This window comes from Melitaea cinxia, chromosome 7, assembly GCF_905220565.1.
Source record: "Melitaea cinxia chromosome 7, ilMelCinx1.1, whole genome shotgun sequence".
Lineage (NCBI taxonomy): Eukaryota > Metazoa > Arthropoda > Insecta > Lepidoptera > Nymphalidae > Melitaea > Melitaea cinxia.
This window is the reverse complement of record NC_059400.1, coordinates 5473931-5618109: the sequence shown is the minus strand read 5'-3', so window position 1 is coordinate 5618109 and position 144179 is coordinate 5473931. Positions and strand designations below refer to the sequence as shown.

Genomic DNA, 144179 nt, shown 5'->3' with positions numbered 1-144179 from the left:
ATCGAGTTAATGTTTCGATAAGTTAATGTCTATTCATTATGTATAGTTGAGTTAATAATGTTACAATATATGAGAATATGGTACAACATAGTCTATTTCATTTTTTATTGCGTCAAAAATTTCATTAGTTCATTAGGTCGGTTTTCCATAATAATTATTTTCATTTATTGGCAAATATACAGTTTTATTTTATATCTAATCGCTTTAAAAATTTGGTTGATCCGTTCGATCTGTTTTTCTTAAATTAATTGAAATTTATATCTATACAATTACATATTTTATTTCGTTCAATGATTAGAAGTTCCTTACAATATAAAAGCTTGAGTAGTTTGCGCCCTCGGGCCTCGGGGAGAAAAGTCCAGGGTGATACATCACAATCATCGAATTTCGAATGGATCCTTGATACCGTTTCTTATTTCGACAACTTTGAAAACTTGAAAAAGTTTCAATAACGATTTTATATCAATTCTAATATTATCTCTGAAATAATGGAAGAAAAACAAATCTGTTCAATATATTTGTTTCTTAAGTACTTTTTTATTACTTTTGAAACATTTTGAACTACCGTAACCGCAAAATGTAATAATGCTATTAAAACAAAAATGTTTATATAAAATATACCAAGTTTTATTGGTATCAGTAAGAAAAATCGAATATACAAAACTATACTATATATATATATATATATATATATATATATATATATATATATATATATAAACTGTTATAAGTAACGAAGTATTCTGCTCTTTCTTTCATGATATAAATGTTGCCTATGCTTGATTGATTAATACCAGAGATTAATACATTTCATGGATTGAAGGTAATTTAATAATGACTGTTATTAACAGTTTTTGTATTCAATTCATTCAATCTCATACAGTCACCAACCCGCCTGCCCAGCGTGGTGACTATGGGCAAAACACACGAGTTCACGCCATTTTTGGCGTGAACTTATGAGGCCTGTCCAGCAGTGGACTGTGATCGGCTGAAATGATGATGATAATGAATCTCATACAAGTGTCATTCATGAAATTTGCATGCAAGTTCAGTGTCTTCTTTATCTAGTCGTTTTACATTTAACATATACTAGTAAGCATAAATTTCTACACGAAAAAAAAAAACATTATTACATTCTAGTTAGGTAAGTTTTACTTACAACGATTATAAGTGTGTGTTTGTGTGTGTAGCTAACAATATATGTGTATAAATCGAATATTAGTACAATCGTCCCATAATAAAATCAAAAAATTTCGATGGGAAAAGTTTTCTTTTGAAGAAAGTCCCAAATTGTTAGGCCAAGTGTGAAAGATAAGTTATAAAAATAAGAGCAATAAAACGTAGCAAAGCTAAAAGGCTCGTAATAAAGAGAAGAATGGTGTTGAGGGTACCTAATATCACTTGGCGCGGAGTGCGAGCCTTGAGCCTCGGGTTTAATTACGCTGTTAGGAGTAAAATTTTTAGCTTTCACAATACTTCTTTTTCGTTTATCATTCTACCTTTTATGAAAGACTATTGCAGATTACAGTGTACTGATAATTTGTTTCATTCATCCTTGTTTTGAAATTTAAAATCAGCCATGTCCCTGTCCAAGTCTTATCTGTTTCTTATGTTATTTCGTCTGTCTTTTAGGCTATAATACAATAAATTAAACGTAAAATAATTGATGACAGCCCTACGAGGACAACAAAGACGAGGATTATGTACCTTAAATATTTTAAAGCAAAATAGAAAAAATATTTGTGGCCGTCAAGTAAAATCTTTGATTTTTTATTTTCGTGCATGAATATTCGCCGCAGAAATGGAAATAAAAATGTATGTATTTATGTAGGTGTATTTGTATGTATGTATTAATATATATATTTCGGCCTAATCGCTGCTTCAGCGATAAGGCCGCTGTTGCAACTAATGCAACTTTATTATTTTTGTTTATTTAATTAAATTTTGTGACTTTATATATTGGTGTGCAAAAATGTGTAAATACATAATAAAAAAGATTGAATGGAGAAAGCTTTTGGAAGCCGTTTCCCATGAAAGAGCTAAAGACAACAGATCTAAAAGAGAACGCATAAAAATCTAACCACGTTTATCGTCTGACCTGTGTTATTTATTCTTTATTTTGCATAAAATTGATAGCCGTCTATTTCGTTAGGCGAAAATTTATGGCATCGCGCTTTTTAGCCTGTAATATCCCACTGCTGGGCGTAGGCCTCTTTCCCCATGTAGAAGAAAGATCAGAGCTTAATCCACCATGTTGCTCCAATTTGGGTTGGCGGATATATTCTTCATACGTCATGCGGATATATGAGTAACGATCGCTATCAGGTGTACATGATGACAACTTGGACCGACCGACAGCTTAACGTGCTCTCCGAGGCACGGTGGGAAGACTTACAAGGACTGCACAAACACCCAGACCAAAGCAGACATCTGATTGGCCAATACAAATGTTTTGTAATACAAATGTGCGGGGATCGAACCCGCAACCGCCAGCGCAACAGGCAAAAACCAGTGCGGTGACCGCTGCACCATATGACACCTGTGAATCCGATGTGACCTGTTTTTCCTCCCGCCAGTAAAAACGTATTAGTGACTTATAATCGTTATGGAAACTTTATCAATCACTGATTAGTCAAATATAAAGTAGGTAGGTGTAAAAAAACTGGTGACTTAGACCCCTAGTATATTCATAAAATGATAAGTATTTTTAATTTGGCCCCATATTAAATATCGAAACGGTTGGAATGTCCATAATCGAGAATAATGTGGAATATTATAATATGAAGAATAATTTAGTATAAAGACGTGAGGGTAAAAGTAGGTCGATGTCTTTGAACGTTCTTTAAAACCCTTTTCTTTTAAGAGATCAACGTTTAAATTATCTTGAAGTCATTTGTGCAAAAAATGAATCTTTAAGAATGCCTTGACATATTCATAGTATTATGAACTATGTTTATAATTATGTATGTTCAATATAAAAGTCTTAGGAGCTATACATACATACCTAATTCAATTTATCACACAAATCATCGTTCTGTACAATTACTATGAATCTTATTCATCATTATCAAAAATATTATACAATAATAGTTTAAAAGTAACGAACTGACGTAAATAAAGACCGTGCTTGTTTAGTTTAGGTCAAAAGACTACATCAATTAATATTATACTTATGTTATACTAGCTGTGTCCGCTACTTCGTACGCGTGGAATTAAAAAAAAACATTGTTCAGTTCGCAGAGTTGCCAAATAATAAATTTCTAAAATAAAAGTAGCCTAAGTTACTCCTTATTACATGAGCCAGTGAAAGTTTCGTCATTCCAGCCGTTTAAGAGAATAGCCGGAACAAATAGACAAACAGACAGACAGACCGATAGACAGAGAAATTGTAAAAAATCTTATTTTGGTATATGAACCGCATATACATCCATATGCATTTGCATCATATGCAGTAAGAAGCTGTTATTCTAATATTACAAACAGACACTCCAGTTTTATTTATTTGTGTAGATAAATAAATAAAAAGCAATATTTTAGACTATACTTAAAATTTACACAAATATGTAACGAAATTAATTAAAAATTAAAGTTAATTTGTAACTTTACACTATAAGCTCTTTCATGTTATTTATGAAACCGTAATGTCAGATTATAACTTAAAATTAAAATTCAAATAAAGATTATTACAGTAAATACATAATATGTAATTATGAATTGTTCAATCGTAGTAATTACGTTTAGTTTTTACTATAATTTTCTCGAACATAAAATAAGTCTGAGATGAAAATTCGTTTTAGAATAAAATGATTTTGATTTATTCGAGAAAATTGATCCTGATTAAACCAAATCGACTTTGGTCAAAACAAATATATTTTAAAATAGGGTTTGACACATTTAAAAGTTTTTAACTAACAAAACCAGAACAATGTTGTATTCAAATGGGTTTTAAAACTTAAATACTACAGATGAGGGTTCGAGTAACCGATGTTGTAAGCCTGGTAAAGTTTTATTTACATTTCAGCAGTAGCCCGCCCCTATCTGTCAATTAAACATTGTATTTTAATTAAGTACAATTTTGATGTACTCTTAATAGAGTGGATCGAGTTTTTTTTGTGTTTATGACGTATCAATTAGGTACTTTGTGTTCTAATTTCCACAACATTTATTTTTGGATTTGACTTGGTTTCTTTTTTTTTTCGAGGCACACAATAAAATTATTACAAAATATGTTTGTGATTTATTATTTATTATTTTAGTTTTTAGACGTTTTTGGTAACGGTAAAATATAATTTATTTAACAGTTGCGGAACAACCGTTGATTTTTCAGTGCATTAACAGAACCTGTGCTTTTTACTCGATGTCTATCACATTTACTTGTTTTAGACTAGATAATAAGCGTGGTGCGAAACTTGTTAATTTTGATGATCACGGTTAGCTGCAGTAGCAAGTCTTACGATTAAGTAGTAAGAGCTTATCAGATAGTACCGAAAGGTTTCAAAAAAAGAAAGTTTAAGCTAAGAGTATATTTATTTTCATTCTTTAATTAATAGTACCTGGGTGACCGAGCTTAGCTTGGTATTTTTGGTAAATTTTGTTTTTTAGAAATTATTATTAAATTTTAAGTTAAAATTTACGAAACATTGTACATATTTACAATTCACAACTTAAGAACTAAATATCTACAGACAGTTTTGGTGAATAGTTTTTTTAGAAATTATATTTAAATACGAATTATAATATTGATAAAATATGAATAATATTTTTCGATCTTAACGAGGTAATAATAGAAAAATATGAACTGGTTATTTAAATAAAAAATCACGAGTGCAATTAGAAAAAAAAGGAAAAAGAAATCGATCAGATAATACAACTTTATAGACGCTTTCGAAATTTACCTTGTATTCTAATGATATTGTTAGCCATTTTTTCATTGCCTAATAACAGGGATAAAACGACATTTTTTTTAAAATAGTCTAGCTAAATTAATCGATCTATATAAATCTATCGTCACCGAAAAAAAAGGTATTAGCTTAGACAAGTCAAAGATGTTAGATAAATCCATACTATTGATACTTTTAATATGCGACAAAAATTGTGTTTACGAATACATACTGTAGATTTAAATTTAGATTGAAATATAGCACTGAGAAAATTATTTACAGTAGAATACGAATACAAGATGAACTGAATCTGCATAACATTTTCATTACAATAAAATATTCTGAACTAAAAGGTTTGAAACGTGCAAATATTTTGTTGCGCTTTTATAGGACTTAAATACGGCGAGATATCTACGTAAGATTGCCGGTGTAGGCTGGATTAGGATTGCGGAAAACCGGAATGTCTGGCGCGAACTTGGGGAGGCCAATTTCCAGCAGTGACCTGCAATAGGCTGAACTGGTTATAGGACTTGTATTTTGTTGAAGATTTTTTTTATTTGATTGCAAAAAATATATTGTTATTTACTTTTTTACTTTTTAGTTATAAAAGTTAATTTATGTTACGATTTCTATAAAGATTATATGTATTTATCTGTATTCTCTAACATAAATGCAGAATTACAAATATAAAAATATAATTTCCAAAAGATTATTCGTTTTACGTTATTTTTGAGACGTTTCTATTTATAGGAAAAATTAATAACACAGAACTGTGAGTGGACAAGATTACCACGAACGAATGAGATTTACGTCGTTTTGCGATATTTATACTTAAAGTTACTACACGTCATAAAATAAAAAGAAAGATTTTGTGGAATAAATAAGTTTTATGTTGGTGTTGGAGCGATATATTTTTATAATAAAAAAATTTACATCTGAAAATTTGAAAAGTTCATTTGAATTTAATCCTAAACAAAAATTATTCTTAAAATAGTAGAAAAAAGATGCACTTCTTTTATTTGTTTTTAATAGTTACGGTTCTATATAATAAAATTAACATTCAAATTTAAAAAGTATATATTTCTGCTTTTAGTGCAAACATTCGATTTGATGACTCCTTATGGATCTTTAGTCTCTAAATGTTGAAAGACGATTGAAACTTTAAGAAGTACACTCAACTCACATATTTGCGTCTACCCCAAACACACGTTTAACTTTGGATAATACTGTTAAAATACGGCGACGAAATTATTTTTTTAAATAGTCAAATTTTGTCACAATTTTTCAAAATTATTTTTTATAAAAAGTCTTTTAAACGAACATAAAATGCCATCTGATCTTAAATACGAGTAGATATCGTCGTCCTTGGATATCTGCAAAATTAGAGAATTTGCCTGCCTTTTTCGATAAGACGTCTGTATACCTGACGTTTGAACTCTCAAATTGGAGTGCTCGGATAAAACTCTAGAAGGAAATTCATTTCACAGTCTGTAATTCTGAACATACGCGGAAAAAAGGGCGTGAGGCCCGCTTATTAAACACGAACATATAGAAATTGATTATTATGAAAAAATTATTTGTATGTATATTACATTAGGAGAAAAGTTTTTATTGTAATGGAAATATAACTGCGCAAAAACATATTGTATCTTAAGGTTAGAATAATAAATAAAGATTGAACATTTGTTTGCCAAACAATGCCATTTGGATTTAAATTTTCTTTCTCGTTTTGATTAATTTTAAGGACAAAAACACCATTATCATAAAATTTATAAAATAAGTTTTTTTCCATAATTTATAATTACATTTAATTCAGCGTCGGAATCTTAAGCGTGATAGTAAAAGAGGAAAATTGCCTCTTGGTAATCGCGGATTCTCGAATGATAATGTTAAGATGTAATTTTTTTCTCTGAATAATAATATAACTAGAAAATAACTGGATAGACAATAACTTGAAAATAATTTGGATACTATATTCTGGATATGAGTCTTTCTGAAATTAGTATGCCAGGTAAGAACTCTTCCGTTTATAACATTACTATTAGAAGTATCAACACGTGGAGAAAGGGCAAATAGTAAAATATTCAGAAACAAGCCTTTTATATAAAAAATATTATAACCACCCGGTAAACCAAATCCAACAGTCGGTATATATCTGAAATTCAAAAGACTAAATTGAAACTGTAAAATAAATGTACGTTAAAATGGCTCTTTATTGCTTTATTCTTATGCTTCTATTTGCTTTAAATTACATTTAATCCTCAAGATGAGTTTTGATGAAGCAGGCGGGTAAGAGTATATATCTTCAATATTACCTTATTGTATCATGTAATCACCAGATTATGAGTAGGTATTAATAACTGGCGGCCTGTGGTGCTTTCTCTCGGGTTGAGTTTACTATAAATCTATATGTAGCATAATAAAAGCCTATATTACTCCTGGATTATGAAGCTTTTTATTCGTAAAACATTTATTAATACTAATATAATTTTAGTGTATTATGAAATACATTTAATATTATTTTTCTTTAACTAGTAAACAATTAAATTACCTTTTTCACTTTATGCACTAAAATGATTACCATGACGTTTAATATTCACATTCATATGATAACTAAAGGTCCACCCACATATGGTTTAATAAATCTGGACGTACACATTTAGTGTACAATTCATGAAAACGTGTCTAAACGTTTTTACACAATGTCTTATGTTTTTGTTTACACAATGTCTACTAGACAAAAAAAATATTGGTTGTCTGTAAAGTTGGTTTACGGACGATAGTTTAAGGTAACAATGACATAACAAAACATCTCCTCGGACGCATAGGAAAATCGAGTGGAAGAGAGATAGATGCGGCACAAGCGTACAATGAGCGTAACGGGACAATGAACGTAATGTGACAATGAGTCATCCTTTTTCGTGCATGCAGCCGGCGTTCGTTGATTTATTAGACGTTGTCACGTCAAAATTATGAAGAAGTATTTGTCTAAAAATACAAAAGAGGGAATGACAACTTTATGCCTTTTCAGTAACAATTTATTATAAGTATTTAAACAATATTTTACCGACTTCACAAAAGTGGAGGTTCTCAATTCGACTTTATTTTATTAATGATTCTTTTTAAATTCTAAATTTGGTTGATCTACGATTTTATTTTGAATAATCCCTAATATTCGTATTGAATTGACTGTTTTATCGACTACCTACGTCGTATTACGGTTGTCGATATAGGTTTTTATTTTCATTTGCGAGCAAACACAATTATTTCAAAGCTATACCGTTCGTAAAATAGAAATAACGAAATAAGACTAAAATTATAATGATAATTCGTTTATATAAATATGTTTCTTTTATTGTATAATAGTTTTCTTTTACTTTACAAAAAATAAACGCTCCGAATATAAATTTTATTTTTCCATCGCAACCTTTCAGTAGTAGGTAAGCGTCTAACGTGTAAAGTCCACAAAAAACCACTCGTCTGGAACATCAGATACAAAGCCGTGTGATGGCCATCAGTTTTTATTTTTTTAATAGACTAACATGACATTTTTTACATTTACAAAAACTGTTATTTCTTCTCGATATAATAAAAGTGGGAAATACGAAAACATAAAAAGTGACACAATCGTTATCTAACTTTTTTTTTTAAATGGAAGGTATAGCATTGGCCGAGCATGAAAAAACAAGAAGTCAGCTTATCTCTTAAATGTTGTGTTATGTAAGTAAAGTTAATTTAAGGCTTTGTCCATGGAACGAATGCAATATTATGATAACTCAACTTGTTATTATTAATTTCCACACTTTCTTATCGGGCATTTCATTCAAAATCATCGAACAGATTATTTTTCAAGATAATTATTCGCAAGGCAGCTAAGATTAAGGAATTACATTTTACTTTATTTTAACAAAGAAACGAAGAACGTAATTATGGATCAATTTGCAAATAAAATGGGAATAGCGTCAGCATCTGCCGGTTTTTTATCGCACGATAATGATAAAACACTTATAAGCGTAGGTACTTAGCATGTCTTAAATTAGGTCGTAAATTGTTGCTGTAATAATTAAGACACTTAAACGTCAACAACTCGCTTCGCTTCAGCCTTTTTTTGTGTGATTGTGATATCCAGGACGCCCGGGTAGGCCGTCCTAGACCGTATGTCGGCTTCAGCACTTGGGGGTGCAATACCGACCAAACCCCTGCGGGAGCCTTCAGCCACTGTTATTGGAGGGTCCCGGATCTGCAGGCAACAGGATCCCTCCAGCGACCGGCTGGTCTCTGCGAAAAGGTCAGACTTCTCCTCCATGGGGACTGTCCGGCTCACCTCTGAACAATCTCGACGACGCCATGTCTTGCAGGCCCGGGTTCCCATCCCGGCCCGACACGAGCACAGGGGCGTCACTGGAGGCGCATTAACTAGCGCCTCCTACGCACCCCCGTTCGTCGCCTGCGGATAGGCCTCGTCGGTGGCCTCCTTTCTCATCCGCTCTTCATTCTCCTTCATGGACATTACTGTCTCGCAGAAGGAGACCATCGCCGTCCAGGACTCGTCGTCGTCGAGCATCGCAGTGATAACGCTCAGCAGTGACAAGTTCTCTCCGAGGAGCTTCGCTTCAGCCTGTAATATCCCACTGCTGGGCATAGGCCTCTTTCCCCATGTAGGAGAATGTTGACAACGAAACTATAAAATTATTTCAATACAAAATCGCCAAAATGTATACGAGCAAAACTTTCGAACCACTGACGACTGCACTCAGAAAAAAATTGGTTGTCTGTAAAGTTGGTTTACGAACAATAGTAAACTATTGACAACGTCATAACAAAACATCTCCTCGAAAGCATAGGCCAATCGAGTGGAAGAGAGATAGATGCGGCGCAAGCGTACAGTGAGCGTAACGGGACAATGAGTCATCCTTTTTCGAATATGCAGCCGGCGTTCATCGATTTATTAGACGTTGTCACGTCAAAAAAAAATATGGTACGCCGAATTTCGATAGGTCAGCTACTACAAAATACATCGTCAAAATCTCTTAAAATGAAAGTGGGCCGGCACGATTGTATAGGATTCTCTAGTCAGTTTCGTGAGCTAAAGATTTACGGTTGTGTGAACAGTTATTTCGGTTGCGTACATCAAAGCTCTCCTTGGTTAGTGGTTTATGAGGTGAGAGAAGCGATGACGGAACCGATGATTGTGCCGTAGTAATGATTTTTGTAACATATCTACAGCTGGTAAACTGAAAGGGATTGCTTTTAAAAAGTAGACGCATTTAATGATTTTGAAAGAAAAAAAGCAACAATAAATATTAATCGTTATACGTTTAAATGATACATTTATTTGTACTTATTCATCATATGGTGTTTGTGGTAATTCGTTAAAATTATCATAAATAAAATAATTTAACGTAATTTAATTTAATGAAAGCTAATACGGTTTGAATATTTATATTAGTTTTTGATTATTATTATTTTATAAATAAATAAATATTGAACAGTTTGACATGGTAAAAATTATTGGAACTGATTATTTTTAAATAACACGTTTTAATGTAATTTTGAACTGAATTAAGTATGTACCAATCCGATAATGTTTATTTTTACTCTAATTGAAAAAATAATCAAATTGTTTTCTTTTCCTTCTGAACTGAACATACACCACGAACGATAAACAGTCACAACAATAAACAAACACTACATGTTGTAAAGTAAACTCAAATCATGTTCATTATTCATCAGTAATTCTCTTGTCATGTAGATATCAACGTTTCTTAACTAATGTTTGTTTCTTCGATGCTATTGTGATATGTTGAACTAAAAGCTCGCGTGAATTGTTTGACACATTTGTTTTGGCTCGTAGATTGACCACTGGGATTTCTCATTGTACGAATTTAAACATACGTTATAGTAATTGTGTACTTGCTTACTAGTGGAAACTGAAGTCGCAGTAATTTGATAATTTTTAACATAAATACTACGTCGTGCTAAATAAATTGCAAAGTTTAAAGTAATTATAGAAAATGGATACAAAAAGTTATTCTTTATCATTGCTATTGACCTTTTTTACGTGTCTTGAAGTGGTCTTATAATTAAAATATTTTATGATATATACTCGTTGAATAACATAATTTGTACATCGATACAAATGTGTGCTATAAAAATAAACTTTAATAACCTTTTTTTTACTATGTTCAGTAGAATTTAATTATATAATAAGAATTTATAAGAAACGATAATAACTTTTACAGATTTAATTAATAGAGTAAGTTAAATCTTGGACAGAAAGCCAAGTTACTCCGGGCGCTAAACAATAGCTAAAATAATCCGAGCACTCATAGGGGTTAATATTAAACGGGATAATTAAATGGAATTGATAATATTTTCATTGTCTACCTCTTTTACTTAAATGTTCTAAAATCCTGTCAATTAATTTTAATTAAATGTAAAATTTGATAGTCTCTCGCTCTAAATTTCGTCGAAATTTTAATAAAATTTACGCGTTTATTGGATTCTAATTGAAATTAGTCTTTAACATAAATTCGATTTAGGCGCTTAACGAAGATGTTTTAATACTCGTCAATTTCAATTGTTAAATAATAATCGACTTTATTACAAATTTAGGGTTTTATTTCCTTGAATAATGATACTTAAAGGTTATATCATAAGTGTAGTTTAAATCTGTAAGAAAATAACGAAGTATCTTAATTGATAATAATGAAACTAAAAATGAGATGTTGTTTGTGATTATGACATATCTAATGTTTAAATTTATTTCAAAAACTGACAAAGCTTAAAATAAACGCAAGCGGCAACAAATTTTAATATTCTTACAAATTCAAATCGAGATATTTATGAGCGCGAAAAAGGTTAATGCGATATAAATGTAACTCGATAATGAAAAGCTAATCAAACTGAGCTCGCGTTAAACGACTTTAAACTAATATAACGAACAATTATTTATTTACTTATCAAAGTTTGTACACTCGTTTAAATGAATAGTACAGTCGCTATTTTTTAATTAATTCTGGGATCAGCGTCGACGTTTGTCAGAGTCAATGAGGAATCCGCTGAGATTTCCCGGCGGAAGATCAACGAGAAACTTCTTATTGCTTCTATTCAACCGGAGATATAGACCCGTACTTAATAATTGTGCGTGACTTATAATTTTCGCAGAAAAGTATTTAAAAATTTAGAATCATTTAAGATCATTACTTTTTATTTAGATTACTTATATAAAAATCAAAAACAGATATATGAAATTTTAAAAACTGGGAATTAGTCAAAAAATATTTAAATAGAAAAATCGGAATTTTTATTATTACTGTCTAATCTACGACAGACACCTATTATTTTGGTAAGATTAATTTGACGATGGAAAAAGCGCATGCAAACACCGAATAAACGCCGCGAATAATAATTGCGCGTGTCTATTTCCGAAATTTTTTAGTAGATTTGTGCCTCGCGCAATTAGTATCCACATGGGGCAGGGTGGGGGTATAGGTGTGGTGAGGGGTGGGGGTGGGGGTGTAAGTAGGGTTACGTGCGTGTAGCGTAGCGCGTACCGACGGGTGCGTGGTGCGTGCGCGGCGCGGCGTGCACTCAGAACGGCGGTCGGAGATCCACTGCGCGGGACACGTCGCAGCCTCGCCCGGACCGCCGCCCGCCCACTCCCGCCCTACATACTGTTACAACCCCAGCAAAAAGTTAACTTCCTATTGACTGCGAAAGCAATTCCATCAATCTAGATAATCTTACTTTGCAAACGATGTATTAGTAACATTGATTTACACTCAGTGGTTATTACAATGTTACTGAAATTTAATGAAATGGTTGAACTTTTCCGATGCAGGTGCATTTATTACATTCTCTTTATTACATTCCCTTTGATTCGCATTATTAGAAAACTTATAACTCATCAGTGTTATATTCTAATGTTTTTCTGATAAAAAATTCATGTAAACCTATATTAATATTACTGTCAAGTAAAATTGGTACTGGCTACTTTCTTATATAATATCTTAAAAAATTGTAAAAGGTGGAATTTCATTGATATATGTGATGTTATTTGTTTCTTTTTATATAGTATGATTAAATACTATTTCTCGTCCAAATAAATATATAAAGACAGTTACTACAGTGAGAATAAGAAATAATATGTCTTCTAAAAGGAATTTATTTAAGCGTGCGATAAATTATAATCTGTGTCAATTTGCTTTTCGTAAATTATCAGGTTTTGATTTTCAATGTTCCCTTCTTGTATTTATATTCATAGAATTTTTTTCACATTTTTTAAATATAACTTAAAGAAATTTATATTATCTAGAGCTTATAAAATGTGTGTATGAGGGTAGAGTAAATTTTTTCTTTATTTAACTAAGATATGACAAAACAGTCAACACTAAAAATTTGAGGTTATGAGGAATTTAAACGTTCAGAATATTGTTTAGTTTGTAATTAGTATTCTTGTTAAGAAAATAGTGACTCATTGTTGTCATTCAACTCAGCAGCGATCCTTGACCAATTAAATTGTTAAAATTTTTATTAAGGCAGGTTATAGCATCTGTGAGTGTCCCTCGACCTTACAGAAGATCTATCTATTTAAGAATCTATATATTTAAGAACACCACTTTTAAGTAATATTGTGTTCCTGTGGTGAATGGGGTGGCCAAAGCTCCCGGGGAGAGTAGGGTCGGCAAGGCGCTTGCGATGCTTCTAGTGCTGCAGGCATAAACGCATCAGGTGGGCAATACGCTTGTTAACTGATCTAGTCGTATATAAAAAAGAACACAGACGGAAGGACTTATTTAAACTGGTGAATATAACACGCCTTCTGATGTACTATGATTTAATTGATCAAGGGGAGTGGCTTAAGGTGACTGAAAACAATGAGACTATTTTCCTCATGCGAATAGACTTAGTAAGTATGACCATTTAAAACCAAACGCAGATCTCTTACTCTATGTAGAGCATTTGTTCACATTAGTAATATAATGGAATATAGATTCTGTAATATATTAGTTTTTAATCCTCTGTAGTACACACACACACACGCACACACATATATATATATATATATATATATATTATGTATGTTCGGGGATAACTTTGTCGTTTATGAACCGATTTTGATAATTCTTTTTTGTTGGAAAGCAGATATCCCTGGTGTGTTACCATGATAAGGAAACCAGGATCTAATGATGGGACCCCAGAGAAATTGAGGGAAACTCGAAAATCCGCATAACTTTTTACTGGTTTATCATGTGGTGACATTTCAATTTCATCGAGATCTGATTACATCTTTTGGAGTATTACTTGTCGATATAATTGAAGTCCGTTTTATTTAGTTTGCCTGCAAACACAATTATCTAAAGAAAAGATGATTAATATCGTTGTAATTATTGTCGCCTATAGACATTCTAAGAACGTTGAAGTTGTCTTTCAGCTTGTAATTATCTACTAGAGTTCACGAAGTTAGGAAAATGTTTAAGAAGGCACGCGTTGCTTACCGGATTTCATTTATCGTAACGATAATAATTCTTATATTTTATACTGAAATTCAACCCCAACCAGACGAGCTTCTAACCTACTTTATTTAGTAAGATAAAAATATTAAAATGAGGTTTTAGAAAAATTTACCTCAAGTTTAGGATTATTCATATAATTCGATTATAAACGTTCAACGAATATTCTTGTATTATATTTAACGAGCGAAAGGAAATTTCATGGTACATTAACTTTAAACTAATTTGATTAAGATATTTCAATAAACTGTTTTATGTGGTAACGAAAGAGTTATTTTTTTCTAAAAATATGTTTTTATTATTGATTGTTATAATTAAATATGCTGCAAATTTTTACTAAAACTATTTCATGCTACTTCTCTTTCTTTATTCTACTTTGTAACTTCACACCAGTTCCATTAAAACTTTTAGTCTTATAATTTAGACATATCAATAAGCTCACAAAGCTTTATTAAGTAAGTATATTAACACAAAATAAACAATACTGGATGATCCAGCAAACATTGTCTTGGTTACGCATAAAGAATACGCGAAGTTAAAATAATCGTTACTTGTTCTGAAATTTTCATATTTTCTAACTTTTCATTCCGTAAAAACCTTCTAAAAAATTAACAAATTTATCAAGTCGTTCTCGAGCTTTGCGCATATTATTAGTAACGCCAAATAGCCGTACATGTTATTTATACAGATTACAAAAATTTAATTACATTTACATAATGTGTTAGTTGGAGTCGGAAATTCTATTAGCGGATTAATTTAGGAGTAGAGTATTTCACTTTCATTTCTAGGACAAATTCACAAAGAGCTAATAGACAAGAAAATACCGAATATTTGGTTTTGTTAAGAGTAAGAGAGCAAATAAAAAGTCGATACATTTAAGTATAATTAGCTCATTGTTTTTGTTTGTTGACGTAAAAGATCGACAATTTTTTAATTTGATATGGGATTTTTTTAGAACATAGCTTTTTTCGTGTTAGAATGTGTGTCGTAAAGATCGTACTCAAAAGGGGATGTTTTGCAAAATTAATGTTATGTGATAGTTGTTGATGAAATAAACCTCAATGTATATTTTACTTTTTTATTGGTGTAGAAATCGGAAAGATTGAACGCCATGAAGCATTACATTGTAACACATACAAGATCAAATGAAACAACACTCGAATTTTAACTCTTATGTAGTATAACTGAATTTGTTGTCTTCCCGTAAAACGTGTTCATCTAGCATAGATTAGCATCAGTGCTGTTCATGATTCCGGTGTGCTGCCTGGCGCCTTTTTTATAAAGTTTGAAAGCTCAATGTTAGCTTAAAAATTTATATCTAATGAATATGAAATTGAATTTTATCTATTCGTTTGTCTTGTGTTAAAAGTATTATTTAACAAAACATCCATTATTTAAATTGTGATTTTAGATATCATTTTATTTATACATTTTAAATAATTATGTACTGCATACCTTGCAGATATACAATATTTCATAATATTAAAAATAAATAAGGAATGGGGATCTTATTAATAAAATCAATGTCTTCCAGGCAGGTTTTCTAAAAGTTTATTATTTTACTAATTATATCGTAAGATATATGACATAAGATATGACTTTTCAATATGGTACATAAAAGTTGTATAGTAAAAGTCATTAATGTGCCTTTGTTACACAAATGCGTTTGTAGAAATTCAGTCACTGAGGCCAGGATTATCCAACAGTACAGACTAAGTAAAAAAATAAAAACCTTATTTAAATTACTTAAATCTCTGTAAAATAATTTATGACTAATATTATAAATGCGAAAGTGTGTAGGGATGTATGTTTGTTACTCTTTTAAGCAAAAACTACTAGATCGCTTTTAATGAAACTTGGTGCGTAGATAGCTGAAGATATAGTATTCTAGATTACACATAGGCTACTTATTATCCCGATGTTCCCCTTGGATCGGAAATTGCGCAAGTGAAATCGCGTGGCACAGCTGGTATGTAATAAAGGCCTTGTTACTTGTAAGCACAACAATATATATCTTGACATAATTTTGTTTGCTAGCAAACGAAAAAAACCGACTTCAATTACATCGACAAGTAATACAACGTAAGTAGACGAAAAAATTAACAAACGCTCTAGTCATCACTACGATTTTTAAGGTATCCCCCTCGATTTTTCTGAGATTCCATCATCAGATCCTAGTTTTTTTATCATCGTATCACGCTTGGGATATCTCCTTCCCAACAAAAAAGGAGTTATCAAAATCAGTTCATAAACGACAAAGTTATCCCCGGACATATATAAAATCCTTCTCCTACATGGGGAAAGAGGCCTATGCCCAGTAGTGGGATATTACAGGCTGAAGCGAATACATAATATATATATATATATATATATATATATATATATATATATATATATATATATGGTCGAATTGAGTAACCTCCTCTTTTTTGAACTCGGTTGAAAATATCACATCATCTTATAGATATCGCAACGGATATTGAGCTCTCGTTGATAGGATGGAGATCGCTTTCCAAATCATACAGGGGTTGCAAATAGATAATAGTTCAGTACAATTATAAAAAATAAATAAATTGTAACAGTATTTACTACTTACTATCTATGTCTATATCCCTAAACGTTGAAGTAAAATTGAAAGTCAGCGTTCAATATCTATGCTTATAAATCATTCCTACACTTTTTCGCTTATATCTGTCATTTTTGATTTGAGAAAATTATACATGTAATGTCCCTAGTTTGCAACACCTAAGCTAAATTAATGAACTTAATTAAGCATCTGAGATGGACTAATGCATGCAAGATCTCAGATTATATTAGGTCAGAAGCCGTGTCACTCATCTCGTTATACTAGATCACTACTAAATACGGAATACCCCTTGATTTTTGATTTGCAAAACGAAATGTGAAAATAAATTACATTGTTTGTTAATTTAAACAGTAATTAGCTTATTTTATAAAGACAAGGCACAGCAGAAATTATATGGTTCAAAAAGTTAGTAAAGTACCTTAAGTTTAAAAAAGATCGCAGCTAAATGATACTGTTTTCAAGTAGTGTTGTGTTCCTGTGATGTGAGATTCGGGGCTCGGGGATAGGGAAGGCCAACGCCCTTGCAATGCTCTTTGTGTTGCGGGCGTCCGTGAGCTATGGTATCGGCTTACCGCCAGCCTTACCGTACGCTACTTATACCCGTAGTATACACTTTATTTTATAATATTTTTTTAAAAACATCGTTCTGACAATAATGAATACAAAGACAAAAATATATACAATTTGGTGCAATTGTTCGAAAGTCACACGAGAATATATATTTCGACAATTCATTTTTATTTTTTATAGATGTTACGTTATTTTAGAATTCAATAAAAAGTAACAAAATATGAATTGTCACAATGAAATATATGCTTTGTACAAAATATTTGAATTGAATTCAAAAACATATTGATTTTATCGTCTAAAACATTATGATGTGAAATATTGTTAATAAAGAAATGGTAATAACATTCAATTGATGCTATTTTTTATTTCACCATATAAATTCAATTCGGTTGATTACATGTTTTTTTTTTGTTTTTGTTAAAGCACCGTGAAAGAGTAATAAATTGAAAAAATGATTTTTTTAATGCTAGTGATTCCTTTTGTTCATCTGTTATGTTTTGACAGTACCAGGAAAACATAACGCATTGTACATGTAATAGGTATATCGAAAACAATACGTATAGGCTATAAAGTATGCGGGCTTTATAATGTGTATAGACTAATAATAATAAATAATATAATAAATATAATAATATTACGAATATTGGGGGATGTGTGGGGGAAAAACGAGCTAAGAGACTCATAGGTGACCCTACTCTGACAGACACTAAGTTGCAGAGTCTCGATCATCGACGTAGGGTAGCTCGTCTGTCGGTGTTCTACAGAATATATTTCGGTGAGTTTGCGAAGGAATTGCACGATCTAATTCCCCCAACAACCTTCCGCCATCGGGACACTAGACGCGGTCGATCGTTCCATCCTTATGTCATCGATATGCCACCTACGCGCACAAAACGCTTTGGCACTACTTTCCTGATGCGCACAGCTAAGGAATGGAACTCGTTGCCCGCGTCTGTGTTTCCCGAACGATACAATCTGGGTGCCTTCAAGACCAGAGTGAATAGGTTGTTATTAGGCAGGCATGCTCCACCTTCGACCGCATCGTCACTTAACATCAGGTGAGATTGTGGTCAAATGCCTGCCTATTTGTCATAAAAAAAAAAAAAAAACGAAGTTATCGGATAAAAGATTATTGATGAACGAGGGAATAGACAACTTCACGCGGACAAAGTCAAAAGTAAACACTAGTTTTTAAATAAAAGCGTTGTTTGAGGATTAAAATATATTGTAACCGTTTAATTTCATCTTAAGCCACATTAATTTGATAGTTGATAGTAATGAAAATAGTTTACAGCCGCTCTCGGCTATAAATTATCGAACAATGTTTCAAGCGATACGTAACTTATAAAGAGTTTACTTTAAATTATAAGTATTATAAAAAAAATGATTTTTTTATCATTATAAATTTGTAATTTAAAGAGTGTAAAGTTATTAACGTTAGTTATTGACTTTTTTTTTATTTCTTTTGGTCACAAACGAAAAAATAAAACTGTCTAATTACATTGACAAGTAATACTCGTAAAACGTAGGTAGAAGAAAATTATTCAAGTAACTCAAAAAGTACTAATGATATCTTGATCATATTTAAATGGGACAATATAAAAATTATTTGATTTCGATTAAAAAGAATCATAAAAATCGGTCCACCCAGTAACAAGTTCTGAGCTAAAATACAAAAAAAAAACAATCGACTTTAGAAAATGTACCTTATTTTAAAGTCGGTTAAAATGCGGGATGACAATACCAAAAGATATAATAAAAAAGAAGAGATATTCTGAACATTTTTTTTTTTTTTTTTTGTAAATATATTCTTAAAATTCTTAATATTTTAGTTAATGTTAGGTAGTAATTTTACGTTGAAAAATATAAAGAAAAATTAGCTATATTTTACTTTTTGAATCATTAGTCTTAGATTTTAAGGTTTTAATATACTATTCTATAGGTTTCAAAACCTTAAATAAGACTACCATTACTCCTGTGACACGGTTCCTCGAGGTAATTTGTTGATAGCAGTAAACTATTATAAACTTTAAGTTTTGCTAACACGTAAGTTTCTTACTTGTTCTGAACTTTTGTCTTCATAAATAAATTAAATTTAGCCTTTCCTATTTTAATACGATGTGTGTGTTATAGCCAAGTAATAAAAATAGCAGGTCATTTCATGAAACGACTTTTCATAGCACAACGGCTACTGTAAGATTTGACTAAATGTCTAGTGGTAGATTTTCCGAGTGATTTACACAGCGTTCAAATATGTAGTTATACGACGCGCAATGCTCACCTAATTGGTTGATAATCGATTTATATCATATTTACATTTATATAGATTATTAATTGATGTTGTTTTTCATTTTGTCACCTTTCAGGACAGGCAAAGATCTAAGACCATACAGCCTATTCAGACGTGTTTCTTTTCAAATTTTCGGTATAACTTTTTTTTTTCTTTTTCTTTAATTTTTTTTTTTTTTTTTTTATTTAAGAAGGCAAAGCCTATTCAATCGTATTTCTTTAAAGTATAAATACTTATAAATATTTTTATTTTTCTATTAGGTAATTTCTGAGGATATAACTGAATGTATCTTTTTCTTCTTTTTTTTTATATTTAATAATTTTTTTAAAAATATTATGTCGAATCCGGCGGTCTAATTCAGGACTAATTCTATTAAAGTCTTCAGTCTTTAATATTTTTATATTTATTGTCGTCAAATCTCTTGTACAGTATTCGTTATGAATTTGTACAAATATTTATAATTCAAAGGATTCTTCAATAAATCTCTTAAAGAGCGCGGTACGTCTTCAATCTTCTTATATACATTACTTAAGTCATCAATTAGCACAAGGCGCTGAATGCCAAAAGATGAACAAGAAAAGAAAATGTGATCCAGTGTTTGCGGTTCATTGGTGTTGCAAAAATTACATGACGGCGAGTCTCTTATTATATTCATTCAATGTAAATGAGAATTAAGTCGGCAATGTCCAAATCGTAAGCGACAATAACTGTATAATATTTCCGATTGCTATAAATCTTCTCTTTACAAAACCATGGTTTTTTATTAATATTATTATTTAAATTTTTATACTCCAATCCTTTGTGCTTATGTTCAAGGGAATTCCTCATTTCTTGCCAGTTACTCTCCATCTTATTGATTAGTTTTTTGTGTATATCTGTGTAAGGGAGGGCAGCAGCGTTGGTTCTTTGCAGGGACTGTGTTTGACAATGACAATTACTTCTGTTGTGGATTTGGTCGGATGATGCATTTGCTATAGTTTTTGCCAGAAAGTCTGCATTTTCGTTTCCTTTCACCCCAGAGTGTGCCGGAACCCAAATAAAAACAATGTCAAAACCATTCCAATACAGTTGATAGGTTTTCTTCTTAATTTCATAGATGATGTAATTTGATTTAGCACTCATTTTACAATTTGAAATAGATGAAAGTACACTCATACTATCTGGCGATGGCGATCACCCATTTTAGAGTTTCAGTTTTTCTATTTTCTAAATAGTGTAATGCTGATAGGATAGCAAGTGCCTCCGCATGAATTGAGTAAATGTTTATCTGATAATTGCATAAAATAGTGAGTAGGAAACATTTTATAAAATAACCACCAATATAAATGTACCCTGCGCTCGTTACTACGCTTTTTTTTCTTGGTCGTACCAACTCAGATAACTTTCTGGGAACCCCTTATCTGAAGATCATAACATGATCAAATGCAATGTTTACGATTCTATAAAGGACATATAGACAAAATTTCACTATATAGAGAATCTATACCATTTTGTAACATATGATCTAAATTTTAGATCATATTATGTTACAAATGGTACTAAGGTTGGCTGTTGAATTTTTTAAATAACTGATTAATTACGAAAAAAATATAGAACAGCTAAGGTGTTATTAGGGATTGATATTATTTATTAAAAGGACTAGCTGCTACTAGTATGTACGAGTTAAAATAATTCTAAAAAAATACATCGCTTTGGGAGACCGCTCCAAACCTAACAATTCAATGACAAATAGTCTAAACTAACTGAACTTAACAAAGCAACATAGATGATTTTAAAAATAAAATTAAGAAAAGAAATTTTTTATAAAATTACTTCAAAATATTGCGTTTCGGATACGACCGTCAATGACGTTTGCCCAAACAATAAGGCTCGGGTAAAAAAGACTTAGGTAGGCATGTGATACTAGTGCAAAAATAAATAAGTAGGAGGTACTTTAAGATTGAATTTCTTTAATTATTTTTTACTTTCTAGAGGCAACTCAGGTTATTGTGTCGGAGGTTTTTTTAATTTTATATTTAATTTTTATTATTATATAATTAATAAATGCTTTGATAATAAAATGATATACTTCAACATTAAGTTCAATATATTATATACCTAGTTACCTACTAATAATGTCGACAATACTGATATCCGGTAAAACTCAAATGAGCTTATGTTGCATCTTATTATTAGTAATTGTATTTTATATTTTTAAATGTATCTTAATAAATAAATAAATATATAGTAAAACACATTTTTTTAAAGAGTAAATCTGTGGTAGTTTAACTTTTACCTGTAATTAATTAGTTTAAACTAATATAATTTTAATTTGTAAAATTACAAAATAAAAGTGCTTTTGAAGGCTACTTGAATATAATTATAAAATATAATTGTAAAAAAGTGGATTGTAACAATTAAAAAATAAACTCTAAAATAACCGTTTATTAATAAGTTGGCGTCAGCAAAGTTTTGTTTTTGATATAAGTATTATAAAATTGTTTGTTTAGTTTTTTATTTTCCAAGAAAATGAAATAACACAATTGACTTTACCAATTCCTTTACTAATAAAATGCGAATCAAAGTATAAAATTGAGATAAAAGCAGAACGATATATAGAAATGTTAAAGCGGATGAATCCAAGAGGGATGTCTTGTCTCGAATAATGAATGCACAAATAACTCTAGGTTTAGCTTAAAGATAAATATACTAAGTGTTATAAATACTCGGTTGTTTGTTAAACTAATTCATTTTAACATAGGAAATGTGTGTACCGCTAAACTTGTGTTCCGGGAAAGCACACAAAGGCCGTCAGAAACTGCGTCAAAACCTGTTGCTTTATTAGCAAAACCGCTTTGTGTTCTCTCGGCTATTTAATTTCGGCTCGGTAATTTTTTTTACTGTATTTTGCTCTAAACTGAAATTTAATTTAAATCTAATTTTAATATTCAAACAAATCAAAATAAATCTAATTTGTAATAATTGCTAGTAGAAAACTTTTGTAAAAAATATTGGAAAATTTTAGAATATATTTGGATTTGTCATTATTTAAAATAATATAACCATAATATTTGGTAAAAACAATGGCAGCTTGAACTGTAGAAAATAACTTTTAGCAAAATACAACTATGTCACTTAATATAATTAAAGTGTGTAATCTTTGATGTGTGAGCTCTAACTGCTTGATTTATCTATATATCTTGATATATCGACTGAATTTATTGGTTACATTGTAATAATTATTTCACAATTAGAAAGCGTTTATTTAACTGACTTCAAAAAATGAGGAGGTTACTCAATTCGACCGTATATATGTTTTTTTATGTATGTTCGGGGATAGCTCCGTCGTTTATGAACCGATTTTGATAATTCTTTTTTTGTTGGAAAGGAGATATCCCTAGTTTGGTACCATGATAAGGAAACCAGTATCTGATGATGGAATCCTAGAGTCGAGGGAAACCAATCGAGGGAATCGGGATCCTAAATCGAGGGAAACTCTCGAAAATCCGTTAACTTTTTACTGTTAAAGCCGATGTTTATCATGTTGTCACATTTAAATTTCATCGAGATCTGTTTACAACTTTTGGAGTAATCTTTGATAATGCGTATTTACTTGACTATTTTTTCGTCTACCTACGTTGTATTACTTGTCGATATAATTGAAGTCGGTTTTTCTTCGTTTGCCTGCAAACACAATTATTTTATAGGTTTATAACGTATTATAGTTATGTGACGTTTAGATATAAAACCTCCATAATTATATAGATAATATTTGACTAGCCCGTTGTAATTTGTAGTGCTTTCTGCTCTGAGGATTGTGGGTTCGATTCCCACCCCGAGTCTGGGTGTAATATAATTATTTATTTATATATGTACTATTTATAAGTATGTTTATCGAAAAAAAAATGTAGCTATACCAGTCGGCTGTTACCTATAATAAAATAATTTGAATAATGTGGGGTATTCAACAGTATCTTGGCTTCACTAACTTCTGAAGAGGCTAGAAATGTTTATAAATTAGTCCTAATATATTTAAAGAGACGTTGTTGATTTAGTTAAGAACGATGGAGGTGACGTGGTCACTGTGTGACAAAACCTCCTATTTTTTTAAAGAATAAAAAAAGTACCTTCATAACTTTAATAATAATGTAATTTACCAATGATTCGACGGCATAGAAATCCTTAGTATGGCTTTATAATATGCCGTCTCTTTTGTACTTCACTTCGCTAATGAGAAAACTTGCTATTTTGTTCATATCCCGTACTTCTGAACAAAATCTGGTTATAATTTGGATTTATTTTGATTTTTTTATTCCTTTATTTTTTTTTATTTTTTAATTTGTTCAATTCAATGTGACATATCGTTTATTATTTGTGTGTATAGCTGACAACTGAAAAAACTGAATATTTAGGTTTTACGCTTAAACTAATTTACTTAGATTAATTGACAAAAATAAACATTCAAAACAGAAAATTTTATTTTACTTATATATAAATCATAGTTTACATCTGTCCGGTTAGTACCTAGTTGTAAGAAAACGTATCAAATGAAATAAAATATAAGATTGAACTTAAGATTTCCCCTTTTGAGCTCAATATATTCCTTATCTACCTAATCTCCTCCTCCTTCTTTACTTATTCTCTGTCCTTTACAAAAACGTATACACAATTTTAACAAAATAAACTAAAATATCAATGTTTGTCGGATTGATTTGGTTTTATATAATTTAACGGTGCTTATATTTATTAGTTTTAATGAGAGTTTATGAATTTTATTAGTAGGAGAAATAAGGGTAGGATCGATTCTTCCGGAAATAGAACTAGCAAAGCGTCTCTGAACTTTCTTTTCTATCCGCCCTTAGGTCTATAACTTTGATTGAATAGTTGTTATTAGTTTTGTATTGTATTTAGTTTATTAGACATAATAATACATTTCTGACACTATCAAATGTCAAGAGTATTAAAAATTGAATTTAGAATCATTTCGTTTTTTTAAAGAAAAAAAAAAACTTAGAAATGGTGTGTAATAAGTGTGACTTAATTTAACAATGCAGCACTGCATCTAAATAAATAGATATAAATATATATTATTTCGACGCTTCTGGTTTTGCAGGATCTATAAGCTACGGTAATCACTTATAATCAGGTGAGCCGTACGCTTGTTTGTCGACCTAGCTATATTAAAAAAACCTACAACTTGTTTTGTTACTGTATACTTCGTGGAAAATTTACGAAATGTCAAATCTTTCGGTGCAGTGGTCTCAGAAATTGGTTTACGTTAATGTCTCGATTCTTTAATCTATCTTTGGCCAAGACAAATATTTGAGTAGGACCTACAGATATTTGTCTCGGTGTTGGGTTTGTATTTTTTAAATACATTTGGTGTTTTTCTGGAATACGATTGAAAGACCGTTTATTGTACTTGTGTAAATCGAGTTGAATGTAAAATGTTTTTTAAAAGGTTAAGCGCGTAACTTGCACAGAAAATATTTATTTCATCGGGTATTACGCAAAAGAACGAAAGAGTACGAAAATATATCATCGTATAAAATAGATTAAGCAAACAAACCATCGAACCTTTACAATATCTCCAAAAATCTCTGCGGTTTAAGTTTGAATGTCTGTTTTTTTTTATTTCTTTATATACTAAAAACATAAATTCTTTAATATCCTGGTACCTACTGATTCCTAAATAAAGCTTGCCAGGTACATATCGAACTTGCATCACACAAGTTCCACTTTATTGTACAACATGTATAGTACAGAACCGTTTATTTTGTTTTAAGGTTGAGCTCCGAACACTGAAAAAAATACGTTTCCTGTATTTAGAAAACCAAAATCTTTTGGTTTAAATTGTGGCATTTGACTTTATTGTACATATTCAACAAAATTGTAAGCGTCTACCATTACTCTTCCAACATATATATACATCCTAACCTTTCATCTCACCTACGTTTTATAAATAAAGTATATCTACGCTAAATTTATGCTTTTAGACCCTCGAACGTGTCAGTCACTGTCAGAATTTTATTAAGTACGTGTTACCTGTATGCTCACTTTTTCTAGAATTTGCTTAAAGTTCCAGAAATCCAATGAAACAAATATATGTCAGATACATTCACAGGCCATTACAATTCGGTGACCCGTGCACCCGTGACTATCGGCTGACGACGCCAATTTGCACTGATAGAGATAGATTCACTACCCAGCAGAGAATTACCACTTATTTTCCGTGACTTTTATCGAGTCGATCGGTCCACAATTGAGTTTATTTATAGAATGTTTTTCTCATAAAAGCATGAAGTATAAGATAGCTGATTAGTTTTAGATATTTTTGAATTTTTTTAGATATTTTTGAATCATTCCATAAGACTAGTGGTCGCCCAATGGTCGAAATCTGACCATAATTAATTTAAATTATAAGTTTGAACATTAAAAAAAATAGTATTTAATCGTGTGTGTCAAATACGTGGTAGTGTGTAATGTTTTTTTTATTGATTTAATGTTTTTTTATTTATTAATCAAATCCAACTAATGTTATGTATCTGTTACTTAATTACTTATATTTTCTTCATTATTGATATAATATATAAATAACGAGAATATATATGATTTTAACATTAATATGCTTAGTCCTGAAGAAATAAAAACAAATAAGCTGTCAACATTTTTAACATGTCTAGGACTGAGCCAGTTGGTGTCAGCACCAACTCATTTTACTGAAACTTCACAGACTCTGATTGATGTTATTTGTTCAAATCTACCAGCTAAAAATATTTTTGTGGAGCATGTGGGGTCACTGTATGGTCATTGTTTTGTGACATGTGAGTTTAATATTAAATCTGAGAAAATAAAACCATATTCTATGACTTATAGACCTATAAAACACATTGATACAGATAACTTTAACTTAGACTTAGAAGCTATACAATGGAGTCAGATTTCGACACTTGATGATGTTAACGAGATGGTTAACATATTCAATCACAGTGTCTTGACTCTATTTGATACACATGCACCATTACTCTCCACTGTTATAAAGACTCACTCCTATCCGTGGATCACAGATACCATAAAATTGATGATGAAACTGCGTGATAAAGCCTCTGCAGAATATCATAAAACAAAATCTGATAGTAAAAAAGAATATTATAAATGTTTAAAATCTACAGTAAATAAGGCACTATTTAATGAAAAATCAGCATATTACAAACAGATTATTAATAACAAAATTAACAACCCTAAATTATTATGGAAAAATATAAAAACAAGCATTTTACCTAAAAAAAATATAGATCTGCCCCCCCACTTCAACGTTCCCAATGTAATAAACAACCACTTCATTTCATTATAAAATCATTGAGATCTAAAGCAGAGGGATGTGACTCAATAAATCTGGAGATGCTTTTGCTAACGATGCCTGATACATTGGAAACCATCACTTCTATAGTGAATGCATCTATTGTAACCTCAACCTATCCAGATGTTTGGAAAACGGCAGTGGTGCGACCGCTCCCGAAAATTTCAAACCCCACAGATCTTAAGGATCTGAGGCCAATAAGTATTCTGCCATGCCTATCGAAGATACTTGAAAAGTCAGTATCGAAGCAAATAACAGTTTACTTAGAAAAAAACCATATGTTACCAGAGGTCCAGTCAGGTTTTAGAAGGGGTCGCAGTACTGTCACAGCACTGCTTGATGTGACTGATAATATTTTACAATCACAGGATCAGGGGATGTGCACTCTCCTCGTACTGCTTGACTTCTCACGGGCTTTCGATTCCTTGAACATAAATCTCCTCCTGTCCAAATTGAGTTATTACGGTTTTGACAGTAATGCCATACAATGGTTTCACAGTTATCTCAGTGAACGCTATCAGTATGTCAAAATAACTAAGCATGATGGTTCCTCGCTCATCTCAGATAGAATGGCAATATCCAAAGGCGTGCCGCAGGGCTCTATTTTGGGACCCATATTATTTTTATTGTACTCAGCAGACATGAAAGATCATATAATGCACTGTAGATATCATTTTTATGCTGATGACACCCAAATATATATCTCTTGCAAACCATCTGATATTGACATTGCAATTGATAGACTAAATGAAGATCTGAATCGGATTGTGCTATGGTCCAAGAGGAATAGCTTAGTTTTAAATCCAAATAAATCCAAATATATGATTTGTGGCACAAAATCTCAAATATCAAGGCTAAAACATACAAATAAAATATTATTAATGGGTCAACCTATTGAAAGGGTGTGGGAAGCACGTAACCTTGGCTTACAGATGGACTGTAATCTTAGATTTGAGAATCACATAATTGGACTAGTGAGAGATTGTTTTTACCGCTTAAAAATTCTTTACAATGTGAGAGATCACCTGGGAGTAGATTTACGTATTCGCCTTACTGAGTCACTGATATTGTCCAAGTTGAATTACACAGATATTGTATATGGACCTCGTTTGACCGCCAAAACACAGAGACTTGTACAGAGAATCCAGAATGCCTGTGCTCGCTTCTGCTTCGATATACCCTTTAGAGAACACGTTACTCCTTACTTAAATGTACATTCAATTTTAAAAATGAAACACCGTCGCAAATTTCACTTAGCTTGTCTTCTTTTCGATCTTTTAAGGCGTAAGGAGCCGTCATATTTGTATGAAAAGCTCACTTGGATGTCAAGCCATAGGACTTGTGAATCACGACAATGTTCCATACAACTTGTTGTACAAAAGCACAAGACAGCCTCTTTCAGGGGCAGCTTCCGCTATGCTGCCTCCAGGTGCTGGAACAACATACCCCCACCAATTAGGAATACACAAAGTTTTCTCAAATATAAATTAAAACTGAAAGAATATATTTTACATTGCCAGCAAAGCCAGGAAAATTTTGTGCACGATGTAAGTGTAATTGGATTTTTTTTGTACTGTACATTATCAAGGCTTATTGAATTGTGATTGATCCGATCGGTACTACATGGCGGACTCGTATATAAATTGCTTTGTAGTTTGTACTGATTGAGATATCTCGAGTCAGTGAGTTGACGCGATTTACAAGATGGCCGTTACGATTATTTATTTTAGCCGATTACTACGTGTCAATCTCTATCGTTAAACGTTTCGTTTCATGCCTGTAATTTTAGGTTATTATTTTATTTTTATTTACTTTTTTTCTGTACCTTTTTCATTTTGTTTAAAACGTAAAAATGCATATTTAAATACAATTTCAATCTAATCAAGTATTACTGTTTGCTTTGGAAACTAATTGGTGATTTTTAAAAAAACGTATATTTATCCGATATTGGAATTTGAACATATTCAATGTATTGGAACATATCAAATGTCACCGTACCTATCCTATGTGAAATGGATTATGGATAACCTATTATTTATTTTTACCTAGCAAGCGTTATTTATGTTGAAAGAATATTTTTATTACTTACTTTAGAACTCAAATATAAACAAAGCTGAATTATACTCTAATGTGTCGGAATAAGAACGAAATTCCTTTCAATGTCCAGAGCATTTCACTTTGCCGTATAATATATTAGTCCCATGTATACTTCACTATATCCATTTAATTTTCATGTTTCTTTTTCTGTATTCCGATTCTGTATGGTATGTGGTGTTGGTGCGACCGTGTTGTCACCCGACGGCTCAAGCGGAAGATCGGCGCTGACAGCTCTGCCAGCATATGCCGAGCTTGAGACCGGGTTTGCAATATCCTTATTGTATAATTTAAATGTTTAACTTAATGGATATGTATTATTGATTTGTGTGGATGTTGCAAATAAAAAAGTATTATTATTATTATTATTATTATTATTATTATATATATTGTTATATAATATGTAGGGCAGATAGTACATAGTAAAATTACGTTTTAGATCATCATTCGCTGAAAACTCGTCGAGGCCTTTTACACGAGATTACTTTCAACAGAATAAAGGTTTTAATCAAATTTTAGGATGCGAGGCAATTCAACTGCTAAGATTTTAATGAATTTATATCACGACATTATTTGAACTTCTTTAATTTAACACTGTTTGTCTAAAACATTATTTTTTTTTGACGCGCTTAGTTTTAGTTTCTAGTATAATATGAATATGCTTATTAACATAATGCAACGATTGCTTTTAAAGTTTTACAAAAACAATCGTAAATAAATGGAAATATATGAAAAAATAGGGATAATGTATATCAATACAGTTCAACTGGACCAATATAATCTGTCAATACAAATTGTATACAAAAAACGAAAACTGCAAATGTATTTTATACAAAATAAATGTATTTACAGAATATATTAGTATCATTGCGTTGTTTAAAGAAACATTTCACTGACTTTCTATTTAAATGAATTGTGTATTCCATCTTATCTAGTGCTTTCAGGCAAGTCATTCTACACCCGACCAAGAGAATGAGGCCAGCGCTAAATCTTGAGCGATACTAAGGCATCAAGAACATAGCTTTTAAACTGAGTGGAGTTTGGTAGACATCACAAAAAAGTTTTTGTTTAGGATTTGACACTTATTATTTTTTAAAATAATAATAATAATAATATTCTTTATTGTACACAACAACAATCAACACAATAACATATTACAAATAAAGAACAGTGTACAAAGGCGGTCTTATCGCTAGAAGATCGATCTCTTCCAGACAACCTTTGGGCATATAGGACACAGCCTAGTGAAAGTGCTAGGGAAGTGTACACAGAGAAGTGACGATTAATGTCACCTAAAACGATATCAATTATCGAGTACACATACACGTACAGCATATATATATTCGCATAAAAATACTATGCTTATAAACGAAATACATATATGGATAAAAGCATAGAATACATAATACAAGTGCACCAATACTCATACATTATATTATGCAGAGATATTAAAAACAATTATGACGTTAAATATATTTTTATCAATTGAATAGAAGTAAATAATTTTATTGTTTGCATTAAATATTCACGCTTAATGATATATTTATTTACTTGTTAAACAAATCGATGGCTTAAAGGTTTTATTACATATTTCTATTTTAACATGTATAATAGTTAAATTGTTTAAATGATTGACAAAAAATTAGAATCCTAAAAAAAATCGATGACTGTTTATTACTAGAACTCATTTTTATAACTATATAACTAAATAAACTTGAAGTGGAAGTGAAGACTGTGTGGTCCCAAGCCCTTCGTTGCACGTGTGTGTGTACGCGCGAGAGGCGTATCAGCTCAGGAGCATATCATCAGCCCAGCTCCATCAAGTGCAAGTGGCCGCTGCACCCCCACCGCAAAGTAAGTAAATTTGCCTATCACCCTTATCAGTCATTTACACCTCTCATACACATCTCTGCTTGTGAGCATCCCAGCGATCACAATATCTATGGATTTATTTAATTAAGATCAATTATTATTTACCTAGAACCCTACAACTAGCAGTACACGAAGACCTAATGAACAATTAGCTCATTTGGTCACAAAATCTCATAGTACCGAATACGTTATTTTATTAATATATTTTTTTAAAATAAAAACTGTGATACAGTTCGTAAATATCTTGTTTATAGGTAATATTTTCTTTTACTAAATTGATACACGAATGTAATTAAAGAGTACTAGTTGTTATTAGTTACTATTGCGATCATGACAACGATTCATATAAAATAATATTATTAATAATATTAATATTATTAATAATATTAATATAAACTATATTTTATTACGATTATCTATTTTATACGATGATATTTTTATAGATAGCATTGGAAGTGTCCTCTCGTACGTCGAAGTTTGGAATCAATCGATCGCTTCACATACCTATCAGTCGCAAGTTTAGGTTGAAAATGGACGACCGCAGTAAGATCAATCAGATAAAAGCATCGTTTTCTAGCCCATTACAGGGGTTGGCTTTTGTAAGCGTGTTGATTTACCTTTCATCAATATACCTAACCTGGTATTTGTAATTTAAATTAATGTTTTTATTATTATTACTATTTTGTTTACTATGTTGAATATATTACTGTGATTAATATATATAGTTTGATGTCGTTAATTATTCAAGTTCAGATTATTTTTTTATTGCTTTTCTGACGTGTCTATTAAATACTTAATAATAATTTAATCTTTCTCTGACAGTTTTATTAGCAACTTTGTTAATGGGCAAGTGTATAAGCATACATTTTTTTATATTGAATGTGAGAAAAAATCTAATATTTAATTTTGATTTTGTAAATCTGTAACTGTTATCTACTATCTCCTGCCTGCGACTTCATCTCCATGAAATAAAACGTTACTGCAACTTAATAGGTGCTGATCGAGATTATTTCCACGGATTGACATACAATTTATGTTCTAAAATAAAGTACTTTTTATATAAATTTCTATTTGTAAATTTTTTAAATTTTAGCAATCTTGTTTTCTTTCACGATAAATTAGCTATTTTACAGTATATTCACAGATTGATTAATTTATACAGAAAAATAGTCTGTTATGATTTTAAATAATTATCTTGGTAGCAAATGTCGGTAAAGTAAAATAAAATTTTGTTTTACAATGGCAGCACTCAACTTTGCATTTTTAATGTAATACAAATAAATCAAATTCGAGTGTCTGTTTGTAATATTAAAATAACCGCTATTTACTAAATGCAAATGGATGTATACATTGTACATATAGCAAAATAAGATTTTTTTAAAACTTTTGTTTGTCTGTCTGTCTGTCTGTTTGTTCCGGCTAATCTTTGAAACGGCTGAGCCGATTTTGAGGGGACTTTCACAAGCAGATAGCTGATGTAATAAGGAGTAACTTAGGCTACTTTTATTTTAGTAATTTATTTGTTTTATAACTCTGCGAACTGAACAATAACTTTTTAATTAAATTCCACGGACGAAGATTCGGACGAAGTCGCGGGCACAGCTAGTCTATATAAATAAAAATGAATGTTGCTAAGCGCATAACTCGAGAATGGCTCGATCAATTCGGCTAATTTATTTATTTTTGTATGTTTCTTATGTTTATTATGTTTTTTTGGTTTAATATTTTTAAAAAAATTAAAAAATCTGTATAAATAAAAATCTACTAACTTTTGACAAAACAAAGTCCGGGCAGTTAGTCAAAAATAAATTAATGATACAAAAACAATGTCTGAACATAATATAAGCAAATATGCCGAAAAAGTTATTTTAGCATATAAACGGACGAATTATAATTTTTAACGAAAATTTTGTATGGAGATATGAAGATTTAATTTTTATATAAATTAACATGGGGCAACACAACAAAAATACCAGCTCTTAAATAAAAAAGAATCATCAATATCGATATATCTAGTAAAAATTTTAGAGGTAAACACATAAAAAAATCGACTGTAATTGAGATGCTCTTCCCGTTTTTGAATTAATATGATACTGATATTGTATATATACAATAGAAAATTTAAGGATCAACTGAGACTTGTTTGTATGTCTAAAAAAGTTGGGTTCTTCATTTGATGATGAAGAGCAATTTATAGTAAATTGCCAAGGTAATCACAGAACCATTCTTGGGAATTAACATTTGAATATTTGATTCAGCAATCTTAACTGTCAATTATAAATTCGATGAAGTTAGTTGGACCCCGTGTCAATTAAAATTAGAGATTTTTAAGAATTGTAAAACTTTTTGTTGAATCAGAATGTTCTGGCACCACATATATTTTTTTTAAATTGATTATTACAATGATGTACAAATATTAACAGTACACAACTTTGAAAATGACAACTGTTAGCTATTATCATAGTTATACAGTTATTGAGTGAAATGATGAATAAATGCTGCACAAATTTTTCAATAAAAAATTCTACGCACAGTAGGTACGGTTAGTTGACTAGCAGCAAGGTGGGCTTCTTAAGCTTGTATTTTAATAAGATCCATTATATATAGATACATTAAATAAAATATACAATTTGGTAAATCAAAATTTAAAAATTAAACACCACAAAAACCTAAAAAATATTGCAACATATTTTTACACTATATATATATATATACAAATATTTTATTACTTTGTATCCAGCCACGACTTTTAGCATTAATGACATTTCATTATCACAACTTCAAATTAATTAAACAATTGAATTATTAAATTATATAATGAATCTACTAATCTGCAGCGGGGCATGTAGGCGTGCTGATAATGAACGCAACGTGATAACGTGATAAGCTGCTACATTGCGAAACAATGGAATGTATTATTAAATATTTTACGCAATTATTAGATATTCCGACAGACGTAGTCTTGTATTGTCAGCGCGTGAAGATGATCTTTCCAATCTACTCCGGAATTTTTTTAAGGGTTGGTAAGAACCTTCTAAAAAGTAATGGAAATCTTACAAAATTATTTTATCAGTTCTGCTGTTCACAAGTTTTGGCGGGATAACAGCTTTGGATAATTTACTTACGCATATTTATTTATTAAAATGTGCGATTGTTTCGAGTTTAAAAAACTTGTCACGGTAAAGGCTTGCTTCAAGTAAAACTGAAATTCTATGTTAATGTCTCCGAGCTACGCAACTCTGTCAAAAGTTCGTTGCTGCCTACGACATTGAATATAAATTGTCTACTTTACGACACGTTTGGTACGGTTTCTTGTCAATGAAGTTCTATTTGTGATCGATTTGAGACTAGATTACGTTATAACTGTAATTTACATATTTTTAACCGACGAAAAAACGGAGGAGGTTCTCAAGTCGACGCGTATATTTTTTTTATGTATGACCTAGCATAACTTTTTAGAGAGTAGTCCGATTTTGATTATTCTTTTTTTATTTTAGGCATACCCATACAACTCAAAATTACTTAGCTACACTTAGATTAGTTTAAGAACTTAGTTATTAAGGTTAATTAAAAATTTAACTATTTATAAAAATATATACTTAGATATAGTTTCATTACTTTAAGAAGTTAGTTATCAAGGTTAAATAAAAAAGTTTTATTATTTTTTGCTTTTCAGTTTTTTTGGCGGTTTAATTTTTTGTTAAAAAGTTTTTATTATTGCATAAATTGTTTTGTAATTCCTAAATAGAGATAGACTTAATATATTTTAAAATTATTTTGCTGGCACTTATTTTTATAGATTTTTCACTATTATACTGATTAAACTGTAAATTAAAGATGGAATTCTTTAACTAAAACTCAAATAGTTCATTATGTAATAGATTCATAAGCCTGACAAAGCATTTATTTCTTAAACGAAGCGTAAAATGCTAAGAAATTAAGTACTAAAAATTTAAGTCGGTCAAGAGTCAAGCTCAAGATTCGAGTCAACGAACTATCGCATACAACTTTTGTGCATTTAATAAAAAACTATCACTTTAACATTGCCCTTATATTTGTAAAGTAACGCTGAGCGGTGCCACTGTAAGTGAAGTTTTACAGCGAAGTCTCTTGTGCACCATTTACTTTAGAATCGTGTACGTGTATAATAAATTGAATCATCATTACAGCCTATACAGTCCACTGCTGGACATAGGCCTCCACAAGTTTACGCCAAAAATAACGTGAACTCATGTGTTTTGCCCATAGTCACCACGCTGGGCAGGCGGGTTGGTGACCGCAGTACTGGCTTTGTCGCACCGAAGACGCTGCTGCCCGTCTTCGGCCTGTGTATTTCAAAACCAGCAGTTGGATGGTTATCCCGCCATCGGTCGGCTTCTTAAGTTCCAAGGTGGTTGTGGAACCTTGTTATCCCTTAGTCGCCTCTTACGACACCCACGGGAAGAGAGGGGGTGGCTAAATTCTTTAGTGCCGTAGCCACACAGCATAAATTGAATAAAAAATTTAAATTATGAACAAAAACATAATATTTCTCAGTTGACAAATAAAGTATTTTCATTTACTCTAATCAAATAAAAAAACAACTTTATTCAAATAGACTTCAAAAACACTTTCGATTCTTCATTAATTTTACAAATTAAAATTTTAAAGTGACTCACTTTTCATGTTATATAAGGTTTCAAATATCATGGGAATTGTTCCAAGGAGTAAACTCCAGTCGTGTGTCGGAGTTGTCACATATTTTTTCAATCAGCTTGATCTGTAAGGGTTCGAAAAGTTCTACAATAAATACTATGTACAAAGAAGAATTTCCACAAAGTGGAAATAATACTTCGAAAAAGTTAAAGAATCCCTGGTTTTTGAAAGCGCTGGACTGCAATTATTAGTTATCTATGAAGTAGATATAGTTGTAGTAGTAGATGATTAAGCTTTTAACGCAATTTATTTTAAATTTTATAATATCTTACATATTTACAATTCATAACTTAAGAACTAAATATTATATAATTATATTGTTCATTATAACTGTACATGTTGCCGGTAAAATAGAAAAGTGACATTAATCAAAAATTGCAAATTTTGCAATATACGAATTTAAAGTTTTTACTTCTATTAAAATTTAAAATTTTTATATTTACATGTAAGTGTTACATATAATTTTAAAGGTATTTACATAAAGATTAAGATATCGTTGTTATTTTATAAAATAAAAATATTTATAAAAAAATGGCAGAGCGACGTTTTTCTACAATCAATATGCCAATGACCGAAATGACACTGGTAAGCTTGACGTGTAATTTTATAAAGGGTCTTTTATCCATATAAAAATAATGCTGTCAACAGACTCTTTCCAGAAATAACCTTACTTTAAAAAAAAATTGAGAAATGTAATTTTTCCATTTAACCGACGATTTGTTACATAGGTGACATACCGGATCTTGCACTGAAAGTCGCGAAACTTATCTCCGCTTGTAACAAATATTTATATCGGCCATACAAATATTTGTCGTAGTCTAGGCGTTTGTGTATTGTGTGTGTTTCCGGACCTCCGACACAAGAGAAACTCCAGCTGGGGACCCTTGAGTGTGGAGCTTTTATTTATTATTTATTATGTCATCCACATGGGTTATATATTATCTATAAGAAAAAAAAATACTTACAGTATTTAGAGATTTAGGCGTGAATTTATTGGAGAGAAATAGCGTCACGAACACGATTACTTAAGAAGATCTTTTTAATAAAGTCGACGCTATTGAATTCCTATCACGAGCGTTTTCGGTCGCCTTTTGTTATCAATATTCACAGAACGCACTATACTTACAAATCTCATACTAAATACTCAATACAAAGAACATATTTTTGAACCTTTTAATAAATAATCCTATTAAGGGTACAATAACAAGTTTGCTTTATTAAAGTATTCAACTTCTATTGACTACTGGGCAAAATTATTTATAAGTAAAAGTAAGTAAGTATAAATTGATTATATTTCTATAGATGATTGAATTTGATGGGCCTTTTAAATAGTTAGATATATAACTAGGTAGTAGTAACTACTATTATATATAAGTTTTCTTGTCAGTTCTTTTCAACAGAAACAACTTTCGAATTGATGTTCATTGCATGTTAACTAGATATACATATATATGAAGTAGAATTTAGAGTATGATGTAGAATAGTTAAACAATATGTACTTACATTGTACTTTGTACAGTTGTTAAACAAGGCGTTGGCGTAACTGTCACAGTACTAGTTAGGCTGTTGCGCTGGCGGTTGCGGGTTCGATCCCCACACACGATAAACATTTATATTGGCCATACAGATGTTTTCCGTGATCAGGGCGTTTGGGTTTACGTATTGTGTGTGTTTTCTGACCCCCGATACGAGTAAGTCCGTTGAGTGTGATGCATTTATTTATTATTATTTTAGTATATATTACCTATAGTATATGTTATTTTAGTTATAGTTATTTATTATATGTAGTTTCGCATAAATACGGGTATATGTATGATTTTGGAAATATGTAATAATTTATACTATCACCTGATTTGATTTTATAAATATTTACTGAGAGAGGAAATTTTTTGATTAGAATTTGTAGCAGCCTTACTTTGGAAGGAGATCAACCTTACGGAAGATCTCAGCAAAATACTACAGCTCTTATGTTGTTGTGTTCCTACTCGTATGGTGAGTAATGTAGCCTGAGATCCTGAAAATGTGCTGGATGGGGACCTCATATTGTGTCGACAACTTTCAAAAGTTTGTGTGTTTTCTGTTTTTTTGGGGATGTGAGGAACATGGTGTTGAGTTCCTCATCTACCATCGCAAAGGGAGAATCTTCCGACCAGACGGGTGTTGTGTCTGGTGGGCTACTGCCCCGACGGTTGTTTGTCGGGTTCTTATATATATTCTGAATCGGTCTGATAACTTTGATATCGCGATATAGGAAACGTCAGTTTTCTCTAGTTTGTATGTCGCGAGATAGATGTCGCTACACTGTATTTGGAACGTTCCAATTACACAGTTTTACAGGCTATGAAAACAGTTTCTCAGTTGCATTTCGAAGCTCTCAGCAGAAGTTAAAAGTTTTCGCGATGTTTATCAAGAGAGTCGCGAAGTATACACTTTATTAACTCGGGTTTTTTAGATTTTTTTGTAGCTATTATTAACCAGTGGTACTAAACTAATCAGACATACATTTTTAAATACATATAAATAATTTTTTCAATATTAAACTTTCGTTGTTTTCTTTATAAATGCAAATGTTGGAATGAAAAATGTAGGTTTATTTCAATAATAATTTATATAAAGCATTCAGTTAGGTATAATAAAATATTTTAAGTGTACTTTTTAACCGACTTCCAAAAAAGGAGGAGGTTCTCAATTCGACTGTATTTTTTTTTTTTTTTTACATCAGAACTTTTGCCCGTCTGGACCGATTTCGACAAATTTTCTTTTAATCGAAAGGTGGTGTGTGCCAATTGGTCCCATTTAAATTTATTTGAGATCTAACAACTACTTTTCGAGCTATATCTAATAATGCGTTTTTACTTGACGCTTTTTCCGTCGACCTACGTTGTATTATACCGCATACCTTTCTACTGGATGTACCAATTTTGATAATTCTCTTTTTGTTGGAAAGGAAATATTCCTAGTTTGGTATCATGATAAGGAAACCAGGATCTGATGATGAGATCCCAGAGAAATTGATGGAAATTCTTGAAAATCCGCAATAACTTTTTACTGGGTGTTCCGATTTTGATAATTCTTTTTTTTTGTTGGAAAGAAGATATCCTTAGTTTAGTACCATGATAAGGAAACCAGGATCTGATAATGAGATCCCAGAGAAATCGAAGGAAATTCTTGAAAATCCGCAATAACTTTTTACTGGGTGTACCGATTTTAATAATTTTTAATTTAATCGAAAGCTGATGTTTGTCATGTGGTCACATATAAATTTTATTGAGATCTGATAACTACTTTTCGAGTAATCTTTGATAACGCGCAGTTACTTGAGTATTTTTTCGTCGATCTACGTTGTATTACTTGTCGATGTAATTGAAGTCGGTTTTTTTCGTTTGCGAGCAAACACAATTATTCATTAAGAGTTTATTATCTCAACAAAAATGTTCTCATCGAGGTTAAAAAGAAGAAAATTTTACTTATGTAGGGCACAGCAGGAAACACAGGTTTACTGCTCAAAATATGGAGCAGTGCGACTGGCGACCTCGACCCTACAGAAGACCACAGGTAAATAGTACAGTTTCCAAGTGGTATTGTGTTCCTGTTTGTGAGTACGGTAACTAGAGCTCCTAGGGAGATTAGGGATAGGGCGCTTGCGATGCTTCTGGTGTTGCAGGCGTCTATAAGCTACGGTAATCGCTTACCATCAGGTGAGTCGTACGCTTATATGCCGACCTAGTTGTATAAAAAAAAAAAACTAAGTAAATAAAGACCCCGGTCGATGCAGTGATTTAGCTGTGAAACTGTTTTTTCAAGATCGTAAAGCCAATTTTCCACATACACTCAGAACCTGTTGCTTCGAAAATTGTTTCACTAAAATATCTGAATGCTAAAAACGTGAACTTCAACTAGCTTTTTCTGACTTGATATGCGTATTCTTATTAAAAGCAGAATTCCTAAAATTTTATGAGAGAAATAAATCAGTTACTTCTCTTGTCAATAAATATATTTTTCATACTAATATCTTCTTTGATGTCCACAAATCAATGAATTTTAAATAATTGTTTTACCAAATCTATAAAAACAAATTACTAAATAAAACACTTGATTAATTTGTTTATGGATTCTCCAAATATTTGATAATCTTGCCTACAGGTTTCAATAAATGTTTAAAATCAACGAACCGACAAAATTAAGATATTGAACAAGTCCAAAAATGCTTTTATTCTTCAAAGATTGCTCCGAACCGATAAATAATTATTATCAGATGCCAGACCGGAGCAGTGAACTGCGACTTTAAGTTATTTCGTAAAGGAGCTTAATTTTATGCTCTTAGTAAATCAATTTTGTTTCATAAATAATAATCTTTTTAATCAAAACAGTGTCTTTAAAATTAGAAATTTTTATTTATTATTTTTAAAACTTAGGGAACGTACCAGTACTACGTGATCCGTTGAGGGGGGAAGGGGTTTTAAAAAATATCACGCTTGGGCACAGGGCGGGGTGTAAGGGGGGGGGGGGTTGCCACATAATCAAAAATCTCTAGGATAACCTCACGTTTTTTCGAGCTATATTCAAATATGGCGCTTTTATGGAATTATTAAAGACAAACGTGAACGCTGACTGATATAAGATAAATATATTTTTTAGCTTTCTGTTTGCAAAAAAATATTTAAACCATACTTCTGAATTACTACTTGAGCACTCGTGGAGGAGGAGGGGGGGGGGGGTATCTTGGCAAATACTACAGGTGGTCAGTGATTTTAATAATAATAACACGAGGACTTCAGTAAATAATTTGTACGTTTATCGGTGATTTAAAGTAATGTTACTGGAATCACTGGAATTAGGCTGTAAATGTTTGCTAATTAAAAAAAACTGGTTATTTATTACGCTTCAGCCTGTAATATCCCACTACTGGGCATAGGCCTCTTTCCCCATGTAGGAGAAGGATCAGAGCTTAATTCACCACGCTGCTCCAGTGCGGGTTGGCGGATATATTTCCTACTATGAGTAACGATCGCTATCAGGTGTACATGATAACAACCGGGACCGACGGCTTAACGTGCTCTCCGAGGCACGGTGGAGAGATCCACAAGGACTGCACAAACACCCAGACCACGGCAAACACCTGTATGGCCAATACAAATGTTTGTCATGTGCGGGGATCGAACCCGCAACCGCAGCGCAACCGGCACAATCCATGGCTGTGACCGTTGCGCCAACGCGGCTTCATTATTATTATCATATATATTGTCGTAACAAATCTATTATAAGCTGGATAATTTACTCTATTACGACAATGGTAAGATTTCCAATATCAAGCTTATACTAAAACGTCTCAGGACCGTTACTAACAATAAATTACTCATGAAATAAAAAAAAAGTCTTATTGATCATATATTCGGGTTGCGCCATTGTTATATTTTATTATCGATCGAAAGATAATAATACGTTGGAGCTAGTAAAACATGTTATTGGAATATGTAGATTATATTTCTATATCCTGACAATCATATTTATTTTCACATTTAATTTAATTTTACATTTTGGAAAGTTATTTAGTGATTGTCTTCAAAAGTAATGATATCTTATATACAAAATTCTCGTGTCACAATGTCAGTTACTCCTTCGAAACGGTTGGACCGATTTTTATGAAATTTTGAGTGCATATCGGATAGGTCTAAGAATCAGCCAATATCTATTTTTCATATCCCTTTGTTATGGGGGGGGGGGGGGGTTAAGGGGGTTAGTAACATAATATATGGCAAAACAACGTTTGCGGGGTCAGCTAGTTTTGGTATAAATTTTAAAACTATTTTAGTTTATATATTATAAAAAGTAGAAATATATGCTTAAACATGAATTATTTATTTTAAAGATAATATTCCGGGGCTTAATCGCGGTAAGTAAAGCGCCTATGTGGCTAGGTCGAATGTACGTAAAGAAAAGACGTTAAAGCCTTCGTTTTATGACTTATGAGTCATAAACGAATGCTCTCTTTTGTGAAACTTTTCATATACTTTTAAGTTATTTATTTAAGCATAAAGTAATAAATACACAGGGATTATAGTCGTTTAAACATGATCATTTTGGATATTGCACTTTAGTTACTTCAATATTATAAAAATAAAATGTTTAACTACTCCGTTGCCACAGTTTCCAGTGAGTTGGGTTTGCCCGCACCGAGTCTGGGTGAAACATATGTACCTATTTATTTATAAATGTGTGTATTAAAGTAAAAAAAAAAAAAATCAGACCAGACCTATTTAATCTATTTTTTTAATCTTTATATTTTTTAGTCTTCAGTCTCAATCTTTCTTAGTATTATGTATATGTTTATTATATACAAAAAAGTGTCTAGCTGTATCAGTCGCTTGTTACCTAGGCAAGACCGTATGTGTATGCTAAAGATATTTTTTTATCAAATATATTGTTAGTAAATAACTTACTCTTAGTGTTCAACGTTTCTTTCTGTATAACTAATGTAAATATATACACACGTCTATATCAATGTAACGAGGACAAATATTTTGGTTGTGATTTTTTTGCTAGTAATTGGCTACATGTAGGAGGTGACTTGTTAAAGATAACGATCGCAACGTTTGTTGTGACATAAGTATAACATTTGACATTGGCTTTTATTATGTCGGCAAACAAGTGTAGGTACGGCTCACCTGATGGTAAGCGATTACCGTAGCTTATAGACGTCGACCCAATCCCCGATCTCCCAAGAAGCTCTGGTCACCAACTCTTACTCACCAACAGGAACGCAACACTGCTTGAAAATAGTATTACTTAGCTGTGATCTTCTGTAAGGTGGCCTAAATAGCATTAGAATAAATCTAGGTGTTTTAAAGCTATTACTTTGATTATTGTTTGTTTGATTATCAATCAAATTAGTTTAAAAAAGTATGAAATATGTCTGTACAAAAAACGTATCGTCAAATTATTTTGATAATAGCCTAATTTCATTAGTACCTAAGTTAGAAATAATATGTTGTTTTGTAATACCTAATTATTCAGAAGTTCAAGACTTAAAATACAATATACTGTCTTATTATATATATTTTATATTCCATAAAAATAAACTGAAATTTAATAACACAACATAACAAGTTGTCTTAGTAAGGACTTGTGGGATGTCAGTGTCAGTTTATATGGATAATACCAGCCGATCCGGCAAACGTCGTTCTGCCATGTAAATAGGAATACCACTATCGCCTCGTGGTATAAAAAATAGCCTACGAGCTCCTATCAGCTATAATACCCACACAAAATAATTCATAAAAATCGGTCGAGCCGCTTCAGAGGAGTTCGATAACAAAAACTGTGACACGAAATCTTTACATATTACAAGATATTAAAAAAGCTTACATAATAATTATGTTAAAATTATTATTAAAATTATTTGGTGTCATGGGACACCAGGTAGGAACGAAGTTCCTTCGGATAGTATAGTAGCATCACAATTTGAAAGAAAAAATGTTGAATTTTATATACATTTTCTAGTTCTTGATTTTTATTTAATTTTGTTGATTGGTTTTTAATTAAGTACATAAAAGTATTTAGGAGTATTTTAGAAAATAACAAATACCGTAAAATAAAATAAATCAAACAATAATAATAATTCAAACTATTAAGTGAAATAAAAAAAAACATGTGTCTTTATTTATTTTTGTCGACAGTATAAAATTACATATATAATTTTAAAGAAAAGTTTATTAGTAATATTTTAGTTTTACAAACGTCATATTATAAAGTCGTGTGACTGATATTACGTCACTTCCGTTATATATTTTTCTTACGGTTTTAGTTTTACATTTTTTTTTTCAGTTCGGTCGCCCAGCCAAATGTCAAGCCTGCCGTAAGAAACTTCGTTCCAATAAATAATAATAAAATTCAATAGATCGATATTATATTTTATGTATTATGATATTATATATTACGTTATCAAAAATTTTCTACGAACGGTTTTTGTAGATATGTAAATAAAAAGCATAGGATTATTACTAATTACTTTATTTAATACGTTGAAGTGGTATACATTATGGCACTTCTTTCCTATTCTGTAAATATACCTTAAACCTTATTCTACTTACAATTAATACTAAACAACAGCAACGAAATACTGATTCTAACAAAGATATTATTTTCTATTCATCTTTTTTTGTATAATAAAATTATGATATTAAAATACAATACATGAATATTTTTGCGCTAACGACCTGAAATTATAGGTCATTGTGAGCCAGTATGATACGAATTTTCGTTTCGTTTATAAGTCTGTTTATTCTCTTTATTAACGCATGGATTGTCAAAATGTTTAAATATATTTATAAGCGAGAGCCTAATGGAGTGGTTTTGAGTTGAGTGATTACTTAGTCCATTTTGTTAACGGGTTGACACGCTGACTTGTTTGAAGGTAAACGTGTAAGGGGTTAAAAGCCTTAAAAACTTCAGCGTGAGAGTGTTAATATAGTTCTATTCGTTGAGTTGATGATTCGTTGTCTTTTCGTTCTGAAATATTTTAATATATTTCGTTTGGTTTAAATTAAGTAATGCGTGGCTTCGATGTACTACTGTAGTTATAATAATTATAATAAAACTTTTGTAGATTTAAAGAAAAAAAAAATTATGAGATTAGAAAAAAATATAAAACATACATTTTTGCACTACGAATACTTGCACACAACACATCAATCTTTATAAAATCTTGTTCAGAACTATTCAATAGCTAGAAGCAGTCGCGTTAGTAGTTGCACGTTCAGATCATTTGTAGGAACAACAAACGGCTATTTATTACGACAAAGACAATCCATCAACGTTTCCGACAGAGAGACAGGCGTTGCAACAATATTTCTTAAACGGTGGAACGGCACAGTTTCTCTCGAGCTGGTCCTTGGTAAAAAGCTCGCAGTACTGTGTGGCGTCTTTAGCGGGACAGTCGGGGGGCTTGGGGCAGCGACGGAGACGACACCTGCGCCGGCGCTCCCGGGGCTTCGGGCCGCAGAGCGACTCGTCTGTTGCTGGGCAGACTAGCGGCCTGTGGGACACGCCTCGACCGCATGTCGTCGAACACTGAGAACGAGGGATTTTAGCAATTACGATTTTTTTTTATCAGCAACAACAACAATCACTCTGGTGTAGTGTTGCGTAAATCGCCTCAAACACCGACGGTTTGCGGGTTCGATTCCCGCTCGGATTGGATATCCGGATTTGTAAAAAAAATCCTTTCCTAGTCGGATGTCTGTTCTTGTGGGTCTCCCCCCGTGTCTACGAGAGCACGTTAAGCCGTCGGTCCCGGTTGTTATTATAGATACCTGATAACGATCGTTAATCATAGTAGGGAACATATCCGCTAACTCGCAGTGGAGCAGAGTGGTGGATTAAGCTTAATCTTTCTCCTACGTGGAAAAAGAAGCCTATGCCCAGCAGTGGGATGTTACAGGCTGAATGCATAGAAATTAAGATAGTAAACAATAACTTAAAATAGAAAATACCTGCGTGTTTATCATTGTTTAGTTAAGGAACTCTTAAAATATTTGATTTGGGTAAAAGAAAGTATAAGGTTGGGTTATACAAGAGATCATAAATTATTTTCAGTAAATGCCATGGTCAGTCCGCACCGATAAATATAATCGATGTTACCTCTAAGCTTAAGGTCACGTTCTCTAAATATTAACGAGGAAAACCGTGAAAATCGATAACAAAGAGTCATGTACACCGATCTGTAAGAATGGTTTTGCTTTAATTTATATTAAGAAATTGAAATTGTTGTTCAAATACGAGGGCAATACATACATTTTGTCGCTAAATTTGCGATAAATGTCATTTCTTTCTCGGCGGTAAAGAAAAACAACTTAATGAATGAATGAAAAACAACGTTAGGAACTATTTACTTCCACGATTCGAAAGGTCACCAATGTAAAGAAGGGTTTGCTGTTACAGTACAGCACAGATATATTAATTTGCGAATGTTTATTAGGATAAGTTTATAATTGTATTTTCTGGTCTTATTAAAAATTGTACTGTTTATATTGCTCTGTAATTAGCTTACCTGAGTCCACGGCATCTCTTGCCAATAAACGGGACAGGGTATTCGATTACAAGGCTCTGTTTTGTCCGGTTTTGTTGGAGGACAAAGGGCGTGCGAGACGCTACGCCGTATCAGCTCTCTTCTTGTTGTTATGCTATAATTAATAAATAGTTAGTTAAAAATATAAGTAGCTGAAGACAGAATGTATTTATACATCACGATGGATATAAGGATGTATTATAATGATAAAGTAATAAATGTTTAATGTGTGTTAAATTTATATTTGTCATTTTATTTTATTCTTAGCGTTAAAATTCGTATTCAAAAAGTATTGAAGAAGCTTATAAATTTTAAAGCACATATGCGAACAAAAAAAGTTAAGATAGGACTGTTTATTGCCTAAAGAAATCCTTGAGTAGTATTAAAATAATTTTTATAGTGTTAGTACCTTACGACTTCAGTTCTGATAGATTACACAATGGCGTACAAATATAATTGCCAATTACAATCGCTAGCACAAACAATAACAACATAAATTAAAACTTATTTAGTTATTATTAACAGCATCACTAACTTCAAAAAATATTTAATCAATGTATAATTTATAGTAAATTCATTATAGGCGGAGATGCGCCGCCACTCTGTATACCAGTACACTAATTAGTCGCTCGAGATGGTAAAGCGTGTTAAATGGTAGGCAGATTTATCTCAAATATGTTTATATCAGACTTAGAAATACTCTACACGATTATTTTCTTAAAAATTATGAACGCTCAATGCATAATAATAAAGTTATATCCGTAATAATTAGGATTTAACTTTTAAAACAAAATCATTGAATCTTTAAATTTTATTAGTATTATCTTTAAGTTTTATTAGTATTTTGTCATTGATCGCATTCCTTAAAATACAAAATTAAGCAATGTACACAAAAGCTAGAATTAAACTCGGTAACTGTTGAGGGATTTATAGTTTCATATTGGGATTGTTTTTCCTATACGTAAAGTGTATTCGTCTGGAGTACATACAAGAACAAAGACACTGAATAAAAATTTAAATAATCGCATAAAAGTGTTGGCGATATTTGAAAACACCTTTTTACTTAGTTTAGCGTTGTTACTGCACTTTATAAGCACGTAAAATTTGAAGGAAAATTTTAAAAGCATAACCTAAGTGCGTTGTTGTGTTAAAATTTAAATGTGGTTTCGTACCTACAAACTAATGGTTTTACCGTATGCATATCTTGTATAGTCAAAAAAGTCTTTCAACGTACGTGTACGTTTTGTACGTGTGCTCAAATAATTTCAGAATTAAATATTGTTTGAATTACAGCTTATATGATTATTTATTAAAAAACTTAACATTTGCTAAACATGTTCAATCCACAAGGCGAACTATAAAAAAGTCATACTTTAAATAAATCTATATAGAGTGCATTGTGCAAAAATATGTAATCTGCCATTTTGTAGCGGCGGCCATTTTGGATTAATAACAATATCGATTATTTAACTGCATTGTAATCGGCACTAAAGATGTATCCCAAATTTGATCCTCAATCGTAACAAAAAAAAAGCTAAAAAACATATTAAAATACCACATATAATAATTATTTTCAAGGCAGTAAAATATTTTTTATGATAGTGTTTTTAAAAGTTTCCCACAATTTTATGACGTTAATCTTATTACCCGACTGCCAAGGAAGGGTTATGTTTTTCGCGCGTATCTTGTATGTATGTATATTTGTATGTAATATTCTTTACTACCTCATATTTCCAGAACCACTGAACGGATTTACATAATTGAGGTATCGTTAGGTTTGTCTTAGCTGCCCAAGTGTTCTTAGATAGGTGACATTAAAAAAAATCAAACATGGCGGCTGCGCGAAGCCATTGTAGTTAATGAAAAAAAAAATTTTTTTTCTCGAAACTACAATATGGGTATCAAATTGAAGGGCACAATACAATGATTTTAAAAAGGTATATCATGATTATTATTACCGTAATACTAACAAAGAAATACAATATTAAAGTTTAAAAAATGTGGACTTTGCTCTTTCCCTCGCCTATGCCATGCCAAACTCGCCTCCTAGGCGACGATCAACTTCGGGGTGTAGCCTTTCTAATAAAATACAATGGTTTAAAAAAAACATACAATTAAAATTACAAATAAAAATTAATAAATTTCCCACCAATTTACAATTACATTAATAAAATCAATAACAAATAGATAATACCAAATACAAACAAATAATTTTAATAATAATTTCATTATATTAAAAGTAATAGTTGTTGACTTAAGCAGTCACCTATTTGCTAAAGGTCAGGCTTACGTTGCTTTGAGCAGAGTGAGATCTTTCTCCGGGCTTGCTATCAGTTCTCTTGACCCTAAAAAATTACTTAATCAACCACATGATGAAAACTGTTTTAACGAATTGAACCGATTACGTAATTTGTCTGACTAAAAAGACAAAAAAAAAAAAATAATAATAAAAAAAAAATTGATATTGTTTCTATTTATTTCGCTGACTTTGTGTGCATATTGAATTTTTATCTTGTTCCAGCTTTTTCAGTTGATTTTCTATTAGTTGTTCTTCACGCAGGCGGGTTTTTTGTTTTTTTTTTTTATTATTATTTTATTTTATCAAATCATTACAGTGAATTGTGGTTAATTTTTTTTTTTTTTTAATTTATAAGCTGTTGTGTATAAATTTTAGTGTTTGTACCCTAAGTGAGGAAGAAATGTTTTTGTTTATATTCACTTATGTAGATTGATACGTTTCTCGTATGTTCACATAAAATAACATAAAGGTGAATGAATTTCGAATACTAAAAGGTATGAAGCTGAAAGGTACGCAAAGCATGCACTAGAAACATTTTCGAGGATTTTTTGTCATAAAAATTATGTAAAAAATAATGTAGGTGTAACGTTGTGCTGGAACGTTACTCTAATAAATAAGATCTTGTAGTAAAGGTTAAGTTTTTTCACTTTATTTTTATCATGCTTCTACTTGTAGCGCCATCTATCGGCATTTTTCAACACTTCGTGACTATTTGTGTTTCATATCGGCGTTTTTTCTCTAACAGACTTGATAGATGCCGCTGATGTTTTTTGGTAATTATTGATCTTTCTTTAATAAAATCAATTTAATTGTAATAAGAAATTCTAAATTTAATATTCCTGTCTACTCCTTAAATTATAAAATAATTTAATATCTAAATTTAAACTTAATAATTTATAAAAATACAGACTATGCTTAACGCATAGACTTTTGCTTGTCAATATTCCCGAGCGCGGGAAGGAGCGCCTTGCTTGCGTGTCTTTGCTTTTTTTCTTTGCACTTCGTTGCCACCGAACCTCGAGACCTAACCTCGACCCTAACTCGGCTTAAATCCCGCTGGGGTAAGTTCTCATGATATCTATTATAATTACATATTGCTGGTGTTCTTAACTTAACGAGAAAATTGTAATTATTTATTATTTTGCTAATTGTGACACTGGTTTCTGAATTGTTCTTTTCCTGACTCGGAACTTTCTTCGTTCCAGGATTTATTTTTAGATTTATATCTTTAATTATACTTTGCTACAAATCGAGTCACTGCCCTCGATTAATAACGGGCTGACTGATTACCGGCATTTACACCGGTGGAGATCTCCGCCGGTCATCGGACGAAGACGGAACTGAAGACCATCATCGCCGGGAATTAGTCAGGCCAGTGTCCTTCCATTTTACTTTCCAAGGTACGTTGTCGCGGCGTGGGCCAGCTAAGGAAATAAAGGCTGAAAATCAGGTGCCTAACGCGCCTGATTCCGAACCTACCCCGTTTTCTGACCGCGTGCTACTAAAATTTATAACTTTAAAATTAGTTTAATATTCTATTTCTACGACTTCTAAATCCACAAAGCGCGGCATAGGTATATAAGATTTTTAATAAATTAAGAAAAACATTTTGTTTTATAGGTGTGTATTAATATCATGTATAGTATCAAGGTTAGATCTTTGTAACTAAAAGATTTGGTGACTTTCTTAAACGAATAAGTTCTGCATGGGAAGACTAAGACTTGAAAATAAAACCCTAATCGTATCAAGTATAGGGCTTTATTCTAGAATTGGAAATATTTTTATATAGATTTATATTAATTTATTTATAAATAATTAGAGATTATATGTATTCGAGTGTACTCGCGAGTCTCATTGTGTAAAAGACTTAAATTATCGTAGTGTATAATGAGGAAATTGTGTAAGATATTTTTAATGTAATCCAGTGGTTATCGACCTTAACTGCAAAGTTGTAGGTTCTTATTATCATGTACCTTTTTTTTGTTTAAAAATGGTTTTAGTAATTAATTTTAAAATCAAGCATCGGGTGAAACCAGGGTTATTCAATAAAAAAATCTGGTAGACACACCGATTTGCAGTGGAGAAATGTCATTAAAGGTCTATTTTTTTTCTTACTAAAAAAAAAGAAATCTTCAAAGTAAGATAATATAATACTATACAATATAGAGCATAATAAATTTCGTGTAATATTTATAATAATTATAATAAAAACTCTATTATACACAAAGAATGAGCAAAATTACAAAATAACTAGATAGATAAGAAAGATAAACATATAAAGAGGCTTTATCGCCAATAAGCGATCTCTTCCAGGCAACCTTTGGGGGATGAAATAGTACAGAGATGGTATAGGTGTACAGTAAACACAAAAGTTATATATAAGTTATAAATTGTTAGTATGAAAGTATAGCACCCGGAGCACCCACCTCATGTTCGCGGGCACACAGAACAGCTGCCGCTCGCGCACGCCCGCCGCGCCGCACGTGGCGCTGCATTCCTCCCACTCACCCTCCGCCCACGAGAACTCGCAACTACAAGCAACGTCGCGTGTTATTTTATTGTGATTAATATCATGGACTCTATTACGTAAAACTACCACTGCGCTTCTGTTTAAAATTTGCTATATCCTGCTACGAATTGTACTCAGCTGGTTATATACAAATGGTTTTTTAATATATCTTTCATGAATAATTGTTTTACAACTGTATAACTCTCTTTAACAATAACAATTGGCGAGACAAATAAATAATAGTAAAACGTTAACGAATCACTCATATCTACGATAAAACATTTGTTAATTGTGTATTAAAAAAGTTTAGAATCATATGTTCAAAAATCTTTAACAGAGTAAAAGAAATTTAAAAAAAAAATAATCCCTTGACAGATTCTTATACCCTTTATATTTTCTGATTAAAACTAAACAAATGGATGAAAACTCTGTAATCTTTAAAATTATGTACATCCAATGCTCGTTTTGCTTTGAAATAAACATTGCTTAGTAGAAAAGATAAAAAAAATGTAACAGATTTCGTAACAACTTAAAACAAATGTCATGAAAAAAAAGAATGCAAAAAATAATGCTAATTGGATCTGTCATTCTTACTATGTTCTATATTTTTTAAAATCATGGCGACTTAGGTTTGCGTACATGTGTCATTAGTTTTATTAAACTTCAGATTACGGTTGCCAATTGTTGCAATTGGCAACTGTAGCCATTAGTTGCGATGTTTTTTGCTAATCGAGAAAACATTTGCAGGTTTTCGATCTAGAAAACAAGTCTGCTTAGGATCTTAGAGTTAAAACAGTCATTCGTATGGTATAGTCTTACATTATCATAACGGGACTATTAAACTGTTATTAGAACACTATTAAACAACCTTTAATACAATTACAATAGTCAATTTTAAATTATAAATTTTCTAAAAAAGTCGGTTATGTAACACAATCCTCATACAATAATAATTTGGAATTTAATTTAATCTGTACATTTGTATAAGTCCTAATGCTGTGGTAAAGACTATGTTATCAAGGCACAAAATAAAGCTCAGTCAACAGTTGATAATTTAATAGTCATAGAAATAATAAAATAGTAAATAGATATCTTTGACGTACATACACAGTCGTCTGTTCCTGAGGTAAATACTTTAAACTTACTTATAAATAATACATACATAGACTTAGTGCGGAAATCGAACCCACAACCCACTAAGCAGAAAGCAGAGTCACTATATACTACGTCATGGGACTAGTCTAATGTAAAAAAAAAAATATAGGTACACATGGTGTACTGATAAAACAAACAAACATTTCTGTAGATATCGACGTGAGGAAAATTTCGGGAACCATTTCAGTTTATTTTCATAATTTGACGTCGCAGTTGAAATTAATACAATAACTTGTAATATCGTAAGTACAGCCTTCTATACTAAATCAATATTTCGTCTCAGAACCAGCCTGTTATAATATTCTCAAGGATAGCCAAAATAAATACTGACTAACTTGAGGTCTATTTCCATTAAAGTTTTATTTATTTATAAAGAAAAAATAAAAAGTCCCTTTTATCACTGAAAGCAACCTCTTAACACTAATCATATATGAATTTTTCGAAAATCATCTTCTAAATATGTGACTTATTTATAAATGTTAAAGTCTGATATAAATTAGATAACTTATCCGATTCATAAATGAAGTGTAAACACTCTGGGCGTTGATCGATTGCTTTACTCGAACACTAATATTGACTCAAGAATAATATTTGTTACTTGAAACTCTAAGACGTAAATACACGTATTTATGTCGAATAGATAAAAAAGAATTATTAATAATATGATATTTTGACTTATCTAGATACATATAATAAAATGGTAGGAAAGTCAAAACTGTACATTGAATATTTTTTAAAAGAATACTTGGGGTGTGATCGACAATCGATACCGAAGCCAAAAATATAGTTTTTAGAATTTTTGTCTGTTTGTCTGTATGTATGTCCGGGATAAATTCGAAAAGTACTGCATGGATTTACTTCAAATTTGGCACGAATATTATTAAGAAGTCGGGTCAACATATAGGCTACATATTATCACACTATCACCTACGGAGAACGAGCAGTGAACCTTTATTTCTTCAACGCATTCTCTAACAACGTGTAATCTAACGACGCATATTTGAATGTTGTTGTTATTATATTAATAACCATGCTTTAAGCTAGCTTCACACTATAAATAAATACATTCTGTAGTATTTTTAGTATCAGGATTGCATCCGTGCGAAGCCGTTGCGGGTCGCTAGTATAATAATACAACTCATATATTACGTGATTCGATTGTTTTTTTTTTCGTGCCATGTTATCATGAGTGTCTGTCATATCGTTCAATAATTTTATCCCAAAGTACCATCACAAAAAACTAGAATCAATAGCAAACTTTGATATAGATTCTTGATTGATTGATTGGTTTAATATATAGGTTCTTAAACGTAAAAATGTCAAACAAACAAGAACTAAGATTGTGTTTTATCATCATCATCATCATTACAGCCTATACAGTCCACTGCTGGACATAGGCCTCCACAAGTTCATTGTGTTTTATAGTTGTATAAATTTAACATCTCGGAAAATATCAACTCAGTATATCAATTTACAGACGTTCAAATTCGCAGCTGATGTTCTGGCCTAGTGGATGCTCTCAGCTTGAATATTGTGATTATATTAACAGTTTAATTACAGCATGTTATTAGTGGTGTATAATTAAAGCACAAAAAAATATAAAGCAGTCGAGAGAACTGTGATAACGAGGAACAAAGGCAGCGTGTGAAAATTAATTACATTTATACGACGAGCACAAAGAGAGACGATCTATTTATTCGTTTTATGGATCCAGGAATCCATTACCACTAATTATTATAGTTTGCCAATGAACATAGTTTCATACCAGACAAAAATCTAATACTATTAAACGAGTAATTCTTGTATATATAGAATCTGAATCTCGGAAACGGCTCCAACGATTTTGATGAAGTTTAATATGCAGAGAATTTAGGGGTAGACAAATACATATATCTAGCTACGATTCATTTTCATAATCGTTTTATCCCAGTTTTTAAACAATGAAAAAAGGTCTACAATATCGTTAGAATACGAAGGTAAATTTCGCTATTGTCAATAAAGTTGTAATAGCTCAGGTGGTAAATCGGCCGGTCGCGATCGACCGAAAAGACCACGGTTCAATCCTCAAATTTCCAGATCGATTATTATTTTTTCTTTTTTTTTCTAATTGCATTCGTCATTTGTTATTGAAATAGCCAGTTCTTATTTTTAACCGACTTCCAAAAAAGGAGGAGGTTCTCAATTCGACTGTATTTTTTTTTTTTTTTTTATGTATGTTACATCAGAACTTTTGACCGGGTAGACCGATTTTGACAATTTTTGTTTTAATCGAAAGGTGGTGTGTGCCAATTGGTCCCATTTAAATTTATTTGAGATCTAACAACTACTTTTCGAGCTATATCTAATAATGCGTTTTTACTTGACGCTTTTTTCGTCGACCTACGTTGTATTATACCGCATAACTTTCTATTGGATGTACCGATTTTGATAATTCTTTTTTTGTTGGAAAGGGGATATCCCTAGTTTGGTACCATGATAAGGAAACCTGGATCTGATGATGGGATCCTAGAGAAATCGAGGGAAACTCTCGAATATCCGTAATAACTTTTTACTGGGTGTACCGATTTTGATAATTTTTAATTTAATCGAAAGCTGATGTTTATCATGTGGTCACATATAAATTTTATCGAGATCTGATAACTACTTTTTGAGTAATCTTTGATAACGCGTAGTTGCTTGACTATTTTTTCGTCGATCTACGTTGTATTACTTGTCGATGTAATTGAAGTCGGTTTTTTTTTTTCGTTTGCGAGCAAACACAATTATTTTATTAATATGTCGGTAAAATCGGAAAATATTACCTATTCAAATTTTATCAATATGTAACGTGTCGTGTTTAAATATGATTTCCAAAAAGCACGATTTACTAAAAATACCGAGCTAAGCTCGGTCACCCAGGTACTAGCTTTATTATATACTAGTTCAGATGATTGATGATTAATTACGTACTGTACAGATTTGTCGTAAACAGACGCTCTATCTTCAATAAATAAAAGTTCACCAGTAAACAGCGAAGTTGGTCTTTAATGCTGTAAATTTATAAACAATATATTTTTTTATCAATAATTTAGTAAATTTTCATTTAACACAAGAATAGATCTAGACAGAATTATTTGGGCTAGGTTTAAATTTAGTATTAATATAAATTTAAATTGTTTTATTAAATTTGGAGTATATAAATGAATGGATTCTACACTAGACAAGATAAAGATATATGGATTATGGATATATGTACCTATAGCTAGCGATTACGCTATCTAGAACCAGATTTCAGAATCGTTCCCTTTGATGAATAAATCTTTTCGACAAAGGAATTAAAACTCAATTTGAGGACCACATTTATTCAATTCTCAGGGTTGGAGTGATCCTAACTTAGCCAAGTTTGATTGAGACGAATGGCGTATCTTTTTACTGCACAAATTAGTCATTTTACTTTGACCCCTGTTTTTCAAAGTACTTTGCCCTTTTTATGGGGTAATAAAAAACTCGACAGTAAATAGATATCAGAATTTTTTTATTTTTGTCCAAAGTGAAACGATACTTCACATTCAAACAATTGTTACGCTGTGTAAGTTTCAAAGTCGCACTAGTCTGGAATACTGCTGCAGTTTTAGATGATCTGCCAAAACCTATGTCGGTTCAATGGACTCGATTGAAAAGGAATTCGGAACATAGGTAAAATAATTCCGCTTACAACACTATCACAATATTATTTGGTTAGATAATAAATTAATAAACTTCAGAAAATATTCTCAGCAATATTAAAACATTGTACCTCATTAACTTTTTGTCACAGAATAGCGAGATATCACGACTGTTTAATGTCTTTGATTTGTCTGTCATAAAAATGGTTTTTGGTTATGATATTAAATGAGCAATTAAATTCAAGTTTTTTTTTATTTGTGATATTTCAATGATTACTGAGACTATAGTTAAATGTCGGTGCTATAATTAGTATTAAAATCAAACCTGTGAGAATTGCATCGTTCGTAGCGAGCGGGTCCACAGCGCTGGTTCCGCGGACAGCTCGGCCTCACGGCGCGGACTCCGCCGCCGCACGACACCGAGCACGGGCCGCGGTCACTTGACCACCTACATGGGTACATGAGCTCAATGTAAAGACAAGCAGTAAGTCAAGAAATGACTGACTATACATACAGTCAGACTATATATACAGTCCTTTCTTGCTAAAATACTATTTGCAAGAAAATTCGATCAGATCGGAGACTATTTACTATAAGTAGTAAGAGAAGTAACTACAGGATAAATTTATTTATTCAATATATCAATCAAAATTTTCTCGAAAATGATGAATAAGCATTGCACAAATTAAACTTAAATTTTTTTTGTCGAAAAAGCATTACATATAATTATTTCAAAAAGAAAAAATATACCTATGTAAGACGTAAAAAACAATAAAAACACAACAAGAAACTGTGATTTTAACAATTATAAAAACACCGTATGATATTAAAGAATAAATAATGTTTAAATATCTTAAAATAACAACTAAATTAGCAATTCGACATTATGAACTCATTATGATTGTTACGTAGACTAAGCTTTATTTGCTCTTACTTTGTATACATTAACTGTGTTGTCGTCGGTCTCATACTTAGTTAAGCAAACGTTAGATTGATCCTGCTTAAGTCCGAGACTAGAATAATTTAGTCTAACTAGAATCGGTATTGCTCGTCCTAAGAGATTTCAGTCAGATTAATTTTACATGTATATAAAATGTTTTATTATTCTTAATGAATCGAGAGTGAAGGATACTTCTAAGTGATTAGGCAGATTAGGTCGGAATAAAAATGGAAGGAATATTTGTTTTATGATAATAAACGCTTAAATGTAACGACCTCAATAAGATACCCGATGAAGTTTTAAATATATCACAAACACAAATAACCACCAAGATATATTAACCTGCGTAAGGTTTAAGATTAATAGTAAGATAAAAATTCGTTAACTGGATGTTTTCGATGCATATATTTGTGTAAATAAATTTATAACTAAATTTATATTAACTATATATTTATAATTTTAATATTCTCTATAGTATATACTCATAAACAACTTTTTTTAAATGTTGTTGATGGACTGTGTGGGTGTATAAGTAACCTACCGTCGATACTTTGTTGATGTTTCTATTTGTGATGTAAACGTAAACAAGGAGTAAATAGTACCTACGTAAATTCTACTGAAGGAAAAATAAAAAACTTTATTTTGGTTTGAAATTTAGTACGAAGTCTTTCATTATTGATATGTAAACACCTATTTTAGGGTTTGTCTAAATTTATCGTCAAAGTAAGTAAATACGTCACTGCACAGGTCGGTTTAGCTGACTCGACTATTTATAAATATGACCCAGATTTCACTTAAGGAATACCTTATTTATATAAAATCCATCAACCTGGTTTGGTTATAAGGTGTACCAATGGAAAAAACAAGCTTTCATTCAATAATGTGCTAATAAATATGTTTAATTCATTACTTTTATTTGTTGTTGGACCTTCTTTATTGTTTCGACCGAATTGACATTTATTGCGGCCGTATTTTTACCATGTTTTGTAGTATAATATTGTTTTTGATTTACTCAAATTTAGATTCATTCAGTACAATAATTTTATGCCAAAGCTATGAGCAGGCATATAAGCTATTATAGCAAGTTTCACCAAGACCTCTTTAGCACTTTTTGAAATTTGCCTGCTTTTGAAATTTCTGTATGCTTAAAGTTATGGCTAGGGTAACATTTAACAATTCATCATCATCATCATCATCATCATCATTTCAGCCTGTCACAGTCCACTGCTGGACATAGGCTTCCACAAGTTCACGCCAAAAATGGCGTAAAATCATGTGTTTTGCCCATAGTCACCACGCTGGGCAGGCGGGTTAACAATTACTGTTTGAAAAAATCTATGTTCTTTAGTTTAGTTTTTTTTACATTATTGTTACTTTATAACAATATGTATGCTTTGTTGTGATTGTAATTAATAACGGTTCAGTAATAGTACACGTCATAAATAATAAATTAATAAAATTTGCCATTCCATTTTACAATCCTACTAATATTATAAACTATGGGCAAAACACATGAGTTCACGTTATTTTTGTCGTAAACTTGTGTAGGCCATGTCCAGCAGTGGACTGTATAGGTAATGATGATAATGATGAATATTATAAACGCGAAAAATTGTATGTAATTGGATGTATAGATGTATGGATGTATGGATGTTTGTTCCTGTTTGTTGTTGTTTTTTTTTGTCATGTTCCTCTTTCGCACAAAAACTACCGAATGGACTTTAATGAAAGTTTACAGTAATAAAGCTTATACATTAGAATAACACATAGGCTATAATTTTTTGGGATAAAGTGGGAATTGTCCAAAATCTAACGATAATTGTCAAGTAAGTCGGAGAAAAATCTGCCATCTGCGAGCTATTCTGGCGTACGCTGCAAAAACTGTGGAGTTTATGTGTATATAATGTATAGGAGACATGTTTATCTTAATTAGTCTTACAAAAAAGTCCGTGACAGCATATATCTATCTTTTATGAGTAAGCTATTATCGCCAAAACAGTGAACCATAAATATAATAAAAATTGATAATACATTCCTAATGTACATTTGGTAGTAACAAATTGATTTTTATATAAAAATAAATACTTTCATTAAACTTCGTCTTTTACACTACATCATTTAGACGATAATTAATCTATACAAATAAATAAAACTGGAGTGTCTGATTGTAATATTAAAATAACCGCTTTTTAACCGACTTCCAAAAAAGGAGGAGGTTCTCAATTCGACTGTTTTTTTTTTTTTTATGTATGTTACATCAGAACTTTTGACCGGGTAGACCGAATAACCGCTTTTTACTAAATACATATGGATGTATACACGGTACATATACCAAAATAACATTTTTTACAATTTTTGTCTGCCTGTCTGTCTGTCTGCCTGTCTATCTCCTGTCTGTCTGTTTATTCCAGCTAATCTATGAAACAGCTGGACCGCTTTTGACAGGACATCCACTGGCAAATACCTGATGTGACAAGGAGTAACTTAGGCTATTTTATAAATTTATTTATTTTATAACTCGGCGAGCTGAACAATAACTTTTTTGTTAAATTCCACGCGGACGAAGTCGCGGGCTCAGCTAGTATATAATAATAATAATAATAATAATAACTCTTTATTGTACACCAAAAGTGAGCAAAAATACAAAAATAAAAACAGGAGTTAAGTACAAATACAATAAGTATAAATGGTATAGATATAGACTGTTTGGCTCGACGAATCGAGATAAAAGGTAGGATAAGTGAGAGAAGGGATCGAAGGGTTCTAAGAAAAGAAGTTAAAATAAATGTTTCTTAAACATAATTAAAAATAAGGTACCGTTATAAAATTTGCCAATTTTTATATTTATATAAAACTATTTCAACGTATTGTTAGGTGTGTGTTATATTATAATAGTATTTTTAAATAAAAAATACGAATATATTATATCATGTTGTAATAAAAATCTTTTTCTAAATATATATAGCTATAAGGTTAATTTAGAGGCTCCTTTGATTTTAAAAACAAACTCTCGATCAGATGTTTGTTGTTTTATATGTCTATATATTAATACGTGAAGCAAAAACATTGTATCCCTTTTTATGAAAATAGCGCGGACGGAGGTGTGTGAAATTTCGCACACGTGTAGTTTATATAGAGTAGTAGTGCAGAATGTTAATATTTTTTATGGTTATGCATAAAAGTACATTAATTCAGTAAAAAAAAACATTACACACACTACCATATTTTAGATACACACACGCATATATACTCTTTTATTTATTATTATAAGTACAGTCTTCGACTACTTACTAGTTTCTTCAAATGTGTCAAAAACACTTGATTTGATTGCAATTAAATTGTATCTTTATTTTACAAACCTCCTAGTTGAAGAAATATTTCGATATTGCTGATAAAAATATTTATCATATAAAGCATCTGATACTTAGGAAGAAAAAAAAAATATCGTTCGAATACAAAAAGCGCTCGTAGCTAAGTTTATTTATCCGCCAATGTATATTTCATACTGGGATGCGAAAATCCAATGTTCCCAAGAGACAGTTAAGATCGTTCTCACGATATATTAGACAGTAATATATTCAGCATTATTTGTCGTAGTCTTGTTATATTTCAATACAGTTTTCATTTTGACTGATACCATACTTCTGTTTACCTTTTGTCAATCTATATAATATCTTTGTTTCTTACAATTCATCGATAGAAAAGTTATTAGTTATATAAATATTGCTACTAATATTAATAAATAAACGACCCAGCTAATTTGGTGCCGCCAAATACATATACTTAGTCGTGATTTATTTCTTTTTTTTTTTATAAAAACGTTGACCTGACAATAATGAACACGAAAAAAGAATTATCCAATTTCGTGGAGTCCTTCGAAAGCTATTTGCGTACATACGTTTCGGTGATTCATTTAAATGTTTATCTCATTTCATGATGAGTCTTTAAACTGTTTTAATCCTATAAAATATTATAAAATATTATAATCCTGTCGTTTTTTTGTTACACTATTATTTTCAATATTGTTTTCTAATGTTTACGCGAATTTCGCTCAATTATAATGAAACAACTTTTTCAGATTATATCGCGGTTTATTAAGTTTTTAGATGCCCGACGTTTCGGATCCTTTACAGCAACCTCGAGACAGACAGACACAGACCATTATGTTCCGACCGTGATAAAATCCGTAAAGGTTGTTTTATTATAATACTATTTTCAATATTAACATACTTATTAGGTATCTTAAATTATGTCAGGTAACGCTTAAATTAGGTGGTTTGGACCACTCGCGAATTACGAACAAGGCTCACTTCGCAGGTGAGGCCGAATGAATATTTCAGCAGGTTTCGTATCTCCATTATTTAGGTGTGGGATTAAAACAAAGGATATTTTGTTAATACGTTTTACTAAATCTACGATTAAAATCAAACTTACAAAATGTAATATAAGTACATAAATTTTCTAGAAACCTTCGGGTAGTAATTAGTAACAAATTACTGATAATTACATAATAAACAAGTCGGAAAATACTAGAAAATTCTTAGAATAGATTTCGCTTGACTTATGAACCTAACGCATTTATTGTGTACAAAGTATAAAGTTTAACTAATAATTTAGCTACTGAACGGGCGGCTTATTAGCCGCTTATAAACTAATTTCGAAGAAAATTCATGATATTTTTCCAAATCAGAAATGAAAACTGTAGTTTGTTTTTCACAAATTAATTTGTCTGTTTTCTAATTCATCAAACTTTAAGTTGTTACATATACTTTTCATTGGAGATCAGAATTGTGACATGCTTAGAGAATCTAAAATTAATTTAATACCAAAATTGAAATACTGAAACTATATTTATTTACGAAATCTTATGTAATATTTAGAAAAACTTGACATTAGCGACAGCACCTTACTATTTCTGCACTATTAAAATCCATAAAATAAAAACAAAACAAGAATTAATTTCTGATATTAATGTAGCCATTATTTTAAAAGACAAAATGGCATATAATGTAGTCATTATGTGAAAAGATAAAACTAAAAAATTCGTGATAATGTTGTTGGGACTATAACTTTTTAACATTATCTGTAAAATTGTTCATATTTTTTTTAATTATATTTAATATTTTACAAAAATTAATTCCTACCTAATAAGTTTTATTTTAATTTTTTTTTTTGTAAGTATCTCACTGAAATGATACCTTTAATATCTGTTAGAGAAGTAATTACTTGTTTATCGAGGGTAAAATAAAAGCAATAAAACAACGTACTACGACTCATAAAAGAGGAAATCATCAAAGTTTAATTACAAAATTTCTGTTCCATTGAAGTGTTGCGGTGTTTGCATTGGTTGATACTGCCAGACTAATTACGTGGCAAAATACTCCAAGTATATGTATTTATTTATTCCATATAGGAGAAGGGTTACGCTAAATCCGCCACGTTGGTCCGTTACGAGTTGGCGAATTATTTCACTAATACGAGTAACGATTGCTGTTTATAATAGGGACCGGGGCCCAAAGCTTAACGTACTTGGTAGATTGGATATTAATTTAGACCAGATATTTATTGAAAAAAACTATTTTTGATTCCCGCCCACTATAAACATTTGTATTGGCTACATAGATGCTTGTCGTGGTCTGGGCGTTTGTGTTTGTGTGTATTTATTCTACTGGGGGCGTTGAGTGTGAAAAAAAAACTACCCCAGATTTGTCGTTAATGCATGTGTAAATGATACCGTTTTTATAATACCTGTACTCCATAGGCCTCGTGCGTCCAGCGGGTGTGCTGTAGTTGACGGCCACCTCAACTGCGACCAACTCTTCCAACGGGACAGGATGGTCTGGTACAGCCTGTTACAACATATTCTCATATTAATATAATTTATCTATATTATAAATAAGTAAATAATTTCTTCTGGTCTGTCTTTTTAATATTTTCCTCCTGTCTATAATGCCTTATATGTTTCAAAATCCTTTGACATTCATATTTCATTTACAAGATCAAAATAGGTCAACTAAATCTTGAATCTTAAAAAAAGTGTCAAAGCGAAAACATGATCAAAATTTATAAACTATTACTCCTATAATATAAATAGAGGTTTCGGACTTAATAGTTATGATGGCCTGTGTTAATAAATTAGTTGAAATTATCCGTTATTAACGTTGCGGCGAATGATATTTGTTACTTAAATATAATTAAAAAATATGCCAAAACAAAAAAGAAAAATATTTCAGAATTGATATAAATATATTGCAAACATTGATTTACAGTAAATAGTATATTTTCGCCTGAAACAAACTGGAATGTGATGTTAAAAGCTTTGTAAAACTCACATTCCGGGTAAAGTATGTCGTAGGATGTACACATGGGGTACATGGGAAGCAATAAGTGTTATAAGTATCATAAATTTTTAACATACTTTTAAGGCTACGTTCTATTAAGGTTTTTTATAATACTGTATTATGTTTATTTATCTACTAGCGATCCGCCCCGGCTCCGCACGGGTGGAATGCTGATACTAAATATACTACAGAATGTCTTTATTTATAGTGTGAAGCTAGCTTATGACATGGTTATTAGCATAATAACAACAAAATTCAAATATGCGTCGTTAGATTACAAGTTGTTATAGAATACGTTGAAGAAATAAAGGTTTACTGCTCGTTCCCCGTAGGTGATAGCGTGATAATATGTAGCCTATATATTGACCCGACTTCTTAATAATATTCGTGCCAAATTTGAAGTAAATCCATGCAGTACTTTTTGAGTTTATCCCGGACATACATACAGACAAACAGACAAACAGACAAAAATTCTAAAAACTATATTTTTGGCTTCGGTATCGATTGTAGATCACACCCCAAGTATTCTTTTAAAAAAATATTCAATGTACAGTTTTGACTTTCCTACCATTTTATTATATGTATATAGGTATAGATACAAATAAATAAAATTGGAGTCTATGTTTGTAATATTAAAATAACCGCTTTTTACTAAATTTATATGGATGTATAAGCGGCACGTATACCAAAATAACATTTTTTATAATTTTTGTCTATCTGTCTGTCTGCTTGTTCCAGTTAATCTCTGAAACGGCTTGACCGATTTTGACGGGACTTTCACTGACAGATAGCTGATTTAAGAAGGAGTAACTTAGGCTAATTTTATTTTAGTTTTTTTTTCAATATTTTATAACTGCGAACTGAACAATATTTTTTTGTTTAATTCCACGCGGAAGATGACATGGATACAGCTAGTTCTGTATATAAGTGGCGTTGAAATTTTATACTATCTCAATTCACTTTATCTACACATATATATTTATTATCAAATAATACATGATACGTAACGCAGATTGACCCTCAACAATCAGTTTTTTTTTCGCAAGGTGTTCAACTTAAAATAATAGTGCTAGTATGGCGTCTCACTAAATTCGTTATATATTGAGTGGCAGAAAGTTAGAAATAAGTTATGAAACTTTTAAAACTTTAAAAACCATTGCAATCTATGCAAAAGATTGAGGATTAATTAAGCAAAACACTTGTCTATAATAAATAAGTATTAATTAATTAATTAATTAATTAATGTTCTTGGAATTCCTTATAAATTTTTCAATATTTTGTGATAAATTTTAACGTTAAATTTGATTGTGTTATAATTTTATGATTTATACAGATTTTTTTTCGGTGACTTAATTTAATATGAATTTGTTATATATAACTTTGTATATTGTGCGTCTGTTTTCTTTTTGCGAATTGTGTGTAACAACTATAATTAAGGCAACACTTATACTTAATATTTTTGTAAAAATTCATTCTTTTTCTGTTCTTGTTAGTGTATGTTGTGTGTAGTCTTGTTGGTGTTAATGTCAAATAAATAAATAAATAAAAGTAACATCGGTATTCTGAGCAAGGTATTTCCTTTAAAAAATCTTGTCCTAGCGCTAGTTCGAATTAAATTTCAGCCCACGTTCGAGATCACTTCGATTTTTCATTTATAATCCAAGATTTGGAACAACGTTTAGCATATTCGTAATTGCTCTACATTAAGACTTCGAGTGTTGCATATAACGTTTCGATATTGTCAATTGAGCAATTATGTGTTCCAGTAATTGCAGTGACTAAATCGATGATGCAGCCATTCGGTATTAATTGGGTCACTACAGTTACTGGATCATAGCTTAATTTGCAGAGCATCGGAACTTGATAGGTAAGGTTTGGCGTTCAATCCAGGATGTACATTTTTCTTCCAAGAATTTATTTATATATTCATTAATACTTTATTGCACAATACATTAAAGAATTGTACAAAATGCGGGCTTAATGCTAAAAGCATTCTCTACCAGCCAACCTTAGGACGTACAAAAGCAGACGTTTGTAGGTGTGCAAAATCGAGAATGTTATTTAATAACTCAAACATCAGACACGGATAGATTTTGTTACCAAGTTGTTTTGGTATAATAATTAAACCGGAAGTTTCAAGCGAAATTTGTTGGAATCAATGTAAGTTAAAATTGTACTCGACTTTGTAACGTATAAAGAAGGTTACAAAACTTCTAGACAGTTAATGGTTATATGTTATTAAATGTTTACCTTTATACATTGTAACTTGTTTGAATTTGTACATAAAATTGATAAATAAAATAAATTAAGATTTCAGTAAAACTGTTAACAATATATCTATACATTTTTGAATATCATATCAAAAATTGACCGTTCCAGCGGGGATCGAACCCGCGTCTCCGACTGACCGTGTCGGCGCTCTAGCCAATTAAACGGTCAATTTTTGATATGATATTCAAAAATGTTTAGAATTCCTAATGTGTGGGTAACACAAAAATAAAATCGCAATATATCTATACTTTGTAGAATTGGTAATATCTCTACATCTAAAAGGTTTATAAAGATAATGCTTATATCAGATTATAGGTTAGACTTTGATCAAAACTATAAAATTTTAATCCAATTATTTTGTATCAGATTTTACGTGATCCGTCACGAACATACAGATATGCAAAAGCTCTAAATATCATTGGCTTGGATTCTATTGCTCTCAATACTATATAGACGTTATTAGTTTTTACTAAATATTTCTCATACACAGATATAACACATTCAGCTAGTTACAAGCCTGTGTTATGCATAGATTTCATTTTATGTTATTTAGAGTTAAAAGCTTTAAATCAGTTTTGGTTAAAATAAGCGATTCCGATTAAAATATGATGTGTACTTTTTTTTACTTCATCTGTGTGTGTACCAAAAACATTTTCTTGGACATGTGTTTTGAATAAAATATTCGGTCCTATAAGCACCTAATAAAGTTTCTTATTCGTTCTTACGCTAAATCTCTTTACAACAATTTTGTCGATGAGTATAAATTACATTTAAAACCTTTTTCCGACTTGTTTCTAGATAAAATTTACTTGGAAACTTTGTCTCAAGCTTAAAAAACTTTCATTAATCACTATTTTGTTAGTTTAGTCTGAAGCGACTGATAATTTTTGTAGTTTTTGTTTTTTTAATCAAAAGCGACTGAACTAACATAACGACTAACATTCATAAAAAGACACAACATTCAGATAACTGTCATAAAAGAATCATCGACGTATGAGCTCGGTAGAGCAAATTCGTAATTAACTTCAGAAGGCGAGTTAAAAGCGTCTGTGAATAATTAAACCGCCGCTGGACCGGACCCTCATCATCAAATGTTACGCTTCGTTTCATGTCACATGGTACAGTCCCTTTTGTACTCGGAACATACATTTTTGTTAGTCTCAAGAAGATTTTGTTTCGTTTATTTCCCAAGAGTTGGAATATTTGATACAATCCTATGCATTCGGATTTTTTCGGGTAGGTATGTATTAGTATGTCGGGTTCTCTATCAACATGAGATTATGAAATATGCGAGATTATTAAATTGAAATCAACATAATTAGTAGTGAGTCATCAAAATGTACGAAGGGAATGATGGTTAGCCCTAACAGTCGGGTAGCCCTGGCCATGTCTCAGATGTGCGCATCCTTCGTATTGGCAATCATTGTTGGCGTAGTAATAAGTAGAACTCTGTTGGTGTTTTTGTTCGGTTGTAAAAGTATTTATATCGAAATAGGTATGTGAACCATAATCGCATCACGCTTAATGTTAAAACGTTGTAACGTTGAAAAAATGTTACGTAATTTTATACATTACCTGGCCAACATTAAGTTCTATTATTGTAACTTATGTATTTTTTTCCGTTACAAAATATTAAGATTTGTTTTAGTATAAAAGCCATAATGTTGTTTATCCTGAGGGTAGCTCCGGTCACCACTTTGGCGGATAGCTTTGGGCATTTATTCTAAGGCTTAGTGTTTATTGCAAAGAAACGTTTAAAAAAAAATAATTTATATTTCCAAGACGTAAATGGGAATGAAGATTTCTTTATCAATACATATAATAAAAACGTAGCTTGTCGTCGTCTGTACATTTAAAGTATATGAGAAAAAATATTATTGGGACCTTTATCAACGCAGATAGCACCCAAAACAATGATTGTCAGAATTTTTGTCTTTTTGTCTGTGCGATTGTGCACGCTAATCTCAGAAACGGCTTATCCAATTTAGATGTGGTTTTTACTAATTTAGCGTGACAAGTTTAGCTTAATATTAGGTAAGTGTTATTTTAATGTCAATCGGTTCCTAAATAAAAAAGTTATGGCTGTGTATGCACTATTCCACGCGGACGAAGTTGCGAGCACAGAAAAAACACTTACACAATTTGAAATTTGTTACCAGTTGATTGTATGGAATTAAATAGACTAATAAGTAAAACTAGTAGTATAAGAAACGATATCCATAAACATTTTAAAGTGATTGATTGTATTATATAGTTTCACAGTAGACGAGATAAAATACTTCAACTGCGAATCGATTATTAGTATAAAGGTGTTCAATTCTAAAAGGACAGTAAAAAACAACTTACCATAATCATTAAATCAGTCTGAAGCTTCGAAGTCGAAGTAATGAATACATCGGACTCAGTTTGCCGCCAGCGCAGTAAGCTCCCAGCAGCCACCACCTCCCCCTCCCACCCGAACTTCTCCCCCTCCTTAATATCTATAACATTACTGTCCACTTCTATAATTTGAAGGTTCTGCGGGACATTCGGATCGTATTTCAGGTAGTTATCCTGTCTATCGTCCAATTCAAATCTTCTAGAATGTTTGGCAAGTTCGAGGATGGGTCTGTCCCGGCGACGTTCTCGGATGGCCACGTTTAATGCGATCGGTGTTCCGATATGTACAGAGAGCTGATTTGCTTCATGCGGAATTACGGTGAGTCGCGTCCACCCTGATCAATATATTATTAGTTAAATATTTAACAGATACAACCTAAATTATTGAGCTGATTATTAAAAGTTTTCAACGAAACTAAGTTTTGAATTATGAGCTATTTTTTTCATGAATTAATATTTACACTGACATGTTTCATAATTTCATGCGAAACACTCTACTATACATGCAATTTTAAGACGTCTATTGCAAAAGCGGATCCAGCTTTGGCGCCAGGGGAGGGGGGCCACATAGTCATGGTCAAGGCACAGGAGGTAATAATTTAATTTTGATAATAATAGATACACGAAAAACGTAGATATTTTATTAATGTATGTAAGTATTGTATTAAAAATATTTATGTTGTGACCAAAAATATATAAAATATTGTGTTTAGGAATTTTAATTAGTTGTCCACCTAAGTCCAATCCAGGGGGAGATCATGACCCCTATGACCCTCCCCCCTGGCGTTGCTTTATTAAGAAGGTATGGTTTATTAAGTATTGTAACAGACATAAATATAAATAAAAATAATTATGAAGTTTTAAAACGAGAGCATTTTGTCGTTAGTAAAATATTAGTTGTTTCATATCTACCTTTTCCAAGTTGTCTCGTGTATACATGTGTATTGTTGTTGCAGTAACCGTCTGGACAAAACTCGCAAGACGTATCTGTTGCATTGCACTGGCCCTTAACGCAGGTGCCCTAAGGAATTATTTTATTAACTAATACATTCAGTTACTTCTTAGTAGTTCGTTAGTAGTTTAAATTAAAACCAAGTTTGTTTAAGGTTCTATAAGTAAAATTATTTAGAACCCTCTGTACCTTACTCTGTCATGTATTAACTTAAGGCCGTTGTATGCGTAACGTCTTTTTATCCGAACGGAACAGGACGTGAAGTTTTGGAAATATCATTTCATAGAAGATGTAAGCGGGAAGAGTATACGTCACGGAAGCACGGACGGGACGGGAACGTGAAACGCACGGGGAAGGAAAAATATCGTCGGCGACGATGTTTAGCACGTTCCGTCCCACGTGCCTCCCTTCCCTGACTCTACTGCTTACGCATTGTCGGTCCGTTTGTTTCGGAGAGCTAAAGTAGGTAAGCACGAGCGTTTACTTACTGAGTCTTTTTGAAGTAAAACTTCGTTACGCAAGCTTGATTTGGGGAGTAATCTGGTGAATGCGTGACGAGAGCGTTACGAAAAAACTGATCGCATGAGGCGAATGGAAGTTGAGAGGGAGATATTAGTTAGTGAAGATAGAGAGAGAGAGTTTCGTTTCGTATATTACTGTAGGGGCAACTAAAGAAGTTATACTTCGGTCGTGGTTCCTTCCCCGTCCCATTCACGTTCTAACCCCGTCCCGTACACTTTACGTCTGCAGGGACCTTAAGTTTGTAAAACATTTCATACATTTGTTTTAATAACTATTATTATCATACAGTGGCGTAGCGTGGGTGCAGGGGGTCATGGCCCCGGGCGGCACATAAAAGGGGGGCAGCGAAATCACAACGATATTTTTTTTAATTGAAACAATAATCCAAATCACGTCTGCAATGTAAGTCACATAAAAATATAGTAGGATTAAGAGTCTCCTCTTTATTGAAATCGGTTAATGAACATAATGAAAAGAATTTGGTAAAAAAACTAAATAAATCGATAACGGCGGCAAATTTTCGGCGGGTCCCGGGTAGCTAAAACGACGATACGCCACTATTATTAAATAACATTATATCTTTATCGCAACATTAATCACACAAATGTATAGCACTATGTCATTTTTATTTTCACAGTATGTATACACTTCCTTACATTTGGTACAATTACCGTGTCCTATGCCCAAAGTAGCTTTTTTGGCGATAAGACTTTCTTACTACATCTTTGTCTGTACTTTTACGGTCATATGTTTTGTATTTTTGTACAATAAAGAATATTGTTGCTGTTGCAATAAACGCTTTTTGTACATTTTTATAATAAAATTTACTTCTAGTTACTCGTAACATTATTTGATGTGCAATAAAGTGTACTTGTTGCTGTTGCTGAACTAGTAGAAGATCCGAACTAGATAGGACATTATAGAAGTTAGTATATATTTACTTTCGTATATTAAAATATAAATCGCAAACGGGTTGGAAGAAATTTTTTTGTCAGGCTATAATAGAAGGGTAAAGGTATTTTATAGTTCGGATCTTAGATTTAATGTATTATTATGATAACTATGATGCTCTTAATACGTACCTGATAGCAAATATCGTAAGGCCGATCGTAGCTACAAGGGGTCCCGTCCGGGAGCGGTCCAAAGCTCATTGGTTCCCCTCCTGCGTAATCTAAGCACCATATTTCACAGTGCTTTGATTCTGTAAAGAAATAAGTATACCTATGTCACTTCCTTGAGTGTGTGTTATCTTGATTGCCTCAGCATATAAGGCTATATTTCATTGGTTAAGGTTCTACTGTAATAATAAATTAATTTTGTATCCTATCATGTATTATGTACCTGCTCTTAATGTTTTCCTGCATAATTTCATAACCTGATAATTATATTTGTTATTTTGGGAATCCGCCTAACTACATACTAACAATAAGTTACGTTCCCCTTGTTCCAATAATTTCTGTGAAAAATATCAAACATCCACGGGCGCCTGTTTTTAAGCTAAGCAACTTAATGCTAGTATTATATGTAACAGCCGACTGGTATAACTACATATTTATATTTTTTTTAATAAATATAGGAACATATATGTATGTATTACTTATAAATAGATATATGTATAACATCCAGACTCAGACAGAAATCGAAACCATAACCCCAGGAAGGAGAAAGCAGGGCCACTACAAACTGCACTAGCGGGCTAGTCGAAATACGAGTAGATAAGTTGAATATACAAATTGATGTTTTTTGGGTGAGTTATAGTTTTTTCAGGATGTCTACACTTAAAGAATAACATAATATTCAGACTGAATTACTTTCTGAGTAGGTTTATGCTTATAGGTTCTGATTGAATGACTGTCTGACTGACGATATAATACAATAATAATAATAATAGAATAATACTCTTTATTTTACACAACAACAATCAACACAATAACATATTACAAATAAAAAAACAGTGTACAAAGGCGGTCTTATCGCTAGAGTAGCGATCTCTTCCAGACAACCTTTGGGCATATAGGACACAGCGTAGTGAAAGCGGTAGGAAAGTGTACACAGAGAAGCGAAAATTAGTGTCACCTAGAACAATATCAACTATCGAGTACAAATAAACATACATGTATATGTATATATATACACATAATACATATGTACATACATACAAACTTATATATCTATATCTATATATATAATACTATACCTACTTATAAACGAAATACATATAATATGGATAAAAGCATAGAATACAAAATACAAGTGAAGCAATACTCATACATTATGTTATGCAGAGATACAGATATACTAAACATAAGCTTTGAAGTTTCTTTTTAATTTTTGACAATCTTTTCTATAGTTTTCGATTTTTCATTTCATTTTCACAGCATTTTCCCTTTGAATCGCAATCTCGATTCTCTGAGCAAAAAATGCACGAGCCCTCTTGTCACTAGTATAGTCAATAAGAATAGGAACGGTTTACAAAATACAATAACTTAAATAAAATACCTAACTTATATGTCATGTTTCATTTAACTATATATGAGGGTAAGGTAGATAGATACAATCGACTAAAATGGAAAAGCGTTGTACATTTAAGTTCTTAAGTTTCAATTCTTAAAAATAATAATAAATAATATTTTTAAAATTATTATCGGTGGGTAAGTACTTGGTTTTTTTTTATAAAATTCGATTGCTTATTCTTTATTTATATATTTACACATAATTAGAACGACTAATTATGTGAAATAATTGCTAACTTTAACTCGATAGTTATAGATAAATTATGAAGTAAAATACAGAAAGAAAAAGTCAGTACAGGAACATTTAACTGTCTACAATATTTTGTCTGCAAATATTAATGATAATGTATATGATGCAATATATGAATTTGTCGCAGTTCAGGTGCCAATATAGTACAGAGGAATACTTAGGATGGCTTAGAGGATAATTCTCTGGTCTTAAGAGAAGACCACAAGCCCGAGTTAGAACAAAAGCTCATTAAAAATTATGCTGTCCTTGTAATTAGATAATTTTACGGTATTGATTAATTTTACGGTTAGCTACATAGTATCAAAAAAGATTTCGTCTGCTAAAGGGATATTTACAGTAAAATCAAAATAATGTGAAATTATTCTTATTCAAACCGTGCAGAATCAAAACAGAAGATCTTGAGAGCTCTTTAGAAACCTTTTAAGCATGCATCAAATTATTATGCTACCCAAGAACATGCCAGACAAGATTATGTAAATTAATTCTAAGCTAATTAGTTCGGTTGCATTTGCATTTATCATCGACTAATTGTGTGCATGTGATGACAAATTGAATGTAAGCTTGTCGTCAGGTCATGCTTAAGTATTTACATGATGTTCATTTGTAAATCAATAGCAACAAATATTAATCGTAATTAAGTCTATTTTTTAATTTTTTTAACAACCGCTTTGGTGTAGTGGTGTGTGTAGTCGCCTAAAACACCGACGGTTTGCGGTTGTTATCTTAAATACCTGATAGCGATCATAACTCATAGTAGGGAACATATCCGCCAACCCGCAGTGAAGCAGCTTGGTAGATTAAGCTTCGATCTTTCTCCTAAATGGAGAAAGAGGCCCAGTAGTGGGTTGTCACAGAATGAATCGTGACTAATTTTTAAAATACAATTTATATAAATTATAGTCATACTAGCTGACCCCGCAAACACTGTTTTGACGTACATATTATTAACCCCCTTAATCTCTCCCCCCCCCCCTCTTACAACTTATGGGTAGGAAAAATAAATGTTGGATGATTGTCAGACCTACCCGATATGCACAATTTTTTTTATAAAAATTGGTTCAGCCGTTTCGGAGGAGTATGTTAACTAGCATTGTGACACGAGATTTTTTTATACAAGAGTTAGGTAAATGACAACATTTTAGTAAAAACATTAATCTAACTATACTTACGTATCGTAAGTAATAGTAAAAACACATAATATATGTATATTAATATATCTTTAAACCTAAGGGAGCGATTTTTTACTTAAAAAATAAATAATTCAAATTGAAAAAGGAAAGAAATGTTCAGATATCTTAAATTAAATTCTGCCTGTCTTACATCAACTTAAAATAATAATCTTAATGGAATCGTCCTGGAGTATATTTTTTATAAAATTCGTTCTTTCTCGATTCTAACATAACAAAAGGAACATTCCGACAGGAGTCTATCTACACCTTTTGTAATTCCAAATATTTCACGATGAATACGTGAGTCTATGAGAGGTATTTCTTCTTTCTGTAGAGTAAACAGTATATCACTAAAGCTATGAATTATATGCTCATATATATGAATATATGAGCATATAATTTATAAGCTATGTACAAGTCATTGGTGAAACAGAAGCAGTTACAAATTCAATTGTAAATCAATGTCAATGTCATACCTTAACTACTGCTTCAATTTCACCGTCTTTTTGTACATAAGTTATAAATGATATGCATATAGTGCATGCAGTGCTTTCATTTAATACTTCTTACAATTATCCACTGATGTAAAAAAATGTGACTAATTCAAACAATACGCGAGTTTTATATAATAATAACAAATAAAACAATAATATCTAACCGTTCTGGTGTAGTGGTGTGTGTACCATGTACAGGCCTAAATACCAACGGTTTGTGGGTCCGATTCCCGCTCGGGACGGATATTTGTATTTATGCAATTATTTCTTTCCGCTTTGGATATCTGTTCTTGTAGGTCACCCAATCATCCCTCGGAGAGATGTTAACCTACTAGATGGGTACTTAAGTGGACTAAGCTCCCATCTCGGATGTTTTTGGTTGTACAATAAAGTATACTTGTATTTGTATTTCTATGCCAATCAGTGGGATGTTACATGCTGAATCGTGATCGTGAATATTTATATTTTTAAATTTTTTATTTTAAATATTTAAATATTTACACAATACACACACGGTCGTCTGTTCCTAAAGTAAGCAACTTAATGCTTGTGTTATAGGTAACAGCCGACTGGTATATAGCTACATATATTTTTTTTTTCGATAAACATACTTATAAATAATACATATATAAATAAATATTTATATTACACCCAGACTCGGGGTGGGAATCGAACCCACAACCCTCGGAGCAGAAAGCAGGGTCACTACAAACTGCGCCAACGGGCTAAAAATCAGGTAGTATAGTTATTTGTTATTGACCGCTGCTACTATATTGTGTCCTATGCCGAAAGGTTATCTCAAAGAAATCGCTCTTTAGCGATAAGATCGCCTTTATACATCTTGTATTGTATTTTTTTATATTCTGTATTTTGGTGTACATTAAGGATATATATATAAATAAATAAATATAGCTACCGTCGCGGTGTAGATGCGGTATGAGGTGCGCGGCCTGCCGGACACAAACGTCGGCGCGCGCGTCCCGCGGCGAGCCGCACGCCGCGCCCGCCCAGCACGTCGCTACCTGAGACCCCGCGCCCTCGCAGTCGCTTTCTGACGTTGAACTAATAGTACGGAAAAATAACTTATCTATACTTTTTTATATTATAAAAGTGACGAGTTTGATAGTAATTAATGTTTTTTTTAGGTTTAATGCTAAAAAGGTACTTTAGTACTTATTTTAATAGCAAATCTTGACTATCAAAAAAAACCTGAAACCATTATCAGGTATGTTGTATTATACGCTCTAGTTACATTTTGCAATTTTCATGTTGCAGTTGTACATCGTAGGACTACTAAAAGATTTGAAACGCCTGAAAGAATTGTGTGTCAATTATATTGTAAACACAAACCATACACTGCTATTTTTTAATCACTCATCTGCATCAAGCTTGCTATAGTCATGAACGCAAAATGTAAAACCACGAGATTGAATTTATTAAAATGTCAGTCAAAATATTTCTTTCAAAAATCTGTCAAAATACTCAATTTTTTAATATGCCTAAAGATTTCGTAAAGAATATTAGCAGTACTAGTAATTAATGGCATGTAGATTTGTTAACAATTATCTTTTATTTTACATACTTACCCCTCACATCGTCGGAACCGTGTGCGCAGGCCGTATCCACACTCAGCGTTACATTTGCTCCACGGCCCCCACTCTCCCCACTCAGGCGCCTTCTGTTTCTCTTCGTTTTCAGGCTTCTTACTTTCTAAATTGTGTCCTGGCATCGGCTCACAAATGCGGTCGACGCACCACTAAATAAGTCACAATTAAATCATATTACATACAATTCAATGAAAGTTTTTTGATTAGATTGCTCTTAATTAAAAAAATTAGCATTTAAAAAGTTCGTGGCAGGTGACAATATCATTTTTAAAACCCTCCATGTGTTACGATATGATGGTATATAACATAGGCAGTGTATTAAAAGTGACAGTGAGATCTCTAAGCTTCTCACCATACTAATGTGACCAAGTATATCTCGGACAATTTGCTGTGATTCATTTAGTCTATATGATGTGGATATAAAGAAATATTTTTGGGTACTTGATGTAAATAATAATTATCCGTATAAAAGAAATTCACTCTACGTTTATTTAAGTTTATGATACGATAAATATTCTCATTTTGCATAATCGTCCAACGCATTACTATTAAAAGCAAAAATTGAAATGTAGCATGTTTTGCAAATCTGCCATCTTCATACACCATAAGGAATTTAAAATATTCAATATTACAAGTTTTATAAACTCGTCTATCTCTTAGATCACTTTAATCAATAGGAAATAAAGTTGGAAATGCTCTGCATATACCCATCACATGTAAATTTCTTAATTGGTAAACAATATATTCTGACCCAACGTAAAATACCTACAACATCTATAACTTTCTTCCTCGTTACTATGTACGCTGTTCGCAGCTTTACGATCATATTGAAATGTCACATTTGGAGCTCCAGACGAATATACATTATCATATAATACAATTATCTTTATGATCTTCACTATTTTACATATAATATAATTATAGTACGTGAGATAAATATGTTCTTTTATTCACTTTAGTCACTATAGTTATATCAGTATACCAAGGATATTTTTTTTTTTGGAATTTCCTCATATCTAAATCAAATGGTCGTGAAATTAACATAAATATTCATTAAATAATTCTAAGTTCGAATAAGGACTACGAATAGAACATACTTACGTATGTATACGTATGAAATAACTAAACCAGCATTTAATAAATTTATTGTTTTGTCGGAGTAAGCGCTCCGGGCATTATAAAATGGGAATGAAAAAATTTGTTTCCTTTGTAAGCAACTGTTTCGTTTAAAGGTATAAAGTAAGTTAACAATATCATTACATAGTATGAAATAAAACAAAGTCGCTTTCCGCTTTCTGTATGCTTAGATATTTAAAACTACGCAACGGATTTTGATGCGATTTTCTTTAGTAAATAGAGTGATTCTAGAGGAAGTTTTATGTGTATAATACATGCATAATATAGTAGAGGTACACTGATAGTTTTAGAGGTTTCTAATGTGATGTCATAAATAAACACATTTTTTGCGCATATATTAGATATTATATTTATTTTATTTAATTTATATTTTATATTTAGTGTCAGCATTGTACCCGTGCGAAGCCGGGATGGGTTGCAAGTATTTTTATATGATATTTTCCTAAAATCTTTGTTTAATAAGCCTTTTTCTTAGAAACGAGTCCCTCGAAATGCGATTAGTAGGATCATTATTATTGCTCGACCAACAGGAAAGAGGAAAATTTAAAGTTTATTTTAAAGAAACATTATTTATTTTATTCAATGAATATTTATTTTGGAATTAATACATTAATGTTTTGTTTCGCTTTCTTTTTTTCTTTCATTTCGTTTTTACTCAATGTGAGCAATATATATTTCGATTGTGCTTCGCTTCAGCCTGTAATATCCCACAGCTGGGACAAGTGCTTGTCATGTACGGGGATCGAACCCGCAACCGCCAGCGCAACCGCCACAAACCAGTGCTGGAACGCGTCGAATAATTGTGCTCGTGTCTTATACATTGTATAAATTTTATCTATAGCCATTAGATGCTAAAGATGTAAATATTATTATTACTGTAAATATTAACATATATATACATCTTCATACAAATACTTTAATAGTCATTTCTTTGTTTTATGTATTTGAATACAGAGAACAATTGTGACAGATTCAACAATTTACTAACACTTACAAATATTGCAATAAACTTATACGAAATTAATATATCGCTTTTCTTTGTTTGCTAAATTTATACTTTGTGTCTAAACATATGAATAGTCAAAATTACATGTATGGATAAATTAACGTGACCTTTGGCTCTTAGCCAGAATATAAAGCCGAACAAAGACACTCGTACCTAACAAAGTAATAAAATGAAAAGTCTCGCCATGACTACACAAAAACCTTCAAATATTATGAGGAAGGTGCCAAAAACAACAAAGTAAGCCAAGGTTGTTGATATGATTAATTATTTGTTTATAAGCACTTTAGTCAACTTCGTTACGTTATTAAATCATTATTTGATTAATTCGTGAAATATCAACAGGTTTAACGGCAATAATACTGTTACAACCGATAAAGTACTTTTGAATAAATCAAATTGCTTTCGTATTCACAGTCGCTATCAGCGATGAGCATATGCGAACTGGAAACATATTCATATAGGATTTTATTGCATTAATGCGCGCACACGGATGCTAAAAATCGTTGATGGAATCACAAACAATATGCATATTCTGCATCGCGGTATTATCAATTTGTGGGTTTGTTTTAATATTATAACATTTTTTATCTTGTATTAAGCTTCACTTACTTATTCTAAAAAATAAGTATTTGGAAGAAATTTTGAAGTGAAACTTCTTTACGTTATGCGTGACGAGAGCGTTACGAAAAGTGTAATCAGGCGAGGCGAAAGGAAGTTGAGAGGGAGATATAAGTTAGATGGACGTAAAGAAGTTTTGCTTCTGTCGTGTGGTCTAAAGTGCACTCGTTTTTTATTTAATTAATACGCATTTTTGATTTAAATAATTAGTACGTAACGTTTAAATGTTTTATACCTAGTTGTAGAAATTCTAAATATCTCTGGCAGACAATGCGGCTACAATAAAATTAGACTAGGTCATAATTATTATACTACACACGTCCGTGACATAATATAGCGCTGACAGCGCTTATTTGATACGATTGTAGTGTGAAAATAATATTTATTTTACTCTGATATGCCTTCTCACAACTCTTCTAAGCGCTTTTATTGCTTTAAAACTCTATAAATATTTTCATTCTTATAATTCTTTAATCTTTAGAAATATGTTTGATATACAAAGGCCTAAGTAGGTATAATTGTATAGACTCGTAATAACGTTTTAAAATAAATGAGTTTACTCGCGAATTACTCTCAATCAAAAAAAAAAAAAAAAAACAAATGACACTTTAAGTAGGATTTTTTATAAAATTAAAGGTCATTTAGTAATCTTTAAAACAAAAGTAACGATAGAGTATGGTAAGGTAATAGTATTCTTGATATAAGAATAGGATGTATTATTTTTATTAACTATTCACGGACTAGAAAAAAATCCTAAAAACGGAAAAAGTGTATAAATCTCCAATCGTCGACACCGAATCTCGAGTAATCAACACCCCAGTCATCGACAGTTACCAGTTACCGACTCCCAGTTATCGACTATTATCTATAATGTGTATCTGCCAAATCGCCGCCTCCTTAGTTGGTCGTTAAAATAAAATTAACTATTTAATAAGTATTCATTTATTGTCCACAGTTAAGTGTCCATATTTTTCTTTCTGAAGTGTATTAATGATACAAATACACAGATAAAACTTTGGAACTATAATAACACAGATCCATCCAAGTAACAAACAATTGTCAAAAAGTTTAAATTGTAAAAATCAACAATAATTATTAATGTTTTATTCTTACTTAACAAATTATTAAATATTTATTAGTAATCAAATCACTTTTTCAGTTTGTAATCAAATATCTGTTTGGAAACAATGTTTCCTAACCAGTTTCGTAATAATTATGAATTATTATAACTATATAAAAATCAGCCATACCTAGTAATAACTAAACTAACTTGTACCAATATAATTTCTGCAGTCTAGCATAACTTGTAGTAAATTTAATAAAAAACATAACAGAGATACATAACAGAGGTAAATGAAATCTTCTTTTCGATTTCTAAGTTAGCTTGAGCGCATATACCTACGAGATCTTTTTGTAGTAAATATTTTTAGATAGTTTTTTATTAATTATAAGAGATCCTTTTATAATGATTAACTACCTAAGTACCTATTATATGAGATCTGTTTTAAAAGCAATAAATATTTGCCAAATATTTATACATTTCTGGAATTCTATAAACCTTGTTTAAACATATAGGTTCCTTTATCACTTCCATCATTTCCTTCAGCTTATAGAATATTTTATTAAAGCTTTTAGTTAAAGCTGTGCTCGGCCCCATAGCGCAACTCAGTGTTGTTTTTTCCGAAATTTTATCATGGAGCGTAATCCTAGGTACTCCGAAACGTTTCGCAGCAACTGCAATCTTTTCGCCATTTTTTACAGCTTCTACGGCTTTTAACTTCTAACTGGTCGGGAGTATAATTTTTTTCGGAGCCATCTGTAAGAACCAATCATCGACACATTTTATTCCCCAATAATCGTCACTTGTCAATTACTGGTTGCTCGACTTTGATTAGTTTACTTCAAATATCTACCAAATACGCAAAGTAAGAAGAACTATATTCGCTTGTCAAATGAAAATTGTTTCATAAAAATTACTATCGACACGTGTCGATTATTGGAAAAGTCAGTTTGTGAAAACCAGTGATCGACGCCAACATTTTACTAATATCAAAATAACCTTAAACTTTCGTAACAACAGTAATCGATGCTATACGAGTAGTTCTTATAATAACCCGTGAAATACATAAAATTCAAATGTGTATATACATTAGTATAATTAACACAAAAATGTACTTACTCACTTCCTTAAGGATTTCACTAAGAAATGTTGTAATTTTCCCCGGTACTCCAATCGCAATCAGTTGTCACACCGACATTTTCAAAAAAGGCGGATATGGCTAAAATGTCAATGGGAGCCAATCAAAAGTGTGCTATCTATGGTACAGTGTTGCCATATTAAGAAATCGGTTTCCCTATTTTATTGAATGAAAAAATAAAGTGTCGGTTATTGGTTCTTGTCGGTTATTGGTCACTGCGGTACTAGCAATGTTCAAATTTATTTGTTGTTATAATTTCAGGATTATGTGTGATGTTATGTTATTAGCTATAATATTATATTTCAATAATAAACGAGTATATAATCATCTATACAAATAAATAAAATTGGAGTGTCTGTTTGTTATATTAAAATAACCGCTTTTTACTAAATGCATATGAATGTATACACGGTGCATATAGGTACCAACATAACATTTTTGCAATTTTTGTCTATCTATCTGTCTGTCTGTTTGTTCCGGCTAATCTCTGAAACGGCTGGTAAGATTTTGATGGGTCTTTCACTAGCAGATAGCTGATATAATAAGGAGTAACTTAGGCTAGCTTTTTAACTTTTATTTTATAAATCTATTTATTTTATAACTCTGCGAAATAAAAAATTACTTTTCTGTTAAATTCCACGTGGATGAAGTCACGGGCTAGTTACATAATATAAAACAAAGTGGCTTCCCACTGTCTGTATGCTTAGGTCTTTAAAACTACGCAACGAATTTTAATGCGGTTTTCTTTAGTAAATAGAATAATTTCAGAGGATGGTTTATATGTATAATACATGCATAATATAGTAGAAGAACACTGATGGCTTTAGAATTTCTAATGTGATGTCGCAAATAAACACATTTTTTTTTGCATATATTTTATATTATATTAGATTTATTTTATTTTATATTTAGTATCGACATTGCACCCGTGCGAATCCGGGGCGGGTTTAATTATAATATTATAATTAAATTTGATCCAACATTCCTATTATTTATGATTTTTATCTAAATCACATGCTATATTCTCTGAACAATAAAAATAATGACGTAAATCGGATAACATTGGAAAAAGTTATTGAGTGGCCTAAAAAGTATTGGAGTCGACTATCCTTATGATATATTATAAACATGAAACTATATGATGACTGATGAATAAAATATATAAAAGAATATCCGTATGTACGGATGGATGGATATGTAGTTAGATGAATACTTTTTACAGTTCAGTTGAAAAGGTACTGTTCGATTTCAATTAAACGTGGTGTATTAAAGTGCTATAAATATCTGTAGCACTAGAATAATACGAAGCATAATTTTTAACTTTTAATTCTCGCGTAGGGAAAAAGGTCTTTATTTTATTCTTGTCTAAATTTTTAGCAAAAACCTTAATGAATTATTTATTAAAACAGTTGAAAGAGAATATTTATGGTTTCTAGATTTTTAGTAGATGCGTCGATTTGGAAAAATCGTACATATTTGTAAAAAACGAGTTGCATTAGACCACACGACTGAAGTAAATCTCTATCTTCATTAACCTATCTCTCTTTCAACTTCCGTTCACCTTGCCCGATCACACTTTTCGTAACGATCTTGTTTCGCATTTACCAGCTTACTCTTCAAGTCAAGCGTGTATAAAGAAGTTATACTTCAAGAAACATAAAAAATTACTAAATTACTATTCCTGTAGAGTTAGTAAGAAACAAAGAATATTTATGAATTATTACCAAAGTTTGTACTGTGACTAATGTTACTCATACAAGTTTTACAAGATCCACGGAAGAATATATTGTTGCCTCGTGTTTGAAAATGGAAATATTTCGTGAAATTAACACACGCTGAGCAGAATAATAAAATATCTATAATTATTGTAAGAGTTTCAAACTTGTTCCACGAAACAAAAGGGATGTTAGCAATTCTAATACGTAAACATAACGTACAAAGATTAAACAATTTAAGTCAAATCACCGTGATATGTACAAGTGATATGTACAATATGTTTTTCTTAAACAAATTATTATGAAATATGAACTACGTCTTAGTTCTGACTAATATTACTTATTATATTTTCTTCAACGCACGACGTATCGATACCCGTAACGAATATTTTGATTGGTATATAATTATGTTAGTCAAATCGAAAAATCCCTAATCCTATTTGTGGAAACGTTTCATCATATTTGTATTTCTTAATGTTATACAGATATAAGTTTCTTTTAAAATAAATACAATATAAAAAATAAAGTGGGAGCACTCGCAAAGTTGTCGGCGTCTATTTTTTTTTTTGTAATAGAGCAATCGTAAATAACTGTATAATGTAAAGGAAAACTAGAGAAAAGGGTATTATTATAAACACCTGGCATAAAATTTACAGGCTAAAATTGGAGCAGAGTGGTCGATTAAGCCACTAACTCTTTTTGTCTATAAGAGAGTAGACCTTTGCTTATCGCAGTAAAGCAGTTTAGTGCAGCTCAGTTATCTGCGTTTTTATTACTTTAATATAAATGAATATTACGTAAGTACCAGTCACATACAAATTACGTACATTGTAGTAGTTGAACGTCAGATATGTATCAATAAACAAAATTATCGTAATATTTTAGCCGTATACCGTATATAATTTGTATAAAAGTGTGACCGATTTGTTTTGCTCTAAACACGTAACAATAAATATCAAATACGTAAAGTAAATTCCGATACGATTACAAACTATAAAATATATTTTTATGCATATTAGTGATCAAATTAAAATGTCTAAATCGAAATTTTATTATTTGTTTATATTAGAAATAAAAAATGGCAAAACATAGTAAAATTTAATAAAGTCATTTCTGTATAGAAAATGTATATACTACATTAAATACACTTGTATTTATTGTACTTACAATAAAGCCTCTTTTTATGTGAATGAAATGAGTAGAGGTTGGCGGATATACTCGTTAATTACAGAAAAAAGAATATTAAAAAAGTATCCTAAGCATTCATACTCGATACCATGTTATATCTTCTGATTTATATAAGCTTCTTACTATACTTATATTAGATCAAAAATATAAAAAACTAAAAAACATAAACAATAATGATAGTTATAAAAACCCCCAGCTTATGTATATAGTATCGGTCAGTAAGGTGTAGACTGCTAATTAGAGCGGCAGTGCTACGCGCTTTGAACGTGACTAATACATAAAAATATATGTATTCGTATGTAGCTAACAATTCAAAAAGTAATATAGACTGGTAAAATGTTTTCCTATTTTATTTGCGTGTCCTGTGGCGAAATAAATGGCATAGTTTCAATATTAGACAGCTAAACCACCAACCAAGAATTTTTCTAACCTAAAAATACGAAAGAAATTTGTTTGATCCCTCACTTGAGCTCTACAGTCAGTAGTTTTATGTTCAACAGTAAGAAATAAGATCTTTTACGAGATTTTTACTATTTCTTTTAAGAAATGGAGCTTAGTTTATAAATTGAGGTGGCTTCTTGAGTTACTCAAATATTTACGACTTCAATTTCGTAGTTTTATTAGCAATTACGTACATGTTTTACATACTCGTACTAGCTATTGCCTGCATTACATTTGATGAAATATTTCTAAAGAATTCTGTTTAATAACTTATGTGTAATGTGAGTGTCTGTTTGTAATATTAAAATAACCACTTTTTACTAAATCTATATGGATGTATAAGCGGCACGTATACCAAAATAACATTTTTTTTTACAATTTTTGTGTGTCTGTCTGTCTGTCTGTTTGTTGCAGCTAGTCTCTAAAACGGCTGGACCGATTTTGACGGAACATTCACTGGCAGATAGCTGATGTAGTGAGGAGTAACTTAGGATACTTTTATTTTAGAAATTTATTAATTTTGTAACTCTGCGAACTGAGCAATAGCTTTTTTGCTAAATTCCACGCGGACGAAGTCGCGGACACTGCTAGTATTATATAAAAATATAAACGCTTAGTTTACTCTAAATGAACTTTATTATAATTATATTTTTTTATTATATTTTTTTTTAGTTTAAAATACTTAGTAAATAAACACCGTTGTTATGTTAATCAGACTTGATAATTTTGTGTCTCTAGACCCCGCTCGTGTTTAGTCTATACTAATCTATACTAATATTATAAAGAGGTATAGTTTCTAACTTTGTTTGTGTGTTGTGTTGTCACAGCTAGTTTAATTTATATTTTTTAAATAAATACCCACCCAACCTTGGGGCACCCAGTCTTGGGGTAGCAATAGAAGCCACAAACCTGGAGCGAAAAGCAGATTAACTTCCAACAGCACCAATGGGCTCGTTATTAACCAATAGTTTTCATACTCATATATTTAATAATTTTCAATTTTTTTTAATAAGTAGTGTAGTATATAATGTTATTAGGGAGTTAATAACTAAGAAAGTAAGCTCATTACATAATATGAACTTCTACACGTACATTATTTAACTGTAACACTTTTTACGGTGTTACACTTTTTATTTCCTCATTGACAACACTTATTCAAAAAACGCTTTCGGTTACAAATTGTTCAAATTAAAACAAGACATGTTCTAAATTTAACAAATCGTGACAATTACCATTCAGTTTTTGAATTTAGGAACTAGACTTAAGGCTTTTAAGGTAATTTTAGAGATAGGACACAACCGGATATGTCCTGCTAAAATATGGAGCACCTACCACTACCTTACATAAGAGAACAGCTCAATGTTACTGCTTTCAATGGGATCAAAATCAAAATTTCAATCAAATTTCGTGGGGGTGGTTCTGCTCACCTGATTCACGCCACATGGTGTTCCTTCCAAGGGCGGAGCGCGCTTGGAGCGACACACGTGCGGCATGGAGCGGTGTGCGCACCACAGCCGCGCACAAGCAGATCTCACCTTCACCGATTTGCACACCGAGAACCTGGCGGAGTAAATTTATATCACATAATATTTATTAATCTTGTTGGCAAATATATTGCCTACTATGAGTGATGATTGCCTACGATAATTAACGATAAAGACGACGAGAAACTTGAAAGAATTTTTAAAGAAATTGTACATTTACAAATATCTATTCCGAGTGGGAATTGAACGCTAAACGCTATAGTCGGTGTTTGGTTGCATTCATAGCGCACGTACCACTACACCAGAGTGGTTGTCATTAATATAATATACATATAAAATAACATATATAATTTTTCGATGCGTGTATTCTAGCTTCTCCAAAGTACTTGGGCCGATTTAGTTGAAATTTCATGTGCGTACTTTAATGGGTTCATTGATGGTTTGAAAAAACAATTGGTTTCAGTAGGCAGCGCTGCTGTCGGAATCAATATGAAAATCTATGACATCTATACCAACAAATCCACAGTAAAGACAACGTTACAGAAGAATTTTACAACATTAATAAACATAACATTACTTTTATACTATATAATTTACCAACAAAAGAACTTACTCGCGGACTGCAAGCAAAATAAAAACTTTACAAAGATAATGTTACAGCTTGAAAAACATAAAACTTCAGTAAATTCTCAATATCAATAAAATGCGTAATTGAATATAAATTCAGCGTAGCCAAAGTTAGTAAATTAACAGACCCTTTGTTCTCAAAATTGCCAATGTCTTCAACAGAAACGAGAATGCCCGACAGGTAGCGTTACCTAGAAATTGAGTTACCTTAATTGTGGGTAAAAACCCCGACAATGTGTTGAATACGGTTTAATGTTAACCTTTCATCCTTACATCTTAAGATTGGTTTTATTAAATTTAAATCGTACTATCTGACCCGACTGACGTTGGACTCAAATGCCTGAAGTTTAAATAAAAAAAAATAGGATATAGACACCCTTATTACGAAGTGGTATGAAAAACCTTTTTTGATCCCTTCCTACCAAATATAAACAAAAAAGCTCTTAAAATTTGTAGAGCAGTTTTAGAATACTTGTGTGTGGGTGTGTACTTAACTTTATATTTACATGTACTTCATACACGTATAAGATATCGGTAATTCGGTACGGATATTGAGCGCTCGGCGACAGAGTGTGTAATGTGATACCGCGATGTTTCTTGACGTGTAAAAATTATTAAAATATTTCATTTAGAAATCGTAAAGTATAAAAAAGCAGAAAATATACAAACAGTACAACTTTTCGAGAATTATCGACCTACAGAAACGAGACGCGTCACTGTTAATTGAATCACGTCAAACCGTCACCGTCGTGCACATTGTAGTACGACGTCATATCATATAATTGTATTAGCACCGCGCAACAAAAGCGCTTCAAAGTTTTGAGCTTTTTATCTTTGCATTGCAGTTATAGAATAAATGGTATGTAAATAAAATAAAACAAATAAATGCTTTATACTGACTACACCTGGAGACAGAAAGTGCATCCTATGGTGGGGGTCAAAAGCCCATACGAAGACAATTATAGCTATTTCAGCTATTGCTAGCATATCCCATAGATAAAATGACCACTGCACCAATGCACCATCAATAATGTAAATAAACGTCAAATACGAATAAAAATCTATATATTAATACGTGAAGCAAAAACTTTGTACCCTTTTTTCGAAAATTGCTCGGACGGAGGAGTATGAAATATAGAGGAGTGCAGAATGCCAATATTTTTTTTTAAATTATGCATAAAAATATATTAAATCAATAAAAAAAAAAAACATTACACAAACTATCATCTTTTTGACAAACGTATACTCTTTTGTTGATTTCTGTAGTCAAATTGAAAAATTTAAAAAAATAGGTAAAAAAACTTTTTAAGTTAAACGGTTTTATGTTAAACATACATTGCAATGTTTAAGATAAATGTACTAAAAACCAAAAAATAATAAAATAGATACAGTCGTGGGAATTAAAAACATATGCATAGACTAGACTAAAATAAAACCGTGGGGCACGTCAATTGTCTACAATCGTTGATTAAAATGTTTGTTTTGTAATGTTACACTATAATTAGGCAGTTGTTCAACCGACAACGATGGACGTGTGATAAGTAGGGCTAGAATGTGGAAACAAGCTAGCAAGCTCGATTATAAGCGAGTTTTAGGGTTTCATAGTGGTGAGCGAGTAGTACTTTTATCATATGTTTTGTCGATTAAAGACAAACTACGAGCAGTGAAACGATTCCTCGCCAGCCAGCAGTGTGAATGTCCAACGATAAACTAGTTGAAACATCTCTTTTATTTACATGGAGTGTATAACTATTGGAATTTCCATGAGCAAGAAAATAGTAAGTAATTTCCTCACCGTCTGCGGGCCAACTGCCTATTTTAACGACGAATTAAACGATTCTTCTATCGCACATTAAGTCGATAATTTGTAGACAATTGACGTGCCCCACGGTTTTATTTTAGTCTAGTCTATGCATATGTTTATAATTCCCACGACTGTATCTATTTTATTATTTTTTGGTTTTTAGTACATTTATCTTAAACATTGCAATGTATGTTTAACATAAAACCGTTTAACTTAAAAAGTTTTTTTACCTATTTTTATTTTCTAGTTTTTAGTTTTTATTTTGCATTCTGTTTAATTCATTTAGTGCTTCATTATTGCAAGGCCCATCTTAAATATTGAGGTTGTATAGTGCACTGTATTCTTCTTGTCAAACCCTTTTATTTGATACCCATATTGGTGGGATTGATAAAAAATTGTTATCAGACATTTGGTAGCGGCGGCCAGCTTAGATTTAAATTTTGCATAGTAAATTGTATTCTACTTGTTGAGACCTTTCATTTGATACCCATGTTGATGGGATTGATAAAACCTAAGTTATCCGCCATTTTGTAGAGGCCGCCATCTTGGATTTTAATTTTATATAGTACATTGATTATACTGGTTGAGCACTTTCATTTGATACCCATATTGATGGGATCGATAAAACCTACGTTATCCGCCATTTTGTAGCGGCCGCCATCTTGTATTTCAATTTTTTATAGTATATTGTATTCTGCTTGTTGAGCCCTTTCATTTGATACCCATATTGATGGGATTGATAAAACCTACGTTATCCGCCATTTTGTAGCGGCCGCCATCTTGGATTTCAATTTTTTATAGTATATTGTATTCTGCTTGTTGAGCCCTTTCATTTGATACCCATATTGATGGGATTAATAAAACATAAATTATCCAACATTTTGTAGCGGCGGCCATCTTGAATTTATAATGATAATGAATAAACATAATTGTATTGTCACCAAAATCCAAAGTGTATACAAAATTTCAGATTAATCAGTTGACAGAAAGAGGGTGAAATTTGAATTACTAAATTTGACCCAAGAATAAATAATAAATAAATAAAAAATAAAACAAACGGGGTGAGCTAAATAAAACCGTTTAATAATAAAAAACCGTTTAAAAAGGTTGTATATTTTCATAATTTTTTGGTTTTCTTTAATTCAAATTTTTAATTATGGTCGAATTTCTTCGACCTCTGAGTGACCACTAGTACGATAAAATTTAAATATACTAAGACATAAAGAACTCACTTCCTACAAACAATCACTCAAAAGTTCAATAAATCAAAAATTCAGTAGAGTACAGATTTATTACAGTCTGGTCCTTATCGCCTTCGATTCATGAACTTTAAGATATAAGACACTTTCGATCGATCCTTGTTTCTGTCATTAGAAACATCTGACAGATATCGTTGTGTTGCATATTTATTATAACATGTTCAGTATGGCAGCGAATTAAGTTCATATTGAGTTTGTTTTTTCGGTCCATCGTTTTGTATGCTTTAATATAAAAAAAAATGTTTTGACTACCATATAAATTATGTTTTATACCATTGACTAAAGTTTTTTATTATTTTAAGACGGTAAATGACTCTTTTTAACCGACTTCAAAAAAAAGGAGGAGATATCTCAATTCGAACGTATATATATATATATATTATGTATGTATGTTCGGGGATAACTCCGTCGTTTATGAACCGATTTTGATAATTCTTTTTTTGTTGGAAAGGAGATATCTTTAGTTTGGTACCATAATAAGGAAACATGGATCTGATGATGGAATCCCAGAGAAATCGAGGGAAACTCTCGAAAACTCTCTCGATTTTAATGATTTTTAATTTAATCGAAAGCCGATGTGATGTGTTTAAATGTTTAAATGTACATGATGATTATCATGTGGTTACATTTAAATTTTATCGAGATCTGATAACAACTTTTGGAGTAATCTTTGATAATGCGTATTTACTTGACTATTTTTTCGTCTACCTAGGTTGTATTAAAGTCGGTTTTTCTTCGTTTGCCTGCAAACACAATTATACTATACCTATTCGATCGTAAATCCAAAACATTTCTACAAAATAAATATAATTCATAACCTATTTCGTCTTAGAAAGAGATTAATATTTTCATAAATACAAGTCTATTTCTGCCTTATTATTTATTAAGTAATATCTATACAAATAAATAAAATTGAAGTGTTTGTTTCTAATATTAAAATAACCGCTTTTTACTAAATTCATATGTATATAGGTTTGAATATCGTCTGCACACATGTCTACCGTGACTACCGTGAGAAGAAATACAGTGACAATACAAAGAGATTTAAAAGTTTAGAATTTATGCAATCTGATTTTTATAGGCGATTAATTACACTTATTAATGCGACTAATACATTCAGTGAGAGCTATGTAAAAAAATTATTTTTTTGTTCATATAGGTGTTGTTTGAATTTCACTAAAATAGATTAAATGGAAGTATTTATTGAATGGGAAATTCATTCGCGCTTCAGGTCATTGCTCCATTAGTCAAGCCATTCTGATTGGTTTTGAGTAAACCGACCATTGGAAAAATCGTTATAAGCTGTAATATTCATGCATATTTCGATGCGTTGTAGATGCTTTGTTCAAGCACTCTTTTAAATTAATTTGAATAAAACACTGCCGGAAAACGTACCTGTTGATACCTTTATCGGTTTAAACATTTAACAAAAAGCGTGAAATTCGATTAAAGTTATTTTTCATTTCGAATTATTGTATTAACGGTGTAATAATGAATTTGTAACATTATTTTGCATTGTTCGACATTAGCTATACCATCTTCTAATCTTGCTGTCTGAAAAGCTATTAACATTCATAAATTTAAATACTGATTATGACTATTTATTTACTAAACCGTACAATAAAATAACAAGTAAAACTTCTATATAAGATCTATATATAAATGAAGGTATTTCTCAAAAGCACATCTTTTGATGACAAGGATTGACAAGAATTCATAGACACTTGAAATTACTTTGTCGTGATAGTGTGTATATCATGCCTGTATAGGTATAGTAAGCATGTGTGCGAGACAAGAGCTACAACCGAAGAAAACATTTTGTTTCGTAAGTATGCTATTTTTAAACAAATAATTATTTACATGGGGAGGACCTAGCGTTGTGCCCCCCCTGGGTTTCTGAAATTGTGACTTAGCGTGACATAGCGAGGGCGTCCCAAACGGTGAATTTCCTTTACGTGACGAATTAAATAGATTATCCCAAACATGAACATAAAATTATCCTAGTTTTCTTTATATTCTAAAGTTACGAATATATAAATAATTATATAATAATATTTTTAAGCTTTTCAAAAATAGCACTCACTTTGATATTAAAGTATTTGTGTTTCCAATATTATTCAGATAATATATACTTTTTGTGTTAAGCCGGTGGCGGCTAAGTTCTTAACAAGCAAGACATTCCACAAACAAAGAGTTTCAAAAAAAAAAAAATAGCCAAAAACCAAGACCGAAATATCGGTCGGTCCTTAATGAAAAACTAAATTCATTGGATTATTCTTAGTAAAACGAATAATTGTGTTTGCTCGCAAACGAAAAAAAAAACCGACTTCAATTACATCGACCAGTAATACAACGTAGATCGACGAAAAAATAGTCAAGCAACTACGCGTTATTAAAGATTACTCAAAAAGTAGTTATCAGACCTCAATAAAATTTATATGTGACCACATGATAAATATCAGCTTTCGATTAAATTAAAAATTATCAAAATCGGTGCACCCAGTAAAAAGTTATTACGGATTTTCGAGAGTTTCCCTCGATTCCTCTGGGATCCCATCATCAGATCCTAGTTTTCTTTTCACGGTACCAAACTAGGGATATCCCCTTTTCAAGAAAAAAAGAATTATCAAAATCGGTACATCCAGTAGAAAGTTATGCGGTATAATACAACGTAGGTCGACGAAAAAAGCGTCAAGTAAAAAGACATTATTAGATATAACTCGAAAAGTAGTAGTTAGATCTCAAATAAATTTAAATGGGACCAATTGGCACACACCACCTATCGATTAAAACAAAATTTGTCGAAATCGGTCCACACGAGCAAAAGTTCTGATGTAACATACATAAAAAAAAAAAAAAAAAAAAAAAAAAAAAACAGTCGAATTGAGAACCTCCTCCTTTTTTGGAAGTCGGTTAAAAAAAATTAATGAAAGTAACATAACTAAATTCAAAAGGCTACGTCTTTCTCTAATAAATTAAAGAAATAAAAGCATAATTTTCTCGAGAGGGAACGAATTTTCGGTATGTCAAATATGCTTATTGCCATAACGAGAATCAGATTGAAAATAATTTTTTCTTTAAAATCTCTCACTGACTCCGACCGGCTCGGGCCTTGTGATTTCATTAATAAAAGATGTGCTGAATTGACTATCAGCCGGAATCGATTTAGTCTGGATTTGAATGACAAGTACCTACGTTAGATTAATTTAATAACTTTTTTGCCAAATTAGGTAATTTGATATAAGAGCGATTAGGGACAGGAAAGTCATGAAATATGGGTGCTATTTGCATATTTTATTCTATAATCCAACATTGGGTTGTCGTTGAGTGTGAGGCGTTTTAATATCTTGCACGTTCAGTAATTTTAAGTAGTCAGTATACCAGGGTTGATACTAAGTTCATATAGGTTGCTCCAATGAAAAAAAAGTTTAAGGTCCATATTGATTATGTTGATTGCACTCACAATATCCTCAGGCATGAAATGGCGATAAATTTGAATATATTCTGCATACATGTCTACCGTGACTACCGTGAGAAGAAATACAGTGAGCAATTGAATTAATAAAATTATTAATAAAAAAAATTAAAAAACCGAATATCATACAAATGGAACTCTTTGTGTCAACTAAACGAAGTTTGCCGTCCACGTTTATTGTTCATTATAAAAATGCGTAAAGCACTGAAGTTGTAAAATATACAAGGTGTTCGACTCCTGAGTTTCTTCAAATGTTGTTTGTAGGTGATATAGATTACGTTCCACGTGAAAAAATCCTAGTCGTTGAATTTTTTCTTCAAATTCATTCCTTTTTAAATTGTTAGAATGTTTTTTTTTTGTTGTAAATTGTAACCGTGTTTACGCGCTCTGATATCATACGGAACGAGCCTATCAAATTTTTCTATTCAAACAAAGATGAATTTAAAAAGGGCGAGGACTTTTTTTCGAGTGGAACGTTGTTACATCAACATGTAGAGCCCATTATTTTAAAGAACACAGTAAGAAGGTGAACTTCCGATATACTTTTTTTTGTAGGCGTTTCTCGCTTTTCGCTACGTATAGAATAGAGAATAGGAATAGCTAGTCTGTGTATGTAAGTTTTCTTTTTCTTATGCTTCATTTGCTATTTTTGTCACGTTCTTTTGATTATTTGAGTATGAGACATACTTGCACATTATTGGAAATTTTTATTATTTTCCTCGTAATGTTTTAATGCTTATTCATTTAATGTTAAATTAAACCACAAATATGAAGTGCTTATTTTAAAACGCGGTCTTATTTTTTAACGTGTATTTAGTGTCACTCACTTCAACCTAATACAGTCCAGTGCTGGACATAGGCCTCCACAAGTTCGCGCCAAAATGGCGTGAATGTGTTTTGCTCATAGTCACCACGCTGGGTAGGCGGGTTGGTTGGTGGACCGCAGGGCTGGCTTTGTCGCACCGAAGACGCTGCTGCCCGTCTTCGGCCTGTGTATTTCAAATTTTCAAAGCCAGCAGTTGGATGGTTAGCCCGCCATCGGTCGGCTTTTTAAGTTCCAAGGTGGTATTGGAACTGTGTTATCCCTTAGTCGCCTCTTACGACACCCACGGGAAGATAGGGGGTGGCTATATTCTTACTGCCGTAACCACACAGCAGTATTTAGTGTCACCGGTAACTAAAATATACATATCATAATAAAAATATTATGTAGAGAGTGAACAGTCTGTTTTTGAAAATGTCATCTGCTTACTGTTTACATATCACAGACACAAAAATCTTGGCAAAGGCTACAAACTTAATATTTATTTTTTGTCTTTTATTTAGTTATGTACAACTGTGTATAAAAGTTAAATATCACGAGCAGAATATGTAGTACTTTAGGTTACAGGTAAGCAAAACAAGCTAACTACAGGTAACAGGTAAGTAAAACAAGCTAACAAGCTAACTACAGGTGAGCAAAAAGAAAAACCTTCCTTATTTAGACGTAGTTAAAAACAAGTCATATTTTTATGAAGTAATCTGTTTTGGTGTATCTAATAAATTCAATTTTAATTTAAAGTCAATTTATATTCAAGTACTATTCATAACAAATATTAATATATTTTATGAAATGGAATACAGGCGAAAGTATTGTTACGTGTAACAATACTTTCGACTCAACCGAGATTTTAATAACTCATTGTTTATATTTGGAAACAAAGGTTACGACTTCTGACCGTATCGACTTTATGTTATAAACCAGCGTAAAAAGTAATTACTATTTTTTAATTTACGTTCATGACATTTTGTCATTAAAGAAAAACGAACCACCAAAATGTATTGTTACGTGCGTGACTGCCGAACCACTGCACCAATTTGCGTAATTCTTATTGTCAAGAAAATATTCTAATCTTCGTAATGGCAATACGAAGTTCGATGGGTCAGGATAATTTTATAAAGTTATGTGTATTATATGTTCTTATTATAAATAAAGTGTTTTGAGTTCTATCGTTAGTATAATAACCTATAATAACATGTGATTTTCAAATTAACCGGCGTTTCTTGTCAATATCGGGTTCTAGTGTTGTGTTACATCGATATATCTTACCCTTCCCCGAACTCGGTGCGACACTGCTCGTCCATAGTGAACACGTAATTCGAGAGCTCCTTAGCGCCCCCGAGCTCGACGCCCTCATCGCGACTGCGCTCGTGAAGACACCACCATTTCCTATGGAATAACTTTTATTATATTTTCCCAATAATATTACAAACTTAAATGTACCTACTCCTTTTTATTAAGAAATCATTTTTTTTGTATTAGGTCATTAACATACTGTGTTACACATCACCTAATATTCTTGTTCGTATTTATGATTTCACGTATCTATGACCGACAAGAAATACAATCGTTGTCTTTAAGAAAAATATCAATACATATTTTAAGTCATGTCCTGCACAAAAGCCAGCGTTACTTATCTTTTCTACTATATTTGATAGTTATCGTATTTATTTATAATGTGTAATTAAAATAATGGACAAAAATATAATTGTAGTAAGATAAAACATTACACACGTAAATAAAAATAACTGCGTTAGTCATAATATTATAAGCTCTACAACAAATTCGTTACCAATCAGGTACACCGTGTCATTGAAGATTTATTTATTGCTTTCATTAATTGATTAATGTTGTAATTTTCAAGATTTCAATAATTTAATTCTGATATGACGTTTTATTACCACGGTTTATTAACAGTGAAGTTTTATTATGCCATAAATTTAATTTACTTTTATTTTTCTTTTTATGAAATAGCTATAAATTTTTTAAGGTACAGGTATTTTATCAGATAACAATTTATTTAAGTGTATGATATTTAATCACCAGTATAGCTTTCGACTCATTGGTATATTTTTTGTTGTATATGTATATACGTAAATATAAATATATACGTAATGACATACGTTTGTAAGTGTATAAAATGATTCAATTTTAGTTTATTCGGTCATAATTATCTCTGCAGTATAGTACAAAGGTTTCTTATCTCGCGAGAAAGAAAGGGGTAGAATCTTATCATATTCAATAGAATATAGATTAATAATATTCATAGATTCAAATAAATTATATAATTATTTTAAAAATATTACAAAAGAAAATTTAAAATAAGTGAAATATTCACAAAAAATGATGGTTCTTCTGGTCAGCTAGTTAAAAATAAAAAAAGTCTTTAAGTACTTTGTAAAAAAAATGTGGTCTATTTATTATCGAAAAGAAATAATCTTTTAATCCTGACATCGGTTGAGCACACAATTCACAATCTCAATCTACAATCAATTTACGATAATGGCTTCGATCCCTACTGCCATTTGTCTGATTGTGGAATTACGAATTCATTACTAGAATAACTTTAATTGAAGAAAGATCCACAATCATCCTGAGAATATTGTAACTACTTTTAAGAGCATTGCCAGAATTGCAATTGTTTTAAGTTCTGGTTGATACTATATGCAGCTACATTTCTATTTTTATCATTCTTTCTTTATTTGATACATCTTCAGATTTATATATAATTTCTTTGTTATAGATCTGCAGAGAGATCTGCAGATCCGTGACCCGAAAATAAAATCACTTGATATCGTAAACTCAACTTAATCCTCTCAAAAAGCTTAAGATCGCAAGAGATTGTATAATAGTTAATGAAACATAAAGACGGAATAGTTTCTTCGTATTTTGTATAGAAATTCAAGATAATATTTTACAAAATTATTTATATTAATTATAATATATTAATTATAATATATTTATATTTATATACTACTTTTTTTGATAACTTGCCGCCATCTATTAGATACCACACCATGGTGAGATGCCACAGTGGAAGACGCAGGCAGCTGTATCACAGTTTATACTATTACGGCTGCCAACGTTAACTTGTATATGTTTCTGTTTAAAATGTGAATACTTAACGTACTGTAAATTGTTTTGTTAAAAGGAGTGAATAAATAAATTATTATTATTATTATTATTATTATTATTATTAGGTAGTGACAGGATTTCTGTAGAAATTTTGGGACTTCTCATTAATGAAAAGAAATCATTAAAAAATGAAAGACCACACCTTTTCTATTGATAAATTTTGGCCACTTATTCTCAATTTTTTGCCTTAACAAAAGTATAAATAATAAACCTTCAAATCCCACCATATGCTCAATATAACCTTATTGCGTGTCGACCCGGGTTTCGCAACAGTCTGTGCAGCTTGACCGACCATTGACTACCAACTCTTTCGTACATTCTTATTGTAGGTAATCCACTTTTCGTCACCAGTGATCAATCTCTTCAAAAATGGTTTGATACTAAAACGTCTTAAGGGAGAATTGCAAATGAGTACACGGTCCATTAGGTTTCTTTCAGTGAGTTTGTGTGGCACCGAGGTTTTTTGTATAGCCAGCCTTTTTCAAATGAATTAAAACTGTTATATGGTCAATTCTCAGACCTGCAGCTATTTTTATTTTTATTTTTATTTTGTTTTATTTGTTTTTTATTTTTATTTTTTTAATTTCGATCTAGCTCCATTATTTCATTAATATCACGTTTATCCGTAATTGAGTGATCGGAGCGAAATGCATTTTTGACATTAAAAGTTCTTTCTTCTCGTTCGTCTTCTTCGTTCTCAATTCGATCGTATTTTTTATGTCTGATACATCAAAAATTTTGAGTGGGTGGACCGATTTCGATGATTTTTATTTTAATTGAAAGGCGTTTTGTGTCATGTGGTCCCATTTAAATTTAATTAAGATCTGACAAGTACTTTTAGTTTAGTACGTTTAGTTGAGTACTTTTAGTTAGTTATGCTGCGTGGTTACAGCGTCAAAGAATATAGCCACCCCCTCTCTTCCCGTGGGTGTCGTAAGATGCGACTAAGGGATAATACAGTTCCACTACTACCTTGGAAGTCGGTTCCACTACTACGTCGCAGTCGACCGATGGCGGGATAACCATCCAAGTGCTGGCTTTGAAATATACAGGCCGAAGACGGGCAGCAGCATTTTCAGTGCGACAAATCCAGCCCTGCGGTCGTCAATCCGCCTGCTCAGCGTGGTGACTATGGGCAAAACACGTGAGTTCACGCCATTTTTGGCGTGAACTTGTGGAGGCCTATGTCCAGTAATTGACTGCGAAAGGCTGCTGTGACGATGATGCTGTGATGAAGTACTTTTAGCGTTATATCTAATAATGCGTATTTACTTGACTATTTTTCCGTCGACTTACGTTGTATTACACCGCATAATTTTTCATTGGGTTTATCAATTTTGATGTTCTTACTTCAATCGAAAGCTATAGTTTGTCATGTAGTTTTATTTAAATTTGATCAAGATCTGATTACTACTTTTTGAGTAATCTTTGATAACACGTATTTACTCGACTGTTTTTTGTATTACACCTCATAACTTTTTACTGTACTTGTCACGTGGTTTCATTTAAATATGATCGAGATATAATGAGCACTTTTTGAGTAATCTTTAATTACACGTATTCATCAGACGGTGCAACGCCACGCCACGCCAACGCCAAGAATCGATTCAAGGATGCATCTACTATAACGTAGAGAGCTGTATTATCCACTAGGGTAGCAGTATATTCTTTATAAATAATCTTGATGATTCTGTGCTGTGTGGCTACGGCACTAAAGAATTTAGCCACCCCCTCTCTTCCCGTGGGTGTCGTAAGAGGCGACTAAGGGATAACAAGGTTCCACAACCACCTTGGAACTTAAGAAGCCGACCGATGGCGGGATAACCATCCAACTGTTGGCTTTGAAATACACAGGCCGAAGACGGGCAGCAGCGTCTTCGGTGCGACAAAGCCAGTACTGCGGTCACCAACCCGCCTGCCCAGCGTGGTGACTATGGGCAAAACACATGAGTTCACGTTATTTTTAGCGTAAACTTGTGGAGGCCTATGTCCAGCAGTGGACTGTATAGGCTGTAATGATGATGATGAATGATTGATGATTCTTATTTTAATCGAAAGTGGATGCTTGTCTTGTGGTCCCATTTAAATTTGATCGAGATCTGATGACTACTTTTTGAGTAACCTTTGATAGCGCATATTTACTTTTTTTGTCTACTTCCTTTGTATTATTTGTCGATGTAATTGAAGTCAGTTTTTTTCGTTTGCGAGCCAATACAATTAGATATTTAAAGGAAAACTTTAAAATGTATTCTTCGTTGGATTCGTCCATTTTGGTGGATAGAAAAACAAATTAAAATGTCGGGAAACTATTTTTTACTTTTTGATTTCATTTTAGTTACAAACAATACAACCAAAACGATTTTATTTGATTCGTCTACAGCAATTCCCAATATAATTACCTAAAATCAATATTAAAAATAATTCTTTTTTAAACATCAAATACCACATGACAAAATGTCAACAATCTAGTAATATCTTTAGGTTACGTACAAAAGTGTATCAAATTCTATCATATATAATATAAGTATGATTTCGCAAATTTCATCTGATCTTCATCTGAATACATTTCGTAAATGTATGGAGTTCTTACATTAATACTTTTACTGACCAAGATCATTTAAAATTTTGAAATTTAGATCGAGAAGCTCTGTCCTCATGCTCAAATCTCATCACTCCATAATTAATAATAGCTTTTCGGTTCAAAAGGTTTCCGTTATTATTTTTAATAATATGGAGTAATATTGACATTACACGATTTTTTTAATCTGTTTATTAATTTCTTTATACTCTGTCGTCGCTTTCTTGTATTACAATGTTTTAATTATGTTATTTCTGTTGACTTGTTTTATGCTGAATTTTAAATACCCTACTACTTAATTTTATGGACGTCGTGTCCATCTGACTGACTGACTTGTTCATAATAAACGTTTTATTATTATTAATACAAATAAAACTTACTTTGATTTGTCATGGAATTGTTGCTTGGAGCACGAAGACCAGGCATAGTTATGTAGTGTAGCAAGAACAGTTGGCGCCATCACCGACCCTCGGGCTCCATCAGCCCCGCATTGCTCGTCACCATCATGGGTCAAACCCAACCTGGACAAAAAGTAATGTTTTAAAGTACCTATTTTTCTCACTATAGGTTTTTTATACCATTAGGGTGACAAAAAAGCGTAGTCTGCCTGACCGTAGGCAGGTATCTAGCCTATGGATACCTACCACACCAGGCATTGCAAGTTCATAGCCGACTCACCCCAGGATCTCTGGCTACCTAACTCACCAAAGGAGTGCATCACTGAGAGCATCATTATTTAACTATTTGGTTCAGGTACTTCCTCCGACAGCCGGCTCCAAATTTTGAACAACATGTTTTCAAGCACAATTAACGTAAATACCTAAAAATGTAGAGAATGTTCGTTTATTTTTGTTTCGTATAACACGTGTATAACCTAATAATAAACTGATCCTTACAAAAAAAAGACAACAAGATTAATGACAATATACGAAAACGACGCAGCTACAAATTAAGGTAATAATGTCGTCAGCGACATGATATTTTGAAATTGAATACAAATTGTAATACATTGACACTGATATTTGTACAAAATATAGCGTATTTCATTTATTATTATTCTTTATAGATTTCAGAAATATAAAATTAAAACTCTTACTTGATTTCATAGATTTAATGATATTCAATATACAGACGCATTTTTCGTATGCATTTGTTTTAATAATGATATTAACATAAGCGCATAACGAGGTCACTGTCACCTGCGTCAACAGACCAGTCTTAAATTATATTTTTTTTTCATATGTAATATCATTTTCATGTGTAATAGAACCTTAATAATAGAATTGACATGATGATGTCATGACAACCATTATCATGTGTCTATAATGACATCGGAGAGCGACAAAACATGTTCTGCGAGTTTCATTAACAACACTCAGAACACCTAGAAATCAAAACCAACGCTAACGGAACCTTGTCACCATCAGTCATTTAAAAATAGGGATATAAAAAAGTTTAAAGTTAATTCCTACTCAGACCAACAGAAAAAAAATAGCTTTAATGAATGAATTAAATATTTGAAAGAACTGTAGGTATTAACAGGAATATTAAGTCTCATGACAACAGACACAAAAGATGTTTTTGAACTAAATTGATGTATTTTAATAGGTAGGTAAGCATTTTTTAACGAGTTAAATATTGAACAAGATATAAATAGATACAGTAGAATGTGAACTAACAAGCGAAGAACTAATAGTAGGAACTGAAAAAACGTTATTTATATTATATGATTTGTGAGAAATTCGTTAAATAGCAGGATCAAGAATGAAATTAAACCATTTCCTTCGTCGAAGATTTCATTTTAATTTTGTAAAGAAAGTATTAACTATTCATAATAGGTAGGATTAAAAGCCTCGCGTTAATTATTTATTGTTGTAGCTAATCTTAAAATAACGGATGGTGAATTTTCTTCCTCCTCAAAACAAAATTAATATTAAATTTTTTAATATTACAATTTTTAAAGAAACGATTATAAATTATTTGATTAAAAGATTCATTGAAATGATTAATTTGATTAAAACATTAACGAAATATTTCCTTTTATAAGAGTAAAAAAAAAAAAACAGGGAAAGGTTTTTGTGAAAAATATATTACTGGCACTACTTAAAATATTTTTTCGTAATTGTAAAAGTTTAAGGTTGCATAAAAAAATAAAAACGAATAACAATTTGTTCGTACATCGGTTCCCATATAATTAAGGCCATGATTCGTTTTGAGGCACGCACAGTGCCTTTTTATACGTGTTCGGATTTGATGATTGAACACTTTTAAGTCGGAGACGAATTGCCGTTATGGTATGACTCGATAAAAAGTTGAAAACCATCAAAGGAACGCCGCACTTAACTTTAGGATGTATAAAACATAACCTAGATTGTGTCACTCTCTAAGTAATTATTAATAGATTGAATCTAGCTCAATTTATCAGTTTGCTTTTAGTTATTCTAGAGGTACTATAGAGGTATAAATATATCTAAGGTACCTACCAATAGAGCGTTCCATTTTACTACTTTATTAATAACTATCGTCTGTTCACAACTTCGTCGTGATATGATTGTTATAAATGTTTTAATATTATACTTCAACTTTCGTAATAATAGTAAAGTCAAATACAATGTAGTCATATAGAAAATGCAAGTATTAAGTCTTCTTTTGTTTAATACTTGTAAAAGTGTTCTCTATAATAAATTATTAAAAATTATTACATATTTCTAGTTATAAATCTACGCCAATTTACAAGACAACACTTTTAATTGGTCCATTCCTAATTATATATATGATAGCTTGAAGTATTCAAATGTACAGTTTTGTAAAAGCCAGAAAATATTTTGCACTTATAGCAATTAAAAGCAACTAAAATATCTACTTATAATCTATAAATCAGATAAATAGCCTTACAATATTATTAATATTTTGTCTGTTAACATGTCTGTACCTACCTATGTGTGTTTAAATTCGCAAATTAGATTAGATAGATTTAAGGATAGAGATAATTAAAAATCTTGTTTTTAATTTTTCGTAATTTTACGTTATGCGTAAACACTCTCAACCTTTGGTTTATTATTTCAATGTGAGGCCTTAATTAAAAGAGACGCCGCGAGGTTGATTTGGTTGAGGTATGTACTCGTACTACAAAAATAATTGCGAACAGGGAAACGAAAAACTGCGTTCATAGTCAATTTAATCCTATTAGACCTTTGTTACATATAATACATTATACAATTTGTTACATAATTATAATACATCTATACAAATAAATAAAATTGGAGTGTCTGTTTGTAATATTACAATAACTGCTTTTTACTAAAAGCATATGCATGTGTACGCGGTACATATACCAAAATAACATTTTTTACAATTTTTGTCTGTCTGTCTGTTTGTCTGTTTTGTCCGGCTAATCTCTGAAACGGCTGGACCGATTTTAACGGGTCTTTTAATGGCAGATAGCTGATATAGTAAGGAGTAACTTAGGCTACTTTTAATTATTTATTTTATAACTCTGCGAACAATAACGTTTTTGTTAACTGTTTTTTCAATAAATTCGACGCAAGCAAAGCCGCGGGCACAGATAATCTTGCCGCTGCTGTATAATAAAGAGATAATATTTTTGTAATATGTGATAAAATCACAAACCCTACCGGTTTAGAACTTTATAAATATACTAAATATTATAAATATAATAAAATAGATTTGCATATCTAAAGCGGCTATTGATAGTATAAAACCAGATTAAAACACCTAAAAGGGTTATAAAACAGATAACAGTCCGGATAGGTTTTTACACATTACGATGGTTAGAACACGTGCGGTACAGAAATCTTAGATTAAATTAAAGGGACGCGGAGTAAAAGAATGAAAGGAAAATAGTGCAGTGGAGGTGGATTGATGACATTTTAAAAGACGAATTACACGTTAAATCAAGAGAAGAGAGAGCGAATGGCAATTTCTACTTATATAAATACACTAGTCACTGCCCGCGACTTCGTCTGCGTTGAATAGTTATTAAAAAAAAAGCCTCGACTTTGAAACATTTTTCATTAGTGCTCCGCTCCTATTGATCTTAGCGTGATGGTATATAGCCTTCCTCGATAAATGGGCTATCTAACACTGAAAGATTAGCGCGTTCAAACGAACAAAAAACAAACAAACCCTTCAGCTTTATAATATTAGTATATATATGTATATACTGATATTAACAACTACTATAATACTATTATTAACTAAACTTGACGTAACGACCTTTTTAATTGTAATCTAATCTTTTGAAAATATCTTCCTGTACATCTGTTTCCTATATTATGCCTGTTTCCGCATCTTTGACGACATTATTAATATATGGACCTGTATAAATTTGCTTCGAAACATATTTTTAACAAGTATTACTGTTGCTACTTTGATTTTACTATGATTATCGTTACCAAATATATAAAAAAGAGGTATAAATATTTAAAAAAGAGTTTTTTATCAATAATTTTTTTTGAACTGAGGGAACTGAATAAATAAATTGTTTCAAGTTTTATGTGAGCTATAAAATACGGGTACTTAGTAATATAACTCATGAAAATATTTTTTTCTTAAATAATTATCTATTTGTCGTGTGGCATTATTATATTGAATTATAACTACATATATTTAAAAAAAGGGGGTAAGTTGAGGCAGATTTTTTTGTGACTGTGCAGTTTTATGTGACTTTTATGATGATATGCTTGATTTAATAACAAAATAATCTCAGCATCGGCAAACATCACAAGATTATCATACTTATGTTTATCTAAATTTTGTAAATGCTTGAAAGCAGTAATATGTAACTGTGATCTTTTGTAAGGTCGAGGTACTTCCCCAGTCGGGCTGCTTTAGATTTTGAGTAGGATATGTCCAGCTATAGCTATGCTGGCTACCTCAGTTAATATTATAAGATTATAACAGAGAAACGAAATCTGAACGATGTATAAACATGATGTATCCAAAATTCATATTTCAATTTGGTTTATATCTATGAACAAACAAATAAAGTAGCTCTTACGCTTTATTACATTATTACTAATGTATTTTCAATCTCAGCACAAAGTAAGACAAATTATGTATATTTTATGTCTGTTTCATCACGTTAATATTATGATTTAAAGCGACTATTTTAAGTTTTGTATAATAATTTTTATTTCTCAACGTTCTAGGTTGGTATACTCGTATATATTAAAGAATGTTGTCGTAATCATAGTTTTCTAAAAGATTTTTGACATTGAATCGATACCTTAATTTAGCGGGTTGGCGTTAAAATCTTATTATACAATAAAATATTGCACTTGAGATTACATACAAAGCCTTTAACGCTTTTTATAAAAGGTGGTGAAGAAATATGTTTACCAATTTAAAATTATGTCAATAATGACGTTTAATATACGAAGTACGAGGGCGAGATGATAAGTAATTAGCCACTGCTATTTAATAAGTTAAAATTAAAAAAATATATGTCATTTTGAAATTCGTATCTCTGGCCACTTGTGTTCTAAATTTGAATTTGAAAACGACCAGGTTTGGCGAAAAAAAAAATAATTTTCCACCAAGACCACGCTAGGGTTCACACATGTCTTTAAACTATGGTAAAAATCAACGAATTAAAGTATGATTTGCTGCCCCACCCACCTTATTCGCCTGATCTAGCGCCATCAGATTTTCACTTATTCCCTAAGCTCAAAACTTTTTTGGGCGGAGAGAAATTTGCCACAAATGATGAAGTCATAGCCGCTGTAGAGGAGTATTTTGCAGGCCTCGAAAGAAATCATTATATGGAAGGCATTATGCTTTAGAACGAAGATGGAATAACTGCGTAGAGGTTCACGGAGACTATGTCGAAAAATAAAATTAATTTTATTACGGAAAATTAAGTGTTTTCTTATTAGGCTAGTTACTTATCATCCCGCCCTCGTATGTTACTATTTAGTTATCTGAGGTTTAACGTCTTAAATCCTTCATAATTCTCCATCAAAACTAGGCGTGTGTTAAGGCGAGCTGTTTCACTTAATGGCTTTTTGAATCAGTTTGCTTTAATTGTACTAATAAATTATCTAAGTTCTTAAATATTTTAATTATTAAAAAAAAAACTGTTTGTTTAAGAAATCTAAGCTCATTCTATATTTTGAAACGCAAACATATAACAATGATACCTAATAATTAAATGCAACATTACGTTAACGCAAACATAGTCTTATAATAATGATAATATTTATTTATTTATTTATTTATTTATTTAATAAAGGCATACCAACTAAGTACATAAAAAAGCTTTCTACACTAAAACAATACCACAAAGTTATACAATATGCACTTAAATTAAAGGTTTGCACAACATTCTTAGAACGCTACTGTAATCAGACATAAATCTTAATTGTGTAATTTACCAAAAAATGACATTTGTTACAATAAAAAAATAGAGAGAAAAAAACAAAACAAAACTATTACAATTATATATCAAAGTCCATCAACATTTTAATTATCTTTCCCTTAAATTGGCTTAATGAATCTGCAAAGATGTCTATGTCTATGTTAAGAAAAACTGCATTTAGATTTTTTTGCATAAGATTAAGCGGTGAGTTATTTATATACTTAGATTTATTATGCATTAAGTAAAATGGTTTATATATTCTAAAGAAGCTATCCCTGGATGATATTCTGGGTACACTCAAATTAATTCGTTTCAAGAGGGAGGGACAGTCAATCATACGATTAAGCAGCTTATACAGAAAAATGCCGCCAAGAGCCTGATTGCGTTTCCATGAGGGAAGGTAGTTGAAATAACGTAACCGATCGTTGTAGTTATTGAGAAGCAGATTGTTTTGTGTTCTAGCTTTAAAGGATAGTCTTTTCAAAAACATTTTTTGCACCTTTTCAATACGCTGTACATTGTTTTGATAAACTGGGTACCATAAAAAACAACAGTACTCGATATTACTGCGTACCAATGCATTATATAGGGTCTTTAGAGCTAATATTGATGTAAACTCTTTGGTATTACGTGTTATAAATCCTAACATTTTGAAACTTTTTTTAATAACATGATTTATCTGGCCAGTAAACCGCAACTCTGAATCTATAATTACGCCTAAGTCTCTTACTTCCTCAACTCTTTTCAAGTTCTTATTATCAATACGGTACCCAGAATTGTATTTATTACGTTTTCTAGAGAATTTTACGTGTACACACTTGTCAATATTCATAGTCATATAGTTAATTTTACACCATTGAGCAACACCAGTAACATCCCTCTGCAACAACTCCTCGTCAAATTCATTCCGTACGACTCTAAATATTTTTAGATCATCAGCATATAACTGGAATTCTGAGTGTTTTATGTAGTATTTAATGTCATCAAAAAACAAGCCAAACAAAATAGGTCCTAGAATAGATCCCTGTGGAACACCAGACGAAGGGATGCAGTAATTTGAACTATACCCATTTACTAATACCCTTATTTTGCGGTTTTTTAGGTAGGAACTGAACCACAGCAACACCGAGCCATCTATATAAAATTGATTTTTTAATTTTGTAAGAAGTAAATTATGGTCCACTTTATCAAACGCCTTACTTAAATCCCCATAAATAGCATCTACTTCCTCCCCGGAACCCATATGTGACAACAGCTGTTCAACAAAAGATACCAAGTTAGTAGCCACTGATCGTTTGGCTACAAAGCCATGTTGTTGTTCGCCTAACATTTGTTTCGTGTGCCAAGTAATGTGTATGCAGATGATTTTCTCAAATACTTTTGCTAGTACTGATAGTATACTGATAGGTCGATAATTTTCTATCAGTTGCTTGGGACCAGATTTCGGAATCGGTATCACAGTGGCTTCCTTCCAAGCGGTCGGAAACACACCATCGTTTAAAGATTTATTAAATATAATTTGAAGGGGTATAGCAAGTGGTTCTGCGTTTTTTAAAAAGAAAATTGGTGGTATACAATCATTTCCGTAACCTTTGGCTATGTTCAATTTTTTCAGCTGAGTCTCAATTTCAGACTTTGTAATATGTATACTTGTCAAACATCTAGAATCAAACGCTGATACAACATGCCCAGCGTGACAGTGACTAGTAGCTTGTGGGACAGTATACACAGATGAAAAATGTCTACAAAAAAGATTGGCTATCCCTTCACCATCTGAAACTATTTCATCTCTGAACTTCATGCAGCTAGGAATGTTACTATCGTTTTTACGCTTAGCTTTTATGTAAGACCAAAAACGTTTGGGATCCTTAACCACATTAATTTGTACGTTTTTAATATATTCAGAGTATGATTTATTTATCAAAATTCTACATCTCTTTTTTAGCAAGTTATATTCAAATTCATCTAACTTATTATTAAATTTCTTCATTGCTATTCTATGCTTTTCTTTTTCTTTTAGTATTTTTATAAGGCTGGTAGTGTACCACACAGGATAATTGTTCTTAGTGGGTCTCTTTTTTGGTATTTCTTCTTGTATTATATTATTTATGACACTGTAAAAAATTTGTGTAATCTCATCAACTGTGAGCGAAAGATCTAGTTTTTCGTTCCAATTCACACTTAGCAATTTTTCCCTAATACTGTTATAGTCAGCCTTATAAAATTGCAACACGGTATTTGTTTTAGGTTTAAGTGGTTTTTGCTTTTCAAATGTTAAATTAATTTCTATTGGAGGATGATATGAATCAACACTGCTCAATATATCGGTTGGGTTAGTCACAGTCAGAGGGCATGAGGTGTTTGAGAAGACAAGATCTAATATTTTCTGTTGTTTATTTTTTATATTATTATATTGCTTGAAAGATGCATATGCAGCGAAATCGATCAGAGTTGAACAGACAACACCACCAGAAATCCTCGGTACAACGTCCGAGATAGACATATGTTGGATCCATTCAATTCGACTAAGATTGAAATCCCCAACCAATAAGACATTTTCCAAATTGTTAATGTTTTTTTGTAACTTATTAGTAAAGTGTGAAATAACCTCAATTGTAACAGGGGGTGGTAAATAAATCGCGCATAAGTTAATTTTCATGCACATATTCTTGCTGACATAGTCGATAGTGACCCACAGGTCCTCACATGAGCTTTCTAAATTAGTATTGCGGAATGCACTAAGAGATTTCGATACAGCGATAAGAACACCTCCACCATCCTTACCCTTATCAAACGTATTAGACTGTCTATCCCTCCTAAATACCTGATATCTATGATCCAGAATTTCAGCTGTAAATATATTATCATTAAGCCACGTTTCAGTTAAAACAATTATTTGGTAGTTACATGTTAATACATTTTTATAGACATCCTGCATCTTCGTACGAATACCTCTTACATTTTGATAGTAAATGCTTAGTTGATTAGACATGAATTAAAACAATTAACTTAAATTTAATACTATAAAGAAACAAAACTAAGATCAAAATGAAACGAAACAGCTAATAACAGATACTAGTTTACAAGCTTCTTAAGAGCATCCATGTGGGTAATGACCAGCGCCGGTGCTGATTCATTCTTTCTAACGAAAATTTTTCCATTGCGCACCCAAACAAATTTATACAGCTTCTCCTTAGCTCTTATTCTAGCCGCTGCATGAAGGCTTTTATTGGTTGGTGAAAGATGCTCACTTACATAAACTGGAGACTCTGCATCACCGAACCCTAAAAGTTTGGTGTTAAGCTTTTGTTTTGGGTTCGCCTTGTTGTAAGATAAAACTGCAGCTAGTAAATTATCTCTCTTTAATTTGCTCGGTAGTCTGCATATGACTGTCCTCGGTGTCTTTGAATTAGGGTTAAATTTTTGGACTCTGTTGCAGGAAAGTATGTCACCATCAGTCAATGGTGACGAAACAACTCTAGCTAGCTGAAAGACAGTATTAATAAGGTTCTCTTGTTTGTGCTCCGGCAAGCAATGTATTTCAAGGTTGTTTTGACGAGCGTCTTGTTCAACCTGGGCCAGTCTTGCCTCGAGATCGTGAACCTTACCCTTTAATACGACGTTCTCAATTTCTAACTGTTTTGTAGTTTCTGCGCACAGCTTGATATCTGAGACGGCACTTTCAAGTTGTTTGTTCATGTAAGATATTGATTCATGGAATTCCACTACTTCTCTTTTAATTTTCGCGAATTCCTCCTCAAAAACTTCACGAATGGCGGTTCTGATTTCGTCACGTATCATAGAGGAGATCTCTGAACGTAAAACAAAACCCTGACCCGTCCCAGGAGTGCAAGACGCATCCGGTGTCGTAGGAGTAGTGGGTATGGAGTTAGTAGGATGAAAATGCCTCAAAATTACATTCTGGTCATCATTCTCAGTCAGATCATCCAAACAAGAAGTTGTTTTGACGGGAGTTGAATCAAAATTTCCCTCCCTACGCTGAGCCGAGAGCAATCGCACAGCACAGTCTGGACAGTTCCAGGATTTCAGTTTTTTAGCATTCTCCGCAGTGAGATTAACACATAACATATGATAATTTTTTCCGCAACCAGATTGAGAACACGAAATTTTTTCATTGGATTTCAATTTTTTCCTACAACCTTGACATGAATTCATAATTTAAGTTTAAGTATATAGCTTAAAAATTAAGCACGAAACAAAAAAAAAAATGAAATAATCGGTAAAATTGGGAACAGTCCAGAATCGATCCTAATGCAGCCGATAAAAAGCAAACATTAAATACCACTGCACAAAATGTTTCAACAAAAGAACAACGAAATATGTCATCTGTTTGTTATAAATATTTATGTTTACACTTTATGTTGTCGTATCCAACAGCCGTTAGCGTCGGCCACTACCCTCACAATAAAAATATCACAGAAAATTAACAAACATTTCTCACTATTATAGTTTGTTTCACTAATTAAATCGACACTAAAATAACACAGAATATAGAAAAACCTCTAGTGCAAATACTGAAATACTCCACTTGTCAAGCTAATAACTTTTAGTATGGATATTATATACTACATTCAAGACAGATCAATAACGTGACTGATTACAACTAAGTTCGATACAACGATAATATATTTTAAACTAATTATCTTAAAGCACCTGCTTGCGGCTTTTAATTTATCAATTTGTAGTTCACACCAATTAAAGCGATAGGTTTTATATTCGATGTCTCGATGTTAATGATTATTAATAAAAAATGATAAGACAAATTAAAATGGTAAAAAGGGAATAATGGTTTTATAATTTATCGATTTAAAATAAGCTGTTATTAAGGATTTATGAATGGTGAATATATTGATTTATAAACTTAAATAAATATCTTATATACAAAATTCTCGTGTCACAATGTAAGTTACAATACTCCACCGAAGCGGCTGGACCGATTTTTATGAAATTTTGTGTGCATATCGGGTAGTTCAACATCGGCCAACATCTATTTTTCCTACCTCTAAGTTTAAAGGGGAGAGGGATTAAGGGGGTTAATAACAATTATGGCAAAACAACGTTTGTGGGGTCAGCTAGTAAAATATAAATATAAGATATATATAAAGAAATAAGAAAAAAGATATATAGAACGATGTCATAAGGATTTTTGTAAAATTTATTTAGTTTTGTGAAGAGTTTATTGAATAATAGGTAATCTTTAAATTTCGATTCTTAAAATTCAGGTAAAATTGTATGATTAACAGAAGTGAAATTTTTACATAATGCTTAAATATTTAATTTTAATACATTACTTTAATTTCAATGCAACGCAAGTTTATTTACTTGTACTCTCACAACAATAGACAAATAATCTCATATATATATGAGATCTTCATCATCGTCATTTCTCGGCGTCTTAATTAAAGGCACGTAATAAACCTAATTGTACTACTGTGTAACTACTGTAACTCGTGTATGTATGTGTGATAAAATAATTCCTGCGAACTTGACCTTTTCTTTTAAGTATGCAAAGGAAAATAAACTCTTTTTTTAAAAATCGTAAGACACATTTTAATTTGAATAAATTGAAAAGAGGTATTGGATTTAAGTTAATAAGAATGGTCTATTGTTACCTTATTATAATTATATTATGTACGTTAAATCAAAGCTGAGTACTAGCAGCTGTTATATCTATATTAATATATCTTATATCTTTATTAATATTAATATCAAGCATTTACATACTAAAATAATACATTATAATAAAAGAATAAACGATAAACGCCGATAGCTGTTAATTGAGATGAATATGCATGTCATAACTGGATTCCTTTGATGTCAAAAGCTTTTTAGATAAAAAAAAAGATTGAATCATCTCTGATTAAAATATTATTTTGGTTGAGGTGTTCAGCGGAGGTGTAAAAAATAAATATAATTGTATGGATCTCAAATTACTACCTATACATATAAATAAAATTCGAGTGTGTTTGTGATATAAAAATAACCGCTTTTTACTAAATTCATATGGATGTATACACGATACATCTACAAAAATAACATTTTTCACAATTTTTGTCTGTCTCTCTGTCTGTCTGTTCCGGCTAATCTCTGAAACGGCTAGACCGATTTTAACGGGACTTTCAATAACAGATAGCCGATACAGTAAGGAATAACTTAGGCTACTTTCATTTCAGAAATTTATTTATTTTATAAACTCTGCGAACAGAACAATAACTTTTTTGTTAAATTTGAAGCGGACGAAGTCGCGGGCACAGCTAATATTATATAAAAATATAAACGCTTAGTTTACTCTAAATGAATTTTATTATATTTTTTTTTAGTTTAAAATACTTAGTACATAAACACCGTTGTTATGTTAATCAGACTTAATAATTTTGTGTCTCTAGACCCCGCTCGTGTTCAGTCTATACTAATCTATACTAATATTATAAAGAGGAAAAGTTTCTAACTTTGTTTGTTTGTGGTGGGGGGTGGGTAACCTTCGCAAAAACTGATCCGATCACGAAAATTCTTTCACTTACAGAAAGCTACACTATTCAGGAATGACATAGGCTATATTTTATTGTGATTAAACAAAAAATTAAATGAAAAATCTTATATATAAAATTCTCGTGTCACAATGTTAGTTACAATACTCCTCCGAAACGGCTGGACTGATTTTTATGAAATTTTGCTTGCATATCGTGTAGGTCTGAGAATCGGCCAACATCTATTTTTCATACAGCTAAGTTATAAAGGGGGGGGGGAGATTAAGGGGGTTAATAACATATATGGCAAAACAACGTTTGCGGGGTCAGCTAGTGTGAAACAATTTGAGAAATGCAAATCAACTGCATGTCTTTTTAACCGACTTCCAAAATAGGAGAAGGTTCTCAATTCGTGTATATTTTTTTTATATATGTTACCTCAAAACTTTGATTGGGTGGATCGATTTAGATGATTTTTGTTTTAATCGAAAGGTCGTGTGTGTCATGTGATCACATTATAATTATTAATTTTCGAATTATATCTAATAATTCGTATTTACTTGACTATTGTTGTGTTATACCGCATAACTTTTCACTGGTGTAGCGCTTGTGTAAGTACCATTTAAATTTGATTGAGATCTGACAACTACTTTTTGAGTAATCTTTGATAACGCGTATTTACTTGACTATTTGTTCGTATACCTACGTTGTGTTAGGTACTTGTCGATGTAATTGAAGTCGTTCTTTTGTCATTTGCGAGCAAACACAATTATCATTATAACGAATCAATCAGATGCTTCATTTAAGAATCAACTTGTTATATTAATTGTGTTCTATTAATAAAATAAATCTAAAATCATAAAATCCATTGTCTTCAATGAGATATTTAATATTTACGTTTATAATACAATCATTGTAGATTGTTTTGTTGGAAGATTTCTTATAAGGTATGTATACCTTATATGACTTCTTATTCATATAAACAATGATGTTTTTATATTAGCAGTCTATATTAATTTTTATATCGTGAAGCATCATGTTACGAAAACTTGTTATGTGAGAAAACGCTTACATGTGTCTTCTTTTTATTAAAATAAAACTCTTTTACAATATTTGCATAATAGATATAGATAACTACAAAAAATGTGTTTATTTTTGCAAATACAAGTTTGTCATAGCATTTAAACATTATATATTTGTTGAAGAAATAAATCGCAAAAAAAAAATAATATAAATGATCACAACTTTTATCTAATAAAATTTGGCGTTTTTAAAACAACAAAAAATCTCAACGTTACTTAAAACTGTTATCCATTCGTCTTACGAAAGTTTATTTAGTATTTAGGACGATGATAAGCTTTCGTAACAATCGTGATTCATAATTTCGAAGTGATCTACCATAGGTTTATGTGTATAATTTTTATGGAAGTCTGCTTTATATAGAAATACAAAAATTAAAAGGTGACGTAAGCTTTTAATAGAAATGAACACTAAACACTGTACATTACTAAAGTGAAATAATGAACCTTAAAATTCGCACATCTACTTTGACCTTAACTGCCGCTTGTATTTTTTTCTGGTTCATTTAAAAGGCCAATAAACAGATTTGCTGGTAAATGTGATTAAAATATTGTAAATAACGACGCGTTAGGGCAATGGCCACACGCTGACAGTAGAAACCGGCAACTGGTTTTATATAGGCCTTTCATACATACGTTTGTCTTAGTCTGGCCAATTTTGAATGAGTTGAATTGATTTTTGATACAGGATTCACATTACAGTCATATTACAGGATCATCATCAGGAATCATATATATGGGATATGTATGATTTTCACAGGATCTGTTGGGAGGCGTTGAGTGTAAAACCTTCATGATTTTACTTTAAGGAACGTCTCAGAGACTGAAATTAAGGAAATTATTGCCTAAGAGTGGATCTTTTACGAACCAGTGTTAAAAGCAATCGCTCTATAATAAGTAAAGTTTAATTTCAGAACGTTATGACAGTTGTAAATTTAATTGTATTTTGATTAAAGTACCCAGCCCTTTATATTTTATCACAACAGTAAAGGAAGCTTTGACGTATTAAGGATAAAGAAGATATACTTGACCAGATTATTATTAAATTATACAAAAGATTTATTATGACTGTATATGATTAATTATGACAGTTAATAAGATTTGATTATTGCTAATTTTTTTCATCATGCAGCTAGTTTTTTGTTACATGTTATTATTTAAATACCATAGCCATATTATAGCTATATTCGATTTAACGGAGGTAGGACACAGCAGGAAATTTCCTTACAGAAGATCACAGCTAAATAATACTGTTTTCAAGCAGCGTTGTATTCCTGTTGGTGAGCAGGGGGATCAGAGCTCCTGGGGGGATTGGGGATAGGGTCGGCAACGCGCTTGTAATGCTTCTGGTGTTACAGACGTCTATAAGCTACGGCAACCACTTACCATCAAGTGTGCCGTACGCTTTTTTGCCGATCTAGTAATATATATATAAAAAAACATGAACATATAATTATATTTTAACGAAATCTGCTATAAAATAAACACAAAGTTTCGAATAGTAATAAACAGTAAGTATATCATCGCATTTACCGGAATTTAAAGCCATAGTCTATACAAACAAATATACATGCGTATTAACCTGATTTAAATTGCAAAATAGACTATAAAATTGATTACTATCATTAATATTAATAGTACATACTAATATTTATAAATATATACATATTTCGTGTTATAATTAAATTCCACATGAGTAATTTGCGATGAATCTTTTAATGGTCCAATTTTAACAAGTCCGTTTATGAAAATGCTTTAAAATAAATAAGTTTAAAAATTGATGAATGAAACTTCTTGAAACAAATTAAATAAAAAAATGTCTAATAAAAACAATTCGAAGTTCAATATTTCTCCGTTTTTGTACACTTAGTGTGGATTTTTTTTTACAAATTTTCTTTGTTACAAATACCTTTTTTAAACATTTCTGATGATGTCATATATGTGTCTATGTGGTTAAAAAAAATAGAATTCGAGGAACCTTCTTTGCTTTAAAGATTTGTTAAAATTTTGGTTACAACAGTATTTTTTTGTATGGTACATAAACCCCTAAATTTTTTCTTAACCTTCTAGAGGTAGCGTAATTAACACGACATTTTTGCCCTTTTCGAAGAGAATGATCTCAAATGAACCACACAAAGGGTAATGGATCGTGATGTGCCTTTAATGTACTTGTATCTTGTTAATTCATTCACAGAGGAAATAGCTTTATGTGGACCATTAAAAATGTACATACTGAAAGTAAGATAGTGTCATTATTTTCACACGATTTATTTGTTTTAAGCATTATATACTCGTATGTGTATAAAGTAAAAAAAAGGATTTGTAGGATGTTTTTATAAGATAGAAATGTCCTATAAACTGCCGATTAATTTATTTATTGTAGTATATAGTAACTAGCTATATCCGTGCGGTCCGTTCAGTCAGGGGTATTTTTTACAATCACTTGTCCAGTGATTGCTTAAAAGGATACACGGGTATGCGACCCCGGCTTCCCGAGCTACTATTGCGGATTCCCAACCTTGTAAAGCAATAGTATCCCTTCCTTTCTCTCATCTTTCCCGATTCCACAATCTCCTGTTACCTTTTCTTCCCACATCTTTTCTCCTTTCCCCTTATGGTTTTTTTAGCATTGGTTTGCAACCTTCCTAGGAGAAGGAAACTCCGAATTTAAACCCGGAACTGGCTACTCTGTTAGGCGTGAGTAGGATGCAATCCGAAAAACGGCAGTAGCCTGCAACCGATTCGGTGGCTCTGCACGTATTGGCATGCCATTCCTGCGAGTCAAGCTGGAGAGGTCGAGAGGATGACACAGGTCTTGGGCAACCCTGCGTTATCTATATGCGTCCCAGGCGATGCAGTGTCTGTGGAGAGGAAACTTCACCCACGTCGTTCCGCGGCGTGGAAAGCAACACGGGGAGTGACAGTCACCGGTTCTAAGCCAGCACAAATGGACGTAAGTGTAGGCGCCAGGGGTCACACTTGACAGTGGGAGGGTCCATCGTAGATCCACTGATCAGTTACCGCCCGCTTCAAACTGGGCAGCCCCCAGTCAATATGGTACTGGTCCGTCCCGGCATCGTATGTTCCCCTGGGGTGTTGGGAACATAGGGTTTCACCCGACAAACGGTGCTGTGTTGTTTTACACCCGCGAATAAACAGCGAAAAGGAACCAACAAAGCAACCATTTCCATGCGCTTCAGTACTTGGAATGTCCGTACAATGAGGACAGGTCTCCCCGACAGCTCGGAGACTTCAGATTACGCATTCCAACTGCGCAAAACAGCTGTTATTGATCTGGAACTTGCACGCCTTAACATTTCTATTGCTGCACTACAAGAAACCAGGCTTCCGGATGAGGGCTCATTGCGAGAACAAAACTACACCTTCTTTTGGAAAGGCAAGGACTCAAACGAACACCGTGAACATGGCGTGGGCTTTGCAGTCCACAATACTTTACTAAATGCCATAGAAACACCGCGGGGTCTGACGGAGCGTATAATGGTCTTACGGCTTAACACTAAATGCGGCTTTGTTACTTTAATTTCCGCTTACGCCCCTACACTAACTTCGACTGCGGAATCTAAAGACGTCTTCTACGATGATCTGTGCAACGCTGCACGCAATGTACCGCCCGGGGATCGATTGTATATACTGGGTGACTTTAACGCACGTGTGGGACAGGACAACGCCACCTGGCCCGAATGCCTTGGCTATCATGGCGTGGGTAAGCAAAACGAAAATGGCCAACGTCTACTAGAGTTTTGCTCTAAATTCCAGCTGTGTGTCACAAACACTTATTTTAAAGGAAAACTAATGCGTAAGGTCTCCTGGAGGCATCCCCGGTCCGGTCATTGGCATCAATTGGACCTTGTCTTAACCAAAAGAGGGGATTTGGGGAGGGTCGCCCATACGAGAACGTTCCACGGCGCGCAATGCGACACGGATCACTCCCTAGTGGCTAGCAAAATACGTCTTTCGCCAAAAAAGATTCATTCCTCCAAAACCCCTGGACGGAAGACCTTAAACCTTCCCAAAACTAGGGATCCTGAGTTAGTGGAGTCTTTTAGTTCAACCGTGCGACATCAGACAGCTACTTGGGATGTGAATGCTCCTATAGAAGTGGAATGGGAATCCATCAAGGAGCTGCTCACCAAAACTGCTGGTAAAGTTTTCGGATATTGTAAGGTGAAATCATCAGACTGGTTTTTCGAAAACCTAGATCAGCTTCAGCCTTTAATTGACTCCAAGCGACAGGCTGCACTCAACTACCATTTTGATCCCTGTGAAGTCACACGCGCTGAACTCTGCACTGCAAAATCTTCCCTCCAGCGAACTTGCCGTCAATTTGCCAACGCGTATTGGATGGACCTGTGAAGAAACATCCAGGACTGTGCGGATGCAGGAAACTTTCGCGGTGTTTACGCGGGGATTAGAATGGCTATCGGCCCTGTACAAAAGAAAACGGCTCCTTTGAAAGAGATCGACGGCTCTATTATAACCGACAGTAGTCGTCTGCTGGAAAGGTGGGCAGAACACTACACAGAGCTTTATTCTCAACCAGCCGAGATCAGCCACGTAGCAAGGGAAATTATTCTGACATTACCGGTTATGGCTGAGCTCGATAGCCTGCCTACCATTGGAGACCTTCATGCGGCCGTTCTGCAGCTCAAATGCAACAAGAGTCCCGGGGTAGATGGTATCCTCACAGAACTCCTAAAACTCAAATGTGTGTTACCACTTCTGCATAACTTTCTGGGCAAATGCTGGGAGGAGGGGCGATTTTCTCAGGATATGCGAGATGCAAATATTGTTACATTGTATAAGGGGAAAGGTGACCGCGGCGATTGTAACTCTTACCGCGGCATATCTCTTCTTAGCATCGTTGGCAAACTATTTGCAAGGGTCATGTTGACTAAACTGCAAAGTCTTGCTGAACGGGTATACCCTGAGGCCCAGTGTGGCTTTCGCTCTGAACGGTCAACCACGGACATGATTTTTACCCTTCGGCAACTTCAAGAGAAGTGCCGAGAGCAGAACACGCCCCTGCTGATCGCATTTGTTGATTTAAACAAAGCTTTCGATACGGTGAGTAGGGAGGGGCTATACATCGCGCTTGAGAAAATAGGATGTCCCCCAAAACTGCTAAAGCTGGTGAAATCTCTTCACGATGACACGAAGGGTACCGTTATCTTTGATGGCCAAATGTCCGACGCTTTCGACATGCGAAGAGGGGTTCGCCAGGGCTGTGTGTTGGCACCCACTTTGTTCGGCATATTTTTCTCCTTGCTGCTGAAAGTTGCCTTCGGTGATGCACAACAGGGAGTTCACCTACACACAAGAGCGGATGGGAAATTGTTTGGTACCGCCCAGTTGAAATCTTCCCGTAAATGAGAGGATTTATATATCGATAGTCTGCTCTATGCCGACGACGCAGCCTTCGTGGCGAAAACTCCCGGGGAGCTTCAGACTTTGTTGGACAAGTTTGCATACGCATGTTCGCTGTTCTCCATGTCCATAAATGCAACGAAGACCGTAATTCTAGCGCAGGGCTACACCTACCAGCCTTCTATCTTGCTGGAAGGCGAACCCTTGAAAGTAGTCGACAAGTTCTGTTACTTGGGGTCAACTGTGTCGAACAATCTTTCCGTTGACGGAGAGATTGATATCCGCATCGGCAAAGCGGCCACGACGTTCGGCAGGCTGCGCACAAGAGTATGGAATAACAAACACCTTACCGCAAAGACTAAGATGATAGTCTATCAAACTTGCATATTAAGCATACTCTTGTACGGAGCCGAAACCTGGACGTCGTACGCCAAACAAGAGCGAAGACTTAACACTTTCCACATGCGCTGTCTTCGTAGCATACTTAACATCACGTGGAAGGACAGAGTAACAAATGAGAGAGTGTTGGGGATTGCACAGCTTCCTAGTGTTGTCGCTCTCCTCAAACAGAAACGCCTGAGATGGCTGGGACATGTACAACGAATGAGCAGTGCGCGTTTGCCCAGACAAACCTTATTGGGCCAAATTGCGTTTGCAAAGCGTAACGTGAGGCGACCTATGCTGCGTTTCAGGGATTGCGCTAAACGTGACATGGTTGCATTTAACATTGATCGCAACTCTTGGGAAGATCTAGCATCGAACCGCAATGAGTGACGGAAGACCATCTTCACGGGTTGCAAAACCCACGATAGCACCTGGTTCGAAGACCTGGCTCAAAAGCGTGCCAAGAGACACAATCGCGAGGGGGCTCCTCCACCGATGAATCCCCAATATATGTGTCCAAAGTGTGGACGAATGTGTCGTTCACGGATTGGCTTATTCAGCCACGAACGGCGTTGTCGAATAAATAACACAGACACTGATTAAATCATCTGTCAAGATGTTACAGGCCTTATGATGATATCCGTGCGAATAATTCGCACTAAATAAGTATAGGTAATAATTATCACTTTACAAAATTACAAAAAAGTATTTAAAATACGTGAATTGATTTGAAATTTAACAAAATAATTACCGACCGTCAATCATGTTGACGTTATTTCAAAATTAAAGCCGTTATATACATAATTTTAATAATTAATTGATTTACGGAATCAAAAGCAATAATAAATTGTTTAGTTGTTGATAACGGTAGAGCTAGCAAATATCTTTAAAATGATATATAATTTATGTGGAGTAATTGTGAGGTATTTTTAAAAAGGGAGGCAAACATCTTAACCTTAGCGTAAAATATGTATGATATATGATATGTATATGATATGATATGTATGATAATTTTATATTCTATCTTCATTTACGTTGATTGTAACGAACAGTGCAAACAATAATTTGTCTTGCAGTATCACTTTGTTTAAATTCACGACTTTTAACATAAAATAAAATCAAATAAAGAAATTTAAGCTAAATTTTACCTGCCGAAACTTCAGTACTGTAAAACCAAAAGTTATTCGACACAGTTTATGAGTCTATTTAACACGTACATTTCATCGACAAATACGACTTTTACGGTCAATGAAAAATTTCTCAACCGCGATATTGCTCGTAAAAATAACAAGTACTTTTGCTTTTAAACGACGAAAATAAATATAGTTTTCATTGCACCGTGTATCACTATGTTCATAACATTTTTTTAGGTGACTACTACTAGTCCATTGCCGCATGATATATTCAATAGTTGTTGGTTCGAATTCCGCTCCGAGTCTGGACATAATACCTATATACTTGTTAATATATGTGCTATATATACAAACATTTGTTACCTACAAAAAATGTAGCTATTTTAGCTTAGTGTTACCTAGAACACTATTATGGTATTAGTTTGTCTCGGTACCTTAGGAGCAGACGACGGTGCATGTCAATCATATTCATATACAAATATTTTATGCATACTTACTGTACTATTTATCATCCACTATTGATCCCGTATGGAGTTTGACTCTTTATATTTCGTACGAATATAATGCCGCAACAAGTTGTCTTTTTGTTTCACAAAGCTACATATTATTCCATTAAATTTAATTTCAAACTAGTCAGTGATTTGGCCGTCAAAGCGTAACATAACAAACAGACTAAATTAGGTACTTAACATTTATAATGTTCGAAGAGAATAGTAGTAAATGGAAATACTAACAACACTATTCGTTTGTTTTAACCGTGGCAACAACTTTAGAGGTAATCAAGGCTTTTAACTGACATAACTGACGTGAGGTGACTTAAAACATAACTAAGTAAATAATAATTACAACCGCTTTGGCGCAGTGGTGCTAGTAGTCGCCTTAAACACCGACGGTTTGCAGATTCGATTCCTGCTCGGGATTGATATTTGATTTGTGCAAATATTTCTTTCTGGTTTAGATGTCTGTCCTTATGAGTGTCTGTCCTTGTAGGTGTCCCCACCGTGCCTCGGCGAGCACGTTAAGAAGTCGGTCCCAGTTGTTACCATAAATACCGAATAGTCATCGTTACTCGTACTAGGGATCACATCCGCCAATCCGCAGTGGATCAGCGTGCTGGATTAAGCTGAAATCCTTCTCCTATATGGAGAATGAGGAGCCAAGCAGTGGGATGATACAGGCTGAATGCGATGCGAATGCGAAATAATAATTTTTAGACTATTTCGTAACCTTGTTGGCGTAAAAAAAAAAAAGCTGTGTCATTACAATATATAGTATTTACTCAACTTTCCTGGCATCTTTATTTTTTGTTCTACGGGACTTACGGCGATTGTTATTTTGAAACTTCCAATATTTCGGCAGCGTTACAGGCGCTATAGTCGTGGCTGTTTAATGAGTTTATAGTGATCGTGAAAGTATTTATAATATTTGATTATGATATTATAAAAGATTATAAAGAAAAAAAAAAACTTTAAAGATCTTTTTAGCGAATTAAACCCGAATAATAATTAATAAATAATAAACGCGTCACACTCAACGGATCCCCCAGTAAGATTTTCTTCTGTGTCTCCGGGGTCCGGAAACACATATAATACACAAACACAACGCCCAGACCACGACTAACAGCTATATGGTCGATACATATGTCTGTCTTGAGCGGAAATCGAACCGGCGACCGCTAGCGCAACAGCCAGTGCACTTGCGCTAACGCGTCGTCAAAAAAACAATGCTAAAAATAAACTAGATAATTTGTCTTTACACCAATATTATGAAGAGAAAAGGATTGGGTTTTTGGTTGCATGCTAACAAGTAGAATCTACGTTATAACTGACATAGGATATATAGGCTAATAATATAAAAAAAGAAAAAAAGGAAAATATACATAAAACAGCCAAATTCAAGATGAGCGAAAAAGCGGGCGGAAAGACAGTTTATAATAACGCTAATATATACAGAAAAACAAATATTTAACTGACTATGTTTAGTAAAATTTACATTAAAACAATTTATTTTAACGACTAAAAGTCACTAAGCGAGTACAGATAAAAAATAAAAACCCGAGGGCATTACGTCTAAAATGTATAAAAAATATTTCGAAATGTAAAACTAAAAATATAAAACGGAATTGTAAAATTTTTACTACTGTATGTAAAAATTGACTCCGCCGCTGGTTTCCATGATTTTTTATGCTTACCTACTTATTTCGTACTTTTTTAACCGACTCCAAAAAAAGAGGTTACTCAATTCGACCGTGTATATATATTTTATGTATGTTCGGGGATAACTTCGTCGTTTATGAACCGATTTTGATAATTCTTATTTGTTGGAAAGCAGATATCCCTGGTGTCGTACCCTGATAAGGAAACCAGGATCTGATGATGGGATCCCAGAGAAATCGAAGGAAACACTCAAAATCCGCATAACTTTTTACTGGGTGTACCGATTTTGATGATTTTTAATTTAATCGAAAGCTGATGTTTATCATATTTAAATTTCTTTCTAGTATCCTATTCTAGTATTTACTTGACTATTTTTTCGTCTACCTACATTGTATATTACTTGTCGATATAATTGAAGTCGGTTATTTTCGTTTGCCTGCAAACACAATTATCAAACTGCAATTATATTATATTAAAATAGGTGTATTTAAGTAAGTAAATTTGAATGATAGTTAGTTTTTAAATCGTTTTATAATAAATTTTAAATATTATTGACACAATTAAATAAATTTATTTAAATACGAACTTTTATCGCATTCAATATTTTATTTTTAAATCCAATTCATAACTTTATATTAATAATATGTTTATTTTATTTTTGATCGATCTCTATGTTTTACGACAAAATAGTTACCAAGATTTCAAGTTACAAAGTGTGGCGTACGAAATGTAAATAGCATGGGTTACGTGTGAATTACGTCTGAATATATATTAATAGCGCGCGCGACCAATCAATCGTATAGAAATAGACAATATTACGAGAATGTATCAGCGTTAAAACGTACCAGGATAAACTCAGATTAACTTTTTAGATCATTACGTACATTTATTTAATTTAAAATATGAAATATTTAATGTCTTAAAGAATTTCAATATTTTTTTTTAATATTTTTATTACATTTTGTGATATATTGAATCAGACGTCGCGAATCCATCGAACGTGCTATCAGCTTTGAATCTAGCACTTCGATTTGAAAAATTACTTTTGCAATGTAAAGCCTGTAAATATTTGAGTTGACCATCAAAATAGAAAAACTGAAGCTGCTAGGCTTAAAAATATCATGTTATAACCTATCTGTTATTAGCGACTGCCCGCGACTTCGTACGCATAGAGTTAGTTATTTGCACCTTATTTTCAAATATTTGCGAAAAAGCTAAATACCTAATGAAAAAAAAAAGATAAAACAAATCAATATCTAGATTAATTTTTAGAAGCAATGAAGTCGACGGATATTATTTTTCATTGGAAATTTTCGTAGAGCATAGCACATTGTAAACTTCAAGTCTCTTACTTCAAAAACATAAAACTTACATACAAACTTTCAACCCCCGTTTTATCATCTTAGTGGTGGAGTTTCGTAAAATCCTTTCTTAGCGAATGTCTACACCCTATAAGGAAGCTAACTGCCAAATTTCAAGTTTGTAGGTGTGATAGTTTATGAGATTTCGTAACTAATCAGTGAGTTATATTTTGCTTATATATATATATATATATATATAACCTATCTGTTATTATGTCTAAACAAAACAAGGATGAAACCGTAAAACTGTAGGTGTAAAATGTGTAAGATCTATATACCATTGCCGTAACGTAAATCGTTCACAAATTATGAAAGAGTATAAAATATTTGAAAGAGCGACTTGCACAATATAAATTGGAAAACGTATTTATAAGGATTCACTAACATTTAAAAGTGCCAGAGTAGAAGTTTTAATTAAATATTTTATATAACATTTTTGATTAAAAAGTATTTTTATCACTCGTTGTTCTAATGACATCCGACGACTAATTAAACTAATAGGCATTTAGGAAAATCATTTTTGTATCTCGTTTAGAAATGTCAAGTCAAAATGAAAGTTTCAATCTTTCTGACAAAGAAAACGAGAAATGAATTAAGTCTGTCGAAGAAATGTAATTGACATTAATGGAGGAAAAATTAAAGTTTATTTGTTCATAGTTTTACTAGAGAGAATTCTGTATGATAATAAGATTTTGATATTTTAATGAATAAAAATATAATTAGCATGTTAAAGTAGTCGTTACATAATTAGAATAACCTATAATACGACATTTTAGCGCGACCGTCAAGGTCAACATTTATTAGGAAAAAAACTAATGGTATACTCAAAGGCCCACAAAATTCCAATTAAATGATACATTTTTATTAAATATCTATATATATTTATTTGTTTATTAATACTTAATTGTAAAATACATTAAAGAATTGTACAAAAGGCGGGCTTAATGCTAAAAGCAATTTCTACCAGCCAACCTCAGGACGTACAAGAGCAGACGTTTGTGACGTTGTTCACATTAAGAAGAAAAAAAAGGGAGGAAATATAAGGTAACGTTAGTGGCAATCGTTATATCATATACACGAGCAAATAATTCATATATATACCATACAAAAATATATACATACATAAACAGATACAAACTTGCATACATACATACACATATACGTACATACATACATACATACATACATACATACTATATATACTTACATACAAGTTTGAATTAATAAATATATACCCATATTCGCTATCTCATTAAATTTTAACATAGTCGAGCTAACATTGTATTAATTACAGTAATATTATGAGGTATATTTTGCATGTGAGAGTGCGTTTCTATTTAATTATAGTAAATGTAAATACAGGTTGACTTGCCGCAACCTAATTCACGACAGACGTAGTTTCATCTTAATTATAGAATATATACTATATAATTAGTTTTGCTTACTGTCTCATCATAACTTCTTTGCTCGTATATAATCATTTATCTTTATAACCTAATATCTTTTTTGACGTAAATTCTCTAACTTTTTGCATTATTATGAGTGGAATTTATTAGAACTTTAAAAAAAGATGGCTGATACAAAGCGAACTTTGGAAAGAAATAAACTTTGAGAAAATTCTTACTTTTCGGTGACAAAGGTTTATTTTCCCAGAAACAAAGAACCCGGGGGGCTTGTGTAAGAACATGGCGATTTTAATAAGAAAGGTTACGTGCTTTAATCAGTGTTGATACAACTGATGGAGATTCAATGATAAAGTTTTAAAATATCAATATAGAATTAAAGAAAACTGTAGCAACTATTTTCTTTTAAAAGACAAGTATATTTTGTTCGACATACAAGCTTCAACAGTTCGACAATACCAGGTAAATATTATTATGACATCTATACTAATCTATACATTTGATAAAATGGTAGGAAAGTCAAAACTGTACATTAAAATTTTTTTTAAAGAATATTTGGTGTACATCACAATGTACAATCGATACCGAAGCCAAAAATATAGTTTTTAAAAATTTTGTCTGTTTGTCTGTATGTATGTCCGGGATAAACTCAAAAAGTACTGCATGGATTTACTTCAAATTTGGCACAAATATTGTTAAGAAGTCGGGTTAACATATAGGCTACATAATATCACGCTATCACTTACGGGGAACGAGCAGTGAACCTTTATTTCTTCAACGCATTCTGTAACAACGTGTAATCTAACGACGCATATTTGAATGTGTTGTTATTATGTTAATAACCATGCTATAAGCTAGCTTCACACTATAAATAAAGACGTTCTGTCGTATATTTAGTACCAGCATTGCACCCGTGCGAAGCCGGGGCGGGTCGCTAGTATTATATAGAGGAGGTAGGGCGCTGTTTTAGAAAAATGAGAGTGGCCGTCGACAATACGGTAAATTAACAATGTAGAGTCACACAATGTAAAGTATAAAGCATGTAATGTGTTATAAAATAGTAATGGAGCATGTAGAATAATAAAAAAAAAAACCATAGTCATAAATAATTATCTTAATTATTAACCTAAATAAATATATATGTATATATAGGTATATATATCTCTCACGGTCAGTTTTGGACTCACCATCGAATTAGAGAAAATAAGCTTTAGTTCGTAATTTGAAGCATGCAATGTTGAAAATAATACGCCACAACGCTTGAAAATTAAAATGTAAATAAAAAAGGCATGGGCACTCAGAGCCCATGGATGTTAAAATTAAAAAAAAAAAGTATTATATAGAGGTAAAGTTTCTAACTTTGTTTGTTTGTAGCGGGTAATCTTCGAAAATACTCATCCGATCACGAAAATTCTTTCAATAACAGAAAGCTACACTATTTAGGAGTGACATAGGCTATATTTTATTGTGATTGAAAAAATTCAGTGAAACATCTTGTATATAAAATTCTCGTGTTACAATGTTAGTTAGAATACTCCTCTAAAACGGCTGGACTGATTTTTATGAATTTTTGCGTGCATATCGGGTAGGTTTGAGAATCGGCCAATATCTATTTTTCATACAGCTAAGTTATAAGGAGGGGATTAAGCGGGGTAAATAACATATATGGCAAAACAACGTTTGCTGGGTCGGCTAGTATTGTATAAAATAAAAATAAGGTATGTAGTAGTACTGTGAATATAAAACTATCACTAGACCTACAAATAATTTCGTATTTCGAAACTAAACAAAGCAGTTAAGGTCTGATTAAAGCGTCTCGTTTCAAAATAGTTGGCACGTGGCGCTTTGAGAGTAGAATACTTTTTGCTTTGAACAAATCCCTCACTGCGTGTTCGAGAGCGCTCAATATTTTAATTACTACGAGGGCGAAAACTTTGTTTGTGTTTAGTTTATTTCAAAATATTTATTTTTATTGGTTCATTTTAGATATAACTCAATCATTCATTATTCAATTTGCTTTAAATAAATCTCGTGCTTAGACACTTTATTACCCTTTCAATAAACAGGACAAGGATCAGGCAATTATTACGCTAACGATATTTCTTTTATTATCTTTTTAATTTGATAATTTAGATCAATAAAAAAATAAGTTGTTAAACATGTCCAAGAGCACTTAAAATTAAAAATACATAAAAATGTTAGATAAAGTAACATTCATACTTTTATATAAAACCTATTTATATAGGAGTGGTTGTTCATTAAAAACTGACGAATTCTTGTACTTCACAATACCGTTATTGAGAATTATTTGAATTGTTATCAGTATTTTATATTTTGCACGTATTTCTTCATTGGTTTTCCTTTAAATTAGATTGTTTACGAAACGTGGTATTTTTCAATCGCAGTTGAGCGTTCAAAGGGGCACATTTTATTTACTCGTCCACGTGTTCGACTGTAACTGCCGTTTTAAAGGGAACGATACTATTTTTAGTCGTATAATGATGTTGTTTTTATATTTAGACACTAAAATCGACCACTTTTAAACATAACCAAGTACATATATGACTTATGTGTTATTTTCTTGTGTTACACTTGAATAAATTTAAAGGTTTTATTGCTTCATTCATAGAGTACATATAACATATACAATTAGATATAGATTCATTCATTTATTATATTGTAGTGGACGTCAAATAAAATATGATAATGAAGTTAACGTTATCATTACTACTCTACTAGTAACTGGAATTCACTTCAAACTTTGTACTTTCGATATATTAGATAATTATATATTTATATAATTATTAACAAAGGCTTATTAATTAATTTGACTTAATTCGTCAATATTACTTTGTGTTGTTATATCATAATTTTGATCCGATTAACGAACTTAAGAAAAAAATACGTTATTTGCGTTTACGTTATGGTTTTATTTTTATTATTTCGATAAAGTAGTACGACAAATATATAAATAAATATAATTTTAAGATAGTTACAGATTGTTTGGTTCAAGGGGCGGATGTTTAGATACTTAACTACAAGTTAACTACTGTCATTATTATTTTGATAATTAATATAATAAAAGGTATACTCACAGGTGGCCCAATTCATGGGCTATAACAAAGGCGCTGGTTAAGCCTTCATCTCTGTCGATGGCAGCAGAACGCGTCTTCGTGCAGACCCCTCCAACGGGGGCAAATCCCGAAGGTCCTCCGAGCTGCGCCCGAGTTAACCACACTGTTGCGTCCCATCCAGTACTATCTGGACATAAAAATATATTCATTCATATCATCCCGCTGCTGGTCATATGCCTCTTTCTCCACGTAGGAGGATTAGAGCTTAATCCACCACGTTGCTCCACTACAGGTTGGCGGATATGTTCACTACTATAAGTAACAATTGCTATCAGTTATTTATGATAACAACCAGGACAAAAAGCTTAACTTGCTATCCGAGGCACGGTGGGGTGACCCACAAGGACAGACATCCAAACCATAAAGGAATATTTATACAAATACAAATATCCATCCCGAGCAGGTATCGAACCCGCGAACCGTCAGTGTTTTAGGTGACTACTCGCACCACTATACCAGAGCGGTTGTTATACTGTTATTAATAATTTAACATCAAACGACCGGTACTAGAATAGAGAACACATCCGTATGACCTACTTGTCGTATGTACACATATTCCTCACGAGCAGAGACCAAACCACAACCGCTAGCTAAATAGTCTTATACTATGAACCTTAATATAGGGCTAATGGAAATATATCAAGTTAATACTTGTTGAGTCGAAGTAAAACTATATTATGTAACATATTTTTGCTTTTAAAATTCTTATCGACATACATATTTTAACAATAAAGTTAAAAATAAACGCGAAACGACTTAAAAAAGTATTTCATCGCTTTTATATATATATACATATGTATGAGTTGAAGGTCTTGCAACAGTCTTAAGTCAGTCATAATTTTCTACAGATAACTTTTTGCGTAAATTAAGTTTCCATGCAGTCTGTTATTAGTAGACACGCTACGCTTGATAGGCATATCATATAATTTATGTGTACCTACACCATTATCAGAGAGTAGCATGATATAGCCGTCAGGCATAATTATGTCGAGAAACAGCTGATTTCGTATGAATTTGTAATGTTTCTGCCATCATTAAATTTATCCCAATTGAGGTAAAAGTAATTTGTTTACATATCTAATAATTGTACAAATCTTTCCGATTAATAGGTGTAGTAGTAAAATTTATCTTTAATTACATTTATATCATTACTATATATATATATATATATATATATATATATATATATATATATATTGTCACTCTGGTATAAAAAAATTCTATCCAGATTTTTTGGAGAGCGAAATAATTTACCAAACACGCAATATCGTTTCATAATAAAATAATATATCGAAAACCAGAATTGAAGTTTTATTCATATCATACACAAAATGGTGTGGAGCAGCGTGATAGATTAAGCTCCGACCCATCCACATGGAGAAAAAGGTCTATGTCCAGCAGTGGGACGTTGCAGACTGAATCAATAAATTAATCCATAGTCGAAATAATAAAATAATTAATACTAAGACGAAAATAATACAAATACTGATTCATTTAAAATCAACTAACGCTGAACATAAGCGTAAGCACAGCAGTTTATGGACATATAAAATTATATTTTTAGGACTTACTCGTAAAACTAAACGTGCAGTAACGACTATATTCAATTTGTTTAACTGAATGTAAAACATTGTTTTAATAATATATTTTTAAGTTATCTGCGTTGCGTAAAATTGTGCAATATTTTCAGCGTTTGTTATCTCGGAAAATCCTTAAGCTATTCATTTGCATTAACAATATTTTTATTTTTATTCCAATTTTTTTTTCATTGTTCTTCAGATGAAGGGAATATTTTTTTAAATTAAAATCAATCATTGTGATATTTTATATTGTTTCAAAATCGACTTTTTTGTATTTTGTTAAGCGTCATCAGTTTAACTTTTTTAAATGATCAAGTGGTTTAATGAATTACAGTTTTTTTTTGAAATGTGAGGTCCTATTAGCTGATTATAATAACGCTTAAAAGAGCTATAATAAATCTTTCAAGATAATATCACAAACAACAAACAAATTAATTCGTTTTTTTTTTCCTAAAACAACAGAACTACCATATATCATTAATTATTTCTTATCAATATATATATATATATATATACACGTACAGAACCAACAGTCAAGACATGACAATAAATTATTGATAACTGTTCATACCTGGAGGCAGCTTCATTAAGTGTCTATAATTCCATTTGTTGACAGCTTCAAGTGATTTTTTAACATTGCCATATTTTATTACTAAGTCCTTTTCCTCGTACAGAAACAATTTGTTGATAACGAGCGTCATGTTTGATTCGAGGGAGTGGTCGTTGAAGATGGCACTGACCTTTAAAGTATTACATAAATTGACTGTTATTATCGTACACTTGTAAGTAATTGCAATACAAGTATCCTACATATCTCGTGGTTTCTACTTACTATGTTCATTAAAGCTAAGATATAATGTTTCACTCTTTCTCGGCCGTGGAATTTTAGCATTGTATGATCTGCGACTATTGCTAATTCGAGCCATAATCCTTTGACGCCTGTAACAATAAATACAGTAATGCAACTGTTACCATTCATACGAACGAACACTACACTCACACACACCTGAAATAGGTCTTGAAATTGGAACTATATTCCGGAAATAATCAACATCTGAATGGTCACTGTGTCGAGGATGTACGTGCATTACGGATATCGGCTCGTGATCGTCAAAGTCAATGTCAAGGTCAGTGACCGTGTCGCCGGTGAGGTTGTAAGCCGCTGGCTGCTCGGACAGCAGCACGTCACGACGCCGCAACACATGGCCACTGTCCGGCTGCAGTACGTCGTGTTCGTGTGTTGTCGGTTGAAGTACGAACTCCTCGCCTCCTACTTGCAACAAACCGTACAGCTGCCCCTCACATTCCGTCACGGTCACAGAAGATCCTTCTTCGTAAAGCACTCTACCCTTGTAAAATTGACACTCGTTGTAGTAAGGTGAACGAATGGCGTGATTCTCTTGTAGTGCGAGTTGCCACCCTAGTATGTGTAAATGTCGAGTGGCACCACGTGCGTAGCGGGGTGACCGAATTCGTGAGGGTGTGATGGGAATCAGGACGGGTTGCGAGGGCGGCCTCCACGCGTCGACGGCCGCGAGAGCTGCGAGGAGCGTCACTGCCCACAGCCAGCGCGCCATCGTCCGCGCGCCGCCGCGGGCACCGCCTCTCTGCCGGCCGGCGCATGCCTCGCTGCGCTCACGCATCTACGCACATGGCGGCTGTCTCGCCGCACGGAAGGTAAACGACTCCGCACTTTATAGATTGCATTGAGCTCCGCCTCGTGCGTCACTAGTAAACAAAGAGCGACGCCTGCCATGATCGCGTCTTACCTATGCGTAATTACATATTTATGGCCTCAATTGAATAAGAGCCTATGCCACTTGCATAATAAACATTCTGATTCAGAAAAAGAGATGAGTTTTATCAATGAATAAATGTATTTATTTTTACATATTCATTAAAATCTCCTTATTCTTGTAGCTATTGTTTTTTGTTATGTATAAAGTGTATGCTCTTAGTGATTGATCATTATCATACTTTTAAGCAATTGTGCTTTGTAAAAAAAGATACAAAATTTCAAAGGCAATCAATTTAATGAATCCCATCTCTACAATTTTCCCTTCAATCATTACGAGTAGGTATGACGAGTTTAAATTATTGAGTTACTAAAGGAGGCCCTCTGTGTGTAAGTTAGGTGACTGACCGGAATATTGTAAGTAATGGTAAGTGAAGGCAAATTGCTAATTGAAATGTAAGTCCATACTCGTGTTTACTCACTTAAAGGCAAGTACTCACTGTGCGAATGTTGCAGCTTTCCTTATATTCCCCTAGAGAATGTTGCGGAATATTCATATATACGGGTTCTTAGCTCGCTTCGCAATCAAGTCCGCATTTTACGGTTTGCGAGTGCAAGTCAATATGGAACAAACGGGTGACTGAGTACGACAAGCTAGATGCATTTGGGAACCTAGCCTTCTTTCTTGGATTTATCCGTATTGTCTTGCGCTTTTTATTTTTGTATTCTGATTTTTACAAACTAGTGTTTAAAATATATGCATTTATTTATACCAGTTCACATTATGTAGTAATCAGACACTATTTGTTTCTTGTTTGATAAATGTCCATAGCCATCCATTGTAACAAATGTAAGTATAATTTTATAAGACTAGGTACTAACCAGCATTTTTACATATTTGTTACATTCAATATAGGCTTGTAAATACCTATAATAATAAAATAATGTAAATAAAAAATAATCCTTAATTCAGGTAGGGCACTGCAGCATATATCCCACTCAAAATCTTTAGCAGTCCGAATGGGGAAGTACCTCGACCTTACAGAAGATCATTATTACATGAAATTAATATTTATTCGTAAGATAAAATGATTTTCCATTTAGAAATAAAGAGAAATACATTTTGTATCAGGTAAAATTGTAAAAAATTTATTATTTTATTATTTATATTGTAATGTCATGTGTACGTAGCATTACAATAATTGCTGACTAAACAAGGAATTTACATAGAAAAATAAAACAATAGGTACGGTGTTTCACGTTACAAGTTCCTAATTGCACAAGATCGTGTAGCTGCAGAGTACATTCGATACTGTAAAGAATTTAGATCTTAGTCATAAGAATACTATGTTATGAAGATACTTACTACGAAAGATATAATACTGTATATTTATGTACTAAATAAATCCTTACCTTTTTTATTATCTTACCTTCACTATTGTGTGCCGCATGAACACCATTTTTCATTTACATGGGTTGACTGGAAGAGATCTCTATTAGAGATAAGTTCACCCTTGCCATTTTTTAACCGACTTCGAAAAATGAGGAGGTTATTCAATTCGACCGTATATATATATATATATATATATATTTATTATTATAAATAATATATACATGCATCTCATTTACTGATTACGGTGTCTCGTCAATTTTTAAGAAAAAGGTTGTTGAGGCACAATATTGTGATGCCGTATGATGATCCGATGAGTATCCTAACCATACTCTTCAAAGTATAACCTGTAAAAAACAATAAGTAGGAAACACTAATACACTTCTTCCTAAACTGACCATAATCATTTGTTCAGTTTAGGAAGAAATGCCGATGTTAAAAATTTGTGTATACAAGATTTACCGTATCAAGTACTCTATATACTCGTAAAAGCTTAATTTGGTATTCTTTAAATAATGTTTAATTTTAGACGCCTCTAATCCAATACGACGAATATATATATATATGTATATATATATATATATATATATATACTAGCTGACCCCACAAATGTTGTTTTGCCATATGTGTTATTAACCCCCTTAATCCCCCCCCCTTATAACTTCGGGATATGAAAAATAGATGTTGTTCGATTCTCAGACCTACCCAATATGCACACAAAATTTCATGAGAATCGGTCGAGCCGTTTCGGAGGAGTTTAACTACAAACACCGCGACACGAGAATTTTATATATTAGATACATATATAGTACAGATATCGTTGTACCGCGAGTATTGTCTGTGTTAAATTTCAGTACTTATCCACACCGCTCCTCTCTAATCTTAACGTAATTTTACATCCTATAACGTTTGCTAGTCAAAACGCTATTTCTAAAAATATACTCAAATACGACTAGTAGTTTCTGAGATAAAGGCGTATAAAAAGTGGTTTTGACATTTTAACATAAGTAGAGATAAGATAAAACGTTGAATACTTCCTAAAATAAACAACCAGGCTAATAAGAAAAGCGTATTACCGGTTCTGTTGTTCAAATATAACGTGTAATCAGAGATGATAAAAAATTCACAGAAATCATTATATTTTTAAAAGAGTGATCAAATATCCACTGATATTCATCTTTAAATAAGTATTATGCATTATGTGACACTTAAAGTGAAATAATGAGGTCCTTTCGACAATAAATCGGAATACATTTATACATTTGATGTTCGTTTCGCTGCATCGTCGTCTGAAGCTGAATTTTTGTCACAGTTGAATATCTCATTGTCTTTGCTGCATTGCAATAAAGCCTACTTTTGCGAAATACGAATATTAGTGCACCTTTAGTGAAAGAAGCTAAGTTCGACATAAGTATATGTGAGCAATAGCTCATACCATTTGAATGGACTTTCGGCGAGTTCAGGAGCAAATTCACTATACCTTTATACGACAAAGGCAGATCATTGAATTCATAACAGGTTTGCTCTACTAGTAGTTTAATCGCTTATTCACTGAAACTTGTGTGCGTTTTTTATCAGGTGAGTATTTCCTTCATACAGTTATTTACAATACAATACAAATATACTTCATTGTACAACCAGAAACAATACATGTAACATAAAAGAAAAAGAAACAAGCAAGAAAAAATAATAGTAATAATGACAAAAAAAAGGTATTTATAGTTTCATTGACATGTCATTTGCTTGTGCTTCAGCCTGTTATATCCCACTGCTGGGCATAAGTCTCTTTCCCCATGTAGGATAAGGACCAGAACTTAATCCACCAGGCTGCTCCAATGCAGGTTGACGGATATATTCCCTACTATAAGTAACGATCGCTATCAGGTGTACATGATGACAACCGGGACCGACGACTTACGTGCTCTCCGAGGCACGGTGGAGATACCCACAAGGACTACACAAACACCCAGACCACAGCAAACATTATATGGCCAATACAAATGTTTGTCATGTGCGGGGTTCGAACCCGCAACCGCATTCAAATAAGCTTTGAACGAATAATGCAAATATAAAACGATCACAACGGAGTTTCATTTAATAAAATAAAATTGAAATACGTACCCATATAAATATGATTACAGGAAGTAAATCATTCAAATCACTCACTCGCAGTAATCATTTAAATAATTCACTCATCACATTGGTTCCGTCATGAACTTGACGTCATAACAAGAATATTATTTTATTATGTTTGCAGACAATTTTTTTTTTTTACGATGAGGTTATTATTATTGCTATTGCTTAGGTATTGCTAGACTATATATAAACAAAATGGTGTTGTAGGTTAGCAATTAAGTTGATAAGCTTTCTGAAATAATTCAGCCTAGTTTTACTGTCTGGAAAGCGATCTTTACTAATTTTATTTTGTAATTTGATTCTGTTTGAAACAAAAATTAAATATCTTAATTGTGAGCAAAGATTTTTTGCCTAAAATAGATGAGGAATGTGGTTAAATCTTAATTCGCCAATCTGCTCCATTGATACGGATTTTTTCTCTACTGAGGCTATCTATAATTAGAGTGGGAGACCGTCGAAGATTAGCAACACCCTTTTATTTATAAATAGATATTTGTAAAAATCACTCTGATTACTATTATTAATGATATTAATAATAATAATTGTCAATAAATATGACATTCGCTCTAAATTGGAATCGGATATCGGCCATTCTCCGATTAGCAAATTTTTCGTGTCCGGGCTTGTTTAAACCGTAATATCATCATATTCAATCATGCACTTTTTTAAATATTTTAGATAGCATCCGTACCTAGCTGTAAAAAAAATATTGGCTTCTGTTTTAAGTAATTAAGACTAAATTAATTTAACTTATGTTCAAAAAACCTCTGTTCTCTAATTACCGTGACGTGTCCGCACACCAACTTAATCTTAAAACTTGCTTGTAATTTTTATAGCGTATAGATTTACTTTGATCCATTCAACGTTTTAAACGATATTAAGCAGCGTGTATCGCATAACAAAATATCAACTCAATAGAACCAGTCTACTAATAATTATTATGAAGTAATCGTATGTCCAATCGAAACTTCTAATTACCGTAACATCTGCTGTTCTCGAGTGCACATCCCTAAATAAAAGTATTTGGCACATCACTACCGTACGCATCGCGTCTCCTCAGTGTGTGCCGAGGTCCATCAGCAGTTGTATGACTCTCATGTTAGTGTACCACCAATGAAGCACGTGAGTATATAATTACCGTAGCCTTGGTTAAAAACTTTTCTAATTACCGTTGTTCTTATTTTAATACTAGATTTTTAAGATAGACCCAAGTTGATCATGTAAATGGAGACAGTACTTTGGCCTCCGTACGTTGTAATAAGCTAGAATTTGTATACTGCGTCGGTTTTAAACATTTTTGTGAAAATGTATCGTTTTCTAATTACCGTATACCAATTACCATATGTTTATAATTACCGTTGTATGAAAAAGTAATACTTGTTTACCGCGGTTTTCGTAGATTATTATTATCATTGTCCGTAAATATGTCTATATTATATGCTGACCATTCATCAAATTATTTAATTTATAGGATAGGAAAACCCAAAAAGACCAAAGAGGAAGTTAAAGAAAATAGAAGGCTTGCCGCGCGACAACGCCGAGAACGAATTAAAAATGCCCCTTTTTGTATTAGCAATCAAAGAAAAAATAAAGGAGAAAGAAGGGTACAATAAAAAAAATAAAAAAATACTGCCTATCTGCGAAATGTCACCAAAAGCCGGAATAAAACTCAAAAAAGAAGTAGAGAAAATTTCAGAACTTACTATGAAAGACAAAAGGAAAAGGGAAAATTGAAAACAATCGAGGAAGAAGGGACCTTAGATATAGAGGTGCTTGATAACAATATAACAGATCCTCTTGAAACTCTGTCACACACATCTCAATGATTTATCATATTCGCTGCGCTAAAAAGTACACTAAAAGAGTACAAAATTGTCCCGAAAATCCCAAATCAAAAAAATAAGATAATCAGCAAGACGAAATTTTTCTGCAGTCGAGTTCTTTTGAAAAAGAATTAGTTCCCTTGAAAAAGACACCAAATTTTAAACCTTCTTTAATCACATCAACGTCGCGTCCATCTAGTGCTCTGTCATCATCTTCTACTGAAAGTATGTTATTTTATTATTAATTAATAATGAGCATTTGACCGAAAATAAACGAACGAGCGTCTTCCTTGTGTTCAACACCAACTTCACCATCTTCAAAGATAACTGTCGAGAAACCGATACGTAAAAAAATCTCACTCTTATTGTTATTTAGAAGGCATGTATAGAAAACAAATAAAGAAATGTCATATTTGAGACAAAACAATAGACCTAAGAAGAGCAAAAGAAAAGTACAGGAAGCAAGCATTAAGACTGAAATATAAAACACGCTACATCCAAAACCAAAACAAAGTCATGATAAAGAAATAGAACCAAAGTATTTACATAATAATAATATAGGGACTACTGTAGAGATAACCAAACAAGACGCCCAAATTTTTGTAGAGCAAGATGAGATCAGTCGCATTTGTCCTGGCAAGAGAGAATATATTTCAAGAAAAACGTGGCGTGAACTCATGTGTCTTGTCTTGTCTTGCCCATAGTCACCACGCTGGGCAGGCGGGTTGGAGACCGCAGGGCTGGCTTTGTTGCACCTAAGACGCTGCTGCCCGTCTTCGGCCTGTGTATTTCAAAAGCAGTAGTTGGATGATTATCCCACCATCGGTCGGCACTTTCAAGTTCCAGGGTGGTAGTGGAACTGTGTAATCCCTTAGTCGCCTCTTAAGACACTCACGGGAAGAGAGGGAGTGGCTATATTCTTATTGCCGTAACCACACAGCATATTTTCTAATTACCGTTACATTAAATATAAAAATTTTATAATTACCGTATTCATAAATTTTTTAAGTCTCATTATCTAGAAAACCACAATTAACTGTTACATGCCAAATTAATTATTGAATTCGTATTTTTGATTTGTTTCATATTTTAATGTGTTTAAATCAAATCAGTGAAAAATAAAAAACGTCACGGTAATTAGGCAAAGAACGCCGAATTGGAGAATGACCGATATACGACCCCCGACGCTGTAGTTATTACGTCACCAGACTGGGTATTATGTATAAAAAACCCCACAAGAACACCGATGTACGTATAATACAAAAAAATGAGTATGTATATCACTACTATTACTAATTAGTGATACAAATGGTTTATGATTCTTAGAAGAGTTCTAAGTGTCAAGATGATGTCACCAGTGGTCTTATATTATATCTTATTATCGGTTGATAACTGTCCGAATATCTAATTCTCTAATAATAAGTATTTTTATCGATAACTTGTCTGTCATACGTTTAGTACTTTTGATAAAATTTTAAAGTCCTCTTTTATTTTATTATATTCTTTCTTGCTTTCATGTTCAGTTACCAACCGAATTTAATTTTAAATAATATTTTACTGAATTGTTAAAGCAAAAGTCACAGCTATTAGAAAATATTTTTATAAAAGTACGTCTTTTTAATCTAATTTCAAAATAATTAAATCTAAAATTTTAATACAACTAAATGTTAAAAATATCTTAACATATAGGTATTTCTTACATTTCCATTATGAAAATTGGATAGGCATATGGATAAAAAAGGTGCCACTATATAACAGCATTAAAAGCCACAAAAACATTCTATACAAGTATATTTGCTATTTAATTATAGCATACGAGTAGTCTAAAGTTAGCGTTAGGGTATCGACTATTTTGTAAAAATATTCAATCATCAATCGAATATCAATGTATTATAACTATTATTTCCATTGCTTATCTGTCAACCATATATGCGTTTTAGACACAGTCAATTTAAACTGTATTTTAGATAATCCATTGAACGAATTTGGTTTGCAAATGTTCATAAGGAGTACAATTACACCGCACGCCAAACCGTAATGAAATGCGCATAATTTCGGTTTTGGCACATTATCGATCAGAGTGAGGGACACTTAACAGGAAACTCAATAAACTAGAAGTCCCTTATTGTTCCACCCACGTTAATTTCACACAAATATTTATAGCCTATGATGACATTTCAGTGCAATGTACATTTCTAATCACAAACTGTTTACTGAAATCGTTCAAGTATATTTAAAATTTATGATCTATAAAACAAACAGAATAATTGTGTTTGCTCGCAAACGAAAAAAAAACCGACTTCAATTACATCGACGAGTAATACAACGTAGATCGACGCAAAAATAGTCAAGTAACTACGCGTTATCAAAGATTACTCAAAAAGTAGTGATCAGATCTCAATAAAATTTATATGTGACCACATGACAAACATCAGCTATCGATTAAATTAAAAATTATCAAAATCGGTACACCCAGTAAAAAGTTATTGCGGATTTTCAAGAAGTTCCCTCGATTTCTCTGGGATCCCATCATCAGATCCTGGTTTCCTTATCATGGTACTAAACTAGGAATATCTTCTTTCCAACAAAAAAAGAATTATCAAAATCGGTACACCCAGTAAAAAGTTATTGCGGATTTTCAAGAGTTTCCCTCGATTTCTCTGGGATCCCATCATCAGATTCTGGTTTTCTTATCATGGTACTAAATTTGGGATATCTCCTTTCCAACAAAAAAAGAACTATCAAAATCGGTACATCCAGTAGAAAGTTATGCGGTATAATACAACGTAGGTCGACGAAAAAAGCGTCAAGTAAAAACGCATTATTAGATATAGCTCGAAAAGTAGTTGTTAGAACTCAAATAAATTTAAATTGGACCAATTGGCACACACCACCTTTCGATTAAAATAAAATTTGTCGAAATCGGTCCACACGGTCAAAAGTTCTGATGTAACATACATAAAAAAAAAAAAAAAATACAGTCGAATTGAGAACCTCCTCCTTTTTTGGAAGTCGGTTAAAAAGTATGCATCTTCCCTTGATATTATTTATTAGAAGAGATCATATGCCTCGTATCTATGTAAGAAAAATTAATCTCTGAAATATATGTAAGAGGTTGTCCCACATTGAATATTTTTTTTTTGTTCGTTATTACCAGAAGCGGTTTTAATAAAATAATGTGAAAGAATCATACTAACCGGTTAATATTAAACCAAGTACATACAAATCAAAGAAATACATTTACTCAATCATCATTTTACCGAAGTCATAAATTATCTTGTCTTCCTTAAAAACATGTGTTACAAGCGAAGTGGGATCACATAAATAACATTGCAGCTATAATCAAATTCACATTAATTCACTTAAGGAGTCACATGGCCGTGGGGATCATCTCATGATAATTTGTTTTTGCATTAAGCTCCATGGGCCTTGGAGTCACATTTTATACGCAACAATGAAATGAGTAATCGGAACTGTATTTTTCACTATCTCTCTGTATTATTTTTCTTTTTTCTATTCGTTTTACTTTAAAAAAATTGTTTTTTGTTCAAACTTTGGTCAGAAATATTTTATTTGAAATTTTATAATTTGTACTTGACGAAATGGTTATATATATATATATATATATATATATTTCTAGACACATGTCGTGTAATATTGTCTAACCACGTACACATTTAGCTTATAAAATCCCACTGTTGGGCATAGGCCTCTTTCTCCGTGTAGGATAAGGATGTCTATGCTCAGCTGTGAGATGGACCTTCTCCTAACCACATAGGATATTAATAATAATAATAACTCTTTATTGCAGAACATAAATTCCATACAATTAAATATTTTTTAATTTATAAGATTACATTAATAATGATGTTTTAAAAATAACTAGTGGTCGCCTAGAGTTCGTAATAAAAATTTAAATTAAAGAATATCAAAAAATTATAAAAATAAACCACCTTTTTTTAAAATTTTCAATTTGACCACAGACAATCAACAAAAGAGTGTAATATGCGTGTGTGTGTCAAATACACATGGTACATATGATAATGTTGTGTAATGTTTTTTTTTCATTGATTTTATGAATAATTAAAAAAAATATATTAGCATTCTGCACTCCTTCTCTATATAAACTATAAGTGTGCGAAATTGCATACGTCTCCGTCCGCGCAATTATCGTAAAAAAAGGTACAAAGTTTTTGCCTCATGTATTAACATACATATAGATAACAAAAGAAAAATCGATTCAAATTAATGAAATTAAGTGCTTAGTATCTAATTTTTAAAATTAAATATTAACTGATGTCAAATTTTAATACAAATTAGAAAAAAAATAATTCAATTAATTCGATTTATATAATGATAATAATAATTTCAGAGATTAGCCGGAACAAATAGACAGACAGACAAAAAAAATTGTAAGAGCCGAACCTAAATCGATCTTCACCGATCTGATAATAGAATGAAATATACTTTATAATAAATATAGTATATTATATTATATTTTAAAAATGGGTACCGCACCGCACCGCACAGCACCGCACCGCACAACAAACAACAACACATGTAACAAATCGAATATAATTTCTTGGTTATTTCTGTTTGGTAGTAATGATTCAGTTTAGTAATATTCCTGTCGGTAATAAAAATTGAAATTACGGTTTTTTAACCGACTTTCAAAAAAGGAGGAGGTTTTAAATTGGATTGTATTTTTTTTCATGTATGTTCCTTCAGAACTTTTGACTGGGTTCACCGATTTTGATGTTTCTTTTATAAATCAAAAGTTAATACTTGTCATTTGGCCCTATTTCAATTTAATTGAGATCTGACAAGTACTTTTTGAGTAACCTATAGCTAATAATGCGTATTTACTTGACTATTTTTTCGTCGACCTACGTTATATCAAACCGTATAAGTTTGTACTGGGTTTACTGATTTTGATGATTCTTACTTTAATCGAAAATTAATGCTCGTCAGGTAGTCTCATTAAAATGTGTTCGAATTCTGATTAGTATTTTTGAGTAATCTTTGATAACGTGTATTTACTTGAATTGTATGTTTTTTATATAACTTTTTACTGGGTGCACCGATTTTGATGTTTTTTTTTATAGATCGAAAGCTAATACTTGTCATATGGTCTCATTTAAATATAATGGAGATATAATGAGTACTTTTTGAGTACTCTTTAATGATGCGTATTTATGAGACGATGCATACTTTGTCACAACGACAGATGTCCAAACGCCATCAATCAAAAATATCAATCAAAAGATGCTACGTGGCCACATCTACTATAACGCTGTATTAGCTAGGACAGGAGTTTATTCTTTATAAATAACTAACTATGCCCGCGACTTCGTTCGCGTGGAAAGTGAGTTTGTTTATTTTGGACATCAGAATAAACCAAAAGATGTAAAATATTCATATAAACCTTACATATTTCCATACAAACTTCCCTATTGTTATTTTATACTCTTGAGGGTAAAAAATTACAAACTTTGAATGTCATATTTATTTATATCGAATCAACAGCCTAAAAAACAAGTTTCAAGCTTCTAGCTCTAAAAATAAAGATACTTTTCATCCCCACCTTTCAACCATTTACACCCCTTTTTCGCATTAAAAAGTATGTCCTATGTCCTTTCTCATGCGCTAGACTATCTGTAAATCAAATTTCATTTAAATCGGCTCAGTAGTTTCGGCGTAAAAGCGTGACAGACAGACAGACAAAGTTACTTTCGCATTTATAATATAAGTGAAGATTTTATGTTCTGCACAAGGTCCATAAGCGTCATAATTTTTTTTATTATTGCGTTTAAAAACCTATGTAGAACTGGCCAGATCCATCTCGATTGTTTAATTCATTCAAGAGATATCACAGTTTATAAATTTACTAAGATATAAATCAAGTCTCAAGTAATCTTATAATTTTAACCTCTATGTATAATAATTGTAATTTGCGCTCATCAATTCGTTAAATTCAAAAACAGTGGGAAACTGACAGTGAAGAATGACTTGCAGGGTAAACCGCTTTTCCAATTTTTTTTAAATTGTCAGATTGACAAAATTCCTCCACATAATCGTCAGATTATGAGTTTACGCAACTAGGTCATCGAGCTAAACACCCTGTATAACTGGCGTAACGTGCAACTCGTCAGTCTTTCAAATGGGAGCTTCTTTTGCGTTCTTATAACATCCCCTCTTAATAACTGAAGCTCTCTAATTTTTTTAATGTTCTTACCTTCCTTACCATACAAACCGGCAGATTATTATACCTCTAATGTCAGAGATTCGTGGGTTATATATAATATTTATATCTGACGCGATCCAGTATTTCTATGAACCGACTTTTAAGACTTTTAGGTTCCCTCATTAGTAAAAGGGTATACACATCATAGAAACTTTTTTCTATTATACATAATATTTCAAATTACAATTTGAAATCCAATAGTTCTTTACGACGCTCGAGTAAATCCCCATTAAGCCTACAGTGCTCCCCTACTATAAAACACACTTTGAATCACAATGGTTGTATAGAAAACGAAAGGATCTACACAAAGTTAGCAACTGGGTCCTTCGCAGAATAGCTTCTTTTTTATAGACTATATTTACTTACTTTTAATTTTATTTTTATTCGACATCTTAGTTATCGTCTCTCTGTTGTGTATACCCTATTTTTGTTTGCTTGACTAATACAAACAATTCGAGGTAACTTTTGATAATCTTATCCAGTTGTGGTTATTTCCTACTACGTTGACGCAGCAGGCTATTATCCATATCAAAATATAAACATAATATACAATCTGTAATAATCTAGATGTACTCGTAGTATAAGGTGTCAAAATATATGACTACACTAGTCATTTTTATGAGGGCATTGTACCCACAAAGGGGTCAACAAAAACTTTCCTCGCCTCTAATGTAAATAGCCTTGATTCTGTTCATCTTTTCGAATAAAAATTCTACCGCCTCTCACCCAAATAAAAAACTCGCGAATATATTTTTGATTTATATACCGTTATTTTGTTTTAGGTTTTTTTCTTTGTAGCTGCATCTTGCCGTTTTTGTTAGGGTATACCTCTGTTTATCTCTGTAACTCTGCACAGATTGACTCATCATCGCATCATCATCGACGGGCAGCAGCGTCTTTAGTGCGACAAAGCCAGCCCTGCGGTCACTAACCCGTCTGCCCCGCGTGGTGACTATGATAGCACATAATGAGTTTACGCCATTTTTGGCGCGAACTTGTGGAGGCCTTTGTCCAGCTGTGGACTGCGATAGGCTGAAATGATGATGATGATAATAATGATGAGTGAAACTGTGTTATCCCTTAGTCGTCCCTTACGACAACCACGGAAAGAGCGGCATTGTACAGGGTGTACGCAAACGAATGCGGTTCTCTTATAATAATGCAATGTCAATCTGCGTACAGTCTGGATTGAGCATAAATAGGTATATATATACACTCGCCAGTAAATAAACGGTACATGACTTGAATAGATGAACAAGAGATATCATACACAATTCACCATGGAGTGGTCTTGATAATATTGTTGCGACTTTTAGGATATATGCTAGCCGGCCAGGTTTATGCATGAATAGTCCACTAATCATGCCACACACAAACTTTACTCAAGAGGGAGTATATTTAAGACAGTCAGGTATAACTTTCAGTTTCAACGGCCGCAATGGCGACGCGTGCCGTTAGATGATAGATGTTGTAATTATTGGCCGCCGCGGGCGCTGCTTGCTTCGTGAGACTGGATTGCGTATGCGCGCCGGTGATTCGAGTGCTCTTACTGGTCAAATACACAAGTGTGCACCATTTGAGACGACATTTTGACATTGCATTGGTTGAATTAATAAGAGCGCGGAAAGTTAAAAATTATAGAACATTTAACGTTGAAAACGGAACAGAGGGGGTGGCTATATTCTTTACTGCCGTAGCCACACAGCTACTCTGACTACTCACTAAAAAATTTTTCTCATACTAAAACTAAAACTCTTTCAAGCAAAAACTAATGAACTGATTGTAGTAAGTAAAACCGCGAGGCACAGCTAATTGTGTTCTACAGAAGCAGAAGGTACCTATATTCCTGTTGTTAGCAGTTGTTATCAATGTTCACTTTTGTTTAGTGATAAATGCAAAAACATTTATTGAAATAAATATAAATTAAGCAA

The 144179-nt window shown here is 32.1% G+C and overlaps 1 protein-coding gene and 2 long non-coding RNA genes across 3 annotated transcripts; 1 reads left to right on the top strand and 2 right to left on the bottom strand.

The window, feature by feature from the left end:
• Positions 1 to 28564: 28564 nt before the first annotated feature.
• LOC123654940 lies at positions 28565 to 28739 on the bottom strand. The gene is made up of 2 exons (XR_006743288.1): positions 28694 to 28739; positions 28565 to 28613 (listed from the first exon to the last, which is right to left on the bottom strand). It is a non-coding gene; the product is annotated as an uncharacterized LOC123654940 (long non-coding RNA).
• Positions 28740 to 31074: 2335 nt separating this feature from the next.
• On the top strand, positions 31075 to 31950 carry LOC123654941. Its single transcript, XR_006743289.1, has 2 exons — positions 31075 to 31129; positions 31591 to 31950. It is a non-coding gene; the product is annotated as an uncharacterized LOC123654941 (long non-coding RNA).
• An 11886-nt stretch (positions 31951 to 43836) lies between these two features.
• Positions 43837 to 130676, bottom strand: LOC123655124 (A disintegrin and metalloproteinase with thrombospondin motifs 3-like). Its single transcript, XM_045590959.1, is given in 18 exon segments — positions 43837 to 44911; positions 45891 to 46023; positions 50634 to 50738; positions 55841 to 55963; positions 62204 to 62304; positions 67414 to 67781; positions 68359 to 68467; positions 70003 to 70121; positions 74263 to 74408; positions 74933 to 75102; positions 84684 to 84816; positions 93995 to 94114; positions 98819 to 98959; positions 127302 to 127467; positions 129492 to 129660; positions 129753 to 129859; positions 129927 to 130547; positions 130550 to 130676. Coding segments are annotated over 18 exon segments (3237 nt in total). The 3' UTR covers positions 43837 to 44632.
• Between the last annotated feature and the right edge of the window lie 13503 nt (positions 130677 to 144179).